The following is a 144179-nucleotide window of genomic DNA, read 5'->3' as shown; positions in this document are numbered from 1 at the left end:
TTTTAAGTTTTCTATTTTTAAAGCATTTATTTTTTTAATTTCGTTTTTTATTTATTTTTCTATTTTTAATTTTTGTATTTTTAAAGCATTTATTTTTTAATTTTGGGGTTTTTTTAATTTTTATATTTATTTTTTCTATTTTTAAAGCATTTATTTTTTAATTTTGTTTTTTATTTAATTTTATTTTTAAAATTTTCTAATTTCAAAGTTTTTGATCTTTTAAATTTTATTTTTTATTTATTTTTATTCTTAATTTTTTTTATTTTTAAAGCATTTATTTTTTTAATTTTATTTTTTATTTAATTTTTATTTTTAATTTTTCTATTTTCAAAGCATTTTATTACATTTTATTTGGTGCTGCCCAAACCTGCTGTAGTGCATTTTTATACTTTGTAATACTTTGAAGTAATTTTGTTTTGTATCCTCATATTTTTCCCAAATGGTTTATCCCAAACTGTACCCCCCTCCCTTTACCTGTGTTATCCCTCTCCCGGGATGAGATCATCCCCAAACCCCCACCCTGGCTCTCTGTCAATCACTCAGCCTCCCATTCCCTCCATCCAGAAGTTTCGGTCCAAGTCCTCGAGTGATTAGCCACAGGCTAGGGGTCAGCCCCCCAGGCCTTGCCCCATACGCTGTCCTATATGTCTATCCCCCAGCATCCATCCCTTAGGGTCACTTAATGGTTCGTAGGATGTTATCTACTGTCGGTTTCCACCTCCCTTCAAATGTAACCTTGGCACATCTCCCGGGACTCTCGGCAGGAGCCCCCTGAGGTGCAGGAGCTCCTATGGGACTCCTAATAAAACCTTGCATTAACCCCTGCTAAGAGTCGGCCCTTTATCATCTACCGCTGTCTCTGGTGTCTCTTGTGCTGCAAAGGCGACCAGCCCAGGTGCCCTCAGCACCCTCGGGGCACAGAGAGTGTCTCCCCCCAGCCCAGGTGCCCTCAGCACCCTCGGGGCACACACAGAGAGTGTCTCCCCCCAGCCCAGGTACCCTCAGTACCCTCGGGGCACAGAGAGTGTCTCCCCGCTCTCGGCCGTGCCGGGGCTGCCGACTCAGGACCGGCCGAGGGTTCCTGAGGGGCTCGCACAAACCCGCTCGGCCGCTGATTGTGGTGGTGTTTGAGGGTCCTCCAGGACAAGGGAGGAGATAAGAATCTTGACTCCCCCTTTCAGAAGGCTGAAATATTATTTTATGATCTCTATTATATTAAAAGAAAATGAGATATTAGAACTACACTAAAAGAGCAAGGAGACATCAGAAAGCTGGAAAGGAATGAATAATAAAAACCTGGGACTGCTCACAGCCCCGACGCAGCTGGACCATGATTGGTCATCAAGTAGAAACAATGCACAGGAGACCAACCCAAGATGCCCCTGGTTGCTAAACCATCTCCAGCCCACACTCCACAGCCACCAGATTGTTATTGGTTCCATTTCTGTTCTGAGGCTTCTCAGGAGAAAAATCCCAGCGAAAGGATTTTCATCAAACACGTCAGTGCCAGGTGATGGCACAGGCAGCATGGGCTGGCAGAGGTCACTGTGTCATCCCTGCCAGCCCAGGTGTCACAGCAAGGAGGAGAGAGTTCACCCTGTGCTCACACTGCAATACAGAGCAATACAACACAACACACACATTAACACAAGATTATAACCTTTTTCTATTTTCATTACTTGTGGATTTATTGTTACAGGACACCCAAAACAACAAAAGCACACAAAAAACAGCACTCATCTACCATTAACACCCCCGTCACATTACACACAAACTCACCGTCCCTCCCCTCACAACTGCTAAATTACACCCCAGCAATCCTTGGTCCTCAGGAACATGGATCCCAGGAGCCTCCAAAAAATCCTCCTGCCTGACGAAATACCCAGTCCCTGGACGGTGCGCGCCCAAACTTTGGCGATGAACGTCGCCTCGCAGACCGACCGGGACCGGGGAAAAAAACCCAGCCGGGGGGCAAAAAAAAAAGAAAAAAAAAACCCAGCCGGGGGTGGCGGTGGGGAACCAGGCTAGGGATTTTTTACTCTAAATTTACAAATGAGTTGAAAAACCTGAAAAGCAAAAGTCACACAGTTAAATCCAGTCAGCATGTGCTCACACACTCAGAGATGAGCAGACAGACAGACACAGACACATGCTCACGCACTCCTCCCATTTAAACGTTCCCTGTGGCTCTTACTCGAGACGCTGAAGAACGCGCTTCCACGCTTCTTCTGGCTGCCGCTCCTCGACGTCAAATGGTAGATTCTGGGGAAATCGGCAGCCTCGGGGACCTGTGAGACGACAGGAAGCGGTCGATGAGTGGCTGACAGCTAGGACTTGTCCCCGCTCTGGACCAATAAATTTTCTACCCAAAATCCCATAAAAGACAGATGAACAGTCAAGTTTTTATAACTGTTCTACCTAACTGTGACTATGTGCCAGGGCAGGGCAGCTCCGACCATAAGTGGTACAACGTAAGTACACACGATATAAGCCGACGCATACAGTGCAAGTGTACATGGAGTGTAAGTACATACAGTATAAGCCAACATAGGTACACACAATATAAGTACATACAGTATAAGCCAGCATAGGTACAAGCAATGTAAGCACATACAGTATAAGCCAGGACTTGAGGTAACTCTCTGGAAGATACTAATTCTTGAGCCCTATACCCTTTGTGAAGATAGAACCTATAGAACTTCTGCAGTCACGTGAGGAGGGTGTAAGACGCTTCCTCCAGAAGTCCAAGAGAATGGCGTGGAAAAAAAGGCACTACCAAAGCCGGTAGTGAGAAGGAAGACGGATGAGAACATCTTGTCCCTTTGAGACATTCCTGTCTCAAAGAGTAAAAATGTAAAGATGCCGGAATAAGGGATATCCGGAAAGGAACGTGACTAGAATATGGGCAATGTGGCACGGAATAGTGCCAATAAAGCATCGAGACGTGACAAAGGCCTGTGACACGTAAGACAATGGACACAGACTACATAACACAGACACAGACGACATAACATAGACACAGACGACATAACACAGAGACGAGTGACAACTGCCTGGCACTGTCCCCGTAGGGACCCGAGATTCCTAACGCAAGATGAGCCAGAGGCTGATGATGCCAAAGGAAAGGAAGCCCTATGATGAGAGCACGTGATGATGAAACGGAACTCGTTAAAACAAGTTAGTGCCACAGCAATTAAGAGGATGCTCGAGAGGCTCGGCGAGCCTAGAGAAGGAAGCCGACTGCCGGGTGACCGTGGCCGTAGCTCCGGACGTGAAGGCGAGCTCCTCGGGGGAAAGATCCGTGACGACGTCAAGTCGAGGAAGGCGGACGACACAAAGTACGCGAAAATGTGGAGATGGGTCGGAACTGCCCTGCCCGGCAAAGGCTCTGGCAAGGCTGAGGGGAAACCCTCTCCCTTTACTTCCAGAGAGCCCGCCCCCCTACAGACCTGTCCCCTAAGCTGACATCTGATGGCCTCCTGTGAGAGTAAAGGTTTTTACCCTTCTCCCAGCCACTGTCCCCGACACTTAGCTTTTGGAAGAGGAGCGGACAAAATCCATCCTCGGTCGGACGTGGACGTTGAGATGCTCTCCGTGTGTGCTTCGGTGCTGCCGTTTCCAAGCTTTGGCTACGAGCCTCCTCAGGGTACCTAAGACAAAACAGAAAACCTGACTATTGCCCTCAAAAACAGTAATCCCCGGGACTCCTCCGCACCACTGCCCCGGCTCACCTCAAATCTTGATTTGACTCCAGAGGGTGCCCGGAAGATACCGGCGAAAAGAAAAGGTACACGCTTAGCATGCTGCTGTGTAACGCTCACCTAGGAGTCAGCCTGCCTAAACTCCAACTCACCTGCCCTCCTCTGTTCCTTGGCATGCCTAGGGCAGCGACAGCACCTGCAAAGAAACAAAGCAGAAAATTTCCTGAGATACTGTGAAAACACAACCTCCCAAATCTGACAAGGATGCCACAACAATACCTTAAGCCTGCACACACCTGGCACGGATATGCTCGGCCAGGATAGATGGCAAGTAGACCAGCTAAAAGACAAAAAAAACAAGAGGAGATGCTTACTACTGCACAAAAACTGAGACATCAGCAATAACAACTGCTTCTGTACGCTACTCAATGCTCACCTCACCCACTCGGCCTTGACTTCCTAAAAAGAGAGACAAAGAACACTGCTGTAACAGCCACCATTTATGCTCCCTCTGCAGAAACAAACAGTGACTGACCTGCTCAGGGCAATCCCCTCACCTGGGATGGGGGGCTCTGCCCTGGATTTTATCCATCTGCATCTGAAAGAAAGTTAGGACTAAAGTCAAAGGGCTGCAGGATAACTTAAGAGCTCCAGATAACTTGTGTCCATCGACACATCGCACCTAGAGTTCAACCACACCCCACATTACAAACTTCAAGTCCCCAGGACTTCTCATATTGCACCAGGCTATGCGGCAGGGCAGAGCAGCTCCGGCACAAATGTGTGTGCAGACACCCGTGACACAGGACAGGACGTGACAAACAACGGGGACACAACATGGACAGAAATCTCCTGGCAAGGAAAATGGCTACGAGGACTGAGAGAATGCAAAAGGAGATGACCGAGGGGAGACCGATGGTGAGCTGATGAGGCTCAGAGAAACCTGGAGGAAGAAGATACTAACTGAATGATTTATTCCAAGAACTGCAAAGATGGATGCCCGAGAATCCTACGGCCAGAAGCCACTACCTGTACTCACGTTCTTTCAAGTCCAAGTCCGCCATAATGGATCCTGGCGGGGCATAGCTGTCCATACAGCACAGAACAAGACCTGAAAAGACATCCGACCGGATGCTTCTAAAGAGACAAGAGAGTCTGATGCCTGTCTGAGATCCCGAGTCCAAAGTTCTATGGCCTGGGTGCCAGGCCGAGGAATGCAGAGAGCACAGATGCTAACAATGATGCCAGGGTTTCTGACAGGCCCCTCAAAGGCCTAAGGTAAAAGACATGACATATGCAAACAACACATAAAACACAAAAGACAAGTGACACAATACACACCAGGACTGCTCTGCCCTGCGCACCTCAGCACTGTGATCTAAAGTCAGGCTTTGCTTTTATGGGGCCTAAGGGGCCGCTTCAGGGACACCGCCACCTCCAAAGGGGAAACAAAAACCCCTCCCAGTAATTCCCAAACCAGCACCCTGCTTTCATCCCCTCTGTGGGTCGTGGCCCTCTACTTATCTCTCGCACATCTGGGGATGCCGGTCTCGGGTGCGAAGAAAGGCCACCTCGTCAGCCGGGAAGCTCCTGCTGGCACCGGGCTGGTGTCTCTTAGACAGCTGTATTAAAGAAAACCAAACATCAGTGCCCAATCTCGGCAGCCCATCGGCCAAAACCCCACAAGTCTGCTACTCACCCTTCTCCGAAGAACGCTCAGCTGCTTGGGCCGCATGCTTCCGGCACGCTCGGAGACCGAGGCCGTCGTCACAGGGGGTGCCTGGGTTAAGAGGAGATGAGGTGATTTGGCATGGCTGAAACCTGAGGGGACCATCACTCCTCCTCCCTACTTCCCCGACTCACCCCAACTCCTTGGCAGGTGCCCAAGGCCACCTGGATGGCACCTTTAAATAGAAAAGTTCTGGGCTTCATCACCAGGTCCTGTAACGCATCCACAGGGCTCACACGTGCAGGGAACCCGGTGCATCGGCCGGCTGGTGACGGGGGCTCGGCAGGCTCCGAGTGGATTGCCTAAACCCCAAAAAAAGAGAATGGAAACTTAGAGCTGCACCAGACACTGAGAGCTGAGCAATAACAACTACTTCTCTCCACTGCTCACCTTGACTGCTGGTATCCAGATTTACTTCCTAAAAAGAAAGACAAAGAACAGAGCTGTAACAGAGTCACCACATACACTTCTGCTGCAGAGATAAACGGTGCCTCACCTGGTTGGGGGAAACCACTCACCCAGGATGGGGCCCTCTGGCACACATTTAAGCCATCTGAATGTGAAAAAAAAGTTAGGACAAGTTATCCTGACACAGTCTGGCTCTTAAGAGCTCCAGATATCCTGTGTCCATCTACAAATCCCACCTAGAGTCCAACTACACCCCACATTACAAAGTCCAGGTCCCCGGGACTTCTCCAATTGCACCAGGCTATGCGGCAGGGCAGAGCAGCTCCGGCACAAATGTGTGTGCGCACACCCGTGACACAGAACAGGACGTGACAGACAACGGGGACACAACACGGACAGAAATCTCCTGGCAAGGAAAATGGCTGCGAGGACTGAGAGAATGCAAAAGGAGATGACCGAGGGGAGACCGATGGTGAGCTGATGAGGCTCAGAGAAACCTGGAGGAAGAAGATGCTAACTGAATGATTTATTCCAAGAACTGCAAAGATGGATGCCCGAGAATCCTACGGCCAGAAGCCTCTACCTGCCCTCACGTTCTTTCAAGTCCAAGTCCGCCATAATGGATGCCGGTGGGGCAGAGCTGTCCATACAGCTCAGAACAAGACCTGAAAAGACATCCGACCGGATGCTTCTAAAGAGACAAGAGAGTCTGATGCCTGTCTGAGATCCCGAGTCCAAAGTTCTATGGCCTGGGTGCCAGGCCGAGGAATGCAGAGAGCACAGATGCTAACAATGATGCCAGGGTTTCGGACAGGCCCCTCAAAGGCCTAAGGTAAAAGACATGACATATGCAAACAACACATAAAACACAAAAGACAAGTGACACAATACACACCAGGACTGCTCTGCCCTGCGCACCTCAGCACTGTGATCAAAAGTCAGGCTTTGCTTTTATGGGGCCTAAGGGACACCGCCACCTCCAAAGGGGAAACAAAAACCCCTCCCAGTAATTCCCAAACCAGCACCCTGCTTTCATCCCCTCTGTGGGTCGTGGCCCTCTACTTATCTCTCGCACATCTGGGGATGCCGGTCTCGGGTGCGAAGAAAGGCCACCTCGTCAGCCGGGAAGCTCCTGCTGGCACCGGGCTGGTGTCTCTTAGACAGCTGTATTAAAGAAAACCAAACATCAGTGCCCAATCTCGGCAGCCCATCGGCCAAAACCCCACAAGTCTGCTACTCACCCTTCTCCGAAGAACGCTCAGCTGCTTGGGCCGCATGCTTCCGGCACGCTCGGAGACCGAGGCCGTCGTCACAGGGGGTGCCTGGGTTAAGAGGAGATGAGGTGATTTGGCATGGCTGAAACCTGAGGGGACCATCACTCCTCCTCCCTACTTCCCCGACTCACCCCAACTCCTTGGCAGGTGCCCAAGGCCACCTGGATGGCACCTTTAAATAGAAAAGTTCTGGGCTTCATCACCAGGTCCTGTAATGCATCCACAGGGCTCACACGTGCAGGGAACCCGGTGCATCGGCCGGCTGGTGACGGGGGCTTGGCAGGCTCCGAGTGGATTGCCTAAACCCCAAAAAAAGAGAATGGAAACTTAGAGCTGCACCAGACACTGAGAGCTGAGCAATAACAACTACTTCTCTCCACTGCTCACCTTGACTGCTGGTACCCAGATTTACTTCCTAAAAAGAAAGACAAAGAACAGAGCTGTAACAGAGTCACCACATACACTTCTCCTGCAGAGATAAACGGTGCCTCACCTGGTTGGGGGAAACCACTCACCCAGGATGGGGCCCTCTGGCACACATTTAAGCCATCTGAATCTGAAAAAAAAGTTAGGACAAGTTATCCTGCAACAGTCTGGCTCTTAAGAGCTCCAGATATCCTGTGTCCATCTACAAATCCCACCTAGAGTCCAACTACACCCCACATTACAAAGTCTAGGTCCCCGGGACTTCTCCTATTGCACCAGGCTATGCGGCAGGGCAGAGCAGCTCCGGCACAAATGTGTGTGCGCACACCCGTGACACAGGACAGACAGGACATGACAGACAACGGGGACACAACACGGACAGAAATCTCCTGGCAAGGAAAATGGCTGCGAGGACTGAGAGAATGCAAAAGGAGATGACCGAGGGGAGACCGATGGTGAGCTGATGAGGCTCAGAGAAACCTGGAGGAAGAAGACGCTAACTGAATGATTTATTCCAAGAACTGCAAAGATGGATGCCCGAGAATCCTACGGCCAGAAGCCACTACCTGTACTCACGTTCTTTCAAGTCCTTGTCCGCCATAATGGATCCTGGCGGGGCATAGCTGTCCATACAGCTCAGAACAAGACCTGAAAAGACATCCGACCGGATGCTTCTAAAGAGACAAGAGAGTCTGATGCCTGTCTGAGATCCCGAGTCAAAAGTTCTATGGCCTGGGTGCCAGGCCGAGGAATGCAGAGATCACAGATGCTAACAAGATACCAGGGTTTCTGACAGGCCCCTCAAAGGGCTCAGGGAAAAGACATGACATATGCAAACAACACATAAAACACAAAAGACAAGTGACACAATACACGCCGGGACTGCTCTGCCCTGCGCACCTCAGCACTGTGATCCAAAGTCAGGCTTTGCTTTTATGGGGCCTAAGGGGCCGCTTCATGGACACCGCCACCTCCGAAGTGGACTGAAAAACCCCTCCCAGTAATTCCCAAACCAGCACCCTGCTTTCATCCCCTCTGTGGGTCGTGGCCCTCTACTTATCTCTCGCACATCTGGGGATGCCAGTCTCGGGTGCGAAGAAAGGCCACCTCGTCAGCCGGGAAGCTCCTGCTGGCACCGGGCTGGTGTCTCTTAGACAGCTGTATTAAAGAAAACCAAACATCAGTGCCCAATCTCGGCAGCCCATCGGCCAAGACCCACAAGTCTGCTACTCACCCTTCTCCTAAGAACGCTCAGCTGCTCGGGCCGCATGCTTCGGGCACGCTCGGAGACCGAAGCCGTCGTCACAGAGGGTGCCTGGGTTAAGAGGAGATGAGGTGATTTGGCATGGCTGAAACCTGAGGGGACCATCACTCCTCCTCCCTACTTCCCCGACTCACCCCAACTCCTTGGCAGGTGCCCAAGGCCACCTGGATGGCACCTTTAAATAGAAAAGTTCTGGGCTTCATCACCAGGTCCTGTAATGCATCCACAGGGCTCACACGTGCAGGGAACCCGGTGCATCGGCCGGCTGGTGACGGGGGCTCGGCAGGCTCCGAGTGGATTGCCTAAACCCCAAAAAAAGAGAATGGAAACTTAGAGCTGCACCAGACACTGAGAGCTGAGCAATAACAACTACTTCTCTCCACTGCTCACCTTGACTGCTGGTACCCAGATTTACTTCCTAAAAAGAAAGACAAAGAACAGAGCTGTAACAGAGTCACCACATACACTTCTCCTGCAGAGATAAACGGTGCCTCACCTGGTTGGGGGAAACCACTCACCCAGGATGGGGCCCTCTGGCACACATTTAAGCCATCTGAATCTGAAAAAAAAGTTAGGACAAGTTATCCTGACACAGTCTGGCTCTTAAGAGCTCCAGATATCCTGTGTCCATCTACAAATCCCACCTAGAGTCCAACTACACCCCACATTACAAAGTCCAGGTCCCCGGGACTTCTCCTATTGCACCAGGCTATGCGGCAGGGCAGAGCAGCTCCGGCACAAATGTGTGTGCGCACACCCGTGACACAGGACAGACAGGACATGACAAACAACGGGGACACAACACGGACAGAAATCTCCTGGCAAGGAAAATGGCTGCGAGGACTGAGAGAATGCAAAAGGAGATGACCGAGGGGAGACCGATGGTGAGCTGATGAGGCTCAGAGAAACCTGGAGGAAGAAGATGCTAACTGAATGATTTATTCCAAGAACTGCAAAGATGGATGCCCGAGAATCCTACGGCCAGAAGCCTCTACCTGCCCTCACGTTCTTTCAAGTCCAAGTCCGCCATAATGGATCCTGGCGGGGCATAGCTGTCCATACAGCTCAGAACAAGACCTGAAAAGACATCCGACCGGATGCTTCTAAAGAGACAAGAGAGTCTGATGCCTGTCTGAGATCCCGAGTCCAAAGTTCTATGGCCTGGGTGCCAGGCCGAGGAATGCAGAGAGCACAGATGCTAACAATGATGCCAGGGTTTCTGACAGGCCCCTCAAAGGCCTAAGGTAAAAGACATGACATATGCAAACAACACATAAAACACAAAAGACAAGTGACACAATACACACCAGGACTGCTCTGCCCTGCGCACCTCAGCACTGTGATCCAAAGTCAGGCTTTGCTTTTATGGGGCCTAAGGGGCCGCTTCAGGGACACCGCCACCTCCAAAGGGGAAACAAAAACCCCTCCCAGTAATTCCCAAACCAGCACCCTGCTTTCATCCCCTCTGTGGGTCGTGGCCCTCTACTTATCTCTCGCACATCTGGGGATGCCGGTCTCGGGTGCGAAGAAAGGCCACCTCGTCAGCCGGGAAGCTCCTGCTGGCACCGGGCTGGTGTCTCTTAGACAGCTGTATTAAAGAAAACCAAACATCAGTGCCCAATCTCGGCAGCCCATCGGCCAAAACCCCACAAGTCTGCTACTCACCCTTCTCCGAAGAACGCTCAGCTGCTTGGGCCGCATGCTTCGGGCACGCTCGGAGACCGAGGCCGTCGTCACAGGGGGTGCCTGGGTTAAGAGGAGATGAGGTGATTTGGCATGGCTGAAACCTGAGGGGACCATCACTCCTCCTCCCTACTTCCCCGACTCACCCCAACTCCTTGGCAGGTGCCCAAGGCCACCTGGATGGCACCTTTAAATAGAAAAGTTCTGGGCTTCATCACCAGGTCCTGTAACGCATCCACAGGGCTCACACGTGCAGGGAACCCGGTGCATCGGCCGGCTGGTGACGGGGGCTCGGCAGGCTCCGAGTGGATTGCCTAAACCCCAAAAAAAGAGAATGGAAACTTAGAGCTGCACCAGACACTGAGAGCTGAGCAATAACAACTACTTCTCTCCACTGCTCACCTTGACTGCTGGTACCCAGATTTACTTCCTAAAAAGAAAGACAAAGAACAGAGCTGTAACAGAGTCACCACATACACTTCTCCTGCAGAGATAAACGGTGCCTCACCTGGTTGGGGGAAACCACTCACCCAGGATGGGGCCCTCTGGCACACATTTAATCCATCTGAATCTGAAAAAAAAGTTAGGACAAGTTATCCTGCAACAGTCTGGCTCTTAAGAGCTCCAGATATCCTGTGTCCATCTACAAATCCCACCTAGAGTCCAACTACACCCCACATTACAAAGTCCAGGTCCCCGGGACTTCTCCTATTGCACCAGGCTATGCGGCAGGGCAGAGCAGCTCCGGCACAAATGTGTGTGCGCACACCCGTGACACAGGACAGACAGGACATGACAAACAACGGGGACACAACACGGACAGAAATCTCCGGGCAAGGAAAATGGCTGCGAGGACTGAGAGAATGCAAAAGGAGATGACCGAGGGGAGACCGATGGTGAGCTGATGAGGCTCAGAGAAACCTGGAGGAAGAAGACGCTAACTGAATGATTTATTCCAAGAACTGCAAAGATGGATGCCCGAGAATCCTACGGCCAGAAGCCACTACCTGTACTCACGTTCTTTCAAGTCCTTGTCCGCCATAATGGATCCTGGCGGGGCATAGCTGTCCATACAGCTCAGAACAAGACCTGAAAAGACATCCGACCGGATGCTTCTAAAGAGACAAGAGAGTCTGATGCCTGTCTGAGATCCCGAGTCAAAAGTTCTATGGCCTGGGTGCCAGGCCGAGGAATGCAGAGATCACAGATGCTAACAAGATACCAGGGTTTCTGACAGGCCCCTCAAAGGGCTCAGGGAAAAGACATGACATATGCAAACAACACATAATACCCAAAAGACAAGTGACACAATACACACCAGGACTGCTCTGCCCTGCGCACCTCAGCACTGTGATCAAAAGTCAGGCTTTGCTTTTATGGGGCCTAAGGGGCCGCTTCATGGACACCGCCACCTCCGAAGTGGACTGAAAAACCCCTCCCAGTAATTCCCAAACCAGCACCCTGCTTTCATCCCCTCTGTGGGTCGTGGCCCTCTACTTATCTCTCGCACATCTGGGGATGCCAGTCTCGGGTGCGAAGAAAGGCCACCTCGTCAGCCGGGAAGCTCCTGCTGGCACCGGGCTGGTGTCTCTTAGACAGCTGTATTAAAGAAAACCAAACATCAGTGCCCAATCTCGGCAGCCCATCGGCCAAGACCCACAAGTCTGCTACTCACCCTTCTCCTAAGAACGCTCAGCTGCTCGGGCCGCATGCTTCGGGCACGCTCGGAGACCGAAGCCGTCGTCACAGAGGGTGCCTGGGTTAAGAGGAGATGAGGTGATTTGGCATGGCTGAAACCTGAGGGGACCATCACTCCTCCTCCCTACTTCCCCGACTCACCCCAACTCCTTGGCAGGTGCCCAAGGCCACCTGGATGGCACCTTTAAATAGAAAAGTTCTGGGCTTCATCACCAGGTCCTGTAATGCATCCACAGGGCTCACACGTGCAGGGAACCCGGTGCATCGGCCGGCTGGTGACGGGGGCTCGGCAGGCTCCGAGTGGATTGCCTAAACCCCAAAAAAAGAGAATGGAAACTTAGAGCTGCACCAGAAACTGAGACCGGAGCAATAACAACTACTTCTCTCCACTGCTCACCTTGACTACTGGTGTCTGGACTTACTTCCTAAAAAGAAAGACAAAGAACAGAGCTGTAACACAATCACCATTTACACTTCCTCAGCAGAGACAAATGGTGCCTCACCTGCTCAGGGGAATCCCCTCACCCGGGATGGGGGGTTCTGCCCTGGATTTTATCCTTCTGCACCTGAATGAAAGTTAGGACGAAAGTCAAAGAGCTGCAGGATAACTTAAGAGCTCCAGATATCTTGCGTCCATCTACAAATCCCACCTAGACTCCAACTACACCCCACATTACAAACATCAAGTCCCCGGGACTTCTCCTACTGCACCAGGCTATGCGGCCGGGCAGAGCAGCTCCGGCACAAATGCGTGCGTACACCGGTGACGCGGGACGGACGGGACGTGACAAACAATGGGCACGAGACACGGACGGAAATCCCTTGGAGAGGAAAATGGCTGCAAGGACTGAGAGAATGCAAAAGGAGATGATCGAGGTGAGACCGATGGTGAGCTGATGAGGGTCAGAGAAACCTGGAGGAAGAAGATCCTAACTGAATGATTTATTTCAAGAACTGCAAAGATGAATGCCCAGGAATCCTATGGTCAGAATCCTCTCCCTAACCTCAGATTCTTACAAGTCCTAATCCACCATAATGGATCCTGGCAGGGCATAGCTATCCATACAGCTCAGAAAAAGACCTGACAAGACAAGACATCTGACTGGATGCTTCCAAAGAGAGAACTTTTGATTGCGGAGCTCAGACAGGTATCAGAATCGCATCTATGGCCTGGGTGCCGGGGCAAGGAATGCTGAGATCACAGATGCTAAGAATGATGCCAGGGTTTCTGCTAGGCCCCTCAAAGGCCTAAGGTAAAAGACCCGAGATATGCAAACAACACATAATGCACGATAGACAAGTGACACGATACACGTCGGGATTGCTCTGCCCTGTGCACCTCCGCACTGTGATCAAAAGTGAGACTTTCCTTTTATGGGCCTAAGGGCCCACTTCTTGGCTACCCTCATCTCCAGAGCTGACTCAACACCCCCCCCCCAGAGAGTCCCAACCCAGCACCCCACTTTCAGCCCCTATGTGGGTTGCAGCCCTCTACTTATCTCTCGGACGGGTGGGTGTGCCAATGCATGTCAGCTTCGATAGGAAGCGGATGCACCGTCTGGGAAGTCCCTGCTGACACGGGCTATTGTTCTCTTAGTCTGCCAAGAGAAAGGAAACCAAACGTGAGTGCACGATCTTAGCAGCATGGCAGCCAAAACACGACAAGTCTGCTACTCACCCTTCTCCTAAGAATGCTCGGCTCCTCGGGCTGCACGCTTCGGGCTCGCTTGGAGGCCGACGCCGTTGTCGCAGGGTGCGCCTGGGTAAAGTGGAGACGAGGTGATTTGCCATTGCTGTGACCTGAGTTGAGCCTCCCCCCTCCTCCCTACCTCCTCCGCTCACCGCAACTCCTCGGCCGCTCCCGAGGGCTCCTCGGATGGGACCGTGAAATAGAAAATTTGAAGGCTTCATCATCACGGAGTCCTGTAATACTTCCATGGAGCTCATATTTGCAGGAAACCCGGTGCATCGGCCGGTTGGTGACAGGGGCCGGACATACGCCGAGTCGATTGCCTAAATCGCACAAACGAGAATGGATGCTTGTAGTTGCACCAGAGAGCGAGACTTGAGCAATAACCACTGCTTCTGTACGCTACTCAATGCTCACCTTGCCCACTCAGCCTTGACTGCTGCTCTCTGCTTTGACTTCCTAAAAAGAAAGACAAAGAACAGTGCTGTAACACAGACACCATTTACACTTCCTCGGCAGAGACAAATGGTGCCTCACCTGCTCGGGAGAAACCCCTCACCCGGGATGGGTACCTCTGGCATAGATTTAATCTATCTGAATCTGAAAAAGAGTTAGGACAAAAGTCAAAGGGCTGCGGGATAACTTAAGAGCTCCAGATATCTTGTGTCCATCGACAAATCCCACCTAGAGTCCAACTACACCCCACATTACAAATTCCAAGTCCCCGGGACTTCTCCTGTTGCAGCAGGTTATGCGGCAGGGCAGAGCAGCTCCGGCACAAACGCGTGCAGACACCCGTGACACCGAACGCGACAAACCGGGGGACGTTAAACATGACACATTAGGCTTGTGGTGAGAGCCTCGAGGGGAAAAGGGAGAGCTATCTGACCAAAGGGACCCCAAAGACACACTAGGTAACACGGTACACCGGACAACATGACGTGGACCGGAACTGCTCTGCCCTGCCCACCTGCACGCTGCCATCAAATGTGGAGTCTCTCCCTTGAGCTGTCCTAAGAGACCTTTTGGAGAAGATTGCTTTTCCCTCTGCTAATTTTTCAATCTATCCCAAGAACTCCCAACCCGCTACTCTCCCATCTCCGGGCCGTGGCCCCTGACTTATCTTTTGGATGATTGGTGATGTGAATCCACGTTGCACCTGAAATGAGTCTGCCTCGGAGGGCCCCGTGATCGCCTCTTAGCCTCTCTCGGTCAGCTACAATAAAGAAAACCAAAACCAATGTATGAGTTATGTGGGCCAAATCCCAGCAAGTCAGCTACTTGCCCTCTCCTGAGTGTGCCTGGCTCCTTCAGGCTCCAGCTTCATCCTGATTCCAAGGGTGTGACCTTTATTATCAGTTGCACCTGGGTTAGAGAAAAGCAAAGTTAAATGGCATTCCTGTGAGTGCAGTGGATGACCTTGTGTGAGGAAAACATGGGAATGCCTCTGCTATGCTTCTGAAAAGCCTTGTGTGGGGGGGCCCTCAAATAAACACCCTTTCTCACCCTGCTGCCTGCAAACCCCCCTGCCCCCCAATAACTCCTAACTGGATACCTGCTCACCCTCCCTCTCCTAGTCACAACTCTCAACTCATCTGAAGCCTCACTCTCAAACATCATTTTTGACACTGGGCAGATTCCTCTTGTGACACAATGAATCTGCTGAAAGAAGTGCTATGCTTGGCACAACCTGGAATCTCTGAAAGCTATGCTCCTCCTAAAAATAATAAAAAAACCAAAATAAGAACAAAACCAGAAATTGCAAATGCATTTTACCACCCCTAAATGCAATACCCAAAATCATGAACTTAAATACTCTCTGTATTCCATGCTGTTTTCTTCACAGTATCTTCCAAGCTTCTGTTGCTTCAGATGCCCAGAAACACCTGCTGAAAACAGGCTGAGATAAGCTGAAAGAGCCTCTTCACTGAAGTAACAGGAGAGCTGTTATCCCAGCACACCCCAGAAAGGGACTGAAGCCCCTCAGCAAAAGCTGGGGTTAATATACCCCTGATGGTGCCCGCCTCTCGTTCCCATGATGCCCGGGAAAAGGGAGGGGGCTAATCCCACCGGGTATAAAAGCCCTCAGAGCAGCTACAGCTGTTTGGCTCCTCTGACTCAAATTCAAGGGGAGTAAAGGGTTTGTTATAGAAGAAAACTCTTCAGAAAAATAGCAGTGCTTTCTTTTTTGCAGCAACTACTCAGAGGAGAAGAACAGAAAACTGGTAAGACATAAAACTTTGTGTTAAAGTTACATAGCTAGATAAATTGAGTTATTTGCTGTTAACTCACATAATTATTCCTTGGTGATTACTAAGTAGAACATCAAGTGTGACTAAGTAGGGAGGAGAAGAACACTAATGATATAAATAGTCTAAGTCTCCTTGGGACTCCTACTTAGGCCTATCTACATTAGAAACAAAAATAAGAAAAAGAAAAAAAACCTCCTTGGCAGTGTATGGGTTAAGTACATGCCAGGCTCACCCTTCTCTGAGATAGCTGGTCCAAAGGCACAGAAAGAAGTGCCCAGAAATGAATATTTACATCCTAAAAAATGCTGAAAAAGACAGAGCTTCCTTCAAGTGAACCTGTAAAAATGAGAAACCAGGGCAGTTAGGTCCACTGAAACTGATAAAATGACAAATAAACAAATTCTGCCCTTTAATTTATTCTGCAAAGATATTGTGAAAAGAAGGGTTCTCCTCAATTTCAATCCCTCCAGCGATGAAAAAAACAGAAATTTTTCCCTCAATCAAAACCCTTAACAAGGAGGGACAACTGGGGAAGGTTTGCAGGAGGCACTTAAGACTCACAAGGCAAGCCTGACTTTGCGATGGTGGCAGCTTGTGTCTGGGAGATATTTGGTGCAATGCACGGTTTTTAGTGTGCAGCTGGCCGCTCTGGGCCACAGGCCTCTGAACACCAGTGCTGGCCCTTTTCCCTGGCAAACAAAACTAACTACTCCAGGTTCCTGAAGGCAGATTGCAAGAGGCACTTGGCACTACCAAAGTACCTTGAGTTGGCACTGGTGCCAGCTTGGCTCTGAGAGGCATATTTCGCAAAGTAGAATTTCACCAGGCAGCCGGCCGCTCCGGGCCACAGGCCTGTGAACACAAACACCGGCCCTTTTCCCTGGCAAACAAAACTGACCGGACTAGGTTCCTGATGGCAGATTGCAGGAGACACTTGGCACTGACTACGCAGCCTGATTTTGCAGTGGTGGCAGCATGGGCTTGAGAGGCATCCTGCGCAATGCTGAATTTCAGAAGCCGGCCGGCTGCTCGTGGCACCTGGGCCCTTAACAAAAACGCTGGCCCTTTTCCTATGTTAACAAATCTAACCAGCCCCAGTTCCTGGTGCTGGTTTCAGGTGGCACTTGGAACTGTTAATGCAGGCCGAGTTTTCACTGGTGCCAGCTTGGGTCTGTAAGACATCTTGCACAATGCGGAATTTAAGGATCCGGACGGCCGCTCCGGACCGCAAGCCCCCATAGACCAAAGCCAGCTCTTTTCCCTGGAAAACAAAACTCACCAGACCAGGTTCCTGATGGCAAATTGCAGGAACACCTTAAGACACACAAACCAGCCGGAGCTGCAAGTGGTGCCAGCTTAGGTCCTGGAGGCATCCTGCGCAATGCGGAATTTCAGCAGGCGGCCGGACGCTCCGGGCCTGAGGGACCTGAAAAAAAACGCTGGCCCAATTCCCTGGCAAACAACATTCACGAGCCTGGGGTCCTAAGGTCCACTTGAAGGAGGCCCTTCGTACCGTCAAAGCAGCCTGACTTTGCGGTGGTGGCAGCTTGGGTCTGGGAGGCATCCTGCACAATGCAGAATTTCAGGAGCCAGCCGGCCGCTCTGGGCCACAGGCCCCCAAAAAACAACGCCGGCCCTTTCCCGGGAGAAGAAAACTCCCCAGCCCAGGTTCCTGGTGGCAGTTTGAAGCAGGCACTTAGCACTGTCAAAGCAGCCTGACTTTGTGGTGGTGGCAGCTTAGGTCTGTGAGGCGTCTTGCGCAATGCGGAATTTCAGGAGCCAGACGGCCGTTCCAGCCACAGGCCCCCAAACATCAAAGCCAGGCCTTTTCCCTGGAAAACAAAACTCATTGTCCCATGTTCCTGATGTCAGATTACAGGAGCCACTTGGCACTGTCAAACCACCTCGAGTTGCAAGCGGTGCCAGCTTAGGTGTTGGAGGCATCCTGTGCAACAGGGAATTACAGCAAGCAGTGGGCCACACCAGGCCTTAGTGCCCATGAAACCAAATGCTGGCCCTTTTCTCCAGCAAACAAAACTGACCATCCCAGGTTCCTGATGGCAGATTGCAGGATGCGCTTGGGACTCTCAAATCAGCTCGAGTTGGCAGAGATTCCAGCTGAGATCGAGGAGGCATGCTGTGCAATGCGCAATTTCAGCAGCCAGACGGCCGCTCGGGCCCACAGAGCCCCAGAACAAAAACGCCGGCCCTTTTCCCTGAGAAACAAAACTCACCAGACCAGATTCGTTAGGTCAGCTTGCAGGAGGCAGTTAGAACTGTTAAACCAGCCTGACTTTGCGGTGGTGGCAGCTTGGGTCTGGGAGGCATCCTGCGCAATGTGGAACTTCAGCGGTCAGACTGTCGCTTCAGGCCAGAGGCCCCCGAATAACAATGCCGTCCATTTTCCCAGGTACGCAAAATTCACTGGCCCAGGTTAGCGATGTCAGTTTGAAGGAGGGACTTGGCACTGTCAAAGCAGCCTGACTTTGCGGCGGTGGCAGCTTGGGTCTGGGAGGCATCCTGCGCAATGTGGAACTTCAGCAGGCGGCCGGCCGCTCCGGGCCTTAGGTCCCTGAAACCAACGCTGACCCTTTTCCCTGGCAAACAAAACTGACCGGCCCAGGTTCCTGATGGCAGATTACAGGAGACACTTGGCTCTCTAAATGCAGCTCGAGTGGGCACTGGGACCAGCTTGGGTCTGGGAGGTATCCCGCGCAATGCGGAATTTCAGCAGAGAGCCCGCCTCTCTGGACCGCTGGCCCCTGAACACCCGCGCTAGCCCTTTTCCCTGGGAATTAAGACTCACCGTCCCAGGTTTCAGATGGCAGATTGCAGAAACCACTTGGCGCTGTCAAGCCAGCTCGAGTGGGCACTGGTTCCAGCTCAGGTCTAGGAGGCACCTGCGCAATGCAGAATGTCAGTAGCCAGCCGGCCCGTGAGCCCTGAACACAAATGCCAGCCCTTTACACAGGTAAGCATAACTCAGCAGTCAAGGTTCCTGATGGAAGATTGCTGGAGCCACTTGGAACCCTCAAACCAGTCTGACTTTGGGGTGGTGGCAGCTTGGGTCTGGGAGGCATCCTGCGCAATGCTGGAATTTCAGGAGCCGGCCGGCCTCTCCAGGCCACGGGCCTCTGAATGCTAGCGCTGACGCTTTTCCCAAGTAAGCAAAACACGGCTGCCCAGGCTCCTGATGGCAGATTGCAGGAGGTGCTTGGGACTCTCAAACCAGCTCGACTGGGCACAGGTGGCACCTTGGTTCTGGGAGGCATCCTGCGAAATGCGGAATTTCAGGAGCCAGCCGGCCGCTAGGGGGCCCTGGCCCTGAACACCGATGCCGGTAAGCGTAACTCACCAACCCAGGTTCCTGATGGGAGATTTCAGGAGACACGTGCCATTGTCAAAGCAGCAGGAGTTGGCACTGGTGCCAGCTTGGGTCTGGGAGGCATATTTGGCAATGCAGACTTTCAGCAGGCAGCCTGGCACTCTGGGCCGCAGGCCCCCGAACAATAACTCCGTCCCTTTTCCCTGGAAAACAAAACTTACCAGTCCAGGTTCCTGAAGTCAGTTTGCAGGAGGTACATGGCACTGCCTACGCAGCCTGACTTTGCAGTGGTGGCAGCTTGGGTCTGGGAGGCATTCTGCGCAATGCTGAATTTCAGCAGGCGGCCGGCCGCTCCGGGCCGCAGGCCCCCAAACAACAACGCCGGCATATTCTCAGAGAAGAAACTCACCGGGCCAGGTTCCTGATGGCAGATTGCAGGAGGCGCTTGGCACTGTCTACGCAGCCTGACTTAGCGGTCGTGGCAGCTTGAGTCTCGGAGGCATCCTGCGCAATGTGGAATTTCAGCAGCTAGAAGGCCACTCAAGGCCTTAGGCCCCAAAAAAACCCACTGGTCCTTTTCCCTGGCAAACAAAACTCAGCAGTCCAGGTTCCTGATATCAGATTGCAGGAGGTACTTGGCCCTCTAAAAGTAGCCCGAATCGGCACAGGTGGCAGCTTGGGTCTGGGAGGCATATTTCACAGTGCGGAATTTAAGCAGGCAGCAGGCCACTTCCAACCACAGGCCTTCCGAAAAAAACACCAGCCCTTTCCTAGAATAGGAAAACTCACCATCCCAGGTTCCTGGTGGCAGATTGCAGAGACGCTTGGCACTGTCAAACCGTCCTGACTTTGCGGTGGTGGCGGCTTGGGCCTAGGAGGCATCCTGCGCGATGCGGAATTTACGGAGCTGGCCGGCCGCACCGGACCGCGGCCCCTGAACGACAAGGCTGGCCCTTTCCCAGAAGAAGAAAACTCACCAGGCCAGGTTCCTGGTGACAAATTGCAGGAGGCGCTTGGGACTCTAAAACCAGCTTGAGTTGGCACAGATTCCAGCTCGGGTCTGGGAGGCATCCTGCGCAATGCACAATTTCAGGAGTCTGCTGGCCACTAAGGGCCCCTGAGCCATGAACACCAATGTCAGCCCTTTACACAGGTAAGCATAACTCACCAGGCCAGGTTCATGATGGCAGATGGCAGGAGGCACTTGGCCCTCTAAATGCAGCTCAAGTGGGCACTGGGACCAGCTTGGGTCTGGGAGGCATCCTGCGCAATGCGGAAGTTCAGGACCCAGCCGGCCGCTCAGGGCCGCCCCCCTGAACACCAACGCTGCCCCTTTCCCAGGTAAACGAAACTCACCAGGGCAGGTTCCTGATGGCAGATTGCAGGAGGCGCTTGGGACTCTCAAACCAGCTCGACTTGGCACAGGTGGCAGCTTGGATCTCGGAGGCATCCTGCGCAATATGAAATTTCAGGAGCCTGCCGGCCGCTCGGGGGCACGGGCTGCTGAACGCCGGTGTTTTGCGGAGATAATCAAAACTCCACAACTTTGGTGAAAGTTGTAAAGCCTGTATGTTTATTACAGCCCTGGACGCATATGAGTATCGTTCCCCTAAAATGACATGTGTACCTCGGGGAACTTCAGGTCTCTTTTTATCCCCCTCTCAAATACATATGCATACAATTTCACAATAGGTTCGTATGTATTAATTTTTACGAATTTTGCGTTATATTTTCTGCTAGTTTTTCTTTATCGGAAAGAATTCCTAGGTCAGGTTGACCTGCTCTCACAGCAGTCTCTCTGTCTCTCTCTATCACCTTCTGTCTCCCCCACCCCTTATCTCTGTCCTTCTCTGAAGTAGTTTCTCTGAGCCTCAGCTTTGCAGTCAGGCTAAATGGCTATGTTTTCTAAGCACAGACTCAACTCAAAAATGTACATTTGATCTAAATCAAAATGGATTTCTACCCTGGAAAATTTCCACTCTGCCTCATTCCCCCCTTTCCTAAAAGGAAGAAGTAAATTCTTTTACTTCATGCAAATTCCTATGACAATAAGTGTACTTTAGTGCTTTACCGTGTACGTTTGATAAGGAGGTTAACGCAGCTACTCGCTGTAGCGTTCTCTAATTCCAAATTAGCTGTATAATGGATAATCTTAAACTTCTTCTAACTAATATTAACAAAACTACAATGGGATGACACAACTTATTAAAGATTGCATTTGCAGTTGGTGACCACCGAAAGATCACATGCCACCGGTGATGATCTGCATTTTGTTTTATTCTTTGCAGAATTCCGGTTATTTCCTTTTGTATCGTGTTGGACGGTTCTCTCCGCTTTCTTGCGTTTTTCTTCAAGATCCCCAGTAGGTCTTGGTGCTTAATTAATTGTTGTACCAATGTAAGGTCCATTCCAATAGGAGTAAGTGATAGTCTGTGATACATTGTGTAATTGGTTTTAATCAACTGGTGGGATGTCACTCGGGCCAAGTACGAAAACCGCACTCGGTAATCTTAACGAATTACAAAGACAAAAATTAAAATGATTTCTGCTAGACAAAATAACATCGTTGTTATCAATTTTTACAGCGGCACGAGCAGTTCTCGGGCACACGCAACCTTTATCGGTATATACGAGCACAGTTTTCTGGTCAGTGACTGGATGAATTTCAAAGTGTTAAATACTCTGTTCAGTGTCTAGACACACATCTTGGGCATTCATAGTATTGCTTTAACAAATTAATCCCAGCTGTTCTCTAGTAATGCAGGATTTTAAGTTTACTTGTTCTAAAGGGTAGAGCGCTGTTTATTTCATGATTTAATCTTAGCGCAATGACGGGATGGATAACGTAAACAATGGCATTACATATGGTAAGCACAAAGGCAGTGGCCACATTAGAAGCAGGATAATAGGTGAAATTTACCATAGTCCACGGGGATTGAAACTTCTTTTCAAAATCAATTGCATTATCTCAGACAACTTTCCAAATTTCAGCTGGAAAATTACCTTCACCTCTTTCCCATATGATCAGAGCTGCTGTTGCTTGCATCTATAACAGTGCTTGTATACAACTGAAAGCTAAAGACACATTATCCTGAACTGTACTAAGCGCTTCTTCTATTAACTTGTGGTCTTGGTACCTGGCCTTTTCTCACTTGGGTAGGACTTTTGAAATCTGCCACTGGCTAGTTCCTAATGCCGATAGAGATGACTGTAAAGGCTGCTTCAATTTTGCTAGGCTACCTGCTGCAGTGGCCAGCTTATTCATTAGTATTTCTGAATCAATTCCATTTAAAAATCTCAATCCTGTCCTTAATATCTCAGTTAGATCCTTTCTTATTCTGCTCTTGGGGTATACTTATTTTTGTAACCATGTTGTCTAGCTCTTAAAGGATGTTCTTAGGAAAGAGCAGCAGGCTGGTTGGATTTTTGAGATGTTAATTTGCATTAGCAACTCAACACGTTTGAGAGGCCATTCTGGATTGAAGAACGGTTGTTGTTCGCCCTCATTCCTCACTACGTAAGGGCCTATTTCATATGCTTCAGGTTCACGTTTGGGTTGCGTCTGAACTATTTGATTAGTAGTGTGGGTTGTATAAGGTCCTGCTGTTGCATAAAGTGCAGTGTCTATTTTAAACTGAAATGAGAGCCTGATAGCATCCTGAGCCTAAAGGCAGGTCACTTCTACAGGCTGTATCAAGGTGAAATTACACCAACGGTATGATTCGCTTAGGCTATCGCAAACTTCCTGGTGCCTCTATACCGGAGAGGTTGAGACACTAATTGCATCTGGTCTCTCATAAGCCATCCGATTGACCACCCAGCACCCTACTTTGATTTCTTCTCTGCTGATCTCTTGAAGTGTCCACAGTTCTCGTTCCTGCCGCTCCTGCTCCTCATATACCTGATCTTCATGAATTACTACAGTGGATAGGTTTAGATCTTTTATCTCAGCAAGTTCTCCCATGGATCTAGTATACTGATTAAAAGCCTGGGACCAAGGCCATTCAGCATCGCTTTGGATAGAGGCACTCTCTAATTCTAAGACTCCGGTTATAATTATATACAAAACAATTCTGTAAATGAAATTACAAACTACCCCTGGCCACAATATACTCATTTTGTCCGAGTAAGCTTAATCTCAGTTCGTTGCCTCCTGATGTCACTCTCTGAGGGGCTCCTGGGGCCTTCTTCACTCAAGAGTGATGGATCTAGGCATTCTGCTCTTTGATCTTGATTGTGGTGAAGGTGGTGAGAAGCACTTGGAAGGGTCCCTCCCACTGTGGTTCCAAAGTCTTTTCTGCAAGAGGCTTAACATATACATAATCTCCAGACTGTATGTTATGTACTGGTCTATCTAGCTCTCTGCTCTGAGTTCCAGCCACGTGTTTCTCAATTTCTCTAAGCTGTTTGCTTAAAGCCACTGTGTAGGTGGCCAGTGTTATCTCCCCTGTGTGGGTGGACATTCCCTTTTGTATTCCATATGGTCTTCCATAAAGCATTTCAAAAGGACTCAGCTTTCCTTTAGCCCGAGGTTTAGTTCAAATTTGCAATAGTGTCGGTGGAAGATCTTGGGGCCAGGGTAGATTAACTTCCTGCCCCAGTCTTACAATCTGCTGCTTAATCAAATGATTCATTTTCTCTACCTGGCTGTTTTACCGGGGGCGGTATGGAGTGTGAAGTTCCCAATCTATGCCCAGGTGGCTACTAATCTGTTGCGCTACTTTGGAGAATAAATGTGATCCTCTAGCCGAGGATATTGTGGCTGGAACTCTGAAGCGTGGTATTATTTCTTGTAATAATACCCTGGTCACCTCTTGAGCTTTGACAGTTCTGGTGGGGAATGCCTCTGGCCACCCGGAAAATGTATCTGTTAATACCAATAAATACTGATACCACCCCTTTCCTTGGGAGTTCTGAAAAGTCAATTTGCTGCTGCTGTCCAGCCCGTGGTCTCTCCCGGTCTGACCGAGTTTCGGCCTGGGGGTATTTTTGGGGTTAGTCTGGAGGCGAGGATCACGCTGTCGGTTTACCTGAGTAACAGTGGCATATAAATTCCTGGCAACGATTCTTTCAATCAGATACGTGTCCTAGAAAGCCTGTGGAAACTACTACTTAAAAGTCAACACTTCATTTCAATGCACTCTGTATCACTGGGAGCCTTGGTCATTCTGGGAAAGGAGCCACACTTTATAAAAGCTTTTAACTAGTTAGGCCCTAGTGTGTTTTCTAGTGCTCCTCCTTCGCTAGTGACCACAAAAATGGGAAGGGATTACCAGCTCTCTTTCAATGGTAGCCCACCCCTTGTGGTTGCATGTCTCTTTTGATTAGTATTATTATATTCTGGCTTACCTTCAAGGAAAATCTGTCCATAATTACCTCACCTTTTGCTTTCTTTGCCTCTCCATCCACCAGCTCGTTTCCTTCCTCCAATTCTGAGCTCACTCTCTGGTGTGCCTTAATATGCCTTTTCAGGCAGTTGAACCGCTTCCAGCAGCCGGATTGTCTCTTCTTTCCTTGTGAGGTTAGCAGTCCCCTCTCCTTCCAGATGGCTCCATGTGCATGCCCAGCTCTGAATGCATACCTCGAGTCTGTATAGATGTTTATTTTCTTTTCTATTTCTAAGGCATGGGTCAGGGCATTTATCTCGCCCTTCTGTGCAGAGGCACTTGTCGGTATGGGTCCAGACTCTATTACTTTATTACCTCTCTGCAGGTAGTCACCGTGTACTTAGCATGTAGCTTTCCACTGGCAACGTAGCTGCTCCCGTCAGTGAACTAGGTCTCTGCATCGTCCAGAGGAGCGTCTTTCAAGTCTGAGTTGCTGGAGTAAGTAGATTCAGTGGTGTCTAGGCAATCGTGCCGTACTGCTTCTCCTTGATTCCACTGAGAGAAGAAGCTGGGTTGACAATATCAGTCACTACTATCTCTACATCACTTTGCTCTACCATGATGGCCTGGTATTTCAGGAACTTCTGTGGTGAGAACCAGTGGCTGCCCTTTACTGCCAGTACTGCGGACACCGTGTGGGACATTAGCGCGGTCATTTTTGTCCCAGGGTAAACTTGCATGCCTCTTAAATGCTCAGCACGACTGCTGCTACAGCCTGAGGCAACCTGACCATCCCTTTGCTGTTGCATCTAGTTGCTTAGAGAAGTAAGCAACTGCCCTCTGGTATGGACCCAAGTCCTGAGCCAGTATTCCCAGGGCAATTCCTTATCTTTCATGGGAAAATAGAAAGAATGGTGTACTTACATCTGGAAGTCCCAAAGCTGGAGCTGACATGAGGGCACTCTTTAGCTGGTGAAAGGCCCGTGTGGCTTCTTTTGGCCACTGGAGATCTCTGTTTCCAGTGGCAATAAGAGCATAGAGGGGTCTGACGAGCGGTCTATAATTATAAACTCACAGCTGGCACTACCTTGCCGTGCCTAAGAAGGTTCGGAGTTCCTTCGTTGTCTGGGCTTTTGGGGTTTGGCTTATGGCTTCCCTGCCCTAAAGTCCGCTGCTCGGCACTCGCTCCGTACCCCAGGTAGATTACTTTCTGTTTTGCTACCTGTGCCTTTTTCTTTGATACTCTGTATCCTTGGAGTCCTAGGAAATTTGAAAGGCTTACCGTCTAGGCCACACGTGCTTCCTTTGTCCGAGTGGCTACTAGAAGATCATCTGTGTACTGCAACAGCCTCCCTTCTTCTTGTGGAGCTTACCAGGACTCTGGATCTTTGCAAGTTGTTCTCCAATCAGAGTGGGGGAATTTTTGAAGCCTTCAGGCACATGGACCATGTGAGCTGTGTTTTGCACTGCTTCTAGGGCTTTCTCACGCGAACGCAAAAATTTTCTGGCTGGCTTCATGGATGGGGAGGCAAAAGAAGGCATCTCTCAGGTCTAAAACAGTAAACCAGGTTAACTCAGGTGTTAAACAAGTTAGTAAAGTATATGGATTTGCTACCACAGGGTATAAATTCTTGGTTATCTTATTGACAGCCCTCAATCCAGTACTATCAATTATTGGGCTGATTTCTTTCCTATCTTCTTTTGAGGGGGTACGCTTAATTCTTACTGGTTGTGTTCCTTCCTTAAGCCTGATTACCATGGGGGGCATTTTTCACTCTCCCTGGTACAGCAGAGGAACATACCCCAAAAATACTTATTTACTTATTCTAATATCTCTTTCCTAATGTCTTTCTTAATTTCAATGGCTGTTAATGTTAAGCCTAACATCTTTATATCATTTGCCTCCAGAATAACCTACTCATTTGAGATTGTTTAGTGAATTGAGCGTATACAAAAGCTTCTAAGTACACATGTTACTTTAAAGGTTTGCAAAAGTATGCCTTCTCAGACTGGCCAGTTGTTCACCACACTACAACATAAACATTCTCCACAGGTACTAAAGCTTTATTTAAAACTGAATATATGGCCCCTGTATCAACTAAAATTCCACCCTTTTCTTTCTTCTGATCTCACTGCCTCTTGCAGAGGGGTCTGTTACCTCCTAGTTCTGGATGAAATCGGACTGCCAGGAGGGGGATGAGTGCGAATGGGTATACCTTTGGAGCCTGAGTCCTCTTCCCTTTTGGGGAGGTCATCCTTATCCTTCCTCCCTTACCTCATGAGGAGCCTTCAACAAATCATATGTACTCATTTTGCGAACTGTAATCTCTTTGCATTTCAGCATGATAATCTTTGTCTGACTTCATACATTGCTATCTTATGCTGCATACTGAACAACATGTTTGATTTGCCTTCTCTTTCCTTTGTTTTTTTCTTTTTTTTTTTTTTGTTCAAGAGCTACACCAGTAGGTCAGAGGGAGCTCTGACCCCACAGTTAATCCACCATTCTGGGTGATTTCTTAAAGCAAAAAAAACACATCAGCATACGGGGCCTTATCCCGTTTACTTTTCCATTTTAAAACAGCTTTAACTGCAATGAGGTATTATAAATATTTTTATTTTCTGAGCTGCCCCTACTGACAGCCTTGTCCCAGCCAGCCCATCCCAAAAGGGGCTGGTTCAGGAACCTCTTTGCTCTGGTTAGTTCTCATTATCTCCTTCTCCTTATGCTATCTTGTTTCCCCCCAAGCCTCACAGTGTCTTTTCTCAGTTTTTCCTCACACACAGATCTCCAGGTGGCAGGTATCAGATGTGATTGTTCACACAGAAGCTTTAAGATCTCAGGTTCTGAATTGGCTTCATCAGGAACCTTTAATGTACGCTTAAGACACAGTACAGCAATACTAGTGCCTCTCACAAACTCTTGCACATAAGGTGCCAGCCTCTCAATGCACCAAAAACTCCCGGGAATTGCCTGCAGGCTATTCCGTTTATCACTTCGGCATTTATTACTTAACCTCTATGGCGGGTTGTTCTCAGTCTAAGCTTACTGTATTACACACTGAAGTCCCATAAATTCATTCATCTCTTCTATCTAAACTCTATTTTACAAAATCTCAGTCTATTTTAGTTCTCTTCTTGCACAATCTAATTAAAGCATTGCTTCTACTGACATTCACTTTACTGCCTTGCAAAAGGCTGTGCCTGTTACAGCAAAAACTCTGATATGCTCACACACACACACCACTGATCACAAATTCACTAGAGCCAGGCCGTGCCAAATTGCCCGTGTGCCTCGGCAACTGCCCAGGCCGTGCCAGGAGGGCTCCTGAGCGGGAATGTTCCAGGCCAGGCCACAGGCACAAGAAGCGCCCTCAAATGCAGCGGCACAGCCCCGACTGCAGCCCTGCAAATGCTGCCAGAGCTGCGGCTTCCCGCAACTGAACCCCGAAACTGACGCCGCGGATGGGGCTCACCTTGCTTCAACAAGGGCAAAGAAATGTGTTCTCCCCTTCAAGTTCATCGCCTAGGAGAGCAGAAAAGAAGGGGCTTTCCTCCAATGAAATCCTTCAAGCCATGTGGAAAGGGGGATTTGGACCTCAATTCAAACCCTTGCAAAGGAGGGACACCAGCGCTGTCCCCTCCATTTAAATCTTAGGATGATGAAAATGGGTTGGCTGCCTTCAAATCAAACCTGCCACTGGCAACTATTTACAGACTCGAACAGGACGGGCCACTCAAAAATCAGTGTCTTGAGCTGGTATATTTCAACATCAGTCTCAACACTTAACAATGGAGACACTCGATGTGAACAGCTCACTGATTTAAACAGAATGCCAAAGAAACATAATGTTACAACACAGCATAAAGCAAAATCTTCCCAAGTTTCAGCCAATCACACATAGAGCAAAAGCATATTCACATTACTTCTACCCAATTACATGGAGAATACATAGCTTTGGTTAAAACAATAGCGGCATATTTTCTAACACAATGGCTAACAAACTAACATATTCATGTAAGCCTTCTAAAATATACATCAAGTAAATTTGTTGCAACCAAAAAGGACAAACCACATAGGCTTATTATTCTATTTCTCATGTCTAAGCTGCAGCATAAAACTCATTCTGCTATCCTGGCATTTCTCTGTCTTTGCTAGGTTTTTGGGGCCTGCTTTTTTACCATTTTCTCAAAACCCTTTAACTTTATGGATTCCAGCAAAACCCATAATATGACAACAATACTTTGCCCATTCCCGTTCAAATGGAACGCAGGGATTCCCTGTCACCCCTGGGATACCCCTAACAGCCTGGAAAAGACAGGTTTTCTTTCAACCAACACCCATAAAACGGCAAGTGAAGGCGGATCCCTCCCAGTGGCGCTGATGCCACTCTCCAACAGCGCCTCTCCCCGTCCAGCACACAGCCCGCTTCTCACAGACACAGAGCCAACAGAAATCTGCTCCGGGTGCTGGCTGTTCTTAGTCCATCTGCTTCCACAATTCCACAGTCCGGATAGACACACCGGGGTCCTCCGGTTTCCCGCCCTTTAGGCCGCCATTTTTAGAAGGTCAAACAAACTCCGCCACGCGCCACGCCCAAGAGGGCTGCCTGGCGGCGGCGGGCTGCAGTACCGCGCTCTGCCCACAAGGCGGCAGCACTGCCGCCCACCCCAGCCGGGGGCGCCGCGCGCCTTGGGGCTGCGGGCAGCCAAGGCGGCAAAAAAGAACAGGGGCGATTCCCCCCCGCAAAAAACTCCTCTAAAAATAAATGCCAAAAACCTGCCTCTTACCAAACAAGAACCAAATAAGCCCCCTTTCTTTCAAGCCTTCTTGAAATAAATTTTATAGTTCTAGTTTTCCTAGTTCTATTCACACGCATATTTATACCGGACATTGATGTGTTACGTCGTTTATACAATCTATTATGCCTATTCCTATTATCTGTATTTATTCATATTTTGTGGTTTTATCAATATCATTATATATTGATTGCATATTTCTATACTTTGATTTAGATTTCTATCATACTTTTATTATTCCAAAAAAAATCCCATCTCTAACCAAACAAATACCAAAAAACCCTTCTTTTAAACTATATTGAAATAGTTTTATATTTATAGCTTGCATAATTATATTCACTTTTATAGTCACAGTTTATACTGATGCATTCTCTTCATAATTACATATCACATATATATTATTCACATCATATAGATAAATTATTATTTTTATTATGTACCAAATCTACTGCTACAACTTCTTTTTTCTAATATTTTCAATTTTTATATCCATCTTGATGTATTCATGAGATATTTTTACAAGTAGATTTCTACCTTTCTATCATTTGTATTTGTAGTTTTTATCATAAAACCCCTGCTTTTGCCAAGTAAAAAACAAAACCATCCTTTCTTTTAAACTACTTTTAATAATATTGTTGTATTTACATTTACCATATCTATAATGTTTTAGATATTATATCATAGTGATGTACTAGATTTATGGCTATTTCCTATAATAGATCATAATAAGATATATACAGTATCACTTGTATTACGTGTTGTATGGATTTATGTCACTTTAGATTTACAATCCTTTAATAATTTTATATATATATATCTGCATAGATTCGCAACACATTTCTATATTTAAAATTTCCTTTGAGCTGTGTTTATATTTATCATCTCTATTGATATATCTATAAACATACACAACGCTCTATTAAAAAATACAATATCTTATTGGAATATATCATGACTTATGTTACCTGTTAAATTTTAAATATAGATCGAATAGATCAAAATAAAAGTTTATTCCCATTTCTGCACATCTACTTGTTTTGTTTAAAGATAGCTATCCTTAGAATTTTACATTTAAAATCCAATTCCTAAATACAAGGACAAAACAAACAGCATCGAATTCCCACCAATGTCTTCCAAAACCATCAAGATACCTCCACCAGCCAAACAACTGCCAGTGAAAAAAACACACAACACTCTTTTCACTGACAGTTCTCATCACATCAGAAAAATGGAACCAAACGAAAAGAAAACCCTGGAGAAACACACGCAGCAAATCACAAAAGCCTCTAAAAAAACCCAAACCAACTCGCTCAACTCCAATCAGTGCCACTGACCCTGAACGTCATTTTAAAAACTAACCAAAATTCTACATCTACACTAACTCAAAGAATAAGCAATACTCTGTCAAAAGAACTTTAGAAAGCGAACTAATGAACGAAATAGAAAAAAAACCCCAAAAAATCTCAACCACTAAAAAATAAGAAAATAACTACCCAAATTAAAAAAAAAAAAAAAAACCAACAAAAACAAACAACTACTTAAAAAGACCCACCATATAAATACCCACGTTCCCAAAAATAAAACTGATCAACAACCACCAAATACGTCGAAGGACAACAAAAAACGAAAAGAAAAAAAAAGAAAGGAAAAAACCAAAAGAAAATACATTTGTAAAACAAAAGTCCCCCAAACCAAATCAACTTTAATTTACAACAAAAAAATTATTCCCAGCTGAAGAATAAACGCATAGAGCCTCATTCGATCAAAATAAAAATACCACCCAGAAATAAACACAAAGCCTAAAGAGAAACGTAACCATTAACAATATCTCCCAAATGATCCCGTAACAATACAACATACACTACAATCAAACAAACCAAATCAATAAAAGCCCTGGAAGACGATAAACACGAACGCAATTAGAGAGATGTTAAAAACCCCGCTGCTATTAACGACACGACGCCACCTCGAACCCACCGAAACAAACGCTACACGCCCACGCTAATAAAAGCCACCGCGACAGAATTAAAATCCGAGCCGCTGCTTCGCGCAACGACCCGTAGAAACCATTGCACGCCTTTAAAAACAGAATAGCCCGGCAAAAAAAATATCCGACTACAGAACTCGATTCAAACCAAACCTTTATCGTCACCACCTGAACCGAGAACCGTACCGGTCAGGAAGAACGCCAGAGCCCTTAGCGCACACCCACTGCGACCCACACAAAACCGTGCGATCGATCCCTACAGAGCACCTCCGAACCACGACACCCAAGAACTCGCGGCAGCCGAACCCCGCGCTGCCGGCCCCGGACGGAGCGCGGCTCCCGGCGGCAAAGCGGCTCCTCCGGCGCGCAGGGGCGGCGCCGCCCCGGAGACCCCCCCGCCCCCGCCCGCTCCCCCTGCCCGGGGGACCCCGGCGGCGCCCGAGCCCCGCGCCCGGAGCGGACAGAGCGGCGGGCACCGGCCGGGCCGGCGCAGCAGCGCCCGCGCCGCCTCTGCCGCCCTCGGCCGGCCCGGCGCCAGCCGCCCTCGGCTCCGCACGGCGGCTCGCACCGGCAGAGCGGCTCCGCCGCTGCCGCGCCAAATTCCCCGTGCGCCTCGGCAACCGCCCGGCCCGGGCCGGCAGCGCTCCCGAGCGGCAACGCTCCGGCCCGGGCCGCGGCCACAAGAAGCGCCCTCAAATGCAGCGGCACAGCCCCGACTGCAGCCCTGCAAACGCTGCCAGAGCTGCGGCTTCCCGCAACTGAACCCCGAAACTGACGCCGCGGGCGGCGCTCACCTCGCTTCAACAAGGGCAAAGAAATGGGTTCTCCCCTTCAAGTTCATCCCCTGGGAGAGCAGAAAAGAAGGGGCTTTCCTCCAATGAAATCCTTCAAGCCGTGTGGAAAGGGGGATTTGGACCTCAATTCAAACCCTCGCAAAGGAGGGACACCAGCGCTGTCCCCTCCATTTAAACCTTAGGATGATGAAAATGGGCTGGCTGCCTTCAAATCAAACCCATCAGATGACAACAATACTTTGCCCATTCCCGTTCAAATGGAACGCAGGGATTCCCTGTCACCCCTGGGATACCCCTAACAGCCGGGAAAAGGCAGGTTTTCCTTCAATCAACACCCTTCGAACCGCAGGTGAAGGCGGATCCCTCCCAGTTCGAACACAGACAATATTAGGAGAGTAGCTGCTTGCCTCTCCTTCTTTTGTCTTCACAAGCTCCGTTTTTGGTCCTGGGGAACCGGGGAGGGGGGACTGCCAAGATCAAATCGAAAAGGGAAAGGACCAAAGTCCCCGCTCCAAATCCACACGCGCTCACCCGTTCGGCTGCTGCTTCCCGGCACAAAGATTCGTCCCTCGGCACCTCCTTGAAGCGATGCTCCGCGTCTCCAAGCGCGCATCCAGGTGTTCGCCCAGACGCTGCGAGAAGCTCTCGCAGTCCTTCCATGAGACAGCCCCGGGAGCCCCCCATGAACCCCTCTTCTCAGCAGCTCCATGCAAAAGGGAGCTGAGGCGAAGCCTCCCCCTAAAACAGCCTCGCCCCCCCAGCCCCCCCCCCGGCAGGAGCCGGCCCCTCATCATCCTCACAGCTCACACCTGGGGCTGCTCCGAGCCCCCCATCATCCTCACAGCTCACACCTGGCGCTGATGCCACTCTCCAACAGCGCCTCTCCCCGTCCAGCACACAGCCCGCTTCTCACAGACACAGAGCCAGCAGACATCTGCTCCGGGTGCTGGCTGTTCTTAGTCCGTCTGCTTCCACAATTCAGACACGGACGTGCGCTGATGGCACTGAGGGAAAGCTTTCCAGTGCACAAGACTGTCATTCTGGTAGCACGCTTTGAGACGCCTTCAGAAAAAGCAGAATCAGCGCCACCGCCTAAGAGCCCTGCTGAGGAACCCCGCCCTCCTTGGGACACCCAATGCAGCAGAGCTCGAAAAACAAAGGGAAAAGTCAAGCTTGGAGTGGAAAAAGACAATAGAAATACAGCAGCCTTTCAAGAAAGCCTTCACACAGTAATAGTGGGACCCGGTCACATTTCTTCTTTCCTTGCTCTCTGGAACGACATCAATACGAAGTACAAAAGCCACACGAAACCCAAGGCAGAGCTGGGATTTTACACGTCTTCCTTTTGGCTCTCGGGATGACAAGCGCCTCTTCCGGGACTGCGACACGATTTGGGCGCTGGCAGAGAACGGAGGCAAAAGGTGCCAGAGAGCCCCTTCTATCGCCTTCAGCCCCTGCAGCTGTTCTGAGGGTTCCAGGGCACAGCTCGGTCCGTTCCTAGATCAAAACCTCACGGCAATATCTTCAGAACTACTACCCATCTCCAGTCGGAACCTTCTACATTCCTGGAAACAAATGAGTGCGTAGAGAGGGTTTCTCCCCAGCTGAGTTTAGAGACCAATTCCTATTCTTTAGCAATACCTAGAAAACCGAACGCCTTGCCAGGTTTTAGCATCCTACACCCACTCACCCCTCCCTGTGCATTTGGTGGCAGCTTTGGGTCCCTCTGGGGGACGGCACCCAGCGTGACCCCCGCCCCTCGCCCGCCCCCCACCTGCTCCTGCACCGCAGTGGGGCTCCCTCTCCTGGGCACCTCGGGGTGCCCCCAACGGCATCAGAGCCCCGAGTCTTCACCCCCCCCCCCCCTTTTCCTGACCCCCAAAGAAGGCTCAGAACGAATCCGACTGCCCTGGACAGCAGCGCAGCGCTTCCCCCAAGCCCTTCCCACACGTGCATGGCCCCAGCAAGGGATTCTGCTGCAACAAGAAAGCGGGGGCAGCCCCCAGAAGGCTTGAGGTTCCTGCCCAGCCTCGCTGTCACGGGCCGGGGGCAGCGAGAGAGGGAGCGGCACAGACGGCGGGGACGGCCCGGCACAGGGCGAGGGCCGCTCTCAGCGCGATGCCGGCAAAGCCGCAGCTCCGGCGCTGTCGGCCGGGCTGCTTGAGCGGCACGGGGGGGATCCGCCGAGAGCCTCCGGCCCCGCGCGGGGACTCCTGCAAGGGCCCAGGGGCGCCGGGCTCCGGCCCTCGGGGCTTTATTCTCCGGCAGCCCGAGCCCCGCGGCTGCGGGGCAAAGAAGGAAAGGGGGCACGGGAAGAGAGGAGCGAGAGCAGGGCATGAGAAAGGGCGGCGAGGGAGCTCGGGCTGCGCAGGAAAGCGGGACGGGAAGGGAAAGCCCGGGACGAGGGTACAGGGAGGCTGGGCAGAGGAAGGAGAGAGGGGGAACAGAAGGGAGTAGCGGGCTAGGGACAGGACAGGAAGGAGCCGGGTTTGTGGGGGGAGAGGGAATGGGGGAAAGGGAGCGAGAGAAGGCGAATACGGGGAGAAGGAAGGAGGGCTAGAGAGAGGGACAGGCGGGGAAGCCCCCCAGAGCCCCGGCTGCACCCCGAGCCCGGCCCGGCGCCTCGCCCTGCCCGGAATGGTGCGCTCGGCGGAGCTCGGCTCGCTCCGGAGACGCTCGGCTCGAGTCGGCTCTTGTCGCCTCAACTCGGCTCTTGGCGCCTGCATTCGCCTCTTCGGCAGAGCTCGCCTCGCTTCGGCCCAACTCCCAGCCGCTCTGTGCCTTCGGCGCGCCTCGGCTCCGCTCGCCTCGGTTCGCTCGAGGCCGTCAGGGTCGGCCGCTCTCGCCTTGCTTCGGCCGAGCTCGTGCGATTCCCCCGAAGGCAGCGTCGTTCGGTTGTGTTTTTAGAAATATCTTTCTCTATCGATTGTATCTTTCTATAGTTAGATTTATATTTCTAGAATACTTCTATTAATCCAAATAAAAACCCCATCTCTAACCAAAAAAATACACGAAAACACCTTCTTTTAAACGGTATCGAAATATTTTTATACTTTGTATAGTTATACTCACATTTATATATATGGTTTCTTTTGATGCAATCTATTAATAATTATCTATAATATCTATAAAATTCTAGACATGTATTTAAAGTATTATTTATATTATGTATCGTATCTACTGCTGCAACTGATTTTTTCTTCTAGTTTTAAACTTTATCTGTACGTATTTATGATATATTTCTAGACTTAGATTTCTACCTTCATATTCTTTGTATTTATCATTTTTATCATCAAAACCCTGCCTACTGGCAAGTAAAAAAAACCGCTTTCTTTAACGATTTAAAAAATATTTTTATATTTATAATTTTCCTATTTCTATTTATCATTTGCTCTCTAGTACGTGATAACATACCTGCTCCTGCACTGCAGTGGGGCTCCCTCTCCTGGGCACCTCGGGGTGCCCCCAACGGCATCAGAGCCCCGAGTCTTCACCCCCCCTTTTCCTCTAGTTAGAAACTACACTGGAACTTTTTTCTGGAAACAAAGACACGACCTAAATCCTCTCCCCATGTCCTAGACAGATAGATGTTCAGTTCTTAGCTCTCGGCCGTGTCGGGGCTGCCCCCCCGGTGTCTGCCGACTCGGGACCAGCCGAGGGTTACTGAGAGGCTCGCACAAACCCGCTCGGCCGCTGATTGTGGTGATGAGGGTCCCCAGGACGAGGGAAGAGACGAGAATCTTGACTCCACCTTTCAGAAGGCTGAAATATTATTTTATGATCTCTATTATATTAAAAGAAAATGAGATAGTAGAACTATACTAAAAGAGCAAGGAGACATCAGAGAGCTGGAAAGGAATGAATAATAAAAACCTGGGACTGCTCACAGCCCCGACGCAGCTGGACCATGATTGGTCATCAAGTAGAAACAATGCACAGGAGACTAATCTAAGATGCCCCTGTTGCTAAACCATCTCCAGGCCACACTCCACAGCCAGCAGATTGTTACTGGTTCCATTTCTGTTCTGAGGCTTCTCAGGAGAAAAATCCCAGCAAAAGGATTTTCAAACACGTCAGTGCCAGGTGATGGCACAGGCAGCATCGGCCGGCCGAGGTCACTGTGTCATCCCTGCCAGCCCAGGTGTCACAGCAAGGAGGAAAGAGTTCACCCTGTGCTCACCCTGCAATACAGAGCAATACAACACAACACACATATTAACACAAGATGATAACCTTTTTCTATTTTCATTACATGTGGATTTATTGTTATAGGAAACCCAAACCAACAAAAGCACACAAAAAACAACACTCATCTACCATTAACACCCCCTTCAAATGACACACGAAGTCACCATCCCTCTCATCACAACTGCTAAATTACACCCTAGCAATCCTTGGTCCTCGGGAACGTGGTTCCCGGGAGCCTCAAAAAAATCCTCCCGCTTGACAAAAAAACCCCGGTCCCTGGACGGTCCGCACCCAAACTTTGGTGATGAACGTCGCCTCACAGACTGACCGGGACCGAGGAAAAAAAAAAAAAAAAAAAACAGCCGGGGGGGGGGAGGGGGAACCCAGCTGGGGATTTTTTATTCTAAATTTAAAAATGAGTTGAAAAACTTGAAAAGCAAAAGTCACACACACAAGGTTAAATCCAGTCAGCATGCGCTGACACATGCAGAGACGAGCAGACGCAGACAGACACGTGCTCTCACACACGCTCACACACTCTTCCCACTTACACGCTCGCTGCGGCCCTTACTTGAGACGCTGAAGAACGTGCTGCTACACATCTTCTGGCTGCGCTCCTTGACGTCAAATGGTAGATTCTGGGGAAATCGGCAGCCTCAGGGACCTGTGAGACGACAGGAAGCGGTCAACGAGTGGCTATCTGACAGCTAGGACTTGTCTCCACTCTGGACCAGTAAGTTTTCTACCTAAAATCCCATAAAAGACAGATGAACAGTAAAGTTTTTATAACTCTTCTACCTAACTGTGACTATGTGCCCCGGCAGGGCAGCTCCAACCATAAGTGGTACAATATAAGTACACACAACAATGTAAGTCGATGCATACAGTGCAAGTGTACATAGAGTGTAGGTACATACAGTATAAGCCAGCACAGGTACACACAATATAAAAGCCAGGACTTGAGATAACTTGCTGGAAGATGAATTCTTGAGTCCTATATCCTTGAGAAGATGGAACCTATAGAAGTACTGCAGTCACATGAGGAGGGTGTAAGACACTCCCTCTAGCAGTCCAAGAGAATGGCATGGAAAAAAAGGCACTACCAAAGCTGGTAGTGAGAAGGAAGATGGATGAGAACATCTTGTCCGTTTGAGACATTCCTGTCTCAAAGAGTAAAAATGTAAAGATGCCAGAATAAGGGATATCCAGAAAGGAACGTGAGTAGAATACGGCCTATATGGCACAGAATAGTGCCGATAAAGCATCGAGACGTAACAAAGGCCTATGACATGGAAGACAACGGACACAGACACGGACAACATAACATAGACATGGGTGACATAACACAGAGACAAGTGGCAACTGCCTGGCACTGTCCCCTTAGGGACCCAAGATTCCTAGAGCAAGATGAGCCAGAGGCTGATGATGCCAAAGGAAAGGAAGCCCTATGACGATGGCACGCGATGATGAAATGTAGCTCGTTAAAAGAAGTTAGTGCCACAGCAGTTAAGAGGATGCTCGAGAGGCTCGGCGAGCCTAGAGAAGGAAGCGGACTGCTGGGTGACCGTGGAGATAGCTCTGGACCTGAAGGCGAGCTCCTCAGGGGAAAGATCCGTGACGATGTTGAGTTGAGGAAGGCGGACGACACAAAGTTCACGAGAATCCTGAGATGGGTCGGAACTGCCCTGCCCGGCAAAGGCTCTGGTCAGGCTGAGGAGAAACCCTCTCCCTTTACTTCCAGAGAGCCTGTCCCACTACAGACCTCTCCACCAAGCTGACATCAAATTGCCCTCTGCGACAGTAAAGGTTTTTCCCCTTCTCCCAACCACTGGCCCCGACACTTAGCTTTTGGAAAAGGAGCAGACAAAATCCATCCTCAGTCGGACGTGGATGATGAAACGTGCTCCGTGTGTGCCTTGGTGCTGTCCTTCCCAACCTTTGGCTACGAGGCTCCTCAGGGTACCTAAGACAAAACAGAAAAGGTGACTATTGCCATCAAAAACAGTAACCCCCAGGGCTCCTCCGCACCCCTGCCCCGGCTCACCTCAAATCTTGATTTGACTCCAGAGGGTGTTGTGGTTTGTGTTTGGTTTGTTCCGTTCCCCCCTCTCCTAGCTTGGCAAGTTGGTCTGGCTCAAACCCCCAGTTATGTCAATCACGGTTTTCCCCTCCTCATTTTCCCTCATTATCCCTTATTTGTCCTTGTATCCCCTCCCCAGGCCTTCTGCCAATCACCGACATCCTGGTGTGTGCCCCGACTGCTGACATACTTGGCCACGCCCTTGACCTGACAGTTGATGCGCTGGTTGCTGCAGGGTTCGAGCTCCAGCAGGAAAAAATTCAAAGGGTGCCGCCTTGGAAGTATCTGGGTCTGGAGATTACTAAGAGGACCATTGTTCCTCAGAAATTGGCTATCATAACAACTATTAAAACCTTGGCGGATGTCCACCAGCTGTGTGGATCTTTGAATTGGGTAAGACCTTGGCTGGGCATACCAACAGAAGACCTGGCCCCCCTTTTCAATTTATTGAAAGGGGGAGAGGAGCTAAGTTCTCCCAGGACCCTTACCCCAGAGGCAAGGGTTGCACTGGAGAAAATCCAGAGACTCATTTCGGCTAGGCAGGCCCACCGTTGTCATCCGGGCCTGCCATTTAAATTCATTATTTGCGGCAAACTGCCACACCTCCACGGGGTGATTTTTCAGTGGGACGACGCCATCAAAGGCAGGGACCGAGGCTCAAGTGACCCCCTCTTAATCATAGAGTGGGTGTTCCTCAGCCACCATCGGTCCAAGAGAATGACACAGCCCGCTGAACTGGTGGCAGAGTTGATCCGGAAAGCTAGGCTGAGGATCAGAGAGCTGGCAGGCGTTGATCTTGCGTGCATACACATTCCTCTTAAATTAAATTCGGGCCACCTAAAACAAAAGGTAATTGACAGCCTCCTGCAAACGAATACATCTTTGCAGTTCGCTCTGGACAGCTACCCCGGCCAAATTAGTGTTGATCGGCCGGCCCATAAATTATTCAATCAGGAATTTGTGTTATCTACAAAATCGATCCAGAGTAGAACCCCTCTAAAGGCAATGACCATTTTTACTGACGCGTCCGGAAGATCCCACAAGTCAGTCATGACTTGGAGGAATCCCCAAACTCGGGAGTGGGAGTCCGATGTCACCGAGGTTGAAGGTTCACCTCAAATTGCCGAGTTGGACGCAGTCGTCAGAGCCTTTGAGAGGTTCCCTGGACCTTTCAATTTAGTTACGGATTCAGCCTATGTAGCGGGTGTAGTGTCCAGAGCTGAAAATGCTGTGCTGCAGGAGGTGTCAAACCCAAAATTGTACGACTTGCTCTCCAAATTGGTTCAATTGGTCTCCCACCGAGAGCAACCCTTTTATGTCATGCACGTGAGATCACACACCGATTTGCCGGGGTTCATAGCGGAGGGCAACCGGCGTGCCGATGCCCTTGCCGCCCCTGTTCAAGCGGCCCCGCTCCCTGATCTCTTCAGTCAAGCCAAGATCAGCCACCAGTTGTTCCATCAGAATGCGCCTGGCCTGGTTCGGCAGTTCCATCTGACGCGCGAACAGGCCAAGGCCATTGTGGCTACATGTCCTCACTGCCAGTCCCACCAGCTCCCTTCCGTCCCTCTCGGAGCTAACCCCCGTGGTTTGTCCAGCTGCGAGGTGTGGCAGATGGACGTGACCCATTATCCATCATTCGGCCGCTTTAAGTTTGTACATGTCTCGGTGGATACTTTCTCTGGTGCTGTCTTTGCCTCTGCCCACACAGGTGAGAGGGCTGCGGATTGCAGGAAGCATATGCTTCAGGCATTCGCGGTCCTGGGCATCCCTAAGGTAATCAAAACAGATAACGGCCCAGCTTACAAATCCAAGGAACTGCGGAGCTTCCTGCAGCAATGGGGAATAGAACACAAGACCGGCATCCCCTATTCCCCGACAGGCCAAGCCGTGGTGGAGAGGACCCACCAGAGCCTTAAAAGGGTTTTGGAGCAACAGCATTCGGCAGTGAAGGTGGAGTCCCCTCACATCCGTCTCGCACGGGCGTTGTATACTATCAACTTTCTAAATTGCTCCTTTGAAAATCTCAACCCGCCCATAGTGCGACACTTCGGGAAGCACGAGGAGCTGCGACCTAGGGCCAGGCCCCCGGTCCTCATTAAGGATCCGGAGACCTGGAAAACGGAAGGGCCATTTGATCTCGTGACCTGGGGTAGGGGATACGCTTGCGTGTCCACTCCCTCAGGTCCGAGATGGATTCCATCAAAGTGGGTCAAGCCCTTCCGCCCTAAGCGGGGTGCAAGACCAGAACCGGTCCCACAGGTAGCAGAGGCGTGTTGGCGGCGGAAACGGAGGAACTGGTGGGCGAGCCACCATTGACCACGGTCCTGACCCCCCCCCTCTCAAGCCAGACCTTCTTAATTTATATTTCTGTTTCTTTTTAGTTGATCTCCCGCCTGCATGGATCCGATGCCATAGTTCGGTCCGTTTTATATTTTGTTTTAGTTATATTCGTAATTGTCATCGCCTGCTCCCTAATGTGGGGATTGGTTAAGAGACTTCTGCTGAATGCCTCAGCGGCCAACATAAACCATCTGGAGCTTTCAGATGTCGAGGAGGACCCTGCCTCGACTTCAGACTCTGAAAGCATGAGCGGTGGAAGCCTGGACTTTAAAACAGCACAAGAGACAACTGCCGCCTGATTATAAGGGACTGTTTGTTTTCTCCCTTCCTTTTCTTTTTAAAACAAAAAAGGGGGAGATGTTGTGGTTTGTGTTTGGTTTGTTCCGTTCCCCCCTCTCCTAGCTTGGCAAGTTGGTCTGGCTCAAACCCCCAGTTATGTCAATCACGGTTTTCCCCTCCTCATTTTCCCTCATTATCCCTTATTTGTCCTTGTATCCCCTCCCCAGGCCTTCTGCCAATCACCGGCACCCCGCCCCAAGTTCCAGAATCTTCCAGCTAGGGTGTCGAGTGATTGGCTGGTAGGCCTGGGCTCCTCCCCTGACCTATCCCCATTGATCCACACCACCCATCAGTCTTCAATGTATGCAAATTTTCGTTCTGTGATTGGTTTCTTGTGTACCCACCCCTTCCCTGTAAAACCCGGTCCCCGGAGGGGCCCGGGGCTCCTCCTCCGCTCGCCACCTTTGGGTGGCCACCCTGTACTTCCCCTACCCTGGATTAAACCAAGTTAATTCACCCAGCAGAGGAGGGCCGTCTCTTTTCTTCACTCCTGCGGCGTGGTTGCTTCAATATCGGTGACTGTTTCCTCTCACCCCACCCACGGTCGGCACATGCCACTGGCTTCGTGCCAGGGGAGTGCCGGTGTAACTGAAGATGGCTGGACTCTCTAAATCCCTTCAGCCGGGCCCCCCTTAAAAACAGCCACAGCTTCAAGAGGATGCCCAGAAGATACCTGCAAAAAGAAAAGGTACACCCTTAGCATGCTGCTGTGTAACGCTCACCTAGGAGTCAGCCTGCCTAAACCCCGACTCACCTGCCCTCCTCCGTTCCTTGGCATGCCTAGGGCAGTGACAGCACCTGCAAAGAAACAAAGCAGAAAAGCATGCTGAGACACTGAAAACACAACCTCCCAAATCTGACAAGGATGCCACACCGATACCTGAAGCTGCACACACCTGGAATGGGCATGCTCGGCCAGGAGAGATGGCAAGCGGACCACCTAAAATAAAAAAAAAAAGTGGAGATGCTTAGAGCTGCACCAGAAACTGAGACATCAGCAAAAACAACTGCTTCTGTACACTACTCAATGCTCACCTCGCTCACTCGGCCTTGACTGCTGCTCTCTGCTTTGACTTCCTAAAAAGTGAGACAAAGAAGACTGCTGTAACAGCCATCATTTATGCTCCCTCTACAGAGACAAACAGTGACTGACCTGCTCGGGGGAATCCCCTCACCCGAGATGGGGGGCTCTGCCCTGGATTTTATCCTTCTGCACCTGAAAGAAAGGACAAAAATCAAAGAGCTGCAGGATAACTTAAGAGCACCAGACATCTTGTGCCCATCTACAAATCCCACCTAGAGTCCCACTACACCCCACATTACAAACATCGAGTCCCCGGGACTTCGCCTATTGCACCAGGCTATGCAGCAGGGCAGAGCAGCTCCAGCACAAATGTGTGCGCAGATACCCATGACACAGGACAGGACAAACAACGGGGACACAACAGGAACAGAAATCTCTGGGTAAGGAAAATGACAGCGAGCACCGAGAGGAAACCCGGTGCATCAGCCGGCTGATGACGGGGGCTTGGCATACTCCGAGTGGATTGCCTAAAGCGCACAAACGAGAATGGAAGCTTAGAGCTGCACCAGAAATTGAGACCTGAGCAATAACAACTACTTCTCTCCACTGCTCACCTTGACTGCTGGCATCCACATTTGCTTCCTAAAAAGAAAGACAAAGAACAGTGCTGTAACAGAGGCATCATTTACACTTCTGCTGCAGAGACAAACGGGGCCTCACCTGCGCGGGGGAAACCCCTCACCCGGGATGGGGCCCTCTGGCACACATTTAATCCATCTGAATCTGAAAAAAAAGTTAGGACAAGACTCAAACTGTTGCAGGATAACTTAGGAGCTCCAGACATCTTGTGTCCATCTACAAATCCCATCTAGAGTCCAACTACACCCCACATTACAAACTCCCAGGGACTTCTCCTACTGCACCGGGCTATGCGGCAGGGCAGAGCAGCTCCGGCACAAATGTGTGTGCTGACACCCGTGACACGGGACAGGACGTGACAGACAGGGGGGACACAACAGGGACAGAAAGCTCCTGGCAAGGAAAGTGGCTGCAAGGACTGAGAGAATGCAAAAGGAGATGACCGAGGTGAGACAGATGGCAAACTGATGAGGCTCAGAGAACCCTGGAGGAAGATGCTGGCTGAAGGATTTATTCCAAGAACTGCAAAGATGGATACCCAGGAATCCTACGGTCAGAATCCTCTCCCTAACCTCGCATTCTTACAAAGCCTAATCCGTTGAAATGGAGCATTGAGGAGCACGGCTGTCCGTGCAGCTCAGAACAAGACCTGAAAAGCCACCTGACTGGATGCTTCCAAAGAGAGATGCAATTCTGATGCCTGTCGGAGCTCCCGAGTCAAAAGGTCAATGGCCTGGGTACCAGGCTGAGGAACACTGAGATCACAGATTCTAAGAATGGCGCCAAGGTTTCTGACAGGCCCTTCACAGGGCTAAGAGAAAAGACATGAGATACCCAAATATCACATAATACACAAAAGACAAGGGACACGATACACACCGGGACTGCTCTGCCCTGCGCACCTCAGCACTGTGATCAAAAGTGAGACTTTCCTTTTACGTGGCCTAAGGGGCCACATCTTGCCTACCCTCATCTCCAGAGACAACTCAACCCCCCCCCCTCAGGAGCCCCGACCCAGGACCCCACTTTCATCCCCTCTGTGGGTCGTAGCCCTCAACTTATCTCTTGGACATATGGAGATGCCAGTCCATGTCAGGTGCGAAGGAAGGCCGCCTCGCCAGCCGGGAAGGTCCTGCTGGCACCGGGCTGGTGTCTCTTAGACAGCTATATCAAAGGAAACCAAACATCAATGCCAGATCGTGGCACCACATCGGCCAAAACCCCACAAGCCTGCTACTCACCCTTCTCGTAAGAAGGCCCGGCTCCTCGGGCCGCACGCTCCGGCCGCGCTCGGAGGCCGACGCCGTCGTCGTGGGGTACGCCTGGGTTAAGAGGACAGGAGGGGACGTGGCATTGCTGAAAACTGAGTGGACCCTCGCTCCTCCTCCCTACTTCCCTGACTCACCGCAACTCCACGGCAGTTCCTGATGGCTGCCCGGAACGCAGGGCTCGCGAGAGCGGCAAACCCGGTCCGTCGGCCCGTTGGGGATGGGAGCTTGGCATGCTCCGAGCAGATGGCCTAAGGAACAAACACGAGAATGGAGACTTAGACTTGCCCCAGGAATTGAGACCTCAGCAACAAGCAAGGCTACTGCTCCTCACTGCTCACCTTACCCTCTTGAACTTGACTGCTGAGATCCAGCTATACTTCCTAAAAATAAAGACAAAGAACAGTGCTGTAACAGGGCCACACTTGACACTCCCCCCGCACAGACAAATGGTGACGGACCTGCTCAGGGGAACCCCCTCACCCAGGATGGGGTGCTCTGCCGTGGATGCAATGCATCTGCACCTGCAAGAGAGTTAGAACATATGTCAAACACCTGCAGGATGACTCAAAAGCTGCAAACACCTTATATCAATCTAGGAACAGCATCTAGAGTCCAAGTACACCCCACATGAAAAATTTCAACCCCCCAGGGCTTGTCCTATTACACCAGGCTATGCGGCAGGGCAGAGCAGCTCCGGCACAAATATGTGCGGACACCCGTGACACAGGACACACAGGACACGACAAACAATGGACACACAACACAGACAGAAATCTCTTGGCAAAAAGGATTACTGCGAGCACCGAGAGCATGCCAAATGAGATGACAGAGGTGAGACTGATGGCAAGCTGATGTGGCTCAGAAAACACTGAAGGAAGAAGATGCTAACTGAATGATTTATTCCAAGAACTGCAAAGATGGATGCCCGAGAATCCTACGGTCAGAAGCCTCTACCTGTCCTCACATTCTTTCAAGTCCTAATCTGCCATAATGGATCCTGGCAGGGCATAGCTGTCCGTACAGCTCAGAACAAGACCTGAAAAGCCATCTGACCGGATGCTTCGAAAAAGAGTTGCTATTCTGATACCTGTCTGAGCTACCAAGTTAAAAGTTCCATGGCATCGGTGCCAGGGCAAGGAACGCTGAGAGTACAGATGCTAAGACTGGTGCCAAGGTTTCTGACAGGCCCCTCAAAGGGCTATGATAAAAGACATGAGATATCCAACAACACAGAATACACAAAAGACAAGTGACACAATACACACCGGGACTGCTCTGCCCCGCTCACCTCAGCACTGGGATCAAAAGTGAGATTTTGCTTTTATGGGGCCTAAGGGGCCACTTCATGGACACTCCTCACCTCCAAACCTACTCACCTCCAAAGCGGACTCAAACCCCCCCCCTCCCAGTAATTCCCAAACCAGCACTCTGCTTTCATCCCCCCTGGGGGTCGTGGCCCTCTACTTCTCTCTCAGACATCTGGGGATGCTGGTCTCAGGTGCGAAGAAAGGAAACCTCGTCAGCTGGGAAGGTCCTGCTGGCACCGGGCTGGTGTCTCTTAGACAGCTATATTAAAGAAAACCAAACATCAATGCCGGATCGTGGCACCACATCGGCCAAAACCCCACAAGCCTGCTACTCACCGTGCTCCTAAGAACGCTCAGCTGCTCGGGCCGCACGCTTCGGGCACGCTCGGAGACCGAGGCCGTCGCCACAGGGGATGCCTGGGTTAAGAGGAGATGAGGTGATTTGGCATGGCTGAAACCTGAGTGGACCCTCGCTCCTCCCCCCTACTTCCCTGACTCACCACAACTCCTCAGCACTTGCCGGAGGCCACCTGGATGGCACCTTTAAATAGAAAAGTTCAGGGCTTCATCACCAAGTCCTGTAATGCATCCACAGGGCTCACATTTGCAGGAAACCCGGTGCATCGGCCAGCTGGTGACGGGGGCTTGGCATACTCCAAGTGGATTGCCTAAAGCGCACAAACGAGAATGGAAGCTTAGAGCTGCACCAGAAATTGAGACCTGAGCAATAACAACTACTTCTCTCCACTGCTCACCTTGACTGCTGGCATCCACATTTGCTTCCTAAAAAGAAAGACAAAGAACAGTGCTGTAACAGAGGCATCATTTACACTTCTGCTGCAGAGACAAACGGGGCCTCACCTGCGCGGGGGAAACCCCTCACCCGGGATGGGGCCCTCTGGCACACATTTAATCCATCTGGAGCTGAAAAAAAAGTTAGGACAAGACTCAAACTGTTGCAGGATAACTTAGGAGCTCCAGACATCTTGTGTCCATCTACAAATCCCATCTAGAGTCCAACTACACCTCACATTACAAACTCCCAGGGACTTCCCCTATTGCGCCGGGCTATGCGGCAGGGCAGAGCAGCTCCAGCACAATTGTGTGCGCTGACACCCGTGACACGGGACAGGACGTGACAGACAGGGGGGACACAACAGGGACAGAAAGCTCCTGGCAAGGAAAGTGGCTGCAAGGACTGAGAGAATGCAAAAGGAGATGACCGAGGTGAGACAGATGGCAAACTGATGAGGCTCAGAGAACCCTGGAGGAAGATGCTGGCTGAAGGATTTATTCCAAGAACTGCAAAGATGGATACCCAGGAATCCTACGGTCAGAATCCTCTCCCTAACCTCGCATTCTTACAAAGCCTAATCCGTTGAAATGGAGCATTGAGGAGCACGGCTGTCCGTGCAGCTCAGAACAAGACCTGAAAAGCCACCTGACTGGATGCTTCCAAAGAGAGATGCAATTCTGATGCCTGTCGGAGCTCCCGAGTCAAAAGGTCAATGGCCTGGGTACCAGGCTGAGGAACACTGAGATCACAGATTCTAAGAATGGCGCCAAGGTTTCTGACAGGCCCTTCACAGGGCTAAGAGAAAAGACATGAGATACCCAAATATCACATAATGCACAAAAGACAAGGGACACGATACACACCGGGACTGCTCTGCCCTGCGCACCTCAGCACTGTGATCAAAAGTGAGACTTTCCTTTTACGTGGCCTAAGGGGCCACATCTTGCCTACCCTCATCTCCAGAGACAACTCAACCCCCCCCCCCTCAGGAGCCCCGACCCAGGACCCCACTTTCATCCCCTCTGTGGGTCGTAGCCCTCAACTTATCTCTTGGACATATGGAGATGCCAGTCCATGTCAGGTGCGAAGGAAGGCCGCCTCGCCAGCCGGGAAGGTCCTGCTGGCACCGGGCTGGTGTCTCTTAGACAGCTATATCAAAGGAAACCAAACATCAATGCCAGATCGTGGCACCACATCGGCCAAAACCCCACAAGCCTGCTACTCACCGTGCTCCTAAGAACGCTCAGCTGCTTGGGCCGCACGCTTCGGGCACGCTCAGAGACCGAGGCCGTCGTCACAGTGGATGCCTGGGTTAAGAGGACAGGAGGGGACGTGGCATTGCTGAAAACTGAGCGGACCCTCGCTCCTCCTCCCTACTTCCCTGACTCACCGCAACTCCACGGCAGTTCCTGATGGCTGCCCGGAACGCAGGGCTCGCGAGAGCGGCAAACCCGGTCCGTCGGCCCGTTGGGGATGGGAGCTTGGCATGCTCCGAGCAGATGGCCTAAGGAACAAACACGAGAATGGAGACTTAGACTTGCCCCAGGAATTGAGACCTCAGCAACAAGCAAGGCTACTGCTCCTCACTGCTCACCTTACCCTCTTGAACTTGACTGCTGAGATCCAGCTATACTTCCTAAAAATAAAGACAAAGAACAGTGCTGTAACAGGGCCACACTTGACACTCCCCCCGCACAGACAAATGGTGACGGACCTGCTCAGGGGAACCCCCTCACCCAGGATGGGGTGCTCTGCCGTGGATGCAATGCATCTGCACCTGCAAGAGAGTTAGAACATATGTCAAACACCTGCAGGATGACTCAAAAGCTGCAAACACCTTATATCAATCTAGGAACAGCATCTAGAGTCCAAGTACACCCCACATGAAAAATTTCAACCCCCCAGGGCTTGTCCTATTACACCAGGCTATGCGGCAGGGCAGAGCAGCTCCGGCACAAATATGTGCGGACACCCGTGACACAGGACACACAGGACACGACAAACAATGGACACACAACACAGACAGAAATCTCTTGGCAAAAAGGATTACTGCGAGCACCGAGAGCATGCCAAATGAGATGACAGAGGTGAGACTGATGGCAAGCTGATGTGGCTCAGAAAACACTGAAGGAAGAAGATGCTAACTGAATGATTTATTCCAAGAACTGCAAAGATGGATGCCCGAGAATCCTACGGTCAGAAGCCTCTACCTGTCCTCACATTCTTTCAAGTCCTAATCTGCCATAATGGATCCTGGCAGGGCATAGCTGTCCGTACAGCTCAGAACAAGACCTGAAAAGCCATCTGACCGGATGCTTCGAAAAAGAGTTGCTATTCTGATACCTGTCTGAGCTACCAAGTTAAAAGTTCCATGGCATCGGTGCCAGGGCAAGGAACGCTGAGAGTACAGATGCTAAGACTGGTGCCAAGGTTTCTGACAGGCCCCTCAAAGGGCTATGATAAAAGACATGAGATATCCAACAACACAGAATACACAAAAGACAAGTGACACAATACACACCGGGACTGCTCTGCCCCGCTCACCTCAGCACTGGGATCAAAAGTGAGATTTTGCTTTTATGGGGCCTAAGGGGCCACTTCATGGACACACCTCACCTCCAAACCTACTCACCTCCAAAGCGGACTCAAACCCCCCCCCCTCCCAGTAATTCCCAAACCAGCACCCTGCTTTCATCCCCCCTGGGGGTCGTGGCCCTCTACTTCTCTCTCAGACATCTGGGGATGCTGGTCTCAGGTGCGAAGAAAGGAAACCTCGTCAGCTGGGAAGGTCCTGCTGGCACCGGGCTGGTGTCTCTTAGACAGCTATATTAAAGAAAACCAAACATCAATGCCGGATCGTGGCACCACATCGGCCAAAACCCCACAAGCCTGCTACTCACCGTGCTCCTAAGAACGCTCAGCTGCTCGGGCCGCACGCTTCGGGCACGCTCGGAGACCGAGGCCGTCGCCACAGGGGGTGCCTGGGTTAAGAGGAGATGAGGTGATTTGGCATGGCTGAAACCTGAGTAGACCCTCGCTCCTCCTCCCTACTTCCCTGACTCACCACAACTCCTCAGCACTTGCCGGAGGCCACCTGGATGGCACCTTTAAATAGAAAAGTTCAGGGCTTCATCACCAAGTCCTGTAACGCATCCACAGGGCTCACATTTGCAGGAAACCCGGTGCATCGGCCGGCTGGTGACGGGGGCTTGGCATACTCCGAGTGGATTGCCTAAAGCGCACAAACGAGAATGGAAGCTTAGAGCTGCACCAGAAATTGAGACCTGAGCAATAACAACTACTTCTCTCCACTGCTCACCTTGACTGCTGGCATCCACATTTGCTTCCTAAAAAGAAAGACAAAGAACAGTGCTGTAACAGAGGCATCATTTACACTTCTGCTGCAGAGACAAACGGGGCCTCACCTGCGCGGGGGAAACCCCTCACCTGGGATGGGGCCCTCTGGCACACATTTAATCCATCTGAATCTGAAAAAAAAGTTAGGACAAGACTCAAACTGTTGCAGGATAACTTAGGAGCTCCAGACATCTTGTGTCCATCTACAAATCCCATCTAGAGTCCAACTACACCTCACATTACAAGCTCCCAGGGACTTCCCCTATTGCGCCGGGCTATGCGGCAGGGCAGAGCAGCTCTAGCACAATTGTGTGCGCTGACACCCGTGACACGGGACAGGACGTGACAGACAGGGGGGACACAACAGGGACAGAAAGCTCCTGGCAAGGAAAGTGGCTGCAAGGACTGAGAGAATGCAAAAGGAGATGACCGAGGTGAGACAGATGGCAAACTGATGAGGCTCAGAGAACCCTGGAGGAAGATGCTGGCTGAAGGATTTATTCCAAGAACTGCAAAGATGGATACCCAGGAATCCTACGGTCAGAATCCTCTCCCTAACCTCGCATTCTTACAAAGCCTAATCCGTTGAAATGGAGCATTGAGGAGCACGGCTGTCCGTGCAGCTCAGAACAAGACCTGAAAAGCCACCTGACTGGATGCTTCCAAAGAGAGATGCAATTCTGATGCCTGTCGGAGCTCCCGAGTCAAAAGGTCAATGGCCTGGGTACCAGGCTGAGGAACACTGAGATCACAGATTCTAAGAATGGCGCCAAGGTTTCTGACAGGCCCTTCACAGGGCTAAGAGAAAAGACATGAGATACCCAAATATCACATAATGCACAAAAGACAAGGGACACGATACACACCGGGACTGCTCTGCCCTGCGCACCTCAGCACTGTGATCAAAAGTGAGACTTTCCTTTTACGTGGCCTAAGGGGCCACATCTTGCCTACCCTCATCTCCAGAGACAACTCAACCCCCCCCCCCTCAGGAGCCCCGACCCAGGACCCCACTTTCATCCCCTCTGTGGGTCGTAGCCCTCAACTTATCTCTTGGACATATGGAGATGCCAGTCCATGTCAGGTGCGAAGGAAGGCCGCCTCGCCAGCCGGGAAGGTCCTGCTGGCACCGGGCTGGTGTCTCTTAGACAGCTATATCAAAGGAAACCAAACATCAATGCCAGATCGTGGCACCACATCGGCCAAAACCCCACAAGCCTGCTACTCACCGTGCTCCTAAGAACGCTCAGCTGCTTGGGCCGCACGCTTCGGGCACGCTCAGAGACCGAGGCCGTCGTCACAGTGGATGCCTGGGTTAAGAGGACAGGAGGGGACGTGGCATTGCTGAAAACTGAGCGGACCCTCGCTCCTCCTCCCTACTTCCCTGACTCACCGCAACTCCACGGCAGTTCCTGATGGCTGCCCGGAACGCAGGGCTCGCGAGAGCGGCAAACCCGGTCCGTCGGCCCGTTGGGGATGGGAGCTTGGCATGCTCCGAGCAGATGGCCTAAGGAACAAACACGAGAATGGAGACTTAGACTTGCCCCAGGAATTGAGACCTCAGCAACAAGCAAGGCTACTGCTCCTCACTGCTCACCTTACCCTCTTGAACTTGACTGCTGAGATCCAGCTATACTTCCTAAAAATAAAGACAAAGAACAGTGCTGTAACAGGGCCACACTTGACACTCCCCCCGCACAGACAAATGGTGACGGACCTGCTCAGGGGAACCCCCTCACCCAGGATGGGGTGCTCTGCCGTGGATGCAATGCATCTGCACCTGCAAGAGAGTTAGAACATATGTCAAACACCTGCAGGATGACTCAAAAGCTGCAAACACCTTATATCAATCTAGGAACAGCATCTAGAGTCCAAGTACACCCCACATGAAAAATTTCAACCCCCCAGGGCTTGTCCTATTACACCAGGCTATGCGGCAGGGCAGAGCAGCTCCGGCACAAATATGTGCGGACACCCGTGACACAGGACACACAGGACACGACAAACAATGGACACACAACACAGACAGAAATCTCTTGGCAAAAAGGATTACTGCGAGCACCGAGAGCATGCCAAATGAGATGACAGAGGTGAGACTGATGGCAAGCTGATGTGGCTCAGAAAACACTGAAGGAAGAAGATGCTAACTGAATGATTTATTCCAAGAACTGCAAAGATGGATGCCCGAGAATCCTACGGTCAGAAGCCTCTACCTGTCCTCACATTCTTTCAAGTCCTAATCTGCCATAATGGATCCTGGCAGGGCATAGCTGTCCGTACAGCTCAGAACAAGACCTGAAAAGCCATCTGACCGGATGCTTCGAAAAAGAGTTGCTATTCTGATACCTGTCTGAGCTACCAAGTTAAAAGTTCCATGGCATCGGTGCCAGGGCAAGGAACGCTGAGAGTACAGATGCTAAGACTGGTGCCAAGGTTTCTGACAGGCCCCTCAAAGGGCTATGATAAAAGACATGAGATATCCAACAACACAGAATACACAAAAGACAAGTGACACAATACACACCGGGACTGCTCTGCCCCGCTCACCTCAGCACTGGGATCAAAAGTGAGATTTTGCTTTTATGGGGCCTAAGGGGCCACTTCATGGACACACCTCACCTCCAAACCTACTCACCTCCAAAGCGGACTCAAACCCCCCCCCCTCCCAGTAATTCCCAAACCAGCACCCTGCTTTCATCCCCCCTGGGGGTCGTGGCCCTCTACTTCTCTCTCAGACATCTGGGGATGCTGGTCTCAGGTGCGAAGAAAGGAAACCTCGTCAGCTGGGAAGGTCCTGCTGGCACCGGGCTGGTGTCTCTTAGACAGCTATATTAAAGAAAACCAAACATCAATGCCGGATCGTGGCACCACATCGGCCAAAACCCCACAAGCCTGCTACTCACCGTGCTCCTAAGAACGCTCAGCTGCTCGGGCCGCACGCTTCGGGCACGCTCGGAGACCGAGGCCGTCGCCACAGGGGGTGCCTGGGTTAAGAGGAGATGAGGTGATTTGGCATGGCTGAAACCTGAGTAGACCCTCGCTCCTCCTCCCTACTTCCCTGACTCACCACAACTCCTCAGCACTTGCCGGAGGCCACCTGGATGGCACCTTTAAATAGAAAAGTTCAGGGCTTCATCACCAAGTCCTGTAACGCATCCACAGGGCTCACATTTGCAGGAAACCCGGTGCATCGGCCGGCTGGTGACGGGGGCTTGGCATACTCCGAGTGGATTGCCTAAAGCGCACAAACGAGAATGGAAGCTTAGAGCTGCACCAGAAATTGAGACCTGAGCAATAACAACTACTTCTCTCCACTGCTCACCTTGACTGCTGGCATCCACATTTGCTTCCTAAAAAGAAAGACAAAGAACAGTGCTGTAACAGAGGCATCATTTACACTTCTGCTGCAGAGACAAACGGGGCCTCACCTGCGCGGGGGAAACCCCTCACCTGGGATGGGGCCCTCTGGCACACATTTAATCCATCTGAATCTGAAAAAAAAGTTAGGACAAGACTCAAACTGTTGCAGGATAACTTAGGAGCTCCAGACATCTTGTGTCCATCTACAAATCCCATCTAGAGTCCAACTACACCTCACATTACAAGCTCCCAGGGACTTCCCCTATTGCGCCGGGCTATGCGGCAGGGCAGAGCAGCTCTAGCACAATTGTGTGCGCTGACACCCGTGACACGGGACAGGACGTGACAGACAGGGGGGACACAACAGGGACAGAAAGCTCCTGGCAAGGAAAGTGGCTGCAAGGACTGAGAGAATGCAAAAGGAGATGACCGAGGTGAGACAGATGGCAAACTGATGAGGCTCAGAGAACCCTGGAGGAAGATGCTGGCTGAAGGATTTATTCCAAGAACTGCAAAGATGGATACCCAGGAATCCTACGGTCAGAATCCTCTCCCTAACCTCGCATTCTTACAAAGCCTAATCCGTTGAAATGGAGCATTGAGGAGCACGGCTGTCCGTGCAGCTCAGAACAAGACCTGAAAAGCCACCTGACTGGATGCTTCCAAAGAGAGATGCAATTCTGATGCCTGTCGGAGCTCCCGAGTCAAAAGGTCAATGGCCTGGGTACCAGGCCAAGGAATGCAGAGACTACAGATGCTAACAATGATGCCAGGGTTTCTGCTAGGCTCCTCAAAGGCCTAAGGTAAAGGACATGACACATCCAACCACACAGTACACTCAATAGACAATTGACACAATACACACCGGCACTGCTCTACCCTGCGCACCTCAGCACTGAGATCAAAAGTGAGACTTTGCCTTTATTTCCCCCCCAAGCCTAAGGGGCCGCTTCGTGGACACCCCCGTCTCCAAAGCAGACTCAGAAACCCCTCCCGGTGGGTCCCTGCACTGCGCCCTGGTTTCATCCCCTCTGTGGGTCGTAGCCCTCTACTTATCTCTCAGGCATCTGGGGATGCCGGTCTGTGTCAGGTGCAAAGGAAGGCTGCCTCGACAGCTGGGAAGGTCCTGCTGGCACTGTTGTTAAACAGCTTCCTGTTGTTTCTTCGTCTGCTCCAATAAAGTAAACAAAATATCAATGCATAACCTCAGCAGCACATTGGCCAAAACCCAACAATTCTGCCACTCACTCTTTTCCCAAGAATGCCCGGCTCCTGGGGCCACACGCTTCAGCCACACTCGGAGGCTGACGCCATCGTCGTGGGTACGCCTGGGCTAAGAGGAGACGAGGTGATGTGGCGCTGCTGAAACTGAGCGGAGCCTCACTCCTCCTCCCTACTTCCCTGACTCACCGCAACTCCTCGGCCATTGCTGAAGACTACCCTGGTGACACCTTTAAACAGAAAAGGCAGAGGCTTCATTGCCAAGTCCCGCGATACTTCCCCAGGGCTCGGGAGAGCGGCACACCCGGTGCGTCGGCCGGTTGGTGACTGGGGCTCGGTGTACTCCGAGTGGATTGCCTAAAGCGCAGAAACAGGAACAGATGCTTAGAGCTGCACCGGAAAGTGAGACTTGAGCAATAACAACTGCTTCTGTACTCTACTCAATGCTCACCTTGCCCACCTCACCGTGACTGCTGATGTCCAGCTTTACTTCCTAAAAAGAAAAAGAACAGAGCTGTAACAGAGTCACACTTTACACTCCCCCTGCAGAGACAAATGGTGACTGACCTGCTCGGGGGAACCTCCTCTCCCGGGATGGGTGGATGGATTTTGCCCTGGATTTTATCCTCCTGCGTCTGAAAGAAAGTGAGGACAAAAGTCAAAGGGCTGCAGGATATCTTCACAGCTCCAAACATCTTCTGTCTATCTAGGAATATCATCTAGAGTCCGGCGACACCCCACAAACTGCCTGTCCCTGAGCCTTGTCCTCTTGCAGCAGCCTCTGCGGCAGGGCAGAGCAGCTCCGGCACAAACATGTGCAGACACCCGTGACACAGAATGTGACAAATGGGGGGACGTTAAACACGACACATGATGCTTGTGGTGAGGGCCTCGAGGGGAAAAGGCAAAAGGGACCCCAAAGACACAGTAGGTAACACGGTACACCGGACAACACGACGTGGACCGGAACTGCTCTGCCCTGCCCGCCTGCACGCTGCCATCAAATGTGGACTCTCTCCCTTTAGCTGTCCTAAGAGGCCCCTTGGAAAAGATTGCTTTTCCCTCTGCTAATTTTAAATCTGTCCCAAGAACTCGCAACCCGCTACTCTCCCTTCTCCAGGCCGTGGCCCCCGACTTATCTTTTGGATGATCGGCGATGTGAATCCACGTTGCACCTGAAATGAGTCTGCCTCGGAGGGCCCCGTGATCACCTGTTAGCCTCTCGGTCAGCTACAATAAAGAAAACCAAAACCAACGTATGAGTTCAGAGTTATGTGGGCCAAATCCCAGCAAGTCAGCTACTTGCCCTCTCCTGAGTGTGCCTGGCTCCTTCAGGCTCCACCTTCATCCTGATTCCAAGGGTGTGACCTTTATTATCAGTGGCACCTGGGTTAGAGAAAAGCAAAGTTAAATGGCATTCCTGTGAGTGCAGTGGATGACCTCGTGTGAGGAAGACATGGGAATGCCTCTGCTATGCTTCTGAAAAGCCTTGTGTGGGGGGGCCCTCAGATAAACACCCTTTCTCACCCTGCTGCCTGCAAACCCCCCTGCCCCCCAATAACTCCTAACTGGATACCTGCTCACCCTCCCTCTCCCAGTCACAACCCTCAACTCACCTGAAGCCTCAATCTCAAACATCATTTTTGACACTGGGCAGATGCCTCCTGTGACATGATGAATCTGCTGAAAGAAGTGCTGTGCTTGACACAACCTGGGATCTCTGGAAGCTGTGCACCTCCTAAAAACAATAAAAACACAAAACAAGAACAAAACCAGTAATTGCAAATGCGCTTTATCACCCCTAAACACAAAATCCAAAATCGTCACCTTAAATACTCCCTGTATTCCATGCCATTTTCTTCACAGGATCTTCCAAGCCTCTGTTGCTTTAGATGCCCAGAAACACCTGCTGAAAGCAAGCTGAGATAAGCTGAAAGAGCCTCTTCACTGAAATGACAGGAGAGCCCTTACCCCAGCACATCCCAGAGAGGGAATGAAGCCCCTCAGCAAAGGCTGGGGTTAATATACCCCGATGGTGCCCGCCTCCCATTCCCATGATGCCTGGGAAAAGGGAGGGGGCTAATCCCACCAAATATAAAAGCCCCCAGAGCAGCTGCAGCTGTTTGGCTCCTCTGACTCAAATTCAAAGGGAGGAAAGGCCTTGTTATAGAAGAAAGCTCTTCAGAAAAATAGCAGTGCTTTCTTTTTTGACACAACTACTTGGACCAGAAGAATAGAAAAATGGTAAGATATAAAGCATTGTGTTTAGGTAGCATACCTAGATAAATTGGGTAATTTGCTGTTAACTTACATAATTATTCTGTGTTTAACAAAAGCCATCTAATAAATTAACACCCAAAACTCCAGCAGCCCAGCTGGCCCTACCAAATCTCTCTGTTGATACATACAGTAAACAAAACCAAAATCCCAGGAATACCTACCAGAAGTCTAGGAAAGAAACCTCTTGAAATTAATCCTACCTCAAATACAAACCAACCCATCCAGAAAGGTAGCTTCACTCAAAAAACTATTTACACAGAGTTAATAAGACCAAGAAATAAAACAACACACCATCTACCACCAACAAATACAACAGTGAAGGAAAAAACCCACGTTTTTTTCTTTTTTTTATTTCAACTAACTTCCTTTATTAGCTCGAACCAAAGATTTTGCCAGGGCTGTAACAACAACAACTTCTTTTTCTTCTTTTCCTTCTGGAATGTCCCTTCTCCTTCCCAAATTCCTTACAACTTCTGAGTTTAAATCCAAGCCAAAAGCAAAATGCGTGCACTTGTGAGTCCGGTGCTCCTGTCAGATTCTCTGTCTCACTCCACATCTTCTCACACTTTCAGTCTGAACGCTGTCCTGCCCTGATGAGTTTGACAGAAGCATTGGCACATGTTAAGAGAGCATTTCCCTCCCTCCCTGCCTCCCTCGCCAGAGCTGGTTTCCTTAGCGCATTTCAATCGATCCCAAGCCCGCAATGATGCGCGCTCACCCTCAAGGCTCACAGCAAGCACGGAGCAGCTCAGGCTGACTTGGCTCCAGGGCTCCGTGCCTTGGATAGCTGAGAAAACTTCCCATGAGCCTCTGTCCCAAGACATTGGAATGCAATTTCCCTGCGCATTTGGTGGCAGCTTTGGGTCCCTCTGGGGGACGGCACCCAGCGTGACCCCCGCCCCTCGCCCGCCCCCCACCTGCTCCTGCACCGCAGTGGGGCTCCCTCTCCTGGGCACCTTGGGGTGCCCCCAACGGCATCAGAGCCCCGAGTCTTCACCCCCCCCCCCTTTTCCTGACCCCCAAAGAAGGCTCAGAACGAGTCCGACTGCCCTGGACAGCAGCGCAGCGCTTCCCCCAAGCCCTTTCCCAGATGATGAAATCTCCATGTGATTCAATCTCTCCTAGGAAAATTCAGTCAAGGGTTTAATATCTGAAAGCTTTACTCTCAAGAAGAATTATTTAAATTTGCCATCCTTGACAGGAGTTGTGATTGTGAGACCAAGTAGAGGAAGTCATGCTACGGAACAATAAAATGATTTAAATATGAACTGGTTCAAGCCTGAACTGACACTTTGAACGCTTCTGTCTCTCTGCTAAAAAAACTGGGTGTAAGAGAGGGGTTTTTCTTTAACTTTGTTCATTGCTAAATACACAGAAATCTAACATTGAAGTGCCTAGGCACAATACACACAGGTTAGAAAAATGGAGGTGGTACACATTGCATTCAGCTGCAGGCAAAAGGATTAGCTATCTCACACATACCCAATGTGCCTTCCAAGATATTCAACTGAACTTTGGACTCTGATTTCTAAGAACAGGAAAGTGAGGCAGATTAGGAAAGTGATGCCTGCCAGAAATGTAAAGCTAGCTTTGATACAGGTTTGGTGGTTTTGTGGTGTTTTTTTCCCTCCTGCAATGCATGCCCAGGTAAAAGGTGTTCAATAGCAAAGCATGTGAGGCACACTAAAAGTCAAGGCAATTCACTTCTTTAGTGTGATGATCTTTCTTCATCTCTTAATAAAAGAAGCTCTCTCTGAATGGCTGCCAGATCTGATGAGATATGGTCAGCAAAAATGCCTAAAGCACGAGACCTGTTTTGGAAAGTGCTGCCCATGCACAGCTTTTGATTCTTGTCTTTGCACTGCTTGTGTTGTACTTTTTCTACTGTTTAGAAAGGTCTCAGCATCCAATATTGGTGGCAAGGTCCTTTTTGTGCAACAGGATGCTTTTTGTGGTTGTCAGTGCTTCTTCAAGGTGATCTGTCCACAAGTTTGGGACATATTTTTAGAATCTCCTCTTTAATTGTGAGCATTTCCAGAGCATTTAACTCAAGTGATACTTCTTGTGTTAACAGCTGAACAATGTCTATGAGAATACAGAAAACTATAAAATAATGGTAAATCACAAAAATATGATGCACAGAAAACCCTTATTAACAGATGCTGAAAATAAGAATGTAACCTTTGGTGGCTTGTTTTGAATTTGAACGAGTGCTCTTGTCATCTGCAGCAAAATATTCCTAACTGGTATGAGAATAACTGGCATTTATGGGCACTTAAATATGGTTATTTACTATCTGTGTTTGCAGAAAATGGGCAGATCTTCCTGAGGTTACCTGTTGGTATGCCACTTCTAGAGCAGATGGGGAAATAAAACACTGAAATCAAGTGATTTTAGCAATGAGAGAAAGTAAGGGACTATCAGTCCAAATGACAAGCTGGAGCTCACAACATTCTTTGTGTGTGCTTACAGGAGCTTTGGTTCTCTAGGAGTAAGAAAGAGTCTCTACATTAAAATGTTTGCCTGCTATTGTTCGTTAAAGAAACCCCAAAACTGCCACCCACACAGACTTCTGATCAAGAATGTCAGCAGAGTTTAAAGGCTGAACTCTTCATACTTTTAGGCCTGAGCAGTCACCACCTTCTAAACTGTGGTCTAGTTTATTTAGACTACTCAGTTTCTTTCCTTTTAAAATTTGAATTAAAATTTCATGCACCTTTGGCCTTTTGAACTAATATATATTTGTTGTTTTCATATCCTAAGATTATATTCTTCAATTGAAAAACTATCCTATCATATATGCACCTCAAATGAGACTACTTCACTGGAAACAATATATTATCATGAAAAGTATGTTTTTGTAGTGCTAAACAGTTTTCAGCTGGTTTATCACAAAAATCCCCTCAGACTGTTCAGAACAAGACTGAATTCAGGTAAAACTGTCATTTCATGTGACAATGCAAAGCTCATGTTAGCCAGTAAACAACAATACATTGCTTTGCTGTTAAAATGTAGCCATGAAGGACAGACCTGAGACTCAACTTTTGCACTTTTAAGTATTTTTAAAGCAAGGTGTGCAGCAGGGGGAAAATTTAGAAAATCAGTAGAAAATGCACTGTTAGATAAAAGCCTTGCTAATTGCCTCCAGAGCCTCTGTGTGAACACATATTTTGTATTCTGGTTGGAGAAGTTATTGTGGAAAACTTCTAACATTCACTTGAAAAAATGTTGAAAAAGGATCACGTGTTCTGCGTTTTTTGTCAGCATTAAAGATAGCTGCAGTGCAGAAGGTGATCTGTGTAGCAGTGATGTACTTGTGAACCAAAGCTGACATTTTGGTCTCTTATCTGCACGTCTCAAAAGGCTGTAGTTGGAGAAAGTGCACTTTAATGTAATTCTGCTTCTGTTGTGGTTGGCCAGTGAGCTGTCTGTGTACATGCATGCTGATGTTTTAAATATAAATTTACACGTATTTGATGATGTAGAGATATACACACACAAATACACATAATTTAGGTCTGCAAGCAAAATTGTGCAAGCAAAATGATGCTTACAGACACATTTTTACATTGATTGTAAAATGTAAGTATGACCTTCTAAAATCTGTTTCCCTTTATATCTCCAGCTAAATAAGTATTCAGTGCTACCCAGTATAAAATGACATATGACAGCTACTTGCTTAATTATAATTTTTGCAACTACCTCTTGATTACCATACACAAAAAGGCTCAGTGATTAGTTTTGACTGATTAACTTCTGTTTATAAAAGACACAGAAAAAGACACATGGTGTTGGAGGATGAAATTCTGGTCCTTCAGAAAGATGAAGCCAAAGAACCTTCCCCAGCAAAAGAGGACAATCCTAAACCATGCCCTGCACAGTCACTCCCAGCAGATGTTGGCCAGCCTGGAAAGATCAGGCAGGCAAGGATAATCAGGAATTCTCCTGTCAGAGTTCCAGCTGGGAATGACTGGGTATGGTGTCAGGAATCTGTGCTCCTGAAACCTGTAGCTTTGTAAAAGTAAGTATATAAACATATCAATGAATAAATTCCTGGAACCTGGATCCCTTCTGAACAGCCCATCTTCAAAAGTATTACCCAGGGTCTCTGATAGCAACCAAGCCCTAACAGCTTTTCCCTGAGGATGTGGAGATGCTCTGCAGGCTCTCCTCACATCACCAGCACAACTTTTTCCTCCTTGGTGCTGGTGGCTTGCCCCAAGTGCAAATGTGGTGAGAGAACACACAGTGGGAGACCTTGGGAAAGCACCCTAGGTGATATCCTGGCACAAGGGATGATACCTGACAAGATATTTGCTGTCCATAAATATTTAAGCAAGTACCGTAGGAAGGCGGCTTGGGGTGTCTTGCCATGTTCTATTTCCTTTAATTGTCAGTATCTCCTTATCAGCTGGTAGATGTGGTAGGTGTACTGTTATTGTCAAGAAAAACTGATCAAAATATGGGGGAATTTACATACAAATAAAAGCTGCTGGAAATGAACTCTAGTAATCCCAGTGCTCTGGTTTACCTCATCAAATTTCCTCTCCTCACCAGTCTGAGAAGAGATGAAGTGATATGGAATTGCATTCACACCTCCTTCAAGGCAGGAAGAAAAGCAGAGTGAATTCATCCCTTTTTCTCTTGGATGGAGCCACTTTTGCCCAAGTCTGCAGCACCCAGGGAACAACTGCATTAAAAAAAAAAGACTTGTAAGAACAATGAAGAATTGGAAGGAAGGTTCAGCCACTGAAATGGAGACCAGCCCACTGTGAAATGTCAGGGTTTATATTTTACTTTCCTTCCAGTAGCTGCTGCTTTTCTCTTGGGATATTTTTTCCCTTCTTTTTAATAAATTCTCTTCCCTGCCTCACTTGAGCCCTGGAGCTTTCTCTGGGGTTTTATTAAGTGGTACTGGAGAGGAAAAATACTTGGGGACATAACACCTCCACACCCCAGACCTTTCCCCTGTATTTGCACACCGGTACCTACCGTGGCCTAGACAGATCTCTGGAGGGAGAATGGAGAAAATCCTCCCTTGCTGTAGCTGTTGGTGTGCAGGTAGAACTCTTTATCCAAAGTCTGCAGAATTCTGATGCTCTGCAGCAACATGCCAGGATCAGGCTTGGGTTAATGAAGCAATGAAACCAGCACTTAGCTTCCAAATTGATTTCCATGGAGACACCTACCCAGTAACAGTGTTTGGGCTTTTTTATTCAATAAAAGTTTGAGATATAAATATTCTCCATTTGCTTAATATTTACAGTTGTGAAATATTTTAGGATAGCCTACCCATCACCTGTCATTCAGCATCTCTATAAATGTCGTGAAAACATCATTGTGAAATAAAAACTTCTTATTTCCAGCCCACAAACCCTATTTCCACACACTCACAAAATCAAATCAGAGACAAAAAGGGGAGAGAAGGAGCTGGGGGGACGGGGAGCGGGAGGGATACAGTACAGCAGGCGACAATGCAGTACTTGCTACACAGTAGCAAAAGAAATGGGTACAAAATTTAGTCTGCTATAATGACAAGCTTCTCAGGACATTTGTTATGGACCAGCGTTGTCCAGTGCACTTGTGAAGGACCACTTGAAATCCAAATTCATTTTCATTGTTCTCCTGCAATTCCAGGCAGCGCTTGGATTTTCGGTTCTGGATAGGACCTCCCTGTAGAGATTGGGGCAAAAAGAAAAAGAAGAAGAAAAAGAGGGGTTTGTGTTAAACACTGACCTTGTTACATTGCTCCTGCGGGGTAACAGAAGTTATAGAACATTCCAGTGTCCATCTACTGTGAAAACCTTTACAGTTAGAGACAAGGTAAGGATTTGCTGGATTTGGAATAAGGTTCCTTTGTTGCAGGCTGCTTTAATCTCTGATGCAGTTTGCAATAGTCTCAATTGCCTGGTTTCCATTTCAGCAAATGGGATTTCTGGAATTGAGCTGTTTTTCTACCCATGCATTTTAACCATAAAAAAGCCAAAAGCTTTCCTGTTTGCTTGAGTTCCCTGATTTTGTGGTTCTGCTGCACTTCTGAACACCAAAATAAGGCAAAACACAGCTATGGTATGCTGTGTAAATGATAAAATGCAAAAACTCTTTTTTCCTTGAATACTGAAATGTCTTTTATAATCTTTTCTTGCTAATTCTCAGTATTGATTCTGTTCAATTCCCAGCTTAATGCTGCCTTATTAAAGCCTTGCCTTCATTTTTGAGTTGCATCAAGCTTTAAATCTCTGCTATCACACAAAAACCTATAGACCTCAATTACAATTAAATTGTCATGCAGGTGACATAAATTACATTTCCCCCTCTTTAAATCTATTTTCAGTTGGTTGTCTCCTCCTCTCTCCTGTCTAAGGAAGGCAACAGATAGATAGATAGATAGATAGATAGATAGATAGATAGATAGATAGATAGATAGATAGATAGATAGAGTAGAGTAAATTGCACACAGGTCTGAAAGTGGCTTTCTCTAAAAAGGACCTTGGGCTTGTGTAGAGAATCACTGGCTGAATCTGTAAATCAAAGAAAGGATTTGGTGCAGATTAGTACACCTGAAGTATGGAAGGAGCAGAAGCATTCAAATCGCTTATAGGTACGATGGGAAAAAAGAGTTTCTGTAAAAAACCCAAACTGAATACCCAATTCCATACAAAAGCCCACCACCTCATAGCTCTGTTCAAGTCTGTGTTGTACCTTGTATTATAAAGTCATTACAAAGCAGAAGGACATTGGCACAAACCCCACAGAAAGGCTGTGTGCTGTTCCCCAGCCAGGGGCAGCTTGTGCCACTCAGGGCAGGTTCTGCTTCATGCACACAGGTGGCTGAGGGTCCCCTCCTATCCCACCAGTAATGCTTAGCGAGAACCTTCTCTGAGATGGGACTTCTAAAATAGCATTTTGGACCTGGTTAATGAAATACAGAATTAGGTTTGAAAGCTCCACATTTTAAATATAGCTTTGGACAAGAGGGAAATTTCTAGAATAATCCACAAAAATTTGAAACATGTGGCTTCCATAAATCCTCCTGGTAGGCCTATGTGCAGCCTTGATAAAACTCCCACTGATTACTTTACCAGACAGACAGGCTTGCAGAGGCATTTTAATACGCCTCCATAATGAAATGCTGAATGAACTGTATTTTCCCACTGCTGTGTAACTGTTATTGACATTTGTATTAATAACAGTAGTTAAATTTGGCTTCCTGGTGGGAAAATAAACTCCAAACTATCCAAAAGTAATAACACTGCATGACATACAAGAAATTTGAAGAAACTAGGATGAAAATTTTTTCAGTTCTGTATTAGATGCCATTTCTTGTCTTATCCTAGACACTCACACTTTATCCCTGCCCCTCCACTCATCTCATTCCCCCATTCCCTTTGTTACTTTGGCCTTCTGGAGATGACTGTAGTGAGGTCGATTTTTTTTTCTCCAAGTTAATTTAATGAGCTCTGAACCAGATTATTCACATGTGAAACTCTGAGGTAATGGATATTTTCTCACTGTGAAAGGAACAGTTATCCTGTTTTCTTCCAGAATAACATTTCCATCCTTGATGAAAGCTGTAGAGTGTGGTTTTCCACTGGGGAGACTCAGTGTTGCATGGCACCCAGGCTCAGCTCTCTTGGCTTAAACTGGCAGTTGGGAATTACACCTTACAAGTGTTTCTGCCTAAAGCCAAAATCAAGATGAACTTCCCTGTGTTCTCAGCTGATGCTGGAGGTGCTTGTGTCGCTGTTAGCTATGTAAAGCAGTTTTGCATCTTCCATTTATTGGTTGTCTCTCATCCGACTTCTGGTGCTTGAGACATTCTCAGCTTGGAACCTGCACTGGAAGCTGAGGAAAGTTGTCCCAGTTTGTCTTGTTAGAAAACTACCTTAGTTGGGGTCCATTATTTGCCTGATTTCTGGACTTGGGATATGACTCTGTGCATGGCACTCTTAGGCTTCTCCTGTAATTTCTAATTTACTGGCGTAAGAACAGGAACAGAATTCCTTCTCTCCATGTTTTTGTGAAGTAGAGCACTTGGAGCTCTGTTAGGTAGAGGAAGGCACAGGGTTAAAACTTAAAGACTGCCATGAGAAGTTGGAATTTTTCTGCTTAATTCCCATTTGTGTCAGTGGTTAAGGGTTTCTTTCACTTGAATGGGCTGAAATGCCATGTGGATTTGGGGGTGGAGGAAGGAGGATGTTCACTGTGGAGACAACGTTTTTTCCTTTTTTCTAAATTTTGTAGAGCAGACCTAGGTGTTATAGTAAATGTGTTCATGAGAAACACTAATACAGGCAGCTACACAAACTAAGTGTAAACCATTCCTAAGGAAAAACAAAACAAACAAGCAACCAAAAAACCATATTAAAAGCCCCCTCACACTCCTTCACTCTCTCTGAAGTGCCCTCATGTAAAATCTGGCTTTTATTTAACAGAAACAAGTGAGGTGGGAGATAAAAAGCCAAGGAAGCTCTTTTTGATGTGGGGAAAGTGCTCTGCATTGGCTACTGAAAACCAGCCTGCTGAGTACATTGGAGCTGCTGTATGGAATACACAGAGACACCAAAATTAAGTAGTGGTTCATGTGTGTGAATTGAGTATTGCAGGGAGCACAGATGCTTCTAGCAAGATGTGCCTTTTTTAACCACAAAAGGGAAATGTGAAGGCTCAAGCCCTGTGAGGAGCTAAGCTGTTCTGTTTCCAAGAGATGAGAGGCCTGTGCAGAGCCACTGCCTCAGCCTTCAGAGTGGGTGCAGTGCACACTTTACTCAGAGTCATTAAGAAAATTCAATCCTCCCCAAAGAGTTAGGCCCAAACATTCTGCAAGTGTTTTGAAAGCCAGTGGCTGCACTCTGCCCCGGGGGCTCTGGTGAAATCCAGCTGTGGTGTGAGGACGGGGCTGCAGCACAGCTGGATGAGCACTCCCAGCTCACCTGCACCGCAGCTCTTCAGGGAACTGGGCAGATCATTTAAACCCCCACAGAGCCACTTGTTCTCCTCTGCACGGGGCCTTGAATGTGTCCTACAGCAATGGCCTGGGGTGCAGCAAGGAAGAAAGGCAGGATGAGCACTGCTGGCTCTCAGACCCACAGAGACAGGGAGGAACAAGAGCAGAGCCTGGTTCAGCTCTGCCTCTGCTTTGGCTTTAGAACTGCTCTGAAGTACAGGGAGGAAGGTTTCTATACTCAATTCACACACATTACTTAAAATTTCCTGTTATTTTTCTACTTACTGTGTTTGTTTTCACCCCTTCATATGCCCAATCCAAGCCTGGGACAGTGGTACTGTCCTGTCAGCTCTGGACTGCTGACAGTGCACCTAATACAGGTTGCAAAGCCTGAACTAGTGAGCTGTATAAGGATTAAAGCACACAAACCGAGTAACTCCAGAAAAAAAATGAGCAGGCAGGACTGAGGCATCAAAAGCTAACACTGTCTTGTGCTCCTCTAACTGGCCTGGCCTCCAAATTCCAGCATTCCTGAATGGTTTCTGCAGTCTGTTGTCATCATTAGCATTTGGAACCCTAAAGCCAAATGCAGGCAAAGGTGCCCTTTAAGTTAATTATTTTTTTGCCTTTTTTTATAGTAAGCAGTTATCCAAACTTGTATAAAACTCTCATAATTGGATTTACTGCATGCTTGGCAAAAGGGTTTATTGTGTTACTACACTTCATGCTCACTGAAAGGAGAGATGCCCATCTGGGTTCCTTCCCCCATTCCAGGCAAGATCTCTACTTTCCAATTTAAAGGCAAAAATTGATAGCCTAGAGTAATGTCTTTAATCATGAAACATTAAACACAATTCTGTAGACTGAAAGAAGTTTCAAGAGGCATTGTGGGCAATTGAACAGAATTAGGATTAAGATCACTGATGATGAGAGACAGCTCAATGGCAGTAGGAGTCTCAAGAGGATAAATAAGCATCCAGGTCAACTCTTCTGTAAAAAATGGACTGAACGTGTCAGCACTAACAGGTTTGACTGGGAACTGCATGGTTTTTGCAAAGCAAATTGAAGCAATTCCTGTGAGAAACACAAATGCTCTCAGCTCCTGCTGGTACCCAGACACACAGAAGGCTGACTGGGTGATTTGTAAGTGTACTGTTAATGCCAACACTGTCCCAAGTCAACATCCTGGTACACAGAGTGGAAAGCAACGCTTCTGACTTCCTTCAGAGTTACTGCACTTTCTGCATTTCTACTGGATGGAAGGGGTTTCCTTCCCAGTCCTTCACTAAAGCAGAATTTATCCAGTACCATGGCATTTAAGGACACCATCTGCTGTGCCTGCAAACCCTTGCAGTACAAAGTTGTGCAAAGCAATCAGACAGTTTAGACATGCTAGTTTTTGCTGAACTGTTCTATGGGATCTTTTTTGGTTTACTGGGGGTGGTGGATGCACAGTTACCAAACCTGATCACTCTGTCAGACCCGGTCACTTGCAGAGAAGAAGGATGAGGGCTGGAGGTTGTCAGCACTACTGCAAATCAGACTGAGGCTGTTTTTAAGGACTTACTCTAAAGCGAACACTTTTCCTTTCAGAGTTTACACCTGCTTTTTGCTCATCATATTAAAGCTCCTGTTATTCTGCCTGAAAGAGAAAAAACATGCTTGCCTAAACATGGATTTTTCAGAAAAAGGTCCTTAAAGGTTAATAAGTATATCCAGCCTCCTATCACATACACTGTATAGATCACTGCATTCTCTAGTCTATTAATTTTCTATGTGGACCTCAACCAGTGACCTCAAATATTTACATGTTCACTCTGCCTTTGAGGCAGAAACTCTAATCTTTGCTGTTGCTTTGATACATTTGAATCAAAGAATTATGGTGAGGTGTATGAGACAATCTCCACTTCAAACAGAACACTTGATCTCCTTGTGCATTTCCCAGGAATACTGGGCTACATTTTCAGTGACTCTTAGTACACCAAATTTAAACCTAAAGAAAATTACTCAAATTATACAAAATATATATATATTTTTTTTTTTCCTCCGTGTGATTCACCTCTGTATGGATGTGGAAGCAATAAGAAAATGTTCACAGGAAGAAGGGAATAATTTATCCCATCCAGTAATTTATGCATTTTCAGTATTGCCCATTTCTTAGAAATATTGGCTGATGTTATTCAGTTTAAATTTTCTGCTTTTTAGCTGTATAAAGGACACAGATATATATAACATAGAGGAAATGAATTAACTTCTTCTTGAATGCAAAGAAATATGACAAATTTTCCAACTCTTTGTCTAACAGGTGTGCTGGAAGTAAAGCAGGCTCTTTAACATATCTTTTCCTGTTCAAATGTTTCATCAATTAACTTGAACTATTTTAATTCAAATATTTCTCACTGAAGTATATTGATAGCTGCCCTTACTCAAACACAGGCTTCCTAATATATTTTAGATGAGTACTGTGAAAATGAGGTGCATTTAACTGCTTTTATGTATATGAAGTATCATATACAGCAGGTTCATATATTAAAAATATATTGTTATCTGTTCAGCTATTTGGATCTTTATTTAAAGGGTAGCTAAGCACATGAGAATTTTTACAAGACTCACTTAAAATCTGAATTCATTTTTCCAGTACTAAACAAAACTAATTATGATGTACAATGAAAACTTAAGTAGTGTTATAGTAGGGATCAGCCAAACCATTTCTTAAGGGAAATGTAAACTCTTTCCCTCCTCCTGCACTCAAGTTCTGTTGTCAGGTAGCCACCCAAGCGCTGACATCCACTTGCTGGTACTCAGTGTGTAAATACTGTGAAACATCCTCTGACAGAGGGATCAGGCACACCATTCAACAGTTACACAGCTTCAATGTCTACATCACAATTTTGTCTCATTCCTTTCCCAAGACATCTGAGTGTTCAGGTTTTACATGATCATAAATGCTACATTTTCCTAATGCTGCACTAAATTTTTAATACTGCAGCTGTGACAAATCAAATGAAGCAGCCTCATCTGCATGTCCAGAGCAGGATTTAATAACTAGACATCTGTGCAATCATTTTCTGTTTTCTTTACTCTAGATTGGATGGTCTGATTTGCTTACTCTCTCCAGGATGTAGAAATACACTATACTGTTAATTGAGGTATTAAAATAAAAGCAATTAAACCTGGTACAAGGAAATGCAGCTTCATTCAGAGAATGTAATTGGAATAGAAAAAAAATTAGAGAGATGCGGCATAAAAATCAGAAATGGAACACGTGGATCTATACCTATCACTAACATTTCTCCACATATAAAAAAAAATATCACAGATTTCTAACAGGTTGCAGTCCTGGTAATAGCAAGATTAGGAAAATAATAACTTGGAAATAATTAAATTCAAGCCTTTACTGAAATACCAAGAAGCTCTTCAGGATATCACAGCTGGAAATGTGTTTCACTACAGAAAATTGGGATAAGACTACAAAACGAGAAGTTTTGGAGAAGAATACATTAGCCAGACTAAGATATTTTACAGAAAGTAAACATGAATTATTATTCTATCAGCAGTGGCCAGGAAATCTTCCTGACATGCTAGAAAAACACGCAGAAACAGCTATTCTAGGTCTATGATGAGATTTTTGTAATTAATTATTGAACACTGTCTCAGGGCTGGGGGGTGGCTGTGGCAGAGTGGAAAGCAGATTAAAAAGGGAATCCTTTATCCCTACATGGCCCTGATAACGATGGGAAATGCAGAACTTAGAGCTGCATGCATTGTTTGGTTTTTATGTGGCAGCAAACCCAGATGATGCTGTGTTGTGTTGATGTTCTGAGAGCCAGGGTTACCTGGCAAGCCATTTCTGAAAAGGAAGGACTGGCTTGATGCCCTGCAGCTGAGGATGCTGTGCTGGGCTTTTCTGACCACAGCTGTCCTGAGTAACCCCTACCAGCACTCAGGAAGAACTGCCTGTTTGGGAACTTGAAGGAGTAAGCTGCAGAGATGCATGCTGATGAGGGATGATTCACAGATGGGTATTTCTGATTTTATTTTCCTCATCACTAAAGGGGATGATGTTCACACTTGTCTTTTGTGTCTTCCCTTGCCCTAATCTGCCTGCTTATGCTACTGGGCAGCACTCAGAAACCTCCATATGCAGAACCCACCACATTCAGTGCTCACTGGCTACTTCGTGCTCCAGCTCTGACACTCAAGCACTAAACGAGAACTTAAGATGTGTTTCTAAACCATGTCAGCTCACAGCAACAACTGCTACATTTTATACTCCCTCTAGTACAAGAGTTGGATATAGGCAAATCCTGCATTTTAAACACTTCTGGAGTCATATCTGAGACTTAACCTATGGAAAATATCCAAAGTTAATGCTTTGCCCAATGTTTTCTGCAGGGTAATTCTTCTCTAACTAAATCCAGAATTCTTTCCTATCTTTTCATTTATTGTGCCATGCAACAGCTGCTTTTGTAGTGAAACAATACCTTGATACAACCAAGAAAAAAACAGGAGTGCTGGAGACATTTGCTTTATTTGTTTTAGTACTGCATTTTGTGAAACTCTCAGAAAAGTTACCTTTTTCATTCTGAGATTACACAAATTATTTCTGCAAACAACTCAGGCTTGATTTATCTGCTGTGATCTAAGCTGGCTTCAAGATGTTCAAAGTGTAAGCCAGAGGAAGGCAACAAAGCTGTTTTGAAGTGTGATGGACTGTTCAGATGGTGGGGAATTACAAAATACAGTAACATGAAATAAAACCAGGACTTTGCTTAGTAGGGGAATGGACATTAGTGGGACCTGCCTTTAGTGTTCCAAAGTATGCATACCTGTGAATAGCAGTGAGGAACTGGTGAACAAAGCTTCTAAGGAAAAAATAAGTGTTAGGTTAAAAATTTGCTACAGCTATGGTGATTTATCAGAGTACAGGAAACCTGTTGAATTCCCTGTCTCAGACATCAGTGCTCAGTGACTGACTAGATGTTTTTGATGGCTGAGTTAATTTTAAGAGTGCTGATAACTCTTTTTAGGCATGCTGAGATGATCATTCAGACAAACCAAGCCTCAATCTTCTCGAAGAGAGCAAATCAGGGGTCAAGAAGGAAATCCTCCTCTTGGACTTACAGTGACTTGCTGGCTCACAACAGCTCATTTCTGTGAAACAGCAAGCACTGCCCATTGCCTGGGACAGTCTTCTGGAGTAGGTAAATAATCCACTAAATTAATTTTGTGATCTGTGATGCAGCAAATTGTATATTCCTAGGTTTTGCCTTCCTATTTGGTTTTAATAAAAGTAATATCACTGTGGTACCTGGAATTACAGAAGTGTCCTTTTAGATCACTGAGTTCAACTATTAATTCAACACTATCAATTTCATAACCAAACCAAACCATGTCCCTAAGTGCCACTTTTAGGTGTCTTTTCAATATCCAGGAATGGGGACTGCACCACTTCCCTGGGCAGCCTATTCCCCTGCCTGACAACCCTTCCCTGATATCCAATCTAAACCTCCTCTGGCACAGCTCGAGGCCATTTCCTCTCCTCCTAGCACTGAGAAAAGATACCAACACCCACCTGGCTACAGCCTCCACTCACAAAGAGCAATGAGGGCCCCAGGAGCCTCCTTTTCTTCTGACTATACACCCCCATGCCACCATGGCATTTTTTGAAAAATCCTCTTTGCCCAGGATTTTCTCCTGGGAAGCTGAGAAGCCTCAGGGAGGAATGAAAACAATAATTATCTGATGGCTGCTCCTGTGTTTGCTGCTTTGGAATGTGGCTTGGGCATTGTTTACCAACAGGTGAATGTTTGACTAGTTCCATGTGAATTGTTTTAATTTAATGACCAATCATGGTCCAGCTGTGTTGAGGCTCTGAGGAGTCTCAAGATTTTATTATTATTCATTCTTGTGAAGCCTTCTGATGTATCCTTTCTCTTTCTTTAGTATAGTTTTAGTATAGCATTCTAGAATAGAATAGAGTAGAATAGAGTAACAGCATAGCATATCATAATAAATCAGCCCTCTGAGAACATGGAGTCAGATTTTCATCTCTCACCTCGTCCTGGGGACCCTCACAAACACCACATCCCCATCTCCCTCAGCCTCGTGCTCCAGACCTGTCACCAGCTCTGCTGCCCTTCTCTGGACACCTCCCAGCATCTCAGTGTCCTGCTGACAGTGAGGGGTCCAAACCTATTCACATTCACATCTTGCAGCTGCAGCTCATGCCTAGGAGCACCTCACTGCCTTGTTCTTTCTCTTTTTCTCTCCATGGATGAAAATATTGTTCTAATATAGCACAAGTGATGTGAAGAACACAACTTCACATTGCTATTTACCAGCCTTAGCATAGGTTATACCTAGTTACTCTTCTTCAGCCAGATAAATGAGAAACTCCTTTCAGCACAACTAGGAAACCCAAGATTTTTATATTTTTCCCAGACATGTTAACGGACTTGCAAAGGTTTATGGGGTTTAGATGAGATTATTTGTGAGAAATAACTCCCTTGGAAAACAAAAATACTGAATGATGATTTTATTTCCTTTGTGTGGGTGTTGTATTTAATTAATCTAAGTTTTCTAATCTGAATGCTTCATAAGAAGGAGGCTTAATGCATTTTAACCCAGAAACTGAACTACTTGCAAAGATTCAAACTTTCTGCTAGAAAATTACTCCAAATAGAAAACTGAACTGATACAATGAAATTTGGGTTACCACTAGCTATGGCAATAATTAACAAGTAAATTTAGCATCAGTTGGTAATAACTGCCAAGCAAATCTAACATCAGTTTTTAAAACACAATATTGTATAGTGATATTTCTATTCCATATTTTTTGCATGTTTTTAGCATTTACATTTGCAGTCAAGTACTGGTCAAATTGCAGTCAAAATGGAGAAAGCCTGTATGCATTTAAATTTTTGTACTTCTCCATTCCATTCTGCATAAATGGTACTAAAAATGTTTATAGGTTTTTAGTAAGACATAGTCCATGATGAATAAAAAAGAAATATTTTAATGCACCTTTTTTAAAATTCATATTGTCATATTGAAATATGACAAGAATATTAAGTTACACATTTAGGGACCAATTTATGAGAGAAAAATGCAAATTGAAATATGAACTACAGTTTTGTCATGTCTAAGCAGAACAATGGTTCAGCTTCCTCATCCTCCAGCCATCATTCCTTCTGCTGTTATCCAGTTAGTTCAAATATGAAGTACAGGCAAGCTGGGGTAGTATTTGAGAAAAAAAATCAGCAAAGAAGACCTAAATTTAGAAATGCTGCTGATGCACTGGACCTCTACACCAACGCTGAGCCATGGGGTTTGTGGAAGTGCTCTTTTATGTCTGAGGTTCAAAACTCCACACTTGGCAACACTGGTTACTTAAAAATCAGATTGCCTCACTAAAATACAGGGCTTAACCTGGTCTGTTGGCTCATTGAATGGAATAATTAGGTTCTGTTTTTCTTTATATTTCTCCTGCAGGATCCAAGTCTGAATTTCTTTTAACAGGATCACCATCCCTTTCTGTTCTGAGCTGCCAGGCAAACAGCACTGCCTAATCACACAGCTCTGTAGCAGTACAGCATGGCTTAAGCTACAGAGACATACTGAGAGTATTAGAAATACCACATTAATACAGATTCCTTGTAAATCAATGATGCTGCTTTGCCAGCCTGTGGCTCTCATAGTGGAAGAATCTGATGAAGGGGATGGGGGCCACTGTTCCCTTAGACACACAGAGCTCTGCTGAGATGAATCCCTCTTGTATGCTGGTGTCCTTGGCTAATGGATGGGATGCAAACAGGAGTGGACATCACAATTTGGCTGCTCTGTAATGGTGTTGGGCTCTGCTTCTGCATGCTGTGTGCTCAGCAAGGGGGCATCTGAAATTGGTACAGAGATCCTCTGCTTGCTCCCCAGCCCACCAGATTCATCTGGCTGTGCAGCTGCATTCCTCTGCTTCTCTGGGCTGTGGCACTGGGTAACCTAGCGCTGCACTACCTTTATTTTCATTAGATAAAGGTGGGTAAGAGAAATTTAAAGGCAAAAGCCTTTAGGAGGAACGAGACGTAAATTCAGTCATTTTAAGGTCTATTGTTTCTTTATACAGCTAAACAGACCTCCTTATCTAACACCTATTTAAGTAAGATCTAAATCATCATATTTATCTGAGGAATACCTGTAACAACTCAGTAATTAATATGCTTGTCTGTCTTCCCTTTTCCTTCATAAGCAATTCCTACTATGACATTTAGGAAATACATTTTGTAACTACAGCCATCAGCAACTAATTTCATTTACAATTTCTGGCCATAGCATAAACCACTCCCTCCAGGCATTTATGAATGGGAAGACATCCTGTGGAAACCTTCAGCAGTGACTAGAATCACAGTCCTCCACACCATGCACAAGCAATGTTATCAGAAGATATGGGAACAGGAGGGTGCTGAGAGCAGGCCCTGCACATCTTCTCCCTCCCAGGAGGGATGTGGTGAGTGCCCATCCCTAGAGATGCAGATTCTTCCTACCTTTCTATGGCAACCACACTGGAAGTGGAATTACTGAAATTAACTAAGTATGAAACAGCTGTATAGGATTGACCCCAAGTTTGTAGCTCAGCCTGGTGTCCTTTCTTTTGCCTCTTTTTACACAGAGCTCTCCCCTGTTGCATTTCTCACAACAGCAGAAAGTGAGAGCGTGGCTTGTCTGGTTAGAATGGAATGGTCACATCCCTGTCCAACTGAACAGAAACAGGACAGCTCATGATAAAGAGTAATTAAAGAAAAACTTCCCCTTTTGCCTTTGCTATGCCTCTGGAGGAGCCCTAACGAGGTAAATGAACTTTCCAACTAATCTACTGCCACCCAGGTGAGGTACATAGAGACAAATTTCACTTGTAGGGCAGGCAACTGACTCTGCATCAGCAACAAAGCTGGAAAATCAGATTGGAGACTGAGAGACTTCTTAAAATCCTGCAAATTTGGGATTTGTTCTCTGAAAAACCTGGCTGCAGCACTGAGAATGTACTGCTTCTCCAGAACATCAACAAACCTAATCCTATCAGAGGACTGATATGATGGCCACAAGCAGTTTCTACCAACAGATGTCCTGAGGCCTCACCTGCCCAGGTGCTCTGGCCTTCATTTCCCACAGCCCCTTCTCTGCCACCGACCAGACCCTTTAGCACCATCACTGCAGCAGTCCCAGCAGCTTCACTGAGCTCTGGGGACAGTGACACTGAGCACTGGGGACAGTGACACTGAGCACTGGGCACTGGGCACAGTGACACTGAGCACTGGGGACAGTGACACTGAGCTCTGGGCACTGGGCACAGTGACACTGAGCACTGGGCTCTGGGGACAGCGACACTGAGCACTGGGCTCTGGGGACAGTGACACTGAGCTCTGGGGACAGAGACACTGAGCACTGGGCACTGGGGACAGTGACACTGAGCTCTGGGGACAATGACACTGAGCTCTGGGCACTGGGGACAGTGACACTGAGCTCTGGGCTCTGGGGACAGCGACACTGAGCACTGAGCTCTGGGGACAGTGACACTGAGCTCTGGGCTCTGGGGACAGTGACACTGAGCACTGAGCTCTGGGGACAGTGACACTGAGCACTGGGCACTGGGCACAGTGACACTGAGCACTGGGGACAGTGACACTGAGCACTGAGCTCTGGGGACAGTGACACTGAGCACTGGGGACAGTGACACTGTACAATGGGTACAGAGACACTGCACAATGGGTACAGCTTCACTGAGCTCTGGGGACAGCGACACTGAGCTCTGGGCTCTGGGGACAGTGACACTGAGCTCTGGGGACAGAGACACTGAGCACTGGGCACTGGGGACAGAGACACTGAGCACTGGGGACAGAGACACTGAGCACTGGGGACAGCTTCACTGAGCACTGGGGAGAGTGACACTGCACAATGGGTACAGAGACACTGTACAATGGGTACAGCTTCACTGAGCTCTGGGGACAGTGACACTGAGCACTGGGGACAGTGACACAGCTCTGGGCACTGGGGACAGAGACACTGAGCACTGGGCACTGGGGACAGTGACACTGAGCTCTGGGGACAGTGACACTGAGCACTGGGCACTGGGGACAGTGACACTGAGCTCTGGGGACAGTGACACTGAGCACTGGGGACAGTGACACTGAGATCTGGGGACAGTGACACTGAGCACTGGGCACTGGGGACAGTGACACTGAGCTCTGGGCACTGGGGACAGTGACACTGAGCACTGGGGACAGTGACACTGAGCTCTGGGCACAGTGACACTGAGCACTGGGGACAGTGACACTGAGCTCTGGGCACTGGGCACAGTGACACTGAGCACTGGGGACAGTGACACTGAGCTCTGGGCTCTGGGGACAGTGACACTGAGCTCTGGGCACTGGGGACAGTGACACTGAGCACTGGGCACTGGGCACAGTGACACTGAGCACTGGGGACAGTGACACTGAGCTCTGGGCACTGGGCACAGTGACACTGAGCACTGGGGACAGTGACACTGAGCTCTGGGCTCTGGGGACAGTGACACTGAGCTCTGGGCACTGGGGACAGTGACACTGAGCACTGGGCACTGGGCACAGTGACACTGAGCACTGGGGACAGTGACACTGAGCTCTGGGCACTGGGGACAGTGACACTGAGCTCTGGGGACAGTGACACTGAGCAATGGGTACAGAGACACTGTACAATGGGTACAGCTTCACTGAGCTCTGGGGACAGTGACACTGAGCACTGGGGACAGTGACACTGAGCACTGGGCACTGGGGACAGTGACACTGAGCTCTGGGCACTGGGCACAGTGAGAAATGCTGCTGAGCTGGTGCTTTGTCCCAGCCCTTGGTTCCATGGGAGCTGCTGCTGCTGCCAGCAGTGGCTGCACCTGCTCCTGGCCAAAACCAGCTGACAGCCTGAGGTTTTGCTTTCCTCATGCTTCATGATGCCAAAGCAGCTTCCTTGAGACCATGTTTCGAATAATATTTTACTAAAATTCTGACCTTTTTCTACCAAATAATTCTTGCCTCTATCTCCTCTGCCTTATGTAATTTCTGATCACTTACTGGGCTTTTTGCTGGAAGCTCTGGTTTGGTTCTGATTAAATGAAAAAGTGATGAGACAGACTGAACTAGGTGAGCTATCAAACACCTAGAAAACATTCCAGCATAAAAGTATTTCCAAAACAAACATTTCTCTAAGAGAAGACTTGACAAACAGCCTGAACAATCAAATTCTTGAACACCACCCAGTTGATGGGACTCTTTTCTGGGCTAATTTACATAATTTGACATAATTACTGTTGTAAACACTTGAAGATGCTTTGCAAGCAAGAATGCCACCAAAGCCTGCATTTTATTGGGTCTCATTGCATTTGGCAGCTGTACAAAACTGTGGAGTATGGAAATGTGCTCAGAGAGATCCTGATTATACAAACACACACTACAAGCTTTGAATGCTCAATGCAAGTTTCTGTACAGGACAAAGACACCAGAGGCAATGATTCCCTCCAAGTGCCTGCCCATCAAACCACAGTTTTGTCCACAAAGTAGCAGTGGACACCTGGCTGCCTGACTCCAACTGCCTGCAACTGAGGATAGCCAGGGAATTTAAAATTTTAAAACCAAAGTAAAAGATAAAATAATAAAAAAAAAATTGATATATATGCACAACATATATATATGTAGGTGTGTATACACATACTTCTGATCTAAAAGATGTGACTTAATAATTAATTAAATAGTTCTGTAATAGATCTACAGAAGCAAGGAGTCCCCTAACTGAGGGTAACCCATCTTCTACTTTTGCCATATGGAATTCACTCATCATAACATAGTACAAAGGAGGATCAAAGTGTTACCTGAAGGATATTTTTTTTTAAAAGCTGTGCAGTTTTCTATCAACCAGACTGCTGTACATGTCCCATCACAGATTGTTGTGGGGCCTCTCAGACTGTAGTGCTTCCTCATTCAAACTAATTTACCATAAATGTCTGTCAGGAAAAATGCAGTTTTTTGTGCTGGTCAGGGAAATCTAGTTCAGCTGGTTCATCCTACTTTGGGTGCTCAGTCTGTTTCCTGTTCCCCTTCTCACACAGTTCCCCACTTGCCCTGCTGTATTTTTACTTACCTACACCATCAGACATTCCCATGGAATGGCCCAAGAGCCCAGAGAAGTCAAAGCACAGCTCCAGCTAAAACAAAGTGCTACAAAAGGCTACAACCAGCATCTACATTTTAATTAATGGTTCACAAATTTCAAGGCAATATAAGCATCAGTATGATACTCACAGTAGTCCTGCTCACTGCACATATGGATAAGAAAAACCAGAACTTTAAAGATGTAATGAAAAGTCTTTTTAGAGAGAACTTCCAAGATGGCCACACAAATACATCTGTTCACCAGGCTAAATGGGTGCACTGCAAATGGAGTTCATCAGTGATCTTGGCAAGCCCTGATTACATTCATTAACTTTCTTCTAACTTACAGAAGGTACCCCATTGAGCAATAATGACATTTTAATTGCATTGGGCTTAGCAAAATCCTTTCTGAACAGAAAACTTTTAATTCTTTCATTTGTCTCTTAATTTATCATGAACAAACAACTAACTAGCTTTCACTTCTCTCAGGGAGATGTTCCTTTGCAGAAGGAAGAGGGAGGCCACAGAGTTGAGTTTACCAGTGCTGCACCTTCCTTGAGAGACTGTAGCTGGAACAGGGAATTGCAACAGTCCTGATACTGCTGAATCCCATTTTTAAAGATTTTAACAGCTAAATTATCAAGGCCTTCTGCTGCTGTCCCCTGCCCCCACAGTAAGATCTAACACAATCAGTATTATGAAATAGCAGTAGTATCCTGGAGTAGAAACCATTAATTGTCACCAAAACCTTGGGGTATACAGTGCAATCACTGGAGAGGTGAACCATGCTAAAATGTTACTGAAATACTCTTCAATTTTAATTATACTTTTTAGAATTGGTATAAAAAAATCAAGTGCAGAGATGGATACAGTGAGGCTCCCCTCATGAAAAGACTAGTGTTAAAATTTGTGACAAAATATAATTGAAACTTTGCCCTTGAGTGGCCAACTTAGGGATTTAAGATCTATTGCTTGAGAGTTACCTCCTACAGACCTAGACAACTTTCAAGTATAAATACAAAATAAGCTAATACTATGCTTTAATGATTAATGTCCAGATGCTTTCTGCACCAAGATTGATACTAACTGTATTACAAATGTCCTAAAGGATATGGATAATGGCTATTAAAGAAATTATTGAGTTGACAGAAAAGATATTTGCAAATCCACATGGATGTTACAGAAAAATTAAATGTAGGAAAAAAAATTGCTTTTAATGGTGAGCCTCAGCCTGTGGGCTGGAGTACCCAACTAGATTTGTTGACTCAAAACTGCAGAGGAGCAACTATGATACCAGCAAACTCACACTAGACATGTAATGACTTAGTAATGTCATTTCATTTCATTGAGTCACCAGCATGCCAGCACCTGACATGGCAAAGTTCCACTGTGTTAAACTTACCTTAGGAAAAACTCATCTTTCTTTGAAAAACAGAATTTGACTGTCTTTGGCTTCCAACCATTGGAACCTGTTTTGTCCTCAGGGTTAGCCTGAAGCCAAAACAGGTTCCAGTGGTTGGAAGTGTTCCACTGTGGAAGCACTGAGATGCCTTGAGTCACCCTGCTGTTTCCTCTTAGCTAAACCAGAGTGATCTCCCTAAGTGTTGGAGCACCTTTTCCAGCCCCAGAACTTCTGGGGCTTGTTTATTCTCCCTCATGTTTCTAAATCAGTTAGGAATGCAGACACCAGGCCCGGCCTTAGTGTCCTATCAGCATTCTCATCCCTGTGAAAGCACCTCTCAGCCTTTCCTCGAGCCTCTTTCTGCCTCTCTCACACTCATGTGTAAAAGCCTAAGCCTTTTTACAAAAGAAACTGCAGAACTAGCTCATTATGAGGCTGTTAGCACCAATGATCCACTACCACCATTTGTGACAGCTACTTCTAAAAGAAAACCATACAGATTTCTGTTCCTCTTTCCGAAATAGGTTACTTTGCATTTGACTCCACTGAAATAACCTTTTTTTCCCACTCCCCATAACAGTACTCTGCCTTAGAAGTTATTCATGGTGAACTCAGAAAATATAATACAAGTTTTGTACCCTACTGAGGTAGCTGACATTGGGATCAAAACTAAACCTGCACAGAGCTTCCTGGCTCTGTGCAAAGCAAGCGAGGATAAATCTGGTTCTGTTCTGCTAATAAACAGATTACTCACACTTCAACACAGAAACAGAGCTTTAAAACTTTCTGAAATGGCTGCTGGGCAAAAATTACCTGAGTAAATTGCCAGTAAAGCTTCATTCTCTTGGCTTTGGCATAATTGCATTCAATGAGCCTGGGCCTGCTGTTGACATCCACCAGGCATCTGTTGTCATCGTCGCCGATGGTGGGGCTCAGAACACCCACGTGGAGCTGCTGACTGCTTGTGTAATGAACATTCTGCAACAGGAAGCACAAACAGGATTTGTGGCCTCTACACAGAAGCAGCACTTTCACCCAAAAGCTAATGGCAAAGATAAATATGCTGAATAGGCTGACCCCATGGTGGCTTTGAAAGGATCTCCTTTCATGCAGGAAGCAACACAACATTTTAAAAGTTGGTCTAAATTAACAATTAATTGCTTAAATATTGGTTAAGTATTGAAGAGGAAATATGCAAATACAACTGATTATTGTCTCATGTGACTTTTTCCTTCTGTTTTTCCTTCTGTTTCTGAGGGTCTTCAAAGAGGAAGATAGACACCCTGGGATTGGCTTGAATATGGCCATCAGCTCTGATTAGACTGTTTCATCTGTGGATAACACCTCACTGGAGAGCTAAAAAAAGAGAACAGCAGCACAGGAGTTCAGAGCATCTCAGTCTTTTATAGGACAGATAGAAAGATAAATGAAGGTTTTCTGCAAACAAATGATAAAATCCACACTTGAAGCAGATGCTATATAGAAAGAAAAAGTTGTTAGCAACTGGTGACAGATACAGGCATGAGAGAGAACAGAATGGCCACATTGCAAGGCATTTGTTCTCATTTTACATTTCCTAAGTCAATACACACAGATACAAGAGACAAAGAAGAGGGACAGACACTGGCTGCTCTGTATTTCTAGCAGAGAAGGGCCCTCAAAGGCCTCAGGGATTACACCTGGGACCAAAGACATGAGTTTATTATGTTATACAAATTCTTTCTACTCTGTTTGACTACAAAGATATGTGGAAGGTTTCTCTGGAAGAAAGGAAAGAAGGGGAAGGATGGAGGGGATATGTCCCCTTTCAGATTGGCAGGTTACGTGTAAGCCCAGGAAGGTAACACAGGATTATACCAGGATTGCCTGATTGCTAATCACAAATAGAATTTATTTTGCTACAATCAGACCTTTTTCTTGGAAGGACCATGAGAAAGATTAAAGGGAAACATCGTGCTCCAGGTTTTAAGTCTGTGGTAACTCAGTGGTGGCAGAGTCACAACAGACAAGAGTGGACAGAAGCACCAAATTAATGCCCCTGCCATTTACTGTAACTATTCTATTTGTCTGTAACAAAAGGGAAACTGGAAATTCTGCTGGGTGTATTTGGGAATCTTTTTGGTGCCCAGATTTTCCTGGTATTTGTTCATTGTTGGTGTTGTGAACTGTTTTATGTGTGAGTGTTCTCCTTTGTGAACACTCTGGTAAAATAAGAGAGAAAGCAGAAAAGCAGAACAAGCCAGGTCTGATGAAAGATTTTGGAGCTTCATGTAATAAATAAAATTAAAAAAAAAAATGGAATGCTGTAAGTAGTCAATTCGGGGATTGAATACAACCACAACAAATGGTGGTGTTCTGGGCAAGACTGTGTCCCCAGTTTACCCTCCTGTAGCACTGCCAGGGCAGATGTAACCTGCCAGAGCTGCACTAAAGTTAATTACGTTACCATTAATGGTTTAGACTAAGCCAAGGTTTTGCCCCCTTAATGAAGTTTCATTGTTTTCACCCCACAGAAACAGTAACAAGCTTGAGCTGGCTGAAGTGAGGTGAGTGGAAGTTTTAAGAGGTTGAACAGAGAAAAGCTCAATAGTTTAGTTATGCCCTACAGGAGGAGAGCAGGGTAATAAAGGAACTGGCAGAGCACGTTTCCAGAATGGATGGTTACGACTGAAGTAAACTCTAAGAACTATAACAAGATCACTCTGCATCCACAAGTCAGGTTATTAACATTCCTGCAAACAAAACTGATGCCTTAGAAAACTGTTAAACGTTAAGAATGCACTTTCTAGACAGGCCCAGAGCAACTATTTTAGACATGTATATGATCTATTTAGACATTTTTTTTGGAGAAACTGAGGTAGTGACCGAGCAAGGCTAAAAGATCAAGATGATCTTACAAAGGGATTGTTAGGACACCCTACAGATGAACTTTTTGTCGCAGCTCGTTTACCTCTTACCTGAAATTACGACTAGAAAACATAAAGGGAAATTGTTGGTTATTTAAATTTTTAACTAACAGGAAGGGATATTCCATTTCAGCATGTTGTCACTACAGAAAACATGATGTAAGAACATAAAGGGGGGTTGCATTTTTTTCTTATTTACACGTATCAGTGGCTGGAAACCGATGAGCAGGCTTGGCTGTAACTCTGAGAAGTGCATTCTGTGGCCTGAGGTCTGCACAGAGAAGGCAGTGTGCCTGCAAACCCTCGTGGCTGAGCTGTTTTTATCAGCTCACACACCTCAGCCTTTGGCAGCAAAGGCTGCAGGTAATCATTTCATCTTCTGGAGGGACAGAACCAACCCAGTTCACACTACAGCTCTGCCAGCTGCTTCTGGTGTCAATGCAGCCATGGCTCAGCCTGAGCCTCCTTCTGGGCAGGAGCAGAACCATGGCTCTGGCTGGAGGAACTGCTCAATTGCTTGTTGGCAACACTGTACAGAAGCAGAACAATCAAACACAGAGTTAATTAGCAGGCTGCTAATTGAAATATAACTGCGTTTTTCATTGTGGGCCAGGTGGAAACAGAGGTGAGAAATCCTGAATTCTCACCCAGTGTTGGAAAGGCACCTTTCAGCTTGGTAAGTGGCACAAGCTCAAACTAAAACAGAACGTGGGAGGGGGGCAGCCTGTCCAGCAAGGCTCTTCCAAGATGTTGCTTTGCTTATCCAGTAATGTGGACAATATTTAACTGTTCTGTGTATCATTACAAACATTTTAGTCTCTTATACAATAAATCCATTTCTTATTTCCCTTCAGAATTTAACACGTTGCACAACCTCGCAGCTTGACTGCTGTCCTTTTCTACTGGAGGAATCAAATTAAAACCACACAACTTCTAAAAATTCAATTTGAGCAGCATGTTAGCCAATAGGAAGGCATTGGTTTATGTTGCACTCAGCCAGAAAACTTTTCTTAAAACCTACCAACAGCCCCTGGTTCCTGTCCCCCACTCTGAGACTTGAACAGCGCCTGCACAGAGAGAACACAGTAATAACCCTGTTGGGATGAAGGGAGGAGATCCATTTGGTAAAAGAAAGTTCACTATCACTGATTACTGTTCCAGTCTGAAACCTAAAGCTACTAAACATGAAACCATGGTAAAGCATCCCTTTAAACAGTTTCATATATTCAAAATACTTTAATTGCTTTCATACAAGACCTTCCTGTTTCTATTTGCTTATTTGCATTTTCCAAAATACTTTTTGAAGGCTTGTTTTGTTTTGGGGTTTTGTTTGGTTTCTTGGGGTTTGTTTTGTTTTGTTTGAGGTTTTTTTGTTTAAGGATGGTACACAAATTAGTTGTCTGGAGCAGGCCATAGGAGATGACCTGAGTTACATGAACTGAATTACCCTCTCAAAATGTACATGTCAGCCATGCACACTCTGCCTTTTTTTTGAACATATTTTAACTTGACCTGCAGGTAAAGTTTGGCCTTACAGATTAAAACCATGCTCATGCTTTAAGATCCTGCAGCTGTATAAACACACAGCTTGCACTTGTCACTTAAACAAGCTGTTACATACATCCTCCTTCCTTAGGAGGATGCTTTTAAGAAGCATCAACAAGCACACAAGCTGTTTTGCAGTGCACTTCAGCACAAAATGGACAACTGAGGCACTCTCGTTTAAAACACTTGAAAAGATACAGGTGAAATGCATTTCACTGGCACATTTGTTCTACAATACTGCAAACATCGCCATCAACCAACACAACAGGACAGAAATTCTGCAGTAATTCAGGGCAGTGATTTGTTGAACAACCACTCCAGTACTGCCCTGGAAGTCCAAATGACTGAACACTAAATATGAGCTTCTGAATTGTTGCGTTAACTGTGAAATTTTTACTTGGAACTTGGAGTTTTCATTTGAGCTACAACAGCAAATGTCACAGCAGTGTTTGTTCAAGGGACTAAGCCTTAGACAAAAATTTATTTTGATCCACTGCAGTCAAGACACTTGCTGTATGCTGATTTACAGCATTCATTCCAAGTTCCTTAGCAAAACAAGCACAGATTTTCACATCACCATCAAACACATACTCCTGGAGGAGCTACTGAATTTCCACAGGAAGAATCCTGCTTGAATATTGGTACCAAAGCACCAGGTAACAACTCTCTTTGTCTGTAACAAAATAAGCCTCCTTACATTTCATTAGTCTGTTCTAGCCCACAGCATTTTACCATCTTGTTTTCTCACTACAGCAGCATTGACGTACAACTGTGTCTCCTGGGCACCTGGCAGGGAGCACTTCTGTTCAGGAAATCACTTAGGTTTGACAAAAGGCACTCACCTTCTCAACAAGTGAAGGTGCAAGGACTCAGCATTGCTGTCAGTGAGAAACTCTGTGAAACCTTGGGTAGGATTTGTGACCCACAAAGTGTCAATGTGTGCCCTGAGCCTTTGGCACTGCCCCTCTCCTCCCAGCACTGTCCCAGCAGGTGGGTGAGTGCCCCGCACACAGGGACAGGATGACTGGAGGCTGCCTCCCTTCCCTGCAGGTCCAGCTGCATTCAGGGACCTCAGGAAACGCTCCCTGCAGGCCTGGGGCTCGCAGCAGACTGAAGGGATGGGAAAGGAATTCTTCAAAACAAAACCCTGGGTTATCAACCTAAAGGTTTGCAGCAAGCAAACGAATAAATAACAGAGGTTTCCTCCCTGGGTGTGAAGAGAAGCACACTGGCTGCCTCAAAGCAGGACAGAGGTGTCTGCCACAAGGCTTCTGCTCCAGTCTCTCTTGTGTTCTCAAAGACCAGCCTCATAACTAAACTCTTCATAGATAATCTTCCCCCAGACTGTAAAACGTGGGGGTTTCTTGTAAACTGTTGCCAGTATTTTTAATATCTGCTGAGAAACTTGGCTTGCAAATACCCTTTTATCCAACCGAAGGAACAATCAGTCTGCAGCTTTCTTGAATTTATTTTACTAGAAGTGTCCTATCCAAAGCCATCACTTAACTTCCGTTTGCTCTACCCAATAATCTGTCTATTCACATTAGGACAAGCAAAGTGAGATTGGTATCACATAATTAAAACTAATTAAATGGTTCCCCAAATCCTCATATGAGGTGACAATGTGTGGTTTAGTCAAGGCATACTTGTTTTCGTTAAACAATTTATCTTTTTTTCTTAAGAAAAACATTTATTTGTCCTGAAAAAAGATAGCTAAAGGATATTGAAAGGATTCATGAGAACATGAATGAGTGGTAGTTGAGAACTGCACAGGATTCTCAGGAAATCATCATAATGACTAGGAACTATTAGAGAAAATTGGGTGTTTTAAATGTTCTTCAGACATGCATTTCAGATGAACTTTTGCTAAATGTTATTTTTTTCTATTTAATATTCTAAGCTTAACATTTTCTAAGAGTTTGCTGCACTATCAAGAAAGCTTACAATATTGCCAAGAGCTGTATTCAGTACTGCTACTCAGACCAACTCCAGAAGTAAGGAGAAGCAGCTTCACTCTTTATTTGTCATTGCACCAAGACACACCCTTGCTCATTTTTGGGGAATGCCAGGACTCCCCTCTCTCCTGATGCAATCTCATGTAGCAAATCAGCAGGGAAGAGGGAAAATTGAGAGTTCATGCTTGGAGTCACAGTCTCCTCTAAATCTCAGTAGTTAAATTCAGAACAAAGGGTCTTTTGATCCTTCTTTCCCACCCATCTCCTCCGAGACAAATTCTGCTTTCAGCTGTAATCTTGAACTATCACTTGCACAGCCCTCTCACTGCCAAAGAGCTCATCCTCTGCTCAGCTGCTGCTCCCTGAAAAGCCCTGCAGAGTGCACCCACAGGTGCCAGGGGGCAGGGAAGGAGCACAGCACAGAGCAGAGCTGAGCAAGGAGGCCCAAAATCAGCAAATAACAGTTAGGGATGTAGAAAGGTTTAGAGCTGAGACAATGTAAATGGAACTACACATGCATGTAGAGTACTTCCTTGCTGATATTAAAGATCTGTGACAAGGTTTGGTTGCCTCTGTTTCACACAGGGGGATGATGCTAAGCACCATCCACAGAACGTCCTCCTGTACTTCAGCTCTGGCCCAGCCTGGTCAGACAGAGCCAGACCAGAAGGCTGGGCCAGACCTCACTGTACAGATCAGCCACTCAGTCAGGGCCTGCCAAAGTGAAAGGTGCTGCTGCTCTTTCTGAAAATCACCAACTCAATCACCTTGGCAGGCTTCCTGAGGGCTGGAAGGATAATCTTGGTGCAACACTCACATTTCGTGTAGCTGCGTTGCAGTGGCACAGTGCAGAACACACCTAAGCCTGCCATGGCAGAAATTACACCCAAGGTAATCCAGCCAACATTTTTTTGCCCAGTGAAAATATTTCAAACACTTACCCAAGATAAAATCTGCACAACCCCCCATGATGCTGTAGAGTACAGGGAAGGGTAAATGAGCTCTGCTTACTTGGACACAAATGCACAGCTTTGGCCTTTTCAATGCTGTCATGCAGAACTTCTGTCCTTGAGAAGTTTGCCCTGAAAGGTCAAATTGTGATTCCCGTTGCAATTAACACTGAAATTCCACTGACTTTGAGTGTGATGGGAGTCTTGGATCCAAGTTTGTTATTAAACTTTGAAAAGCCACCAGACTTCATAAAGACTTCAGAGCTGAAGTGGGTTGCCAGTTGCAGTAAATTATTCATGGGAGCTGGTTTATCATGTTGCAAAAAATTACACTTAGATGTTCAACTTAACACAAGATGATTATCTGAAGGATAAATTGCCAACTCCCCACTGTAAGCTTAGAGCAATACATACCAATTTTCAGGCTGAAAGCCATTTGTAATCCTTGTGGCAACGTTCCCAGATGAAATCACGCTGGAGACTGGGACACGTCTCTGCATTTATAATGAGCAAACTTAATGCTCACCACCAGCAGTATTTATTTGCTACTTTGCCTTTGGCATAGTAACTGAGGGATAAGAAGCCTGATTCACCACTGCTTTATTCCATCTTTGAACCATATTTTTTTCCAAATGAATCCATGAAGTCATTTATTGTCAGGATTAATATATTAACATACTAGGTCCAAAGTCTCAAAGCAGATTCATACTTGACTGTAAGTCCAGCCAAGGAGCAGTCTGATGGATTCCAGTAAATCCAGACTTAGCTCCCATTGCCTTTATTTGGCTGTTTGTATTGTTCCTAATTCCTATTCTGGCACTTCTTGCTCCATAAATACATCAGAAAGAAAGAGCTTTCCAACCCTGATTAGAAAATGCCCAACAGAATCCAAGGTCATTCTGAACAACACAAACATATACATCACTAAGATGAAAATCAAGTGTTTTCCCATTTATTATTCATGTAGGAAGTGGCAGAGGAGAGAGGCTGTGCTGTCCTGTAGCAACAGCATCTCTGTGTCCTGTGCTGCCCTAAAACACTGCTGAGGAAGGAAATACATGAGAACATGGGCTGAGAATTACAGAAAGTTATTCCCAAGCCACAGGTCAACCCTCAGAAGATTCATGCTGCTTTTGGAGGCAGGTTTTCAGCCTGATGGTTCAACTTTAGAACCATTATGATGATACTGTACCCATGCTGAGGATCAATTAACTTGGAATCTTGCCTTCGTGAAGAGCTGACAGACAGCTCTGGTACACCAAGTGTAGCCACACCTTAACTTGGATTTTAATGGTAATAAAGTGAGATTCACTATTTCACTTCAGTGTTTAGATTTGAATCTACTGAATTAAGGCACCAGCATACTGATTATTTGACCTACTTGCTCTTCTTCATGTCCATGCACTAGTTAGGACCTGAAATCCAAGCAACAATATTTGATAGTAGTAAAACCAAGGTGCTCAGAAACCTTCAATAATACACTGTGGTGCTAGAAATACATGCTTAAAATCACAAATATGTTAACATTTTGATAGAAAATAGACAGGTACTAAATGCCAGATCTTTTCTTTTGAATTTAAATTCATGAACTCATATTGCAGTGGAATACTTAATTCTGGTTTTGCCTACTTTGGTATTCTGCATTGGTTTTATTTTAAACAAGCAGACAAAAATCCTATTAACTTAAGCTCTGCTTTTTAAATTGAATAAAGCTGTCAATCATGGGTTTTATATATGCTCTCAGTATTTACTGCCATAGTTCTCCTAATTCTGGTAAGTACTGAATGTTTATTGGCACATCGTTATAGCTGTGGCCCTAAATCTGGGAGTATTTCTGTTTACCAAGGTTCGAGCAGCACCTCAGAGCAACAGAAAACAGGGGCTCCACACTGGGAGAGTCAGGAGAGCAACTTAGAACCACGGAGAGGACACAGGTGGTGGCACACCTGTGCTGGAGGGGGACAGGAGCTGAGCACGGGGCAGTGCAGGGGGATGGCTGGCACAGGGGAGGCAGCTACAGGGGCAGGAGCACACCGAGTGGCTGCTCAGAGCAACTCGTGAAGTCCTGAAACCCCTGTCAGCCCTCACTCGCTCCCACCAGGCATCCCACAGCACTGCAGAGCCACGTGTCACTCACACTTCCTTACAAATACCCACATCCATCTGCTAACAAGGTGTTTTAAGCAAATTCCATTCACATCTGGAAAACATCTTGCACTACATTATTTAGTAAATCCTCTCCAATTTCATTTAAATGTATTTGAATTTGCATATTTAATCCAAACAATTGCAACTCAGAAGTTGATCCCTTTCTCAAATATTTAATATATACTTCATTATAAAATGATATAACACTTCTTCATTAGAAGTTTCTTTTTATCTCTTTAATCACTGAGTGTTCTTTTTATGTTCTAGAACCTTAATCTAATAACAAAACCAAAAACCTACAAGTCACGGAGCAGTTGATTAGCATGCACTGCATTCATTAAATTTACACAGAGCGTGCAGCTCCTCCAAGAGCTGATGTGACCTTGTTTGATACCATCACCTCATTTGGACTGCAAACAAAAACCTCTTCATAATTAAGTGATTTCTCAAAAAGCTGAAGTAATTTCTAGCTTCTGTGAAGGTTGCAAACTACAAAATTAGAAGTACTCATTAAAGATGCCCCAAAGTTAAAAAAACAGTCAGTGTAAATTAATTACTACTGTGGATACAAACTAATTAGTTACCAGTATCTTTGAAATATATTTTTGGGAACAATTTATTGTAAAAACTACTTGCAAATCTTGTCATCCTTTGTCATTACCATTAATTGTTTACTGATAAAAGTAATGAGCCTGATGTTCTACAGACAAGTATGAATAAGCTATTTGCATTTAATACCATAATCATTTTGAATCTGCATTTTTATTTTGGTATCTGGACAGGTGACTGCAGAAAGGACAGAGTGTCAGACACAAAGATCACTGAAATCAAGGTTCATATTTCTAGTTGCTATCAGTGGCTTTTCTATCACACCCTGGAAGTTTTTGGATTGTTGTGCACATTTGTTGGGTATCTGCCTCTGCAGAGCTAGAAACTATACCCACTGGATGGAATATGTTAATATTTATTTAGGTAATATCTCCACTGAATTCAGATAACCTTTACTAAATATGTCTGATCATCACACAATCCGGTCATACTTTCATGACCGGTAAACTTATTTATTTGTATGGAAGAACAGCCTTTTTCATAACCAAGCTGATAGATTAATGTGAAACTCTAAGTAACCGACAAAAACACCCCCTCACAATCTAAAAGGCTTTTTTAAAGAAAAATAAAAGACTTGAACATAACTAGAGCTGCTCTTCAGTTTTAATATGTAAATTATCCCTTAAATCTAACTTTTGAAGTCATCATTAATTGCCTCACAGGCCTCATTTTACATTAATTGTGCCTTCATAGAACACTCTTATTGAAAACCTAATACATGTAAAGATTCTTCACAAATTAAATTGTCATTACTTTTCTTCCTCTTTTAGCTAATTGCTTCATTATGTACTTTTTAAATTGTTTTGTTCTGCAGGGATTAATTTTGCATGTATCTTCATGAGCTGTGAAACTGTTAGAGTGTACTGTTAAACTATGCATGGTGTGCTGCTGCTTTGAACTGCAGGAACCACTCTCCACCTGTGTTACTTGGAGGTAACACATGGCAAGGGTCACTTATGGCCCCATCCAGTTCTCTGCCAAGTGTGTCCATCTCATTGCCAGGCACAGATAATAACCCACACATCAATCACTGCGTTGCCAAGTTGATGTTATCAACAGGAAGTAAAAGAAATCACTTTTTGTCTTAAAAAGCACAAAAGGAGACTGAAAAACAGGATTGCCACTGGTTTAGTATTCATGGAGCAATGTACTGTGCTGGCCATCTTTTATGGCTTTACCTTTCTCTCCTTACCACAGCTACACTTAGCCTGATCAGTCTTGTTAATCTTGCACTGTGCCTAAAGCCTGATCATAGAATACAACATGCTGGGGTGGGAGGGACCCACAAGGATCATCAAAGTTCAATCACTGGCCCTGCACAGGACACCACAAGAGTCACACCACGTGTCTGAGAGCATTGCCCAAACACTTCCTCAACTCTGTCAGACTCGGTGTGGTGGCCACTTCCCTGGGGAGCCTGTTCCAGTGCCCAGCCACCTCTGTTGTCACGGTTATATTTTATGAAACATCCCTTCACCAGGATTTTCTCCTGAGAAGCTGAGAAGCCTCAGAAAAGAAATGCAAACAATAATTATCTGATTGCTTGGAATGTGGTCTGGAGGTTGCTTATCAACAAGTGCATCTTTGATTGGTGCCATGTGAATTGTTTTTAATTAATGACCAATCACAGCCAGCTGTGTCAAGACTCTAGTCAGTCATGGTTTTTTATTATTCATTCTTTGCTAGCCTTCTGATGTCTTTCTCTTTCTTTAGTATAGTTTTAATATATCATTCTCATATCACATAACATAACATCATAATATAATAAATCAACCTTCTAAAATATATAGAGTCAGATTAATGTCTCACCTCATCCTGGAAACCCTCACACCTGATGCCCTCAGGACAGGCCTGGCCCTCCTGGCTGTGCCTGATGCCTTCAGGACAGGCCTGGCCCTACTGGCTGTGCCTCATGTCCTCAGGACAGGCCTGGCCCTCCTGGCTGTGCCTGATATCCCCAGGACAGGCCTGGCTCTCCTGGCTGTGCCTCAGGACAGGCCTGGCCCTCCTGGCTGTGCCTGATGCCCTCAGGACAGGCCTGGCCCTCCTGGCTGTGCCTGATGCCCTCAGGACAGGCCTGGCCCTTCTGGCTGTGCCTCAGGACAGGCCTGGCTCTCCTGGCTGTGCCTGATATCCCCAGGACAGGCCTGGCCCTCCTGGCTGTGCCTGTGCCTCAGGACAGGCCTGGCCCTCCTGGCTGTGCCTGATATCCCCAGGACAGGCCTGGCCCTCCTGGCTGTGCCTGATGTCCCCAGGACAGGCCTGGCTCTCCTGGCTGTGCCTCAGGACAGGCCTGGCCCTCCTGGCTGTGCCTCAGGACAGGCCTGGCCCTCCTGCCTGTGCCTGATGTCCTCAGGACAGGCCTGGCTCTCCTGCCTGTGCCTCAGGACAGGCCTGGCCCTCCTGCCTGTGCCTGATGCCCTCAGGACAGGCCTGGCTCTCCTGGCTGTGCCTGATGTCCTCAGGACAGGCCTGGCCCTCCTGGCTGTGCCTCAGGACAGGCCTGGCCCTCCTGCCTGTGCCTTAGGACAGGCCTGGCCCTCCTGCCTGTGCCTGATGCCCTCAGGACAGGCCTGGCTCTCCTGGCTGTGCCTCAGGACAGGCCTGGCTCTCCTGGCTGTGCCTCAGGACAGGCCTGGCCCTCCTGGCTGCAGGGCACTGCTGACCCACATTCAGTTTGCTGTTGGCAGGACCCCCAGGTCCCTTTCCACAGCACAGTAGCCCAAATTCTATCAGTACTATTAAAGACTGAGGCAAGAGCTCCTGAAGAATTCCCTGTTCAGCCAGGCTGGTCTTTTGTCTCACTGCCTTGCCTTACAATATAAGGTGCTGTCACACACATAAAGGTGTCTGGCCTTCACACCTGTGACCTGAACATGCTGCATCCATCCTGGTGAACCCATCTCAGTCATCTACTCACTTCTGTACTACCACAACAACCCCTTGCTCTCCCTCACTGGTCTTCCTCTAATCTTTGTTAGATTACTAAATCAGTCTTGCAATATTAAAATATCTCAATGAAATTAAATACTAGAGGAAAGCCACAAATATGGAATCTTCCCAGCTTAGGCCGTGAAGACTTGGAATATAAGAAGGTACAATGGCAATTACACTATGACTTGAAAGTGCAGGAGAGCATTAAACATGAGGCTAATAATGCACTAATTAACTTGCATCTCACCTGAGTCCATTGATGTGTAAGTGTATATTGAGTTAAACTGTTTTACTATTTCCCATACCACTCTAAATAACACTTTCCTCTCATAAAACATAAATATATCTATATTACTTCCCAGTTGGTAATGTGCAACTACACATGCACAGTTGGTGAAAAAACACTTGTGAGAAATCTCCAAGTGCCTCCTCATCCTTCCTTGTAGGGTATAGTGATGGCCCATGTTAGCTGCTGCTGTAATACTTTTCTTTCCTGTGGGAGCAGCTAATAAAATGTTCTCTCCCCAGAAATAGCAAAACCACAAAACTGATTCACTAGTAATGTATAATTACACACGCTGTAGCTGCAGATTACCTGCTGAGGCATTCATAAGAACAGAGGGAAAAACAATTATTCCAATGTAGGAGTGACTGAAACCAGACCAAGCCAAAAAACTCAGTAGCGTCATGACTGGCAGAATTTGGAGGCATGGCAATTACTTGTTTTGTTCTCAATAGAGCCTTTCTTTTTTTAACCTGTTGGAATTACAATCCTGTAAATAGAGAATTTTAGCCTGTGTCATCTTGGGATTCAAATTGTTGACACAGTGAGGTACTTTGCAAAACAAAATTAACCTCAGGAATAATCCTGTGCACACAGATAAGCCACTGCTGGTTACACAGGGTGCTAGGCAAGTGCTTATGCCACACTTGCACTGCTAAGGAATTATTTTCGTCTTGGTGAAAGTGTGAGCTATGAAAATCATTGGCTACATCTTGTAAGAAGCAACATTTGGTCAATCTTTACAATCTTTTTCTTTCAGGCTTCAATCTAGAAATTGTCTCCTCTTAATTTCACAAAATGGATAAAAGCAAAATAAACTTCTCTCTATTTAAAGCTTTAATGCAAATTTAAAGAGAAATCATTATATGAAAAAGCAGTATTTAAAAGTTACCTCAGAGTAACAACTAAGGCTATTTCTATTTTTGGACTTCTCAGCCCTTTGCCTTTACACATCACCAACCTTGTACTGTTGAGCAGCACTTGTGATCACGTACTGAGGATGTTTTCTGGAGAGCAAATCATTCCCTAGTGGCAAAGGATATTGGCCTTCTTACTGAAAACAAGCTAAAAACATGGCTTTAAGACTACAAGAAGTGATGATAGCTGCAAGTGCGAAAATGGGGAACATCTTGATTAATTTTCCTGAGGCATATTTGGGGAAGATCTCCATTGCTCAGTGGAGTGCAAGGGAGGTAAGCCCAGCAACAAGGACAGAAAGGGACACCAGGCACACATGGCACAGCCCACTACTCCCTCTCCATGCAAACAGTCCCACAACACAGCAGTTTGGTGAAAAATCCCTTCATCTTCTTTGTTCCTTTGCTGACATTTCTTCTACCTCTTGGTGTGAGAAATGAAACCCTGGAGATGAGAGCTCTTTTTCAGAGAAGTAATTGCTAGTTGATGTTAATGACGTTGATAGGGTCTTAATTTGAAGTGTCGGTCTGTTGTTAAACATTGAATGTTAGAGTTCTAGGACTTGCCTTGAGTTGCTGTTGTTCTATGTTACCATTTTACCCTGTATTTGTATCTCTCTCTGTCATACTCTGTATTTGTGCCCCTTTCCATCTCACCTTAGATTTGTATCCATTCCTGTCAGGAACCACTTCCCCTGCTCCCAGGAGGCCTTGCATCTGGACTGAATTTAAATGAGAGGCCATGGGAACTATATGAACCCTCTCAAAACAACCAACATGAACTCTGACTTTAACCCACCAGAACCACACTAAATCACCCACCCTTGACCAGAGCCGGATTCCGTCCTGCCACCATAATTTTAATAGTGCTCAGCTTGGATGATACCCCTGGACTACAAGCCAACATCATCTTCCTAAGGACTCTCTTGAGGGTGGAAGCCCCAGCTCTGCCAAGAGACAAAGCTGCACGCACCCTCCTGCTGCACTCCTCCTCCTCCTCCTCAGCATCGTGCTGTGGGAGCAGCGGCGCTGTGCGCGACCCCTCGGGTAATAAAGGCCTTTTTAAAGGAGTCTCCTGGCCATATTTATCACACTGGCACGCCAGCCTGTCAATCTGCCTAACAAAACAGTTTGTGAGGCAGCAGGGCAAATCACTAACTGATTAGCATTAAAATTAACCCTGTATTTGAAAGACAATAAAAGTTTACTGAAGCAGAGGTGTTCAGAGGCAGCAGTGTGGGGCAGACCACTGTGCTGGCAGGGCCAAAGCACTGGTGAGCTGCTGCAGGAACTAGAACAAGAGCATGGCAAGGAGAAGGAGAAAATGTAACCCAGTGTAGCCTATGTGCTGTGAAACTTCACTTGAGCTTGAACACTGTTGGTGCAGTTTAACATTATCCTCATCCTAAACCCAAAACACAGCACTGTACCAGCTTCTAGGAACGAAATTATCTCCACTCCAGCCATGGCCAGGACAGCTGTGCAAAGGCTTTCCTTAATTAAGTCAGACATCTATTTACATGCAATATAGTCCCAGTTTCGTGTCATTTATGGCCTGTGTTAGGAACACCGACAGGTAAAATTGCTGGAAACTTCCAGGTAAAGAGGAAAAAGGGTGAAATGTTTCCCCATAAATATGGAGATTTGGGGCCAAGTGTAAGTACCTTCACTTGCCTGTGATTAACAAAAAGAACACTATCCCAAGGGCAATATTGTAAGAAAGATCTCAGGTGAGAAACAATCAGGATACACACACACTGTGGACTGGAAATGGCTGGAACATGTAAGCAGCCATCAGTTTCTAGGTACCAAATGGGAGAGACTCACTTAACTAAGAAGCAGTGAAAAATCACGATCCCAGAAGCATGTTGTGGGGAGGAGGTTAAAGAAAAGACAAGATAGGTAAGACCCAAAAACACATTAATAAACCCCAAACAAACAACAAACCAAGACCCAGCCCAAAACTAACAAACAAATAATAACTTCTGGAATTCAAAAACAATAGATCAGAGAGAGCCATGACAGACTTCACATCTGCTTGCTTTGCCACAGAGGGACCCTCATGTATGGAAAATACCCCAAAGAACCCTAGGACTATATTTTGCTCAAGTAACTAATTTCTCCATCTCTATTCATTAACTGCATTCCTCCAGTTCTCCACCATCAGAAACAGCATGAGATTCACAAAAGGTCTGCAGACAAACCACCAGACTAGCAAGAAATGAAGCAATTAATTTCACTACAGAAATATACTACACAAAAGTAGTGCGCCACACTCAGTCTAACTATAAATGCAATTTTCCTCCTGGGTCAGCCGATGTAAAGTCCTGATATAGCATTTAGTTGGAACAAGACCCAATCCCTTAAAGAGCTTTTACCTTCTAATAAATTTTCCTCTTACCCACTTAAGAGGGCCATTATATCCTAGTAAACACAAATTCATCTGCAAGCACAAAGTCTTTGTGACACACAGAATTACTCTAAGTCAAAGCCTGGGCTTGCATTCCCATGACTCTGATGATGACTTAGTCTGGGACCTGAGGCAGATCACTGAGTATTTGTTAGGGCATCCCTAAAAGTGGCACAAATAACTTCTTGTAACAGATATTCCAGAGCTTTATCAAGCATGTAGGCTGCTTTAAAAGACAAAAGAATTGCTACAGGGTTGCTTTTGATAGAAAATCTTCTTCTGACTTCAGTAGGAATTGGAAGAGGCCTTTAAGAAGCCTACTGCAAACCAGACCTGAACCACGCAAAGCAGAATCTGGCTGAATGAATGCAACTGATTGCAGAGGATTTGTAGGGTCTTCCACGGCCACAAGAACTGCTTGTGCAGGCCCAAGCCAGAAGCTGAGCCCAAATGACACTGAGAAACACCAGCCTTACACTCACATTCTTTTAAGGCAGTTACCAACACAGTTCCTGCTTGGTCACATGGATGAAAATGTGATTCCAATCTGCCCTCTAAATTCAACCTGGTAATTTAAAAGCACACTTAAGTCCATTCAATTGGGAATGACTGAACAAAAAAGAAGCACCACTCATTCTAACTTGATTTTATAAATATGATGCTTCTTCACAGTAAATGAATCTTTCTAAACCCCAGTTAAAATGATTGAACTGCTCAAAGAGGATTCTATTAAGTCTTGCATCAACCAGCCGGCCTTTTTTGTCTTATGAGGCAAATAAACAGATTTACAAGAAAACATTTGGTTGAAGCGTAAAGAGTTTCTTCTAAGAATCAAATCCATTCGTGTTTTGAACTCATCTGCCAGCTTCTAGCTCAAGGCAAAAGATTTCTATTAATATTTATTTAATAATAGATGTTTAGTATTTTACAAATGCTGTTACAAATCCATAGACAAGGGTAAAAATCTTAGTAGTTAAAACAGTATTCCAAATCAGAGACCAACAGAGCTGAGTAGCAGCTCTGAAGCAAATTCAGAATCAAGAGAACAATCCTCCAAAGTCCTGCTCTCTGTGGCTTGTAATGGTTTGCCAGCAATGGATCCTTCAAATACAGTTTCCAAGAGTTGGTGATTTTCTTGCACTCCTATATCATAAATAACTAGATATTTGTGCAGATGATGAGGTGACAAACATAACTCCTGGGTGAGGATAGTGGGAAAAGTCTCCATTTGTCAGGGTCTAATTCCTCACAGAAGTTTTACATCCTCTGGAACAAAATCAGTGATATATGGACATGGGACCATGTTCTACCCACTGTGTTTAAGATAAACAGGTAGCTCAAATGATTCTAACATGTGCTATTTCTGCAGTCAAAAATAAACTCTCCAGTTCCTCTAGATGTTTGCTCTTACAAGCTTTTGCATAAAATTTCCCTAGCAGGCCATTTTGGACAGTGTCTGCTTGTCCATTATCCTGAATGATAATGCTTTTCACACAGCAGAATAGTAAAAAAATCTAGATACTTCTTTAAAAAAAGGAAAATGACAATGAAAGAGGAGGTGCAGTGAGCCTACATAGTCACAGATTGGAGAGCAGCATTTTAAAAGGCAAACATTATTCATTGCACTAATACTGTAATTACAATGTCGTTTTTGTAGAACAATGACTATTTTGATTAAGGCGTTCATCAGCAGCCCCACAGCTGAAAGCACCACAAGTACTGTAGAGATGTTCCAGCGCCCAACCACCCCTGTGAGTGAAAAACCTTTTCCTGATATCCAACCTAAACCTTCTGTGACACAACTGGAGGCCGTTCCCTTGGGTCCTGCCCCTGGCCACCCGAGTGAAGAGATCAGTGCCTGCACCTCTACCTCCCTTGGTGAGGATATTGAAGACCACACTGAGGTCTCCCCTCACTGAGTCTCACCCTTGTATGATCTCAGACACACTGAGGATTGTGAGAAGAGCATTAATAAACTGTTAAACAATCTGTAATTTATTACAGCTCGGTAATTTGTTTTCATACAGGCAGATCCAAGCCAGCATAAATTCAGATAAGGAAGCATGTATTATGTTACCTTGCACACTACAATCTGTTACAGATGAGAGTATTTTATGTAGGTCAGGCACTGCTTCCCTGGAGACAGAGAAAAAGCCATAAGGAAATCAGAGCAGTGTCAGGCCTTATTTCAGTGATCCAGCATACTCCAAAATTTCAATTATGCAGAGATTGTGTCTCTCTGGCCTTGTCTACCAACATACCAACATCAACTCCTCCAAGGCTAAGTGCTGCAGCCCAGACAGGATACATCTCATGATGCAAACCAAGAGACAACTCCTTGCACTCATGAGGAAACAATAATGTTTTGTCAGTTGGAAAAAGAACAGAAAAATCAAAGTGATGGTAATTTTCAACTCATTGCAACACTGAGCTGCAAAATAAGTTTTTGGGAGCAGAAGGCAGCTCTCTGGCCCTTACAGTGAGAAGAACAATGTTATTAAAAGAAGCAGTCTTGCATTTCTCTCTCCCTTTCCTTAAAAAAGTGAAACAGGGAGAGAGAAAGCTGAAAGAGGGTCTGTGCTTCACTCTGGCTGAAAAACCTCTTTATCTCTAACAGGCAGAAGAAAAAGAATTTCAAGTAACCCAAAATAAAAAATGAGTATTTTTTGTTATATCTTGCTGTCTCAGGAAATAATTATATATTCTTACAGTAAGTTCCCCTTTTTTTGCTATTGTACAACGGTATGCTTATATTCTGGCAGCTAAAAGGCTCAAAACACAATGTTACCTCTCCCTTACATTTCCTAGCAGGGCTCAGAATTTAGTTTTATAACACACCACCCCATTTTTCACTACCATTATCTACCTAGGAATTCCACTCTTATCAAAAACCTGAGAGATTCTCAAAGAGAACACAAAGGTGTTTAACTGTGAAGAGATACAGAAAGAAGTACACAAATCACACACAATACTGCATTATAGTAAACAGGTGAAGAGTGTACAATGGAAAAAGAAAACATATGCACTCACAATATATTCACATTATGAATACCTTAATTCCCTTATGTCTGGAAGGCAGCATAAATGCCCCTATATTCTACTTTGCTCCACAGTGATTTTCCTAATTCAAATAAACCAAATAAACTAGAAAGGTTTTTCTCATCACACCTGCGAGAAACTTTTCTTACTGAGTCTGGGGCCACAGGTAAGCAGGGAAATTTAGCTATCAACTCTGCAAAACTCTGTTGAAAGAACAATCCTAAATTCTACACATCTACTCTTGTCCCAGATTAAGTTCTGTAAAGAGAGCTATTGCTCTTTTTTCCCTCCTCTCTCCTCAAATAAATGTACATGTCTGCAGAGCTGTGGATCTCCTTTTCACGCCATCATCCATGGTTTGGACTGCTTTCCCCCTCTGCAATAAGAAGTAAGCTATATTTTAAATGTAAGCCACCAGTATGGGCTAATTGTTTTCCTTACTTACCCTGATTCCAAGCTCCACATTCTCTCCTCCATATACTTCCATGCCTTCATCCAGCAATCCAATCTCTTGGAAGTATTCTCTGTCTACTATGAAGCATCCAATCAGTGCAGGACTTCTGGAAGAATAAATCATCAGCAACCAAAATTAGCTGATAAATTATGAAGAATTTTATTTTTCAGGCACAGATTGTATTTATCATTGCTAGGTAAAATGATGCAGCAAAACAGATTCTTAAGAAAGTATTTCTCAAAGAGCTTTATTGAGCCTTGCCTTCTGACATTCCTAATTCTAAAGTGAAATGAGCACCATTGAAAGAAATTAGAGACAAATTATCGGACATAAATATTCACCAGAGCAGTAAGGATTTCAGCGCTAGTAGTGTGAGATCCAGGTGCCCCAGTTTTGTTTCTGGGGCACCAGCCAGTGTAGTCTCTGTCCTTGCTAAGTCCTCAAGGCTCTTGTCTGTGACAATTGCAAATGATGTGCAGTTCTGTGTGTTTAGCCAGAAGCCAGGTTCAGCTAGAGCTAAAAACTTGTGTCTGTAAGCTTACCTAAAGAAAGAGATTATTTCTTGAATAGGACCATCCAGATAAATTTTTTTAATACAGAATCAAGCAAAGCCTGCCTTTACCAGCATAACATTAGTCCATTATCCTGAGCCAAACCTAAACAAATCACATTGCTTTACTGGATCAGTAAACTCTACTTATGTCATGGTGGGAACCAACCAGTTTTTACTACACAGAGCAAATTTTAGTCAGGTAAGAGTTCAGCCACAGAGGGTACAATTTCACCTTATGAGTAGAGAAGGATACAGAGTCATTTAGCCTTTTCATTTTTCTCCTACCTTATAATCCACAATTGCAAGAAATAAATATGTGTTTTCAGATTATTATGCTGGCACTCTGGTAATGACAAGATATTAATTAGCAGTACAGGAGAAATCACCCTGCTTTTATGGAGAACACTCAAGCTACAGCTAGTGGACACATCTGCTTTCAAACAGATCATAGGCTGTCAATCACAAATTGTACAGTTCTACAGAAATCTATATATTAATGCCTCCAAGTGCTATAGTACCCGTTTTATAACAATGAAAGACCATCTTTGATGTATTTATTCATGAAGAAAACATCAATACAAAACTTATGCTTCTTTTATGATAAGGTCCTTTTGCCTTTGTTGTTGTTTTTAAGTGTTTCTCAGTGCATCTGCTTCCCTTTGCTATAATTCTAAAAGAATAATGGAGGCACGATAGAAACCATCGATCAAGACACATGGCTTTGTTTGTTGGCGTGTTTGTTTTAATTATCCAACACACACATGCAGCATATTGCACTGAATTAAAAAATGTGCCAGGGAAAGAGCTAGGGAACAAACCTGAAATTCATAAAGTACACGCACTGCCCAGTCCTCATATGGAACAGAGTTTGGGGGTAAAATGGAAAAGTGTATTCGCTCATTACTTTGTGTTTCACTACTTTTAATTTTAAAAATCATAATGGTTACTCCCTATAATTAATCACAGGATCATAGAATGACTTGGGCTGGAAAGGACTTTAAAGATCATCTCATTCCAAACCCCAGCCATGAGCAGGTACATCTTCAAACAGATGAGGTTGCTCAGAGCCCCATTCAGCCTGGCTTTGAACACCTCCATGAACGGACATCCATAACCTCCCTGGCAACCTGTTCCAGTGCCTCACCACACTCACAGAGAGAATTTCATCTCAATATCTAACATAACCCTGCCTTCTGTCACTTTAGAGCTGTTCCCTCTTGCCCTATCACTACCTACTTTTGTCCCTTACCAGTTTTCTTGGAATCACCATTTAAGTACTGGAAGGTGCTGTAAATCTCCCTGGAGCCTTTTCTTCTCCAGGCTGGACAACCCAAACTCTCTCAACCTGTCTTCACAGGAACATTTTTATCGTGTCAACAGAGTTCATTAACAGCAATAACTATTTCTAATGCTGTGGAAATTAACCCCTTTTTACGTTTGTCTTTGGCAAACCTGTTAATTTTTATCTCCTGCTTTCCAATTCTAGGTTCTGTTCATAGGTCAGTGCAGTTCAGAGTGTGTTAAACTGAAAGAACCTGAGAAAAGTGCCTGCCTGCAAAGATAGCTGCTGGATGAAAAACAGCTGCCAGTGCTGTTTGAGGTTCTGCTTTCAGGAGGTAAGAACAGCATTCACACTTTCTTTCTGCAGGGAGCTGGAGCACAGGTACCAGTGCCCTCCTTGGAATGAATGTGTGTCTACAAGCAAGGCCTGTACTCTCAGCAGAGCTGCTCAGTGGGTTCAGAGGGTACTACTCCCCTCCCTGAGACAAAGGTATTGTTCTGTACCAGTCTGACAACACTCTGGACATGGGAACAAAGTACAGACCCAGACTGTCCCAAAGCAAGGACCCAATACAGCCTTTGCTCACAGTGTCAGTGACCAGACATTAACTCCTGGCACACAGCACAGCTGTGCACCTATGTGACAACACTATAGAGAATACAGCTGTCAGGCCAGCTCTGCTTATGCAATGTAACTGCAAAGAAAATTCCATTTCTGGCCTGTAAGCACTAAATTAGCAGGCAAGACATTTGGAGAATGGAGTGCTGCTGAGCAGCCCTGCCTACCATTCCACTTGGGCAGGAAACCTGTTTAAAAAGATCTACTGAAAACGAAAGTTTCCTTTAAAAACATCTACTGAAAACAGGAGTTTTCTTGATGACTGTGTAGGCATCAAGGACATTTAAGTATTTGAAGTTTACAGTCAGTAAAACCTATCACACAGCTGAGCCCACTTGCCCCCTGTCACACCCAGGAGAGCTTTTAGACACTGTAATTTAGTTATTTATTACCTTATTGGAGCAGTTGTGTTCTCCAGTTTCCACCAGGACTTAGGAGGGTTCAGATACCTGCACCACAGCTCCCAGTCAAAGCCTTGTGCTGAGAGGGGATACTCCTCTATTTCAAAATTATCGTACTTAATGCTATCGAATGATGGAGAAATTACTCTTTTTCTGTTTTCTTTTATCCTGGTGAGCACTGGTTCAGCCCTAAAAAAAAAGAAATACACTGTTAAGATTATACCAATGCAAGCATAGCACTGATGGAAATCATGGAGTAGTTTGGTTTGGAAGGAGCCCTTAAAGAGTATTTAGTCCACCACCAAATAAACAATATAGCAGCTAATGCTGTATTTTTCAGAAGGAGCAAAGTCTAAAGCTGTTACCCATTCAGAGCCCTTTCTGCCCCAAAATAATACACGGCAACATATTCTCTAGGACGCTCTGTTGTTAACCTTGATTTGAGCTGGTGGATGGAAGAAATGAGTATCTGCATATCATAGAGCATTTATATCCTTGCTACCAAGTAATGATAACTTCAGGCTCTCAACACTACCAAGGACATCAGGAGCAGAGTTAATAATAGATCTATCCTAGAGACAGAAGCTCTTGCCTTTTTACCTCACTTTTACTTAAGGAGCAAGGGAGATATTAAATCCAGACTGAACATGTTAAAATACATTATTTTAGTTATGTTTACTTTTGCAGAGTGGCCAAAATAACCAAAATAGCGCTTCTTTGTTTACATTGCAGAATGTAAAAGAAACATAATATTTTTTAATGAAGATACATTCACCCTCATGGGCAAAGGGCTACATTACTGGAGGAGATTTTTAATGTGCAGTTTTCTAATGTGATTTAACTACCTTGTAATTAGATCAGCAGATTACTCAAACCATAAAAATGTATCTAGATCATATTACACAGCACAAACACATTTTTCCTGCTTGTGTCCATGATTATGTCTGAATTTTCATTAAAAAGCTCAAAATTCTAACTCACCCTCTAAATGCACGTCAGTAATTTACCACCAGTGCTTGGAAAAGGTCCCTGGGTGAGAGAATGGAAGGGGCACATACCAACCCACGTTGAATTCCACATGGGCATCGAAGAGAGTGACGACTGGTGCTGTGGCTGCTCTCCAGCCGCTGACTCGGGAGCGGATCAGCCCCTCCTGCCTGCTGTGCCAGACAACCTCGATGAAACCTGGCTTGTGGGCATTCACCTCATCAACATACTGCTGCAGCTTCTCCTTGAGCTCCTCTGTAGAAGGGCAAGAATCGGGCGTCAGCAAGAGATGTCAGCTTGACAAGGTGTAAAAATCCGCGCTTTCTGTTGTAGATGAGCAATCCCCATCCGGGGAATGATGTGCTCTGACTCCATGATTCCAGAAGGCTGAACAAATGCTTTATTAAGCTTTATTAAGCTGTATTATATTACACTAATACCATATTAAAACTACACTAAAGAGATACCAAATACTACTAAAGAAAAACACATGACTCTCTGGAGACAGTCACAACACAGCTTTGCCCCAATTGGCCAATCAATCCAAACAACCCTCGCTGGTGTCCAGCTCACAAATCACTTCTGGTAAACCATCTCCATGACACATTCCACATGTTCCAAACAGGAGCAGCAAGTAGAGATAAGAATTGTTTTCTCTTCTTCTCTGAGGTTTCTCACTGCCTTCCCCAGGAAAAATCCTGGGAGAGAGAATTAAATCTCTCTTTGTTCAGAGAATGCCAATACCACACTTTCAGTAAAACGGGAGTAGCCTTCACACGGCTACTCAGAACTCTCAAATAGTCAGTTTAAAAGGAGGCAAACAAAAAGGAGAAGGACCATGAAGTATTTAGCAATAAAAAAATTTCAGACATAACTATTTAGCCTACATGACTGCCATCAGAATCCTGGCACTGTTTACCAGTAACAAGCCACAAAATGAAGTTTCATAGCTACATAAGAGTATATTATTTTACTGTAACAAAAAACAAGGCACCTGTCTTATATTTCCAGGAAAAAAAATAAAAAGCCTAAGTATTTTCCATGAATATTCTCTACCAATATTGCGAGAAAAAAAGAGAACTAAGAGTAAAAGGCATTATTTTTCTCTTTCCATTTTTCTTTCTAAACTTTGACAACTGGTTTCTGTCTTGACTAAAAAGTTCAACAACTTTCGCTCTTAGAACAAAGACAAGTAAGAGCTCTAGAGAAGAATCATTCCTAATTAAAGTATAATAACTCTTAGATCAACAGCTATTATCTCTCTGGTTTGAAGACCACTGCATGAGAAAATACAATATGTGGAGTATAAATATTGTGTTCACAATTATTATTAACTGAAAGCAATGTTCACTTCATTCTTTATTAGCATTCCTATGTTCTATTTACATTATGGTATCGCTCAGAATTCCCTTTGGGACAATAAATTCCCTTTATTCTGGATCTCTCCACAAATCCAGGAATGTCTTTGCTCTGATGCAGAATAATGCTCCTGTGGCTATTATGCTGTACTGGGCATTATCAAATCTGCATTAAAGCTCAATGCTGACTGTGAAAACCCTAGCAAGCCATTTAACTTCTCCTGAGGAACGGGTTCCCCAGGGAAGCAGTCACAGCACCAAACCTGCCCGAGTGCAGGAAGCATTTGGACAACCTGAGATACATTCTCAAGTGAATTTGGGGGTGTCCTGCCATTGAGCCCCAGGCAGTTTGAGAATCTGAGAAATCAGCCTTTCACTCTGGGAGCTGCTCACCTCCAACAGATCTGGACAAGCAGCATGCTGGAATGGGTAATGGCACCGAAAATTAAAAGCAAGCACACTTTGTGAGCCATATTAAATATTCATCCTTGGAAAGGAGGGGGGTGCGTGCTCTCTTGAGCTCACAGAACAACAGAGCTCATTCAATTACAAGTTCATCCTAAAGTTCATCCCTGTTTGTGCAGACTCTTGGACATCCACCAGGTGTGATGCAGCTGTTTCTCAGGCCTTGCAGGACTCTGCATGCCATGTACCTTTGAATCAATGAACTCTGCATGAACCGAGACTATCACAGAAAAATCCTGATTCTTGCAGGTTTTCAGACAAACAAGAATTAAAAAGAAACAGTCTGCTGATCATGTCCCTCACAACATTTAAACTGCAGCAATATTTTAGGAATTGACTGGATATACTCCCAAAATTTTCAACATTACATTGCCAATATCTATTCAATTTGTTTGTCTGCGACTGCATCACCTGGAATAAACAATATGAGCCACTTACATAGCATAGAGCACTCTTCTGTTTCAGATTTGACTTGCTGCTTATTGATCAATACACTTGTTCTCCTTTATGAAGTCAAAAAACCCACATTAATTTCCTTCACGCTTGTGCCAAACTCCATGTTCTTACTGCTCACCCCCTAACACACAGAGATTTGTAGCAAGCACAGAACTATCAAACCAACCACTAGCTAACAGCACATTAAATTGAAAAGAAGACATTTATGTTACTGTAATTCCATGCACCTAAAAATAGCACAAACCCGTTCTCTATTCCCAAAATGCAGCAGGATGACTATCAAAAGATTAAAGCTTTGTTCTTGGTCTAAGTGGCTGCTCACAGCTCTGCAATACCAGAGGCTTTATTTGCCACAACAATGCAGCATCACCACGGAGGACAGAACTGCGAAAGGAAAGCAGGCTCTAATGGAGGACTCGGAAATCAGTAGCCTGGACAGAGTCATTGCTCTCTCAGTCACTGCATTTCAGTAAGTGGGCTACTCTTACTCCTGCCTTACGCATTTCCTAACGTGGACTGACTTTAGAAGCTTGAGTAAACATAAAATCTATTTCATAGCTGTTGTAGTGCATTTCTATATTTTGTAATACTTTGAAGTAGTTTTGTTTTGTATCCCCATATTTTTCCCAAATGGTTTATCCCAGACTGTACCCCCCTCCTTCTACCTGTGTTATCCCTTTCCCGGGATGAGATCATCCCCAAATGCCCACCCTGCCTCTCTGTCAATCACTCAGCCTCCCATTCCCTCCATGCAGAAGTTTCGGTCCAAGTCGTCGAGTGATCAGCCAGAGGCCAGGGGTCAGCCCCTCAAGCCTTGCCCCATACGCTGTCCTGTATGTCTGGATCCCCCAGCATCCATCCCTTAGGGTCACTTAATGGTTGGTAAGAAGTTATCTACTTTCGGTTTCCACCTCCCTTTAAAGGTGACCTTGGCACATCTCCCTGGGGCTCTCGGCAGAAGGCCCCTGAGGTGCAGGAGCTCCTTTGGGATCCTAATAAAGCCTTGGATTAACCCCTGTTAAGAGTCAGCCCTTTCTCTTCTACTGCTGTCTCTGGTGTCTCTTGTGCTGCACAGGGGCCCAGCCCAGGTGCCCTCAGTACCCTCGGGGCACAGAGAGTGTCTCCCCCCAGCCCAGGTGCCCTCAGCACCCTCGGGGCACAGAGAGTGTCTCCCTGCCAGCCCAGGTGCCCTCAATGCCCTCGGGGCACACACAGAGAGTGTCTCCCCCCAGCCCAGGTGCCCTCAGCACCCTCGGGGCACAGAGAGTGTCTCCCCCCAGCCCAGGTGCCCTCAGCACCCTCGGGGCACAGAGGGTGTCTCCCCGCTCTCGGCCGTGTCGGGGCTGCCCCCCCGGTGTCTGCTGACTTGGGACCGGCCGAGGGCTACTGAGAGGCTCGCAGAGAAACAGAGACAACTTAGGAGCTCCAGACATCTTGTGTCCATCTACAAATCCCATCTAGAGTCCAACTACACCCCACATTACAAACTCCCAGGGACTTCTCCTACTGCACCAGGCTATGCGGCAGGGCAGAGCAGCTCCTACACAAATGTGTGTGCTGACACCCGTGACACGGGACAGGACGTGACAGACGGGGGGACACAACAGGAACAGAAATCTCCTGGCAAGGAAAGTGGCTGCAAGGACTGAGAGAATGCAAAAGGAGATGACCGAGGTGAGACAGATGGCAAACTGATGAGGCTCAGAGAACCCTGGAGGAAGATGCTGGCTGAAGGATTTATTCCAAGAACTGCAAAGATGGATACCCAGGAATCCTACGGTCAGAATCCTCTCCCTAACCTCGCATTCTTACAAAGCCTAATCCATTGAAATGGAGCATTGAGGAGCACGGCTGTCCGTGCAGCTCAGAACAAGACCTGAAAAGCCACCTGACTGGATGCTTCCAAAGAGAGATGCAATTCTGATGCCTGTCGGAGCTCCCGAGTCAAAAGTTCAATGGCCTGGGTACCAGGCTGAGGAACACTGAGATCACAGATTCTAAGAATGGCGCCAAGGTTTCCGACAGGCCCTTCACAGGGCTAAGATAAAAGACATGAGATACCCAAATATCACATAATACACAAAAGACAAGGGACACGATACACACCGGGACTGCTCTGCCCTGCGCACCTCAGCACTGTGATCAAAAGTGAGACTTTGCTTTTATTTCCCCCCCAGGCCTAAGGGGCTGCTTCGTGGACACCCCCGTCTCCAAAGCGGACTCAGAAACCCCTCCCGGTGGGTCCCTGCCCTGCGCCCTGGTTTCATCCCCTCTGTGGGTCGTAGCCCTCTACTTATCTCTCAGGCATCTGGGGATGCCGGTCTGTGTCAGGTGCAAGGGAAGGCTGCCTCGACAGCTGGGAAGGTCCTGCTGGCACTCTTGTTAAACAACTTCCTGTTGTTTCTTTGTCCGCTCCAATAAAGAAAACGAAATATCAATGCATAACCTCAGCAGAACATTGGCCAAAACCCAACAATTCTGCCACTCACTCTTTTCCCAAGAATGCCCGGCTCCTGGGGCCGCACGCTTCAGCCGCACTCGGAGGCTGACGCCATCGTCGTGGGGCACGCCTGGGCTAAGAGGAGACGAGGTGATGTGGCGCTGCTGAAACCTGAGCGGAGCCTCGCTCCTCCTCCCTACTTCCCTGACTCAACGCAACTCCTCGGCCATTGCTGAAGGCTGCCCTGGTGACACCTTTAAACAGAAAAGGCAGAGGCTTCATCGCCGAGTCCCGTGATACTTCCCCAGGGCTCGGGAGAGCGGCAAACCCGGCGCGTCGGCCGGTTGGTGACTGGGGCTTGGCGTACTCCGAGTGGATTGCCTAAAGCGCAGAAACAGGAAGGGATGCTTAGAGCTGCACCGGAAAGTGAGACTTGAGCAATAACAACTGCTTCTGTACGCTACTCAATGCTCACCTTGCCCACCTCACCTTGACTGCTGATGTCCAGCTTTACTTCCTAAAAAGAAAAAGAACAGAGCTGTAACAGAGTCACACTTTACACTCCCCTTGCAGAGACAAACGGTGACTGACCTGCTCGGGGGAACCTCCTCACCTGGGATGGGTGGATGGATTTTGCCCTGGATTTTATCCTTCTGCATCTGAAAGAAAGCGAGGACAAACGTCAAAGGGCTGCAAGATATCTTCACAGCTCCAAACATCTTCTGTCTATCTAGGAATATCATCTAGAGTCTGGCGACACCCCACAAACTGCCTGTCCCTGAGCCTTGTCCTATTGCAGCAGCCTCTGCGGCAGGGCAGAGCAGCTCCGGCACAAACATGTGCAGACACCCGTGACACAGAATGTGACAAATGGGGGGACGTTAAACACGACACATGATGCTTGTGGTGAGGGCCTCGAGGGGAAAAGGCAAAAGGGACCCCAAAGACACAGTAGGTAACACGGTACACCGGACAACATGACGTGGACTGGAACTGCTCTGCCCTGCCCGCCTGCACGCTGCCATCAAATGTGGAGTCTCTCCCTTGAGCTGTCCTAAGAGGCCCCTTGGAGAAGATTGCTTTTCCCTCTGTTAATTTTTCAATCTGTCCCAGGAACTCCCAACCCGCTGCTCTCCCATCTCCAGGCCGTGACCCAGACTTATCTTTTGGATGATCGGTGATGTGAATCCACGTTGCACCTGAAATGAGTCTGCCTCAGAGGGCCCCGTGATCGCCTGTTAGCCTCTCGGTCAGCTACAATAAAGAAAACCAAAACCAACGTATGAGTTCAGAGTTATGTGGGCCAAATCCCAGCAAGTCAGCTACTTGCCCTCTCCTGAGTGTGCCTGGCTCCTTCAGGCTCCACCTTCATCCTGATTCCAAGGCTGTGGGCATTATTATTAGTGACACCTGGGTTAGAGAAAAGCAAAGTTAAATGGCATTCCTGTGAGTGCACTGGATGACCTTGTGTGAGGAAGACATGGGAATGCCTCTGCTATGCTTCTGAAAAGCCTTGTGTGGGGGGCCCTCAAATAAACACCCTTTCTCACCCTGCTGCCTGCAAGGAAATGTATGTACATACACACTCTTACAAATGTACCTACGGTTTTGGGGTTTTTTTTCTTCTGAAGCTCCAAGAATGATTTCCCATCTTGAGTCATTCAGAAGAAAGGGCCCCTGTGACTCAGGTCAGAAGGGCGCCTGCGTTTTTTGATCACGACAGCTTTTGGGTTTACCCTGTGAGCAGGAGCAGCCAGAGCTGAGGCTCAGCAGAGGCTGACCCCGGCCAGCCCCTTCCTCCCTTCCCTGTGTCACAATGACTTCCAGGCAGAAGGGTGCAAAGCAGGTTTGTGTCTTTTCTCTTCAGTGCCAATAGGTAAAAGATGTAGGCTTTAAAATAACTAATGACCCTCTCTTTGAACTCTCCCAAGGACAGTTTTAAAGAAAAGACAGAAGATTGCTGCTAAATCCATATGGGATAAGGACGAGAGCAGCAAGGAGGGCAGGTGCGTCCCCCACCCCCCGAGGGTGCACCCAGAGCCCCGGGCAGGGACGGAGTCACTGGCTGCTCTCTGGGGACGAGACCCTCCCTGCAGGTGACACTGGCTTGTCCTCTCCCTGTGGCACAGGGACCTCCAGGCTCTATGACCAGCCTCATTTTGTCAGCAACCAGGTGCTGTGCTAGAGCCAGAGGGGTCAAGGCTTTCCAGAACCATAGGATCCTTGCGGTTGGAAAAGCCTTCTAAGGACATCGAGCCCAGCTGCTGCCCCAGCACTGCCAAGCTGCCCCCCCAAATCAGGTCCCTAAACACCACATCTTGACATCCTTGACATGTCTCCAGGCACGGGGACTTCCCTGGGCAGCCTGCTCCTATGCCTGACCACCCTTTCAGTGAAGAAATTGTCCCTCCAATCCAATCTAAGCCTTCCCTGCTGCAAGTTGAGGCCATTTCCTTTTGCCGTGTCACTTCTTACCTGGGAGATCTTGGTACTTCAACCTTACCTGCTCCTTCCCTAGGCGGTCTCTGGCTTGGCTGGATGAGAGGAGAAACACTCCCACCACCAGGAATGGCAGCTCAGGAGGTCCCACACCAAGGCCAGGGGGAGCAGCCGTCCTCGCCAGAGCTCGCACGTCCCTTCTCAGAGATTGGCTCTGCTTTTCCTCCCGGGCAGATCTCTGCTGAGTGCTTCACAATTGCCTGTTTGGAGGAGGGGGGGAAAAGAGGTTAGCCAAGTTTTTTATCCAGACTTAGCTGGTGGCTTTGCCTCCTCCTGACTTCCTTCTGCTACAAAAACAGCTGCCTTTGGACTTCTAGGGGCAACTTGCACGTCATGCCTGAAAAGGAACTACAGCTGGCAGGCACAAGGCCAGCTCTGCTCCTCCTTCAAGTTGTTCCCAAATCTGCTGGAAGAACTGAAGGCTACTTTGGCCTTCCATTGCTCTGCTTGTCCCGAGAAAGAGCTTTGAGTGTTGTTACCCCTCCAGAAAGGAAGGGCCTTTCTGTCTCACACGCTCGGTGACACAAGGCTACGCCAAGCTGCAGCAGCCTCTGCTCCAGGTGGGAAGGGCTTCCTTCCTCCTCTGGCACCTGGCTGGCACAGGGCATGCTCTATGGAAGCACGTCCCTGCCCACGGCGGCAGCAGCCTTGGAATGAGGTGATCTTTAGAGCCCCTTGCAACCTGAATTATTCCACAATTCTGTGAACTGAAAAAAGCGGGGAAAGAAATCTGTAAAGGTCACTAAATGCATCAAAGCCCATCCCCATGGATCCAATCCTCAGCAGCCCATCCGGCCAAGGTCAGAGCTCTCTGCCCACCGAGGACACGGCAAGCAGCAGGGACCTTTCTCCCACTCTCCAGCACGGAGAAGTGGGAAGCCAGAGGGAAGTTTACAGACACCGGGAGGCGGCGGCACAGGGCGGGACGGGGCGGGCGGTCTTACCTTGCAAAGCTGGTGGCACAAAGGGCGGGCAGCGCCGCCGCCACGCCGGGATTTTCCGGCCCGCCGTCGCTTCCAGCACCTGGAGAGGGGCGTGCGCGGGCTCGGGGGGTGCAGCCCCGTTCCGACAGCGCTTGCCCGCCCCCGGCCCGCGGAGCGCTGCGACCGCGCCTCCGCCGCCCGCCGAAAGCGGCCCCGCCGGGCCACCCCCCGCCCGGCCATTCTTCTCAGCCATCGTGTCCCTTTTGCACTCCTGAACGTCTTTCACCCCTCCTGGCCATTTACCGAGCCCGCCCCACCCGCCGCTCGCTCCTGCCCCTCGCCCTTGCCTCGCTCGGCAGCCGCGTCCTTGCCCCGTGCCAGCGGCGAGGGGCAGGGCGCTGGCTCGGGGGGCTGCAGTACCGCTCTCTGGCCACAGGGCGGCAGACTCCCGGGTCCGCGATTTTCCCGCGCTTTTGGCCGCCATTTTGAGAAGGTCAATGAAGCTCCGCGACATTGGCGACGCGCCGCTCCCATGATGGCGGCCGAGAAAGGACCCCCCCCCCCACCCCCCCTCCGCCGAGAGAGGCGATTACTCAGATGCCGGTCAGAAACCCGCTAAAATACGCCCACCCGCGGCGCCGCTGACCCCACAGCCCGTGCCGGCTACACCTGAAACGCAAGAGAAAATCCCCTCGGGACCGCGCCGGCGTCGGTGTTCCGTGCAGGCAGTCCGCATAGACACACCGGGGGTCCTCCGGTTTCCCGCCCTTTTGGCCGCCATTTTTAGAAGGTCAAACCAACTCCGCCACGCGCCACGCCCAAGAGGGCTGCCTGGCGGCGGCGGGCTGCAGTACCGCGCTCTGCCCACAAGGCGGCAGCACTGCCGCCCACCCCAGCAAGGGGCGCCGCGCGCCTTGGGGCTGCGGGCAGCCAAGGCGGCAAAAAAGAACAGGGGCGATTCCCCCCCGCAAAAAACTCCTCTAAAAATAAATGCCAAAAACCTGCCTCTTACCAAACAAGAACCAAATAAGCCCCCTTTCTTTCAAGCCTTCTTGAAATAAATTTTATAGTTCTAGTTTTCCTAGTTCTATTCACACGCATATTTATACCGGACATTGATGTGTTACGTCGTTTATACAATCTATTATGCCTATTCCTATTATCTGTATTTATTCATATTTTGTGGTTTTATCAATATCATTATATATTGATTGTATATTTCTATACTTCGATTTAGGTTTCTATCATACTTTTATTATTCCAAAAAAAATCCCTGCTCTAACCAAACAAATACCAAAAAACCCTTCTTTTAAACTATATTGAAATAGTTTTATATTTATAGCTTGCATAATTATATTCACATTTATAGTCACAGTTTATACTGATGCATTCTATTCATAATTACATATCACATATATATTATTCACATCATAGAGATAAATTATTATTTTTATTATGTACCATATCTACTGCTACAAATTATTTTTTCTAATGTTTTCAATTTTTATATCAAGCTTGATGTATTCATGAGATATTTTTACAATTAGATTTCTACCTTTCTATCATTTGTATTTGTAGTTTTTATAATAAAACCCCTGCTTTTGCCAAATAAAAAACAAAACCATCCTTTCTTTTAAACTACTTTTAATAATATTGTTGTATTTATATTTACCATATCTCTAATGTTTTAGATATTATATCATAGTGATGTACTATAACTATTTTATAGCTACTTCCTATAATATAAAAGAAGATATATACAGTATCACTTGTATTATGTGTTGTATGGATTTATGTCACTTTAGATTTACAATCCTTTAATAATTTTATATATATATCTGCATAGATTCCCAATACATTTCTATATTTAAAATTTCGTTTGAGTTGTGTTTATATTTATCATCTCTATTGATATATCTATAAACATACACAATGCTCTATTAAAAAATACAATATCTTATTGGAATATATCAAGACTTATGTTACCTGTTAAATTTTAAATATAGACCGAATAGATCAAAATAAAAGTTTATTCCCATTTCTACACATCTACTTGTTTTGTTTAAAGATAGCTATCCTTAGAATTTTACATTTAAAATCCAATTCCTAAATACAAGGACAAAACAAACAGCATCGAATTCCCACCAATGTCTTCCAAAACCATCAAGATACCTCCACCAGCCAAACAACTGCCAGCGAAAAAAACACACAACACTCTTTTCACTGACAGTTTTCATCACATCAGAAAAATGGAACCAAACGAAAAGAAAACCCTGGAGAAACACACGCAGCAAATCACAAAAACCTCTAAAAAAAACCAAACCAACTCGCTCAACTCCAATCAGTGCCACTGACCCTGAACGTCATTTTAAAAACTAACCAAAATTCTACATCTACACTAACTCAAAGAATAACCAATATTCTGTCAAAAGAACTTTAGAAAGCGAATTAACTAACGAAATAGAAAAAAAACCCCTCAACCACTAAAAAATAAGAAAATAACTATCCAAATAAAAAAAAAACTACTTAAAAAGACCCACCATATAAATACCCACGTTCCCAAAAATAAAACTGATCAACAACCACCAAATACGTCGAAGGACAACAAAAAAACGAAAAGAAAAAAAAGAAAATACATTTGTAAAACAAAAGTTCCCCAAACCAAATCAACTTTAATTTACGACAAAAAAAATATTCCCAACTGAAGAATAAACGCATAGAGCCTCATTCGATCAAAATAAAAATACCACCCAGAAATAAACACAAAGCCTAAAGAGAAACGTAACCATTAAAATATCTCCCAAATGATCCCGTAACAATACAACATACACTACAATCAAACAAACCAAATCAATAAAAGCCCTGGAAGACGATAAACACAAACGCAATTAGAGAGATTTTAAAAACCCCGCTGCTATTAACGACACGACGCCGCCTCGACCCCACCGAAACAAACGCTACACGCCCACGCTAATAAAAGCCACCGCGACAGAATTAAAATCCGAGCCGCTGCTTCGCGCAACGACACGTAGAAACCATTGCACGCCTTTAAAAACAGAATAGCCCGGCAAAAAAAATATCCGACTACAGAACTCGATTCAAACCAAACCTTTATCGTCACCACCTGAACCGAGAACCGTACCGGTCAGGAAGAACGCCATAGCCCTTAGCGCACACCCACTGCGACCCACACAAAACCGTGCGATCGATCCCTACAGAGCACCTCTGAACCACGACACCCAAGAACTTGCGGCAGCCGAACCCCGCGCTGCCGGCCCCGGACGGAGCGTGGGTCCCGGCGGCAAAGCGGCTCCTCCGGCGCGCAGGGGCGGCGCCGCCCCGGAGACCCCCCCGCCCCCGCCCGCTCCCCCTGCCCGGGGGACCCCGGCGGCGCCCGAGCCCCTCACCCGGAGCGGACAGAGCGGCGGGCACCGGCCGGGCCGGCGCAGCAGCGCCCGCGCCGCCTCTGCCGCCCTCGGCCGGCCCGGCGCCAGCCGCCCTCGGCTCCGCACGGCGGCTCGCACCGGCAGAGCGGCTCCGCCGCTGCCGCGCCAAATTCCCCGTGCGCCTCGGCAACCGCCCGGCCCGGGCCGGCAGCGCTCCCGAGCGGCAACGCTCCGGGCTGGGCCGCGGCCACAAGAAGCGGCCTCAAATGCAGCGGCACAGCCCCGACTGCAGCCCTGCAAACGCTGCCAGAGCTGCGGCTTCCCGCAACTGAACCCCGAAACTGACGCCGCGGGCGGCACTCACCTCGCTTCAACAAGGGCAAAGAAATGGGTTCTCCCCTTCAAGTTCATCCCCTGGGAGAGCAGAAAAGAAGGGGCTTTCCTCCAATGAAATCCTTCAAGCCGTGTGGAAAGGGGGATTTGGACCTCAATTCAAACCCTCGCAAAGGAGGGACACCAGCGCTGTCCCCTCCATTTAAACCTTAGGATGATGAAAATGGGCTGGCTGCCTTCAAATCAAACCCATCAGATGACAACAATACTTGGCCCATTCCCGTTCAAATGGAACGCAGGGATTCCCTGTCACCCCTGGGATACCCCTAACAGCCGGGAAAAGGCAGGTTTTCCTTCAATCAACACCCTTCGAACCGCAGGTGAAGGCGGATCCCTCCCAGTTCGAACACAGACAATATTAGGAGAGTAGTTGCTTGCCTCTCCTTCTTTTGTCTTCACAAGCTCCGTTTTTGGTCCTGGGGAACCGGGGAGGGGGGACTGCCAAGATCAAATCGAAAAGGGAAAGGACCAAAGTCCCCGCTCCAAATCCACACGCGCTCACCCGTTCGGCTGCTGCTTCCCGGCACAAAGATTCGTCCCTCGGCACCTCCTTGAAGCGATGCTCCGCGTCTCCAAGCGCGCATCCAGGTGTTCGCCCAGACGCTGCGAGAAGCTCTCGCAGTCCTTCCATGAGACAGCCCCGGGAGCCCCCCATGAACCCCTCTTCTCAGCAGCTCCATGCAAAAGGGAGCTGAGGCGAAGCCTCCCCCTAAAACAGCCTCGCCCCCGCCCCCCCCCGCCCCCGGCAGGAGCCGGCCCCTCATCATCCTCACAGCTCACACCTGGCGCTGATGCCACTCTCCAACAGCGCCTCTCCCCGTCCAGCACACAGCCCGCTTCTCACAGACACAGAGCCAACAGACATCTGCTCCGGGTGCTGGCTGTTCTTAGTCCGTCTGCTTCCACAATTCAGACACGGACGTGCGCTGATGGCACTGAGGGAAAGCTTTCCAGTGCACAAAACTGTCATTCTGGTAGCACGCTTTGAGACGCCTTCAGAAAAAGCAGAATCAGCGCCACCGCCTAAGAGCCCTGCTGAGGAACCCCGCCCTCCTTGGGACACCCAATGCAGCAGAGCTCGAAAAACAAAGGGAAAAGTCAAGCTTGGAGTGGAAAAAGACAATAGAAATACAGCAGCCTTTCAAGAAAGCCTTCACACAGCAATAGTGGGACCCGGTCACATTTCTTCTTTCCTTGCTCTCTGGAATGACATCAATACGAAGTAAAAAACCCACACGAAACCCAAGGCAGAGCTGGGATTTTACACGTCTTCCTTTTGGCTCTCGGGATGACAAGCGCCTCTTCCGGGACTGCGACACGATTTGGGCGCTGGCAGAGAACGGAGGCAAAAGGTGCCAGAGAGCCCCTTCTATCGCCTTCAGCCCCTGCAGCTGTTCTGAGGGTTCCAGGGCACAGCTCGGTCCGTTCCTAGATCAAAACCTCACGGCAATATCTTCAGAACTACTACCCATCTCCAGTCGGAACCTTCTACATTCCTGGAAACAAATGAGTGCGTAGAGAGGGTTTCTCCCCAGCTGAGTTTAGAGACCAATTCCTATTCTTTAGCAATACCTAGAAAACCGAACGCCTTGCCAGGTTTTAGCATCCTACACCCACTCACCCCTCCCTGTGCATTTGGTGGCAGCTTTGGGTCCCTCTGGGGGACGACACCCAGCGTGACCCCCGCCCCTCGCCCGCCCCCCACCTGCTCCTGCACCGCAGTGGGGCTCCCTCTCCTGGGCACCTCGGGGTGCCCCCAACGGCATCAGAGCCCCGAGTCTTCACCCCCCCTTTTCCTGACCCCCAAAGAAGGCTCAGAACGAATCCGACTGCCCTGGACAGCAGCGCAGCGCTTCCCCCAAGCCCTTCCCACACGTGCATGGCCCCAGCAAGGGATTCTGCTGCAACAAGAAAGCGGGGGCAGCCCCCAGAAGGCTTGAGGTTCCTGCCCAGCCTCGCTGTCACGGGCCGGGGGCAGCGAGAGAGGGAGCGGCACAGACGGCGGGGACGGCCCGGCACAGGGCGGGGGCCGCTCTCAGCGCGATGCCGGCAAAGCCGCAGCTCCGGCGCTGTCGGCCGGGCTGCTTGAGCGGCACGGGGGGATCCGCCGAGAGCCTCCGGCCCCGCGCGGGGACTCCTGCAAGGGCCCAGGGGCGCCGGGCTCCGGCCCTCGGGGCTTTATTCTCCGGCAGCCCGAGCCCCGCGGCTGCGGGGCAAAGAAGGTAAGGGGGCACGGGAAGAGAGGAGCGAGAGCAGGGCATGAGAAAGGGCGGCGAGGGAGCTCGGGCTGCGCAGGAAAGCGGGACGGGAAGGGAAAGCCCGGGACGAGGGTACAGGGAGGCTGGGCAGAGGAAGGAGAGAGGGGGAATAGAAGGGAGTAGCGGGCTAGGGACAGGACAGGAAGGAGCCGGGTTTGTGGGGGGAGAGGGAATGGGGGAAAGGGAGCGAGAGAAGGCGAATACGGGGAGAAGGAAGGAGGGCTAGAGAGAGTGACAGGCGGGGAAGCCTCCCAGAGCCCCGGCTGCACCCCGAGCCCGGCCCGGCGCCTCGCCCTGCCCGGGATGCTGCGCTCGGCGGAGCTCGGCTCGCTCCGGAGACGCTCGGCTCGAGTCGGCTCTTGTCGCCTCAACTCGGCTCTTGGCGCCTGCATTCGCCTCTTCGGCAGAGCTCGCCTCGCTTCGGCCCAACTCCCAGCCGCTCTGTGCCTTGGGCGCGCCTCGGCTCGGCTCGGCTCGGCTCGGCTCGCTGACAGCGGGCGGGCAAGCGCCGCCGCCTCACGTTCAGCTCGCCCGGCTTGGGGCTCTCCCGCTGCCGCGTCCCGCGGGCGGCCCGGCCATGGCGCGGACACGACCGGGAGCGCGGGCTCGGGCAGGAGCTCATTAGGCTGGGACCGCACTGGCGCTAATTAGCGCGCACGAGAGCAGCAGGCTCGCTTCGCCTGAGCTCGGCTCGCTTCGCTCCAGGCAGCCTCGGAAGCCTCGCCTCGGTTCGCTCGAGGCCGTCAGGGTCGGCCGCTCTCGCCTTGCTTCGGCCGAGCTCGTGCGATTCCCCCGAAGGCGGCGTCGTTCGGTTGTGTTTTTAGAAATATCTTTCTCTATCGATTGTATCTTTCTATAGTTAGATTTATATTTCTAGAATACTTCTATTAATCCAAATAAAAACCCCATCTCTAACCAAAAAAATACACGAAAACACCTTCTTTTAAACGGTATCGAAATATTTTTATACTTTGTATAGTTATACTCACATTTATATATATAGTTTCTTTTGATGCAATCTATTAATAATTATCTATAATATCTATAAAATTCTAGACATGTATTTAAAGTACTATTTATATTATGTATCGTATCTACTGCTGCAACTGATTTTTTCTTCTAGTTTTAAACTTTATCTGCACGTATTTATGATATATTTCTAGACTTAGATTTCTACCTTCATATTCTTTGTATTTATCATTTTTATCATCAAAACCCTGCCTACTGACAAGTAAAAAAAAACGCTTTCTTTAACGGTTTAAAAAATATTTTTATATTTATAATTTTCCTATTTCTATTTATAATTTGCTCTCTAGTACGTGATAACATACCTGCTCCTGCACCGCAGTGGGGCTCCCTCTCCTGGGCACCTCGGGGTGCCCCCAACGGCATCAGAGCCCCGAGTCTTCACCCCCCCTTTGCCTCTAGTTAGAAACTACACTGGAACTTTTTTCTGGAAACAAAGACACGACCTAAATCCTCTCCCCATGTCCTAGACAGATAGATGTTCAGTTCTTAGTTGACTGGGCAGCAGTTTCTTCAATAGAACGAGAAACAATATGGAAACGTTTTAGCTACAAGCAAATAGGCAAATCTGAACAAGGTCCTGGTGGCCAGCCACTGCAGTTATTTTGAAGCAATTTTTTAAACAATCAAGTACTGATCCCACAAAAAATAAAGCAAAAAGCTGACTACTGGCTAAGAAAGAAGGAAAAATTAACTTTTGACGACAACAACAACATTCCAAGGACACAGGCTTTTTTCCAGTCTCATACCTTATTACTACCTCTCTTGGGAATTCTCATCGTGGATCCCAAAAGGAATAAATCCCTCAGCGTGTCCTAAAGCACCAAGGAGCTACCTACAAGTGAAGGTGGCTACTTTCAGTGCAGACACAGCTGATGACACAGCAGTAGCGCAGTTCTATGCTGCACAGGGATAATACTGTCTCCTCTTCTCCAGCAGCTGACTCTCTCCTGCCATGGTTTCTGTAAATGCATCAGAGCACGACCTTAAACACAAACAGGCAAGAAAACACCATCAGAAGTCTTGCATTAAGCACTACAAGAAGGGTTCCAAGCAGAGACCAACAGAATTTCAAGGAAGCAGTATGCAATTAAACCACCTCAGACTCGTTCAAGTATCCGGCAGGTAGATGGAACCAAAATGGAACCATTCAGAAACAACAAAGAAAACCTCCCCAAGTATTTATACAGGAGTCCTTAACGTCAGAAATGGGATGGCAGGTTATGTTCAGATAAGATGAATGTTTATTTGGATGTAGAAATAAACTTCTCTCATGGTCCTTTGCCAAAAAATAGAACCTACAAGTGAACACCTACACCTGCCTAAAAAGACCTAACGAGCCCCTGGCAGCCACCGGCATCAAAGCACAGGGGATGTTTCTAATCCAGGCTAAGGAGAACAATATCACCTTTTGTTCTCTCCAGTTTGTTTCCTCTGCAGTCCTATTTGCTTCTTATGATTTTTACACTCTCTGTATCTTCTCGGGCAGCGCTGAGTCTGACGACCGGGATACGAGAGTCCTTCCCTGCCCTACGGAGAGAACCAGGAAAAAAAGTTAAAAAAAGAACAGGGCAGTTTGAAGTTAATACTTCCGACGAGAAGCAGCACCTGACAAACAGAGTGAACAAAGCGTGATACCTCCCTGGGGACAGAAGACTTACAAACTCTCCGGGATTTACAATCCTAGTAACCAAGCCCTTCAGCACAGCAGCCAAGTGTCCCATTAGGTGGTGCTGCACCAAAGAATGATCCGAGAGGTTCCAAAGAGTGAAACGCACGTTATTTTCCAAAGATGTAAAATCGTGCAAAATAACAAAACTACAATAGATCTAAACTACAGGGCAAGAGTACAAGTGTTAACTTGAGGAGCTGGAACCATCCAGGTGAGCAACTGCTAACCGGATCCTCAACAGAGTCTGAGGAACCCTCCAGGATACAGAAGGGTTTTCCCCAGAAATTACACAGGCCGAGTTTTGATAGAAGTACACTTGCCAGATGCTCAGAAACGTCACCCATCCTCCTCCAGGTGTCCTGAGAGAGCTGCGAATGGCTCTCACGTGGTTTGAGCTGGTTCTGTAAGGGCTCAGGGTGAATTTCACCAGATGCAACCAAACTGGGCAACACCCAGTGGGACAGAAGGAACCCAAAGCTTGTTTTACCCAAAGCTTGGGTAAGCAGAGCTCCAGCAAATACTGAGGAAACGGACAGAACAGGGTAACAAATAATAAACATACCTTTTTTTTTTTTTTTTTTTTTCAGATGAGCAAAACAATTAAGGAGAAGGTGGAAAACTCACCATGACTGAACATTTCATCACCTGTAAGCTGACCATCCTTAGCATAGAGGACTCCAAATTTAAAATTCACCGATCCCTGGAAAATAAAACCAAATATTATTTGGTAAACAGTCAAACAGAAGACATAACAATTTGGTTCCTCTAATCTTTGCATACATCCTACACATCAGAACATACATTTTATACTATCTCCTACTACACGATAATTTACCTTTAAACTTTGATAGTATAGCATAAAACCATTAACTTAGATTGGTGATCAATTATTATTAAGTTGGTGCTTCAAGTTATTTTTGCTGTCAGGTTCAAAAAAACATTACTTCTTTTTACTGTAACGAGCAATTGATTTAGAAGTCATCAAAAGCCCATCAAAATACAAAGCTGTACTCACCGGACGGGTCTGTGAGCAAGAAGTAGTTAGGCTTGTACTCATCTCTTGCCCTTCAAGAACCAATAAATCCTGTCAACAAAAACAGCATCTTCAGCCCACTCCTATTAAAGATTCTACAAGGATGATGGTTTTATTTGTGTTTAGAAGTTTGGATTTGAAATGGCCAGTTCAATGGATAAAGAGACAGTTTAAGTAGTATTAGATTATTATTATTCTTATTCTTATTAGCTACTGGAAGAAACAAACCAGTAGTATCTATACTTAATTACTTCTATTTCCAGGAAATCATAAAGAAAAAGAACCAAACAAAAAAAAGTCACTTCCTACCTTTTGTATCTCAGGATGAAAAATGTCTCTTGGGCTCTTCTCCAGTTTCTCCAGACTCCTGGCACTGAAATGCAAATGAACGAGTGCTTTAGAGGAGGGCAAGTGCACATTCCAACCCCGAACCACCAACCGATTGCAGTTACAGCGCTTACAAAATGAATCGTTCCCAGAGCCTCTGGGAAATGGAACGGTTGGTGCAACTGCCATTTCTTCCCCAAAATACTAACTTCCAACACTTCCTAAACTTAGTTTGCATTTTAAAAACAGAAATTAGGGAGACTCAGGGTGGAGATCAGGTTGAAAGTGATTTCCTTCTAAAGCACAGGGCTCTGTTCCATCACCCTTCACTTTGGCTCCACACAGAATCACGGGGAGCATTTTAGGAGGGCCCAAGAACCAATTCTATTTCTCTCTTTTTTCTAGTTCTCTCTCTTCCTAAATCATTCAAGGCAAGTCAAATGAAAAAGGACAAGTTCAGCATCAAATTCACACTTTTTCCCTTTGTCTGCTCAAGAACAGGCTTTAAAACCACTTCTTGCTGCCTTCAACGATTAAGACTTGCAAAACAGTTTCACAAGTTTGATAGGTTTATCACAAAAACCACAGAACGCAAGCTCTGAATTACAGGAAAAGGTACACAGGCAAATATCTCAGCTGATGGTGGCTTATTTATAAACACATACCTTAACGGAGATTGCACTGAGAATGTTTCAGTGGGACTCTAAGGGAAAAGTATTTTCTGAGTACCCTGTAAACAAGAAAAGCTAGGATATATTACAGGACATACCCACTTGTTCTGCATATTCAAATAGGATTATCAATAAAAACATTTAAGAAGGAAGAAAACCAAGGTAATTTTACTCAGCTATATTTGCTGCCGATTTAGAGAAAAAAAAAAAAAAAAGTCACGGGTGCTGCAAAGAAAAAAAAAAAAGTGAACCAGAAACGCCTACAGTAGAACTTTAAAACAATTGCTTGGATAAAAGCAGCTCATGGAACATGAAGTAGAAAAAAAGCGAAACCAGTATCAGACCTGCCTATTTTCTTACCATTGCACAAGAAAAATCCGACAAGCGGTATAAAGTCACTGCCTAAAACCGATCCTAGGATGTAACCAAGAACAATTGAGGCATTTGCTAATCTAAACGGAAACCTTTTCCGGACCCTAGTGTCAAATCACACGTTTTGTCTTGCAGCAGCTCGAGGCTGGAGAGCATTTCCCCTGGGGGTCGGGAGGGTAGGGGCACAAGGGGCTGAGTTTGCGGATCGCACCTGTGCCAGCAGAAGGATCCAGCCCGCGCGCTCCTTGCGCTCGCCATTCTCCGGGCCATCGCTGTGTTTTACTGCTCAGCGATGCCGCTCCATCTGTTTGCGTGGAAGAAAGAGCCACGAGCACTGAGGCACTCAGCAGCCGTGTCATTCCAGCGTTGTCGAGCGCTCTCTGCTCGCAAGGCTGAGCACGCCGCGGAGCCGCCTGCGCAGCCGCTCGTCCGCCCCCGCCCGCAGCAGCGGCAGCAACCCGAGGGACACGGCTGCAGCTCGGCGGCTCCCGCGCCTCCGCCAGCCGCCGCACAGTGACCGCGGCAGCGCCCGGCGCCGCTCGCCCGGGGCGGCTCCTGCAGCTCCCGGCCCGCGGCAGCAAAGCACCGCCTGGCGCTCCGCCATCGGCGGGCGGCAGCGCGCCCCGCCCGAGCTGAGCCCCCGCCACCGGGACCGCTGAGCGAGGCCGAGGCACCGGGCGGACGCCCCTTCCGCGCCGCTCGGCTCCGTGCGGGCGGCCGGCCGGAGGCTTCGCCCCTCCAGCGTCGCTGCCGCGGCTCCGTCCCGCGCGGGAGAGGCGCCGGGAGCTCCCCGCGCCCAGCCCGCTCCCCCGGCGCGCGGCCGCCTCGGCCCGCCAGCCACTCCTACGGCGCGTCGGCCGTTGCGTCAGACGCCGCGCTTTACGGCCACAGGGCCCTGCCGGGAGTTGTAGTCTCGGACTGACAGCCACCGCTCCGTTTTCCGCCACCGGGAGCTGCGCTCCCGCCAGGGGATCAAACGGCTCCTTCGCTCCTGGGCGCGGAAGCACCTTAGGCAGCACCGCCCCTCCCGAATGTCCTTTCTTTTCCACTCCAACTCTTTTTTCTTTTTTTCACTCTGTTTTTTCACCCCTTTTTCCACTTTCGCTCTTTCTTTTTCACTCTCACCCTTTTCCTGTTTCATTTTTTTTCTTCCTTTCTCTTCCTTCCTTTTTTTTTTCTTCCTTTCCTTTTTCCTTTTCTTTCTTTCTGTCTGTCTTTCTTTCTTTCTGTCTTTCTCTTTCTGTCTCCCTTTCTCTATTTCTTTCTCTCTCTCTTTCTTTCTTTCTGTCTCTCTCTCTCTTTTTCTCTCTTTCTTTCTGTCTATCTATTTCTTTCTCTCTTTCTTTCTTTCTCTCGCTCTCTTTCTGTCTCCTTCTTTCTGTCTCTATTTCTTTCTCTTTCTTTCTCTCGCTCTCTTTCTCTCTCTTTCTTTCTGTCTCTCTCTATTTCTTTCTCTCTCTTTCTCTCGCTCTCTCTCTCTTTCTGTCTCTCTCTATTTCTTTCTCTCTCTTTCTCTCGCTCTCTTTCTGTCTCTATTTCTTTCTCTCTCTTTCTTTCGCTCTCTTTCTATCTCTATTTCTTTCTCTTTCTTTCGCTCTCTTTCTGTCTTTCAGGCCCTTCTCAGCATGCTGGTTTTCAGTTCAGACGGGCCGTGGAGGATCCACATCAAATCAGATCACACGGGGGCGGTGCTGGTTGTCTCCTGCGGCCATGGCTTCATTTCCCCTCGGTGGCCGCTGTCCCAGCCCGTTTCTTCGCAGGTCATCCAGCTCTCTCCGGGGACGCTGGCGGGGCACAGGGCTTGGGGCCCTGTCCCCATCAGCCAGTCTGCGGCGCCGGCCACCTCCAGGAGCCGCATCCTCCCGCGCCTCCTGCTGCTGCCGCTGGCGCCAGCGCACCACGAAGGGATGGATGGAGGCGGCGGCGGGGGCGGCGCGGGACCAGCCCGGCGCGGCTCTCCTGATCCTGCAGCACGCGGATGCTCCCGATGGGCCCTTGGCAGGTCGGGCAGGTGGCGGCGGCATCAGGGGCAGCCTGGGGCTGGATGCAGGCGTGGCAGAACACGTGTCCGCAGGGCTCCACGGCAGCAGCGGGGCCGTGCAGGAAATCCACGCAGATGCGGAACACCCGGACGGCTCGGGGCGCTGGTGGCTCCTCCCTGGCCTCCGACATTGCTGCTCCCGGAATTGACTGCTCTCAGCCGCTGGCAGGACTCGAAGGCTTGGCTTCCACTCGGGGCACTCGGAGGTTCCTCAACCTCTCGTGGGACTCAGAGATTCCTCAGTCTCTGGCAGGACTCAGAGGTTCCTCAGTCGCTGGAAGGACTTGAAGGTTCCTCTTCACTCACTGGCAGGACTCAGATGGTCGTCTTCACTCACTGGAGTAATTCAGAAGCTCCTCGGTCACTGGCAGGACTCGAAGGCTCCTCGGTCACTGGAGTAACTCGAAGGCTCCTCGGTCACTGGCAGGACTCAGAGGCTCCTTGGTCGCTGGCAGCACTTGGAGGTTCCTCCTCAGTCACGGGCAGACTTGGAGGTTCCTCACTCACCGGCAGGACTCAGAGGCTCCTCGGTCACTGGCAGCAGTCAGGTTCCTCAGTCACTGGCAGCACACAGAAGACGCTCGCTCGCTGGTAGCACAGAGGCTCCTCAGATGCTGGCAGCGCTTGGAAGCTCCTCAGCTGCTGTGGATCACAAGCTGAGTGTGCTGGCACTACCCAACGCTGGCGGTTATAGTTACGCAGGTGGCGTCATAATGACCATGAGTGACACGGCCTGACATCACAGGGCTCTGAGGGCCACACCCAGGAGCTCCCCATCCACAGACAGATCCTGTGGCACAAGGCCCACCTGGCAGTGGGCTGCACACCTCAGTGTTTGCCCAGATCCCTTCCAGGCGGTCCCTCCTGGTTTCCATGCCATGTGTTGGGGTCTGGGGCTGCACCTCCCCAGCGGGAGGACTCTGTTCAGCCCTTGGTTGAACTTCAGGAGGTTCCGTCAGCCCATTTCTCCAGCCTGTTGAGGTCCTTGTGGGTGCAGAGTCACCTTCTGGTGTCTCAGCAGCTCCTCCCACTGTAGGAAATTCAGCAAACTTGCTGAGGGTGCCCTGGACCCCTTTATTCAGGCCACTATCAAGAAGGAAGAGGACTGGTCCCAGTGCTGATGCCTGGGCTACACTGCTGATGATCAGCCTCTATCTCAGCTTCATGCTGCTGATCAACATCCTCGACTTAAAATCCAGTGTCAACAGTTAAAATCACTTCCTCACAGGGCAGAGCTTATTTGCAAAGTTCTGCTTCCGCCAAGCCTCCTGCTTTCTCCAAACTCATGAGAAATGTCTGGCTGATCCTTTATCAGCCCCAGTGAGCATTTTCCCCTTCAAATACAGCAGCTCTGGAATACAGCAAAGGATCTGTTGAATCATTTGCCTCTTCCACCACTTTTCCTGAAATATACCTGAAACATACCTGGTATTTTCCTGAAAATACCATTGTCGCACTACACACCGACACCAGCTCTCGGAATCTTTTTGTGCCCTTTGCAAAGAGACTGAGGTTGTTTGGCAGAGACTCTCCAGGACCAGGCAATACAACAAGGCACCTCTAGGGCCCTGCTGCTGCTGCCACCATAGCCCTGCTGTGGATGGAATGGAAGAGGCTGTGATGGCAGCAGGCCACCCCAGCACAGTTATCCACCTGTAGCTGGGCAGCCTGTGCTCACAGCTCAGTCTGTCCCTGGGATTTCACCCCTCAGAGTGCTGGCTGTTTGTCCCACCTTTCCTATCACAAGGCTGGAATTGGCCTAGTGCCAGCTTTTTGTGGCCTTTATGTGCAGGGCTGTAGAACTCCCCTTGGGCTCAAAGCCAAGCTCCCTGTTACATCTCATTAACCCCTTCTTTCCAAGTTCCCTTGTGCGTCCTCCTAGTACCCAGTGCAGGTGGTGGGGCACTGTCCCACTCCTCAGCTGTGATGTCCCCATCACTATCTGCTTACCCATCCCACTCAGGACAGATTTCCATTGTGGCAGCCTTGCAAGGGACCAGTTAATCCTCATGAAATGTCTTTTTAGCTGCCAGGCTCCACTCTCAGTTACACTGCAGGCACTTCTTCCCAGACCTGAGTGGCACCTTGGCCACCAAGGGCACAGCTTCACCTCCCCACCATGGCCCAGCCAAGCCAAAGGGTTCACCAGCTTTGCAGTGCCTCAGCCACATGATCCCTGCACACAGAAACATTCACCGGAGGAATTAGAAACATCAGTAGCTCCATGCCAGCCTATGGGAAGCAGCCCCTGGGATGAGGATGCTGGAGCCCAGGACAAAGCTCAGGATAAGAGCAGAGGACACAGTGCCTCTGTCCAGGGACACTGGGTGCTGCCCTGGCAGCATGGCCTGGCCTCTGCTTGTCCCCAGGGCATGGCCACATTCCATCCACCATCCATCCTGGCTCCCAGCAGGTCTCTCTGCTGCCCTGGCTCAGCAGAGGAGGACAGAGCCAGTCACAAGTGGGGTTTCAGGAAGAGGAACTCGCTTGCAGGGGTCTCCCATCCCTGATAGGTTTGGAGACATCACCCCTTAGTGCCAGTGGGAGCACTCAGGGAACCCAAAATGAATTTACTGGTCCCAGTCCCAGGGCAGGAAGGGGACTGGACCCTCGTGCAGGGGAAAGGCAGTTCAAAAGGATTTAGCACCAGCTGTCCCTGGATGTTGCTGGCCCTCAAAGTCCTCATAGCTTTCCCTGTACCTTTGGTGGGCAGAGACACCATGGGTCCTTTGGGCCAGCAAAAGCAGGACCCCTATCAGCACTTTCCCTTCTCTTTACTGGGCTCCACGGTTCATCCTCCATGCCCAAGGGGACTCCAGCCAGACGGGGATCTCTTTGGATCATCACCTCCGTGCCGAGCACACCCGGACACGCCGCTCCCGGCACCGCCCCCGGCTCCTGCCGGGCAGCACCGAGCGCAGCCTCTGCCCGGACACAGCGAGGGAGAGCAACGCCCAGAGAGCCTGGCAGGGCCAGTCCCTTTGTTCCTCCCACCCCAGCCTCTTCTGGCATAGCCTGGGACGATCTGGATCAAAAGTCACCTGCGAGTCCTGCCCTTGGGGCGTGCTGGCAGCAGCCAGGGCTCCCGGCCCTTCAGCTCCCCAGCTCAGCCTGGAGCAGCCGTGCTGAGCTCCACAAACGTGCACAGGGAGAGTTTTATCCCAGCCAGGGCTCTTTCAGCTCTCCAGCTCAGCAGGAGCAGGCAAGGAAAGTCAGGGGAGACCAGAACACCACTCTGATCCCAGTGGCCTTTCCTCTCCCTCTCCTTATTTGTCTCTGAAGGGGATTTTCAAACCCTTCAAGATGGCCTCAAGTGGTTTCCAAGGCGACGGTGCTAGAGTCATCACTGCCAGAGTCATCACTGCCACGGAAACCCTCTCTTTGGCATCATATAAATATTTCCCTTGAAGGAGGCTGGATGAGTGGGCAATGCACTATTTTCTAGCACTCCCTGGCTGCAACAGGACAACCTCCAGGAGATGGGAGGGAGCTTGGGAGGTTAAAATTAGCTTGCCATGCTGGCCAGCAATGGAAAGAGGTGATTGCTGATGTTTCAGCCCAAAACCTGGGGTTATTTGTGTCAGCAGGATCCAAATGAAATAGATTTACTCTGTAGGGAGACAAAAACGAGAAAAAAAAAGGCAGGGAGGAAGTAAGGTTGAAAACTTGTGCTTTTTTTGCTGTTCTTCAGAAAAACTTCTTAAAGTTTTCCCTTTAATGCCAATCCCACATTCTCTTGGGTCAGAGGGGACTGAAAACACCGTCTCCTCCACGCTGGGAGCTCCTGGGGCAGCTCAGAAATCCCTGCTGGCTGCTGAGAGCTGGCATGGGGGGTGACAGCCACGTGCTGGGCTGGTGTCCATGCAGGGCACTGGCAATGCTGCTGGCAGCCCCTCCAGAGCTGTGCCCTGGGGCTGGGCACAGCCAGAGCTGGGCTGCTGTCCATGCAGGGCACTGGCAATGCTGCTGGCAGCCCCTCCAGAGCTGTGCCCTGGGGCTCAGCATCCTGGCTGGGCAGAGCTGGAGGGGATGCTGGGCTGCAGCCCTTGGCAGAACCAGTGGCCCTTAGGGGACAGCACAGCTCCAGAGAGTGTTTTGGGGTTCCTGTCCCACTGCCTACGCTCAGGGTGCAGGCAGATGGGGGTCCTGGAGTACTTCACCCTCTCCTGGCAGCATATTCAAGGCTGAGGTGTTTTGCTTTGCTTTTAATTGCCTCCCTTCTGTCTCATCAACTCACCAGCACCTTTACAGGAGCACAGGGAGAGGTGTCTGCCTGCACCGGGGCCAAGCTCCGAGCAGGGACAGGCTCTGCAGAGGGCGTCTGCGCCCGGGCTGCTGCTGTAAACACCTGCTGTCCCCGAGCAGATGGCTCCTCTCACATCCCTGCTGCAGGCACATACCAAAGGGCTTTCCTGACAAACAAAGCACGGCCGCCTGCAGCCCTGGAGCGCTTCTGGCTTTCCTGGAAGAAGGGGATGCTCCCTCCTTGTCGCACTGCCCAGGCTATTTTTAGACCTGCATAGCAACCAGAGGATGGGGAGACACGGTGTCCCCCTGCCACCCTCTCACCTGCTGGCTGCTGGCCTTTGGCAGGGGCTGGGGATGAGTGTGGGGTGCTGGCTGGGCTGGAGGAGAGGGGTTCCAGCTGATCGCCCCCCAGCACCACCCCAAAAAGTCTCCCAGGAGGCACAGAGCTGCTCCAAGACCCACTTGCTTTCCCCACTCCAGAAGGTGCTGCCAAGGAAATCTGGAGACCAGCAAGGTCAGGCCGCAGCACCTGCTTTCCTCTTTCTCCCTTTAGAAAAAAATAACAACCCACCCTAAATCCAGAGCAAACAATTAAAATGTTCCAGTTGCTGGCTCAGAGCAGCGATCCCAGATAAAACCCCAAGGATCCGCCAGCTAAAAATAGCCTGAGCCCCATAAATTAAACAAAAGCTTTTTGCTGGGCTCTTGGAAAGCCAGTTCCAGTGCAGTTTTCTCTATGTAAGGTATAACTCTAATGGTATTTGTTATTATTAGTCCTACCTCCCCCGTGTCACCGACCTTCCCAGCACCATTGTTTAGGAATGGGAATTTTACAGAGCCAGACTTCTTCCTCCTGGCAGCTCCTCTGCTGGAGTGGGATCCCACCTCAGCCACTTTCCTGCCTTTTAATTTTAGTTTAAACCTTTTTTTTTTCCCTTGCGGGCAACTGATTATTTGATACTAAGACATTCTATGTTTTGTAGGGCCACCCTCATTTAAGGCCTGTCTCAAACATCTGCTTAATTTCTATCCCTATCAGCTGTCCTGGGAGCTGTGGACCCTTAAATAAATTCCTGCTTGGAAGGCAAATGTATTGGGCAGCCTTTGGTGGACACTGTGCAAGCCAGCATGCATGTAGGGGCTTGTCTCACCTCCTTTCTGGCATCAAGCCCATTAACAATATTTCCTCATATTATATTTTATATATCTGTGATGTTAGACAGCCAATGACTTACAGCTTTCTGGGAGATTTCTCCTCCAACCCTTTAAAGAGCTGCCAGCATCCCACTGCCTCAAGCACACGTGGCCAGCTCATGAGGATGAGTTCTCTCCAGTCCTTCTCCAATGCTTTTTCCCAGCACTCCATGTTGGCTGTGAGGAGCACATCCAACACCTGCTATCCCAGCCCAGATATTTAGGCTTCGTTGCTTTTTCTATTGGCTTTTACCAAAGTATTTCACTTACTGCACTGGGAGCAGCTGCATCCCAAAGCCCAGCTGAGATCCCTTGCTCCATCCTCGTGCTGGACTTCAATTGTTTTGCTTCATTTGCCAGTAGTTCTGTGGCTCGGGCCGGACAGCACCCGCCACATCCTGCGGCACCAAGGCCGCCCCTGCTGCCCGCGGCCGGGACACCTCGCGGCCTCGCGCCGCGGGCGAGGCGGAGCCGCACCACAGCCGCGCCCCCGGGACGAGGAGAGGCGGCCGCTCGTCGTTCCCTCCCCGCCTTCCAGCCGCTCCCCTCCCGCCGGCTCCTCCCTTCCAGCCGCTCCTCTCCCCGCCTCACCGGAGGCTTCTCCTCCGACATGGCGGGGGGGGGGAGCAAGGGGGTCGCGCTGGGGGCGTGGCCAACGGCCAAGGGGCGTGGGGGGGCCGCGTGCAGGCGCGTCCTCGCTGAACGTCACGGGGGCGCTGTGCTCTGGAGGGGGAGCGGCGTGAGGGGAGAGCCCGGGACACCCCGAAACAGCCCCTGGATACCCCAGGGATACCCCGAAGCAGCCCTTGGATAGCCCAAAACAGCCCCTGGACACGCCCGGGACCGCACCTTCCCGGTGACACGGCAGCTCCTGGGTGAGGGAAAACGGGAGGAGAAGCCTTCCATCAAAACACCCAGTGTCTCCAGTCCAGCCCAGACCGGTGCTGGGGTGTTCAGATCCCCCTTAAGGGGAGGAGAGGCAAGTTTGCCTCGATCCACAATTGAGGAAAGAATTAGATTCTAAACATACCCGAAAGCAAGATTTAAAACACAAACGAGGTTAAATATTGGGATCCAAAGCGATATTTCAACCTTTATTTTTTTTTCATAAAAGAGAAAAGAAAGAAGGTAGAAAAGTGGGGATAGCCAAGAATAATTATGTGAAGCAGAGGGAAGGTGTTACCACCACCGTGGGTCCAGCGCCGCCTCACAGAGTGCGGTGGGTGTTTCACAGCAGTTATTGCTGTTTGTTTGCCTTATTAATGTTTGTTTGCCTTGTTATGCATTCATGGCAGTCACTCTAATCGTTGTGTGTGTTTGTATTAACTGTTACAGTTGTTGCAGCACTTTGGGCTGGAAAATGAAGGATTGGGACTTGCCTAAAAGAGACAGTCTTAAGAAAAGGGGGGACTTGATAAATAACACAGAGACTAGAAATTTTCAGTTCCCCTGAAGATGCTGAATAGAGCTTTAGGGCTAACTAGCAAAAAAGATTAAAGGTACGCATGAAGGAGGATAAATGTAGCTGGAACCAGTGGAGAAAAAGATAGGGGACTACAGAGGGGTTTTTGCAAGTTACGGAACAAAAACCAATAGTGCATACCAAAGAAAAAGTTCAAAGAAAGGTCACCAGTAATACTGAAGCATTCAGTGAATATGACCACGAGACCCCCCCCCCCCCCCCCGTTAGATGACCTCCAGGACCAAAAAAGGACTTCCAGTTACAGGTGAACGCATGCAAATTAGTTCTAGGGAAGTGGTGTTAGCATATGAGCTAGGAGACACATTGTAATGAATATGTATGATCAGGATGGAATAAATACCCTCTTGTGAATTTTCACCACACACATCAGATTAAAGGAGATAGATACACTTCTGTGTGTCCAGCGCTGATAAAGAATGACTGCTTTCTAACGCTTTAAATTGAAAAAACGTTTATTTCATAACGAACATCCTAACAAACATCCTAACAAACATCCTTAACATCCTAACAAACGTCCTAACATCCTAATATCCTAATCTTCTAATAGCAACATCGAACTCTATCCCCAAGTTTCTACAACTACATGCTTTCCCTCCCACAGTTGCCACTCTCCTAGTCTTGAAGTAAACGGGAAGAAGAAATCAGACGAGGCCCTTCTCAGCATGCTGGTTTTCAGTTCCGACGGGCCGTGGAGGATCCACATCAAATCAGATCACACGGGGGCGGTGCTGGTTGTCTCCTGCGGCCATGGCTTCATTTCCCCTCGGTGGCCGCTGTCCCAGCCCGTTTCTTCGCAGGTCATCCAGCTCTCTCCGGGGACGCTGGCGGGGCACAGGGCTTGGGGCCCTGTCCCCATCAGCCAGTCTGCGGCGCCGGCCACCTCCAGGAGCCGCATCCTCCCGCGCCTCCTGCTGCTGCCGCTGGCGCCAGCGCACCACGAAGGGATGGATGGAGGCGGCGGCGGGGGCGGCGCGGGACCAGCCCGGCGCGGCTCTCCTGATCCTGCAGCACGCGGATGCTCCCGATGGGCCCTTGGCAGGTCGGGCAGGTGGCGGCGGCATCAGGGGCAGCCTGGGGCTGGATGCAGGCGTGGCAGAACACGTGTCCGCAGGGCTCCACGGCAGCAGCGGGGCCGTGCAGGAAATCCACGCAGATGCGGAACACCCGGACGGCTCGGGGCGCTGGTGGCTCCTCCCTGGCCTCCGACATTGCTGCTCCCGGAATTGACTGCTCTCAGCCGCTGGCAGGACTCGAAGGCTTGGCTTCCACTCGGGGCACTCGGAGGTTCCTCAACCTCTCGTGGGACTCAGAGATTCCTCAGTCTCTGGCAGGACTCAGAGGTTCCTCAGTCGCTGGAAGGACTTGAAGGTTCCTCTTCACTCACTGGCAGGACTCAGATGGTCGTCTTCACTCACTGGAGTAATTCAGAAGCTCCTCGGTCACTGGCAGGACTCGAAGGCTCCTCGGTCACTGGAGTAACTCGAAGGCTCCTCGGTCACTGGCAGGACTCAGAGGCTCCTTGGTCGCTGGCAGCACTTGGAGGTTCCTCCTCAGTCACGGGCAGACTTGGAGGTTCCTCACTCACCGGCAGGACTCAGAGGCTCCTCGGTCACTGGCAGCAGTCAGGTTCCTCAGTCACTGGCAGCACACAGAAGACGCTCGCTCGCTGGTAGCACAGAGGCTCCTCAGATGCTGGCAGCGCTTGGAAGCTCCTCAGCTGCTGTGGATCACAAGCTGAGTGTGCTGGCACTACCCAACGCTGGCGGTTATAGTTACGCAGGTGGCGTCATAATGACCATGAGTGACACGGCCTGACATCACAGGGCTCTGAGGGCCACACCCAGGAGCTCCCCATCCACAGACAGATCCTGTGGCACAAGGCCCACCTGGCAGTGGGCTGCACACCTCAGTGTTTGCCCAGATCCCTTCCAGGCGGTCCCTCCTGGTTTCCATGCCATGTGTTGGGGTCTGGGGCTGCACCTCCCCAGCGGGAGGACTCTGTTCAGCCCTTGGTTGAACTTCAGGAGGTTCCGTCAGCCCATTTCTCCAGCCTGTTGAGGTCCTTGTGGGTGCAGAGTCACCTTCTGGTGTCTCAGCAGCTCCTCCCACTGTAGGAAATTCAGCAAACTTGCTGAGGGTGCCCTGGACCCCTTTATTCAGGCCACTATCAAGAAGGAAGAGGACTGGTCCCAGTGCTGATGCCTGGGCTACACTGCTGATGATCAGCCTCTATCTCAGCTTCATGCTGCTGATCAACATCCTCGACTTAAAATCCAGTGTCAACAGTTAAAATCACTTCCTCACAGGGCAGAGCTTATTTGCAAAGTTCTGCTTCCGCCAAGCCTCCTGCTTTCTCCAAACTCATGAGAAATGTCTGGCTGATCCTTTATCAGCCCCAGTGAGCATTTTCCCCTTCAAATACAGCAGCTCTGGAATACAGCAAAGGATCTGTTGAATCATTTGCCTCTTCCACCACTTTTCCTGAAATATACCTGAAACATACCTGGTATTTTCCTGAAAATACCATTGTCGCACTACACACCGACACCAGCTCTCGGAATCTTTTTGTGCCCTTTGCAAAGAGACTGAGGTTGTTTGGCAGAGACTCTCCAGGACCAGGCAATACAACAAGGCACCTCTAGGGCCCTGCTGCTGCTGCCACCATAGCCCTGCTGTGGATGGAATGGAAGAGGCTGTGATGGCAGCAGGCCACCCCAGCACAGTTATCCACCTGTAGCTGGGCAGCCTGTGCTCACAGCTCAGTCTGTCCCTGGGATTTCACCCCTCAGAGTGCTGGCTGTTTGTCCCACCTTTCCTATCACAAGGCTGGAATTGGCCTAGTGCCAGCTTTTTGTGGCCTTTATGTGCAGGGCTGTAGAACTCCCCTTGGGCTCAAAGCCAAGCTCCCTGTTACATCTCATTAACCCCTTCTTTCCAAGTTCCCTTGTGCGTCCTCCTAGTACCCAGTGCAGGTGGTGGGGCACTGTCCCACTCCTCAGCTGTGATGTCCCCATCACTATCTGCTTACCCATCCCACTCAGGACAGATTTCCATTGTGGCAGCCTTGCAAGGGACCAGTTAATCCTCATGAAATGTCTTTTTAGCTGCCAGGCTCCACTCTCAGTTACACTGCAGGCACTTCTTCCCAGACCTGAGTGGCACCTTGGCCACCAAGGGCACAGCTTCACCTCCCCACCATGGCCCAGCCAAGCCAAAGGGTTCACCAGCTTTGCAGTGCCTCAGCCACATGATCCCTGCACACAGAAACATTCACCGGAGGAATTAGAAACATCAGTAGCTCCATGCCAGCCTATGGGAAGCAGCCCCTGGGATGAGGATGCTGGAGCCCAGGACAAAGCTCAGGATAAGAGCAGAGGACACAGTGCCTCTGTCCAGGGACACTGGGTGCTGCCCTGGCAGCATGGCCTGGCCTCTGCTTGTCCCCAGGGCATGGCCACATTCCATCCACCATCCATCCTGGCTCCCAGCAGGTCTCTCTGCTGCCCTGGCTCAGCAGAGGAGGACAGAGCCAGTCACAAGTGGGGTTTCAGGAAGAGGAACTCGCTTGCAGGGGTCTCCCATCCCTGATAGGTTTGGAGACATCACCCCTTAGTGCCAGTGGGAGCACTCAGGGAACCCAAAATGAATTTACTGGTCCCAGTCCCAGGGCAGGAAGGGGACTGGACCCTCGTGCAGGGGAAAGGCAGTTCAAAAGGATTTAGCACCAGCTGTCCCTGGATGTTGCTGGCCCTCAAAGTCCTCATAGCTTTCCCTGTACCTTTGGTGGGCAGAGACACCATGGGTCCTTTGGGCCAGCAAAAGCAGGACCCCTATCAGCACTTTCCCTTCTCTTTACTGGGCTCCACGGTTCATCCTCCATGCCCAAGGGGACTCCAGCCAGACGGGGATCTCTTTGGATCATCACCTCCGTGCCGAGCACACCCGGACACGCCGCTCCCGGCACCGCCCCCGGCTCCTGCCGGGCAGCACCGAGCGCAGCCTCTGCCCGGACACAGCGAGGGAGAGCAACGCCCAGAGAGCCTGGCAGGGCCAGTCCCTTTGTTCCTCCCACCCCAGCCTCTTCTGGCATAGCCTGGGACGATCTGGATCAAAAGTCACCTGCGAGTCCTGCCCTTGGGGCGTGCTGGCAGCAGCCAGGGCTCCCGGCCCTTCAGCTCCCCAGCTCAGCCTGGAGCAGCCGTGCTGAGCTCCACAAACGTGCACAGGGAGAGTTTTATCCCAGCCAGGGCTCTTTCAGCTCTCCAGCTCAGCAGGAGCAGGCAAGGAAAGTCAGGGGAGACCAGAACACCACTCTGATCCCAGTGGCCTTTCCTCTCCCTCTCCTTATTTGTCTCTGAAGGGGATTTTCAAACCCTTCAAGATGGCCTCAAGTGGTTTCCAAGGCGACGGTGCTAGAGTCATCACTGCCAGAGTCATCACTGCCACGGAAACCCTCTCTTTGGCATCATATAAATATTTCCCTTGAAGGAGGCTGGATGAGTGGGCAATGCACTATTTTCTAGCACTCCCTGGCTGCAACAGGACAACCTCCAGGAGATGGGAGGGAGCTTGGGAGGTTAAAATTAGCTTGCCATGCTGGCCAGCAATGGAAAGAGGTGATTGCTGATGTTTCAGCCCAAAACCTGGGGTTATTTGTGTCAGCAGGATCCAAATGAAATAGATTTACTCTGTAGGGAGACAAAAACGAGAAAAAAAAAGGCAGGGAGGAAGTAAGGTTGAAAACTTGTGCTTTTTTTGCTGTTCTTCAGAAAAACTTCTTAAAGTTTTCCCTTTAATGCCAATCCCACATTCTCTTGGGTCAGAGGGGACTGAAAACACCGTCTCCTCCACGCTGGGAGCTCCTGGGGCAGCTCAGAAATCCCTGCTGGCTGCTGAGAGCTGGCATGGGGGGTGACAGCCACGTGCTGGGCTGGTGTCCATGCAGGGCACTGGCAATGCTGCTGGCAGCCCCTCCAGAGCTGTGCCCTGGGGCTGGGCACAGCCAGAGCTGGGCTGCTGTCCATGCAGGGCACTGGCAATGCTGCTGGCAGCCCCTCCAGAGCTGTGCCCTGGGGCTCAGCATCCTGGCTGGGCAGAGCTGGAGGGGATGCTGGGCTGCAGCCCTTGGCAGAACCAGTGGCCCTTAGGGGACAGCACAGCTCCAGAGAGTGTTTTGGGGTTCCTGTCCCACTGCCTACGCTCAGGGTGCAGGCAGATGGGGGTCCTGGAGTACTTCACCCTCTCCTGGCAGCATATTCAAGGCTGAGGTGTTTTGCTTTGCTTTTAATTGCCTCCCTTCTGTCTCATCAACTCACCAGCACCTTTACAGGAGCACAGGGAGAGGTGTCTGCCTGCACCGGGGCCAAGCTCCGAGCAGGGACAGGCTCTGCAGAGGGCGTCTGCGCCCGGGCTGCTGCTGTAAACACCTGCTGTCCCCGAGCAGATGGCTCCTCTCACATCCCTGCTGCAGGCACATACCAAAGGGCTTTCCTGACAAACAAAGCACGGCCGCCTGCAGCCCTGGAGCGCTTCTGGCTTTCCTGGAAGAAGGGGATGTGTTGCCTTCTTGTGAAGGCCGCGGTGACCTGGTTTCGGAGTCCAGCACGGCGATCCCCTCCTTGGGATCCCTCGGGGCCAATAACGGACGCTGACACCAATGTGGTGGACGGTTAAAGGCCTTTATTGAGGGGTCTCGAGGGTATTTATGGACTAAGGGGCTTCTCTACGTCAGACGGGGGTCTGGCTATGCTTTCTAGGGTTAGTATGGAGTGGAAAGTTACTGGCATGCATAGGTTAGGGGGGCTACACGTCTGGCTACATTCCAAGGGTGATCCTTATCTATGGGGAGAGGGGTAGAAGGATTCCTGTAATTTTCCGTCACAGCCCGAAATCTTCCGAACGCCTGTCCCTATGCCTACTACACTTCCCCCCCCTCTTTCACAAATGAACGAGGTAGTCTTATACATAGGCACTGAAATGAGGTAGGAGGTTGAGATCTGACTAGGGGAAAGGGTCTTGGGAAACCTGAGTAAGTTTCTGCCAGGCAAGTCTCTCGTGACTGGCAGTGTTCTCTGTTGAATTCACAGTAACTGTTGCTGTCCCACGAACAGGATGTTAGTCCATTCTAGGCGGGCCTGAACGAATGAGACTAGCTTGTTCAGCAGGCATGGCCCGAAGGTAATAGCTAAAAGCAGCATTGCCAATGGACCTATTAGGGTAGAAATCAGGGTGGTTAACCATGGTGATTGATTGAACCAGGATTCGAACCAGCCCTGTTGGGCTTCCCTGTCTTTCTGTCTCTGAGCCAGTCTGTTTCGGAGTTCTGCCATGGAGTCTCTAACGACTCCTGTGTGGTCAGCGTAGAAACAACATTCCTCTTTCAAGGCGGCACACAGGCCCCCTTGCTGCATGAACAGGAGATCCAGTCCTCGCCTGTTCTGCAGGACCACTTCCGAGAGCGAGGAGACTGACTTTTCTAGAAAGGAAATGGATTTTTCGATCCTCTGCAGGTCCTCATCGATGGTCATCTGCAGCTGAGACAGTCCTTGGTGTTGAGTTGCTAGGGCTGAGACACCTGTTGCCGTTCCAGCCGCTCCTAGGCCGAGCAGCATTGCGATAGTTATACCTGTTAATATCTCTCTCTTGTGGAGCCGGCTGTTTTCCTCGAGAAGGTGGTACACCTCCTCGTCTGAGTGGTACAGGATCCTAGGGATGATCAGAACTTGGACACAAAAGTCATTAGAGTTATCGAATTTGGCAAGAGACATGCAGGGACTCACTCCAGATCTCTGGCAAACCCACATCCCAGATGCGGATGGGACTACCCACTTATTATTCTTCCTGTCAGGCTCAACTACTTCGGTGCAGACGTCGCCTTTCCGCTTAGCTAGGGTTGCATTGCCAAAGCATCTGCCCTGACCTGTGACTTGACTCAGGGTAATTCCTTTGCGGGGTGTGTCCCATCTGCACTGGCGAGGGGCATCGGCTGTGGAATAGCTGAAGGGGGTATCTAAAGCGATTCCTTCGTAAAAGGGGGGTTTAACATCGTAACAAAGCCAGCAGGAGTCGGTTAGGTTAGGGTTAGATTCATTCAGGGATAGAAAGGTAGCTTCTAACATGCGAAGGATTGGGTCCGGGTCCGACCTGGCTGAGCGGCCTATCTGGAAGGCTTCCTCATCGCCAGTCGGGACCTCGGTGACCCTTGTGGGCAGGGATTTGGGGTAGGTCATGCTTCTCCCTTTCTGTGTGCTTTTATCTGTGGGAGCATAGGGTATGAAGATCCCCTGCCCCACTATGGGTTGGCATAGATGGGCCATCTCGCATCTATAGTGGGAGGGGGCTGAATCCCACACGTCCCCTCCCTCTCAAAAAGCATACGGCTTATTTGCACTATATCAAAAGGGAGTAAATCATCATTGCTAAAAAGACCGTCCACGAGAGTGGAAACTACTCCTGAGTTAATTCCTTTTTCCGAAATAGCTTTTACTATTGTTTGAACGTCTTTGGAATTAACGGGAGTATATGTTCTTTGCTGGTTCCCTTGGGGTCTTGTAATTCTCACCGGGAAGGCATGCACCGATGCTGCGGGTGCCCATCCCGCGCATTCGATTTTGATTTTACCCCAGTCAGTGAGTTCGTATTGGGGCTGGTTCTCGATTGTGTTAAAAGTTTCGTTTGGTTTCGTCCGAAACCGCGTTGATTCAGTTTTCTCTGCTTCCGAGTCGCTGCTGGACTCGGTGGGCTCTGTAGAGCAATCCGAGGGGCTGTGGCTCCCTTCAGAGTCGGAAGTCGACTGCCAGTGAACTTCCGGTCTCTGCTGCCGTTTTGTTCGGCTTCGGCCCCGCTCCTCCCCTCGGGGGCGGTGCCGGCGCCGCTCCCGCCCCCCGGGCTTGCCCTGCCTCCCGCAGGGAGGGATCTCTCCCATATATGGTGGCATCAGTGGGCGCGGCTCCCGAGCGAGTGTCCGCCCTCTGCCGCACCCCCACGCATGCGCGTCTGCTGGGATCCACAGCTCCCGGCTGGGCATGGGCTCAGCGCTGGTTTCCCGCGCATGCGTGTTCGCGGCTGGCCGCGTTTTTGGGTTCTTCCCGCCGCGGGCCGGCGGGCTCCGCCCCTCCCCCCGGCCACCCGCGCCATATTCAAACGGGTAGGGCGGCGGATCCCCTCCGCCGCTCGCCCGCGCGCCAGCCCTCTCGATATTTCGGGCTTCTGCCGTCAACCCCTCCCAAAAGGACCGTGCGAGTCCCTCCGCTTCTTGCGCTAAGTCGGCTATCGGCGGGGAAGGGATGGGCGAGGGGTCCGCGGGCACCCCGGGGGGCTCCGGAGGTGGTCTGGGCCCCGGCGGGTCCCCCGAAGGGGTCCGCGGGTCTCCCGGGAGCTCCGGGGGCTCTGGGCTCGGGGAGGGATGGGATGCGCCCGGCCCCCGCGTTTCCCCGTTTTTAATCGGGTCGCCACCGGGGGGGGTTCGCGTTATCGCCCCCTCCCCCCGCTGCGGCGTGATTAACAGACAGGAGCGCGCAGTGTTACACGCCTCCTGTTCTTCTAATGCTTTGCGTAGGGCGGCTTCTGCCTTCCCCCACGCTTTCAGGCTTTTGCTGCTGCCTGTGGCTTTTGTGTCCTCTGCTAACGCGACAGTACATTTCTGCCACACCTCAGAGCGTAATATATCTATGGGTCGAGCAATGACCCCAAGCTCCAAGAGTCTCGTCAATGCGAGATTAAAATTCTTGAGCTCACATTTGATTCCCCATTGCATATGTATCAAACTTACGACCTTCGCTATTGCTTCCATACGAATCGCGATTCTTTGGGGCGTCCCCCTGTTTCGCCACAGTCGTTCCCGCGCTGTGGACGCTGTCCCCTGGCCAGGAATTCCCCCGTCGCCCGGACTCGTCGATCCCGGGTTTCGGCACCACTATGTTGCCTTCTTGTGAAGGCCGCGGTGACCTGGTTTCGGAGTCCAGCACGGCGATCCCCTCCTTGGGATCCCTCGGGGCCAATAACGGATGCTGACACCAATGTGGTGGACGGTTAAAGGCGTTTATTGAGGGGTCTCGAGGGTATTTATGGACTAAGGGGCTTCTCTACGTCAGACGGGGGTCTGGCTATGCTTTCTAGGGTTAGTATGGAGTGGAAAGTTACTGGCATGCATAGGTTAGGGGGGCTACACGTCTGGCTACATTCCAAGGGTGATCCTTATCTATGGGGAGAGGGGTAGAAGGATTCCTGTAATTTTCCGTCACAGCCCGAAATCTTCCGAACGCCTGTCCCTATGCCTACTACAGGGATGCTCCCTCCTTGTCGCACTGCCCAGGCTATTTTTAGACCTGCATAGCAACCAGAGGATGGGGAGACACGGTGTCCCCCTGCCACCCTCTCACCTGCTGGCTGCTGGCCTTTGGCAGGGGCTGGGGATGAGTGTGGGGTGCTGGCTGGGCTGGAGGAGAGGGGTTCCAGCTGATCGCCCCCCAGCACCACCCCAAAAAGTCTCCCAGGAGGCACAGAGCTGCTCCAAGACCCACTTGCTTTCCCCACTCCAGAAGGTGCTGCCAAGGAAATCTGGAGACCAGCAAGGTCAGGCCGCAGCACCTGCTTTCCTCTTTCTCCCTTTAGAAAAAAATAACAACCCACCCTAAATCCAGAGCAAACAATTAAAATGTTCCAGTTGCTGGCTCAGAGCAGCGATCCCAGATAAAACCCCGAGGATCCGCCAGCTAAAAATAGCCTGAGCCCCATAAATTAAACAAAAGCTTTTTGCTGGGCTCTTGGAAAGCCAGTTCCAGTGCAGTTTTCTCTATGTAAGGTATAACTCTAATGGTATTTGTTATTATTAGCCCTACCTCCCCCGTGTCACCGACCTTCCCAGCACCATTGTTTAGGAACGGGAATTTTACAGAGCCAGACTTCTTCCTCCACCCCAGCCTCTTCTGGCATAGCCTGGGACGATCTGGCTCAAAAGTCACCTGCGAGTCCTGCCCTTGGGGCGTGCTGGCAGCAGCCAGGGCTCCCGGCCCTTCAGCTCCCCAGCTCAGCCTGGAGCAGCCGTGCTGAGCTCCACAAACGTGCACAGGGAGAGTTTTATCCCAGCCAGGGCTCTTTCACCTCCCCAGCTCAGCTGGAGTAGCCATGCTGAGCTCCACAGCCCGGCCCTGCACAGGGAGAGTTTTATCCCAGCCATGGGATTCCCCCCACGGGCAGCTTTGCTCAGCCCAGCCTCTCCTGTCCTGCCCAGCCTCAGACGGGGCTGTGGGTGCTGCATGGCCAGCCCTGGGCAGGCTCCAGGCCACGCAGCTCCATCGTCCTTCCCAGCTCCCTTGCACTTCCGGGGCTGCAGGCTGAGCCCCCAGGCCCCCCCCCATACACAGGGGCTCTCTCCTAGAGATGCCAGGGGACAAAAGGCCAAGCTCTTGCCACAACACCCAGCTCCTTCCTCAGAGAGCAGCCTTGCTTCCATCCCAAGCTCTTCCTAACACCTGAACATCTCTGGGAACTGACTCCTCCTTTCAAGCCCAGCAGGAGCCCATCAGCCTTGCTTCTGCCTCCCCCAGCTAAACCCAATGAGTCAGAGCCACATACCAGTGAGAACTCCATCTGCCACTACTCCCAACCTGTGCCTGCCATGGAAGCAGAATTAAACTCTTTCAGACCAGAACAGTAATTGAATCAGTTTAATATACAGTCAGCATATTGTAAATGCACTTGAAACTTACAGTATTGCTAACAGGTGTGGCCATTGAGCCCAAGACCACCTTTCTAGAAAGGCACAGAGAGGTAGGAAAGTTGAGGCATTTCCCCAGATTAGTTGCAAGTGAGAAGGTTCACCATAAGACCTTCCTCCTGGAAGCACCAGATCACCAGAAACTTGTGCTCTTTGAGAGGACTGCTAATGTGCTGGGATAAGTGCAGGCACCTGGAGTGACAGCCAAAGCCTCCTGCTGACCCTGATGTCAGGAAACTCGTGCTGGCTTTTGCATATACTAAAAGAAAAAAGACAGGGAGGGCAGAGCAGAAGAGCCTAGCTCTGTGTGCATGAAGTGTTCTTGGTGAGGCAGGAGTGAGGGAGAGGTGTGGCATTGCTTTTGCCCTTGGCTGGGACAAGGAGTGTTCTGTGCATTGCTTTGGACACCACAACCACCCTGGGGTGAGGGAGAAGAAATGCTCCATCCTCCAGTATTGCCACCACGGTTTCTTGCACCAGCAGGGCAAGAGCAAAGCTCTGGCCAGACCGAGCACCTGGAGTGGGGACAATGGTGTCACCAAGGATTTGAGTCATTTTCTGTGGCAGTTGAAGTGGCACCATGGTGGTGGGGGAAGCCTGGAGACTTTTGGCTCTGCAGAAGGCACTGTTCACCAGGGTGGGTGGGTGTGTCTGGAGATGCTAATTCTCAAATTTTGCATAAGGGTTCTCTTCCTTGAACAGGCCTAGAAGAGAGGAGAGATTTGTTCAGACAGCAGCTCCCACAGTGGTCACAGCCAACAAGAAAACCAGTCCTGGGAAACAACTCTTTGTCATTTAAGCCTCCTCAAGCCTCCCAGCTGCAGTTCTCCCAAAACACCTGCTCTTAACTTGAGCAGTGCCCACAGTCAGCACTGTTTCACTCTTCCTTTCTGCACAAGAGGAGACATCCATAGAGAAGCTTGACCTGATGGCAAACTCCTCTCCCAGGCAGTCCAGGTAAAGCAGCCTGCCTAATCTTCCAGAGTGCTCCCTCTGCACACCCCTTCTGTCAGACTGGACTTACAAGCAGAAAGCCCAGACCCTAATTAAATTAAAACTGTTCTTAGACTTGCTTCCCTGCTCCAGCATTGAGACTAGGAAGCAGCAAGGCAGGGTATGGGGCTGGCTTTTGGGCTAGCAACAAGCCATGTGCCCTGCTGTTTCCTGCTTTCCCAGCTCAGCACTTTTGAGGAGCAGCCGCAAAGGACAAGATTGCAAACTCTGGGGTCAGGCTGCAGCAAGACAGCCCTGACATAGCAATACAGACCCAGAGCACAGCTCTTCCACGGGAAGATGCTTCCCATCCAAGAGCTCCTTCAGGCACAGTTTTGCCTGCTCTTTCTTCCCCCAAGGAGCCTGCCCATCCAGAAGCCCTGGGATCTGCCTAACCTGGACCTGCAGCAGGCAGCAGTTGCAGGCAGAGAAAAGGTCTCTAGTATTCCCTACAACCCCCCCAAAGCCAGAGACCACCAAATGCAGCATGCATGACCCCAACTGCCCCACAGCCAGACACTGGCAGAGCCCCTGGCAGCCCCAGTGGGCAGGCTGTCCCCTGCACAGAGCAACTGGCTGTTCCCTGCTTCCTTCCAAGCTGATGTTCCCCTCAGCTAGGTCCAAACCTGGCCCAGGTCTGTGGGACTCACTGTGCACTCCCATCCCCAGGGGACTGAGACACCACTGCTGGCACAGAGGACCAGAGGGACTGGGGTGGGATTGGTGCCTGCTCTGTGCTCCTGCAGCTGTGGCCATTCTGATTCTTACCTGGCCCCACAGCCCAGGCTGCTGGCTCACCACAGGGCTACTGGAGGGCTGTGCCTGAAGGGTAACAGCATCATGATGGTGCTGTGTCTGCCAGCTTCTGCTTCTCCCCTCCAGTCAAGCTCCATCAGCTTCTCCCACAGGGTAAGCTTGGAGGACACATTCTGGGGAACATTATACACTTCCTCTTCCCTGCCCAGGGAAAATAGCCCTGTGTGGGCTCACACACCATGAGCCCAGCATCTCTACACTTACTCTGAGCCAAGAGAAGCAGGGACCATGTTTTCCCTGCTGGCCAGGTCTCATCTACAGCTGTGACCATGGCAAGGAGCACAGTTACACAGGCTGCTTCATCTAAAGCTTAGTTTGCATCACTCATGTCAGCA

At 48.4% G+C, this 144179-nt stretch overlaps 1 protein-coding gene and 4 long non-coding RNA genes across 5 annotated transcripts; all 5 read right to left on the bottom strand.

Moving 5' to 3' along the window:
• Positions 1-1175: 1175 nt before the first annotated feature.
• Positions 1176-3272, bottom strand: LOC136571026 (uncharacterized). Its single transcript, XR_010785598.1, has 2 exons — positions 2195-3272; positions 1176-2066 (listed from the first exon to the last, which is right to left on the bottom strand). It is a non-coding gene; the product is annotated as an uncharacterized lncRNA (long non-coding RNA).
• Positions 3273-35379: 32107 nt separating this feature from the next.
• LOC136571029 (uncharacterized) lies at positions 35380-38776 on the bottom strand. Its single transcript, XR_010785601.1, has 2 exons — positions 37118-38776; positions 35380-36539 (listed from the first exon to the last, which is right to left on the bottom strand). It is a non-coding gene; the product is annotated as an uncharacterized lncRNA (long non-coding RNA).
• Positions 38777-42070: 3294 nt separating this feature from the next.
• On the bottom strand, positions 42071-42568 carry LOC136571028 (uncharacterized). The gene is made up of 4 exons (XR_010785600.1): positions 42462-42568; positions 42344-42385; positions 42205-42248; positions 42071-42106 (listed from the first exon to the last, which is right to left on the bottom strand). It is a non-coding gene; the product is annotated as an uncharacterized lncRNA (long non-coding RNA).
• Positions 42569-61756: 19188 nt separating this feature from the next.
• On the bottom strand, positions 61757-111728 carry LOC136571025 (polypeptide N-acetylgalactosaminyltransferase 18-like). Its single transcript, XM_066571433.1, has 9 exons — positions 111236-111728; positions 109123-109202; positions 108121-108173; positions 107842-107996; positions 103145-103328; positions 102078-102275; positions 99224-99338; positions 79896-80060; positions 61757-62236 (listed from the first exon to the last, which is right to left on the bottom strand). Exons 1-9 carry the CDS (start codon positions 111726-111728, stop codon positions 62090-62092), a joined length of 1590 nt encoding a protein of 529 aa, XP_066427530.1. The 3' UTR covers positions 61757-62089.
• Positions 111729-120518: 8790 nt separating this feature from the next.
• LOC136571027 (uncharacterized) lies at positions 120519-122779 on the bottom strand. The gene is made up of 4 exons (XR_010785599.1): positions 122564-122779; positions 121975-122039; positions 121292-121355; positions 120519-120649 (listed from the first exon to the last, which is right to left on the bottom strand). It is a non-coding gene; the product is annotated as an uncharacterized lncRNA (long non-coding RNA).
• Positions 122780-144179: the final 21400 nt, after the last annotated feature.

The sequence above is a fragment of the Molothrus aeneus genome, unplaced genomic scaffold (assembly GCF_037042795.1).
Source record: "Molothrus aeneus isolate 106 unplaced genomic scaffold, BPBGC_Maene_1.0 scaffold_52, whole genome shotgun sequence".
NCBI classification, from domain to species: Eukaryota; Metazoa; Chordata; class Aves; order Passeriformes; family Icteridae; genus Molothrus; species Molothrus aeneus.
This window is presented reverse-complemented; position numbering and strand designations above follow the sequence as displayed.

Bases quoted from the DNA above. Each gene is read 5' to 3' on its own strand.
- LOC136571025 (XM_066571433.1), bottom strand. From the start codon at position 111,728: ATGTCGCGGAGCTTCATTGACCTTCTCAAAATGGCGGCCAAAAGCGCG. The intron at 108,174-109,122 runs GCAAGTAGCTGA...TCTGCGCTTTAG, and splicing joins CCAGGCACACTCAGGAGAGG to GCAATCCACTCGGAGTACGC. The intron at 103,329-107,841 runs GTGAGTGGCAGA...GCCCTTCTACAG, and splicing joins CGGGCATTCTTGGGAAAAGA to AGGAGCTCAAGGAGAAGCTG.